Source organism: Oncorhynchus gorbuscha, linkage group LG16 (assembly GCF_021184085.1).
Source record: "Oncorhynchus gorbuscha isolate QuinsamMale2020 ecotype Even-year linkage group LG16, OgorEven_v1.0, whole genome shotgun sequence".
Lineage (NCBI taxonomy): Eukaryota > Metazoa > Chordata > Actinopteri > Salmoniformes > Salmonidae > Oncorhynchus > Oncorhynchus gorbuscha.
This window is the reverse complement of record NC_060188.1, coordinates 65,750,873-65,882,902: the sequence shown is the minus strand read 5'-3', so window position 1 is coordinate 65,882,902 and position 132,030 is coordinate 65,750,873. Positions and strand designations below refer to the sequence as shown.

Genomic DNA, 132,030 nt, shown 5'->3' with positions numbered 1-132,030 from the left:
AAGGCTATTAGAGCGCACCCCGCTAACTAGCTAGCCATTTCACACCGGTTACACCTATCCCAGTCGGCTGTCCCCACATACTTCAAGATGTCCACCATTGTTCCTGTACCCATGGATGCAAAGGTAACTGAACTACATTTACATTACATTTAAGTCATTTAGCAGACGCTCTTATCCAGAGCGACTTACAAATTGGTGCATTCACCTTATGACATCCAGTGGGACAGTCACTTAACAATAGTGCATCTAAAACTTAAGGGGGGGGGGGGGTGAGAGGGATTACTTATCCTATCCTAGGTATTCCTTAAAGAGGTGGGGTTTCAGGTGTCTCCGGAAGGTGGTGATTGACTCCGCTGTCCTGGCGTCGTGAGGGAGTTTGTTCCACCATTGGGGGGCCAGGGCAGCGAACAGTTTTGACTGGGCTGAGCGGGAGCTGTACTTCCTCAGTGGTAGGGAGGCGAGCAGGCCAGAGGTGGATGAACGCAGTGCCCTTGTTTGGGTGTAGGGCCTGATCAGAGCCTGGAGGTACTGAGGTGCCGTTCCCCTCACGCCCCATAGCACTCACTAATGTCATCATTAGTGAGTGCTACGCTTTGAGAGACTAGTCAAGGATCATATCACCTCTTCCTTACCTGACACCTTAGACCCACTTCAATTGGCTTACCGCCCCAATAGATCCACAGATGATGCAATTGCCATCGCACTGCACACTGCCCTATCCCATCTGGACAAGAGGAATACCTATGTAAGAATGCTGTTCATTGACTATAGCTCAGCATTCAACACCATAGTACCCTCCGAGCTCATCATTAAGCTCGGGGCCATGGGTCTGAACCCTGCCCTGTGCAACTGGGTCCTGGACTTTCTGACGTGCCGCCCCCCAGGTGGTGAAAGTAGGAAACAACACCTCCACTTCACTGATTCTCAACACAGGGATCCCACAAGGGTGTGTGCTCAGCCCCCTCCTGTAGTCCCTGTTCACCCATGACTGCGTGGGCACGCATGCTTCCAACTCAATGATCAAGTTTGCAGACGACACAACAGTAGTAGGCCTGATTACCAACAATGACGAGACAGCCTACAGGCAGGAGGTGAGGACCCTGGGAGTGTGGTGCCAGGAAAATAACCTCTCACTCAGCATCAACAAAACAAAGGACCTCATCGTGGACTTCAGGTAACAGCAGAGGGAGCACCCCCTATCCACATTGACGGGACTGCAGTGGAGAAGGTGGAAAGCTTCAAGTTCCTCGGCGTACATATTACTGACAAACTGAAATGGTCCACCCACACAGACAGTGTGGTGAAGAAGGTGCAACATCACCTCTTCAACCTCAGGAGGCTGAAGAAATTTGGCTTGACACCTAAAACCCTCACAAATCTTGCAGATGCACAATTGAGAGCATCCTGTTGGGCTGTATCACTGCCTGGTACGGCAACAGTCTGCACAACATATCACCGGGGGCAAATCACCTGCCCTCCAGGACATCTACAGCACCCAATGTCACAAGAAAGCCAAAAAGTACAGTACAGGTGCAACAAAGCTGGGGCCGAGAGACTGAAAAACAGCTTCTATCTCAAGGCCATCATACTGTTAAATAGTCATCACTATCACCTTAGAGGCTGCTGCCCTATATACATAGACTTGAAATCACTGGCCACTTTAATAATGGAACACTAATCACTTTAATAATGTTTACATATTTTGCATTACTCATTTGCATGAGTGTATACGGTATTCTATTCTACTTCACAGTATTTTAAGTCTATGCTGCTCCGACATTGCTAATTGCCTACGGACAATTCCTTTGACCTTGTGGCTTGGTTTTTGCTCTGACATGTACTGTCAATTGTGGGACCTTATATAGACATCCAAATCATGTCCAATCAATTTAATTTACCACAGGTGGACTCCAGTCAAGTTGTCGAAACATCTCAAGGATGATCAATGGAAACAGGATGCACCTGAGATTAATTTAGTGTCCTAGCAAAGGGTCTGAATACCTATGTAAATATTGTGTGTTGATTGATGAGGATTTTTTTTTTTATTTAATCAATTTTATAATAATGCTGTAACGTAACAAAATGTTGAAAAATTCAAGGGGTCTGAATACCTTCCAAATGCACTATATATATTTATTTTTACATTTACATTTTGGTGTCAGAAACATAGCATTTGTACAGTTGTTTATTAAAATTGTAATTATCTGTTACATTTGACTGTGTAAAACCTGTCATGATTAGATTGTGTTTTTACACTCTCTATTTCATTATTTCCTTAAACAATGAAAGCTAATTTAACAACATTTCTGAAAATGGATATATGGTGTTTTGGAATTAAACTCTTCATTCATCTCTACAACTAAGGGGATGTGTCAAAATGATTGTCAAACATGGCCAGCTTGCCTGTTTCTATTAGCCAAAAGCCAAATAGTGAAGATGATTTTATTTGAGATTGGACTGAGGCAAGTGGGTCAGAGTTTTTGAACCTAAACTATTTCAACCTTTCCTCTGATTTGCACAAAGAACAGGTAATAACAAGAATAAGCTTGTTCGTCTTTTTTTCTTAACCGTCTCACTATTACATTACCCCGTTCTCCACTTCCCGCATTAGTGGAACTGCATTTGAGTCTTGAGCCCACATTTCATCCTAAAACTAGGTCTATCACATGCTCTTAACACAATCTGAAGACAGACACAACACATCCAGTGACTAAACCACAGCAGTGAGAAGAGCTGAACTGTGTGACATCATTACATGACAGTGCAATTAAAATGTGAAAACACCTCCTCAGTGACCACATAACAGCTCACTGGTGAGTCGCTCCTCAACTCTGTAAACGGTGACAAGACTCTCTTACGTTCACATTTTTTTACATGGTGCTATTGACTGTACAGAATGAGACAAACCTTATGTGAATCAGTCACACTGGACCTTGTGTTGCAGGACCAGAAAAGGGTGTGGAACAAATTGTGTTGCATCCATTTTATTCAAAATACATGTCTCTGTTTCAGTCATTAACAATAGTTGACAGACTTCATATACACAACACAATATATGTCCAAGGCAATACTGTAGAAAATGTTGCAAAAACATATTTCTAATGTTATTAAAAACATTTTCTGTCAAGTAATCAAAAGGTATTATCTGCCAGCAGAAATTGTTGTAATGTTTAACAATATGAGGCCCTCTAAAACAGTTTATTACAGTTTATCAGACAATTATTATTATTGTCTGATGGACATTAATGCATCATAACACTGTATGAGTTGTCATTATTTAGTTCAGTTGAATTCGTTAAAAAATAGAAAAGGGATTGAAAACTACAAAACAAGTTCAGGTAATCATTTCTGACTTTGTCCTTGTAAATCATCACACGTTGCCATGTTATCAAGATGGTTAGTACAGTTGCCAGCATAATTTATTAGCCCATGGCCACTGTTGTACACTGGCATTTTATTGCACACTCCCTTGAAGCAGTGGAACAAAAGCTATATTTTGAAATTGAGTGCAACCCTTGATGATGATGCACAAATCTGAGGACTGAATTCTGAAATATAGTGTGATTACTGTATAAGCTGATTTCACTGTGAGGCTCTCACTGCTTCTCCACCTTCTTCATTTTGACCAACCTGTTAAGGCCGGCAGACTCATAAAACAATTCCTATGACATCACAGGTCAATTCCTCCCCCCTTGTTGACTGTCCTCCTATCTGTCTGTGGAACTGCACCTGTCTATGGGTCTTCCAACAGTTTACCTTCTCCCTGAGAACGATGCTTTTGATGCTGGGCAGGAGGTTGAGAATGTTGCTGGGCAGAGACACCACCCCTGAGTTGGACAGGTTGAGCTCCTGTAAGGCAGCCAGTCCGCTAAACACCTCAGGGTTAAGTGGTCTCAGCCTGCTGTTGTGGGACAGGTCCAGGACCTGCAGGCTGCTCAGCTCACTGAAACTTTGGAGCTGGATGGAGGTGAGCTCAGACAGTCCACTGAGAGACAGGTAAGCCAGATCCCTTAGCCCTGTGAAGCTGTGCCTTTCGATGCTGAGGATGGGGTTGCCGTCCAGGCTCAGAGACCTTAGAGGGAGGCCCTGCAGCTTGGGCACAGCCCTCAGACGATTCCCTGCCAGACTGAGGCTCTGAATGTTAGGAGGGCTTAGCACCTGTGGATCCCTAGTCGTGACAGTGTTCAGCAGGTTGTTAGACAGGTCCACATTGAGAGGTCCTGCACCGTGGCCCTTGTTGGAAAAGACCTCCAGGTTGACCTCCTGGAGCCTGTTGCCGCTCAGGTCCACCTCGGCCAGGGGCAAGCCAGAGAAGCAGCCGGGGGCCAGCTCCTCCAGGGTGTTGTGGCTCAGGTCCAAGGTCTCCAGGTAGCGCAGCCTGGAGAAGATGCTGCTGTTGAGCCTGGAGAGGAGGTTGTTGCTGAGGTCTAGGCTGGCCAGCGTGGTGTAGCCCGGCCCAGACAGCATGGAGTCAGCGATGGTGTGGATGGCGCTGGAGGACAGGTCTAGGGAGGAGGTGTCCAGGGGGATGGAGATGGGGACCACCAGGCCATGACCACGGCCCACCCCACTACAGTCGACCCGGGTCAGGCTGAAGCTGTGGAACAGGCCGAAGCTCTCGACTTCACAGCGACAACCCGGGTGGCAGTCCATCACTGCAGCCACATAGTGAAGGACAAGCAAGAACCAAACACTCACACCCAGGAAACTGGACATAGCAAATCCTGAGGAAGACGCAACATGTTTGATTAAATTATGTTTTCATTTCATGAATTCATTACATTCCTAATCAAGAATTTGGTTATTTAGAAGACCTATATTATTAACGTCTTCAAATAATAACTTTTTTCCTCTTAGAATTAATGTAATGTCCCTCAGGACAAGTTCAATCATACGCTCAAAGGCACAGAGATAACTAACATGAACACGTTTTCTATTTCGGTTGTCAAGGGAGATGAGAAATACTGAGGAAAGTACTGTATATTTTCAGTATAAATTGCGATATGGTTTTTGGTCAGAGTAAATAACTTTCTCTGTGGCTTGGCTTGACTGTTGTAAATCATACAACCGTCTCTGTGTTCATTCATTCACCATGTATGCATCTATCATAATCACACATGGAGGGACCACATTTAGAGCCACTTCATTTAGAAAAAACACATATTAGTAAAAAAATCATCATTAATGACCCATTCCCTTTGATTAACAAAAGCAAACCCTACTGATTTGACCAAGTTTTTTGGCTTGCTCCTCAAAAAATGCTGGCGCCCATGACAGAAGCCAAACGTGAGTCGGCTTGGGGGTGTGGTTTGATGTGTGTGTTTCTTGGGTGTGTCCTTCACGCCATCAAGACACAATCATCTGTCAGAACCTTTCCCGCAGCTGTTTCACCCCACTCAATCCCCACAAACAAACCTCCTGCAGGTTGAGTTAAATAATATACATGCAGATGTATGGTGATATGCTGGAGGAAGCTTTGAATAGGTCAGTAGCCTACAGAGTAATATGAGAAGAATGCAATTGCTGAATTTATGTAGATATTCTAAACTTAGGTTTTTGATCATTTTTTAAATGTAGTAACAGGTCCATGTAGAATAAACAACCCTTCACAAAATACCACTGAAGCAGGTAGCTGCAGTTGTTATACCAGAGATGTTCTGCTAATATAACAAGGTGCACCTCTCATGTCAGAGTGGTCATACCGCGCTGTGTGGTGTATCGTATATAACAGGAGTTCCTTCCCTGATCCTGGTGCAGAATACACAGGGTTTCTCCCTCCCCATATTGACTGATACCTGATCCTGGTGCAGAATACACAGGGTTTCTCCCTCCCCATATTGACTGATACCATTCAATTCAATAATAATAATAAAGACAATACAAGTAAAAGTTGTGTCTAGTAACATTTTAATGCCGAGTGCCAGGTATCTGCATTTAGAGACATCAGTGTCAGGCCCGTCTGTCAGTCTCGACTTCATCACATAATCTTGCAAGTGTATCTGCTGGCTCCATACATGTTTCTGTGAACACATAGTCACTGTTTTATTACCAATTAGAGTTAGGATAGGTCATATCTGACACACAAACTGGTACTGTGTTAAAGTTAGAACAGGTCAGATAATACCTACCCAATTATGGTCTCCCCATCAAACGAGCGAGACTGGCAAGGCAAACGCATCTACAGTCCTCTCCATCTGTAGAACTAGGCAGAGTTGAGGCAAAGTTCATCAGTGACGTATGGAATGAAAAGGGTGTTGCAAATACTGGACATTTCTGCTGTACTGTATTATTAGTAATCACCTTCAGTCCCACATTGATGGGCATGGCAGCATAGATCAGCTTCTGATCCCGTATCAAAGACACTGATTAGATTATCAATGGTGGTTATGATTAGTATGGTGATTAGTATAGTGGAACCAACCTTATCGATGCATTCACCTTTCTATTTCACTTTAGATATCATGATCAGTGAAGTGAAATAGAATGGTAAATGCAGCGATCAGGCTGGTTCCACCAGGCTAGGTTACAAAGGTGAATTGGGACAAACCTCGAAACACTTGACCTTTGACCAGGTCAAATGTCACCAACCTAATTCAAGTGTTCTCCCTGTTCCATTTATAGGAAGGCTCACAGCGAGGGATGTCTGCGTGAGTCTGAGGGTCCCCTAGCTGACCTTCTCTAATGCATGTTCGGCTTCTCTCGAACAACTGCAGCTAACTACATAACCAGCAATAGCGTTATCTAACGTCGTTAGCTAGCTAAATTATACCAGAAATGTCATTATGTTCCAGGATCTCTGGTTATACTCACCAGGCATGGTCAATCCGTATAAGGATTTTCAGTCTGCCGTCCTTGGAACGCGTTGGGGGCGATGAAACAACGGAGCCCCATTCAATGAAGGGAAGCAGAGTGGGCGGAGGGGCGAATTGCACATGGAGCTTGGCAAAATGGGCCATGATTTGTTTATATATTTGTAATCATTTACTCACTGATACACTGAGGTTCCAAACTCTGCTTTAGACAAGACTGACTTTATGACCCAAATGATCCTATTTACACTTTGTCAATTTTGTTTCTGACTCATATCAATTCCACATATGCCGTTTTCAAAGGAATGATTTGCTTTTTAGGGGCAGTCGTTCTTTAAGTACAATAAACTGCTACGGCACACCATCTCAAATACTATAACAACCATCTTTTCTCTCAGAAGCTACATTTGCACATTGGACATGTTGCGGATGAATCCTAGGCCTACGAGTTTATCCAGTATTCACAGAACATTCTTGTGGCCCTGTGTTCTGTGGTAAATCACACTGCTCAGATGTGTCATGTCAACCGGAGGGGGCACACCTGTCCCCACCTCTGCTCCGGGGAGGGATCAGTTGTGCAGTGTGTTTGTGTGTGTGTGCCCGGACAATGGAGTTATGGTGAAATACCTGCCAAGGGGGAGCATTGAGCTCCAGGTGTGCAGTACAAAGCACAGCTCACCCTTTCTGAACTCTGGAACTTGAATGAGCTCTATCTATATTCACCTAGTATTTTGCATTGGGAATACAACTATTTTGAGTATTATTAGGTTTAGAGGTCGACTGATCGATCGGAATGGCCAATTAATTAGGGCCGATTTCAAGTTTTCATAACAATCGGTAACCTGTATATTTGGACAACGATCTGTCATTGCACCAATGTACCTAACCATAAACATCAACGCCTTTCTTTAAAATCAATACACAAGTATACATTTTTAAACCTGCATATTTAGTTAATATTGCCTGCTAACGTGAATTTCTTATAACTAGGGAAATTGTGTCATTTCTCATGCGTTCAGGGTATATACAGCAGTTGGGCAGCCTGGCTCATTGCGAACTGTGTGAAGTCCATTTATTCCTAACAAAGGCTGGAATTAATTTGCCAGAATTGTACATAATTATGACATAACATTGAAGGTTGTACAATGTAAGAGCCATATTTAGACTTTTCAACGGTTCCGCATTTCACTGAAAGAATAAAAGTTTTGTTTTCGAATTGATAGTTTCCGGATTCGACCATTTTAATGACCAAAGGCTCGTATTTCTGTGTGTTATTATGTTATAATTAAGTCTATGATTTGATAGAGCAGTCTGACTGAGCGATGGTAAGCACCAGGAGGCTCGTAAGCATTCATTCAAACAGCACTTTCGTGCGTTTGACAGCAGCTCTTCGCAATGCTTCAAGCATTGCGCTGTTTATGACTTCAAGCCTAACAACTCGGGGTGTGCACTAATAGTGTTTCAATCGGTGACGTCACTCACTCTGAGACTTGGAGTAGTTGTTCCCCTTGCTCTGCATGGGTAACACGGCTTCAAGGGTGGCTGTTGTCGATGTGTTCCTGGTTCGAGCCCAGGTAGGGGCGAGGAGAGGGACGGAAGCTATACTGTTACACTGGCAATACTAAAGTGCCTATAAGAACATCCAATAGTCAAAGGTATATGAAATACAAATCGTATAGAGAGAAATAGTCCTATAATTCCTATAATAACTACAACCTAAAAACCTCTTACCTGGGAAAATTTAAGACCCATGTTAAATGGAACCACCAGCTTTCATATGTTCTCATGTTCTGAGCAAGGAACTTAAACGTTAGCTTTTTTACATGGCACATATTTCACTTTTACTTTCTTCTCCAAAACTTTTTTGTATTATTTGTATTTTTTGTATTATTTAAACCAAATTGAACATGATGTTTCATTATTTATTTGAGGCTAAATTGATTTTATTTATGTATTATATTAAGTTAAAATAAGTGTTCATTCAGTATTGTTGTAATTGTCATTATTACAAATAAATAAATAGAAATAGTCAGATTAATCGGTATCGGCTTTTTTTCGTCCTCCAATAATTGGTATCGGTGTTGAGAAATCATAATTGGTCGACCTCTAATTAGGTTCCATATTAGATCAACAGAACAGTAAACGTAAAGGTACCTTATTAGAAAATGACTAAAGTAAAAGTCACCCAGAAAATCCTACTTGAGTATGCTACTCAAATTCCTTATATTAAGCAAATCAGACAGCACCATTTTATTTTTTATTTGCGGATAGCTAGAGGCACGGTCCAACACTCAGACATAATTTACAAACGGAGCATGTGTTTAGTGAGTCCGCCAGTTCAGAGACAGTAGGGATGACCAGGGAATGTTCTCTTAATAAGTGTTTGAATTAGACAATTTCCCTGTCCTGATAAGCATTCAAAATGTAACGAGTACTTTTGGGTGTCAGGGGAACTGTATGGAGTAAAAAGTACATAATTTTCTTTAGGAATGTAGTGAAGTTAAAGTTGTCAAAAATATGAATAGTAAAGTAGAGTACAGATACCCCCCAAAACTACTTAATTAGTACTTTCAATAATTTTTTACCTAAGTACTTTACACCACTGTCTTTGAAGTTTTTTTAATGAACTAATTAACAGACTTATTTGAAACTGAGTGCATATACTGCGTGTATTTCCTGTCCTGACAACATTTCTCCTCTCACAGCCACAGATGTGGAGTTGGCCAATAATTCACCAAAATAGAGGAGACCCGTTATTATCACCTCAACTACAATTATCACATCCCTTTCCTTTCTCTGCTCTACCATTCTCTCACCACCACCCTTTTGCTTTCACTGTTCAAAGCATCACTAACTAAAACTACACCCTTTATCCTTTCTTTGAGGAGCAAAAGGTGTGTAAAGGCCATTGTATTATTATCTTGACAGATGGATGTTACTTTTTGGTCATCAAATAAAAGAGAAGTTTGGGGGTTCTGAATAAAAGTATTTACTTGATACGAAACAAATCTAAATTTGATTGGACTTCTGATAAGCCATGTATGCTTTTGAATCTCTCATGTTCAGATCATTAGCCTATACTACAACAGGGAATCATATAGCAGACTAAACTACACTCCATGGTGAAGGAAGTTTGAGGAACTTCAGCAATGTTATCGTTGTGACAATGGTTGTTACAATGTTTCAAAAGTCAACAACAATTGTACTTTCATCCAGACATAATAACCTCAGAAAAAAAGTTATGTGAACTGTCTTTTGAAAAGTTCAGGACACATTCTATGGGTGATTTGAATGCAATGTAAACTGCTCACCTTTCTTGAAGAATTGTACCACGTTTGTGGCACTTATTCAGCCGATATGTTCAAATAGATCCCTTTGCGATGTCAAGAGACAGTATTATGTTAAAACAGACTGTCGTTTACATGTTTTCCTCTTTGTCTGATTCCCCCATCTGCCGCATAACTTTTCACCAGTACAGTCCATGTAACGACTTTCACGCAAGCAGAAGTGTGCCGCCCATTTTAACCTATTTCTAACCTCGTTCTTCTCAGATTACTTTTGCGGAAAAACTCGTGCCATGGCTCACGATGCAAAATCTACTGCGGTCAAGCTATCCTGCAAACAAAAATCCTCAGTCAAGCCATCCGCGCTGTAGAATATGAATGCGCCCATGCACTGAACATTATGGTATCACGAGGAATAACCTATGCTTGACAGGGAAGACGATCCGATCTCTGAACCTCTTCAGATTTAGTGTCGCCAGTGAATTGTGTGAAGATTATGTGATATGTTTATACCCAGTAACTTCATTTAAATAATTGAGGCAAATTATACTGACTTTATTCACACTTTTTTTGTTTCGGTTTCGGTAACAGCATACATCACACGCGGAAGCACATGCCTCCTAGGCAGTAGTTCGGTTAGATCCTATTCAGTGATTGAGATTCCACAGAACTACGATTGCTTTTGGATCTCTTGAAATAGGTCAGAAATACGGTCTTGAAGCAAGGAAACAGCACTTTATGAAGGCACAAATTTGATCAAAATCATTTCCTGATTAATAAAGCTATGATTGGATTGTTTTTAATGATCATTTACCTATTGTCAAATATGAATGAGATTGTATAAGTCATGGATGGTCATGATTTTATTTGAAGAGCTAATTCAAATAGATTGCCAATACAAGTAATTAATCTCATATTCCCAAAAAATATATATCCCATATTGGGGACTCAATGAAAGTTTAACATACTTTTTCAAATATGTATAATTTAGAAAATACACATACATGACATACTTAATAAATAAGCAATAAGACCCAAGGGGGTGTGGTATATGGCTAATACACCCTGGTTAAGCCCTGTTCTTAGGCACGACGTGAAGTGAAGTGCCTGAATACAGCCCTTAGCCATGGTACAGTGTATTGGCCATATAACACAAAACCCCGAGGTGCCTTATTGCTATTATGAACCGATTACCAACATGAATAGAACAGTAAACATGTATTTTTGCATCATTCCCGTGGTGTATTGTCTGATATACCACGGCTTTCAGCCAATCAGCATCCAGGACCCAAACTACCCGGTTTATAATGGCATTTATCCCATGTTGGAGACTCAATTAAATGACCTTTTCAAATACAGTACATTTGGAAAGTATTCAGACCCCTTCACTTTTTCCATATTTTGTTACGTTACAGCCTTATTCTAAAATGGATTAAAAAATGAAAAAATCCTCATCAATCTACACACAATACCCCATAATGACAAAGTGAAACAGTTTATTTTTTGGTTTTGCAAATGTATTAAAAATAAAAACAGAAACACCTTATTTACATAAATATTCAGACCACTTGCTCTGAGACTCGAAATTGAGCTCAGGTGCATCCTGTTTCCATTGATCATCCTTGACATCTTTCTACAACTTGAATAGAGTCCACCTGTGGTAGATTCAACTCATTGGACATGATTTGGAAAGGCACACACCTGTCTATATAAGGTCTCACAGTTGACAGTGCATGTCAGAGCAAAACCAAGCCATGATGTCAAAACTATTTTCCGTAGAGCTCTGAGACAAGATTGTGTCAAGGCAAAGATCTGGGGAAGGGTACCAATACATTTCTGCAGCATTGAAGTTCGACAAGAACACAGTGGTCTCCATCATTCTTAAATGGAAGAAGTTTGGAACCACCAAGACTCTTCCTAGAGTTGGCCGCCCAGCCAAACTGAGCAATCGGAGGAGAGGGGCCTTGGTCATGGTGGTGACCAAGAACTCGATGGTCACTCTAACAGAGCTCCAGAGTTCCTCTGTGAGTGGCCAGACAGAAGCCATTCCTCAGTAAAAGGCACATGACAGGCCGCTTGGAGTTTGTCAAAAGGCACTTAAAGGACTCAGAAGATGAGAAACAAGATTCTCTGAGCTGATGAAACCAAGATTGAGCTATTTGGCCTGAATACCAAGCGTTACATCTGGAGGAAACCTAACACCATTCCTACTTTTCAACCTGGAACAGTCCTAATCATACGCCATCCGAGTGCGCAGCTGAACACTGTATGCTGGAAACACTCTATTTGTTATTTTAACTAAAACATAACCAATTTGTTAAACATAAATACCAAACCTGTTTTTACATGGATTCCTCAGCGCAGTTAGCTTATAACCGCTAGGTCCGCTATTTCTCATCCCGGAATCCTGCTTAACTGACAGGTTAAAGTCTGCTTGAAAGAGCCGCTAAGCTGCTAATGTTAGCCATCAAGCTAACGAAATTAGTCCCAGATTAGTTTTCCAACGGAACCCTCTTTGTCTGGAGAAGTAAATGAACGGTTCCAGCCCTGTAGGAGCTGTATCCACGATGCTTTGTTTCAGGGCAAACTGGATCACTCAGAGTTCCAATGCGGAAAATTATTTGCTTGCCAAGGATCTTATGCTTGAGTTGGTTTCCTTTATCACACAGGTAGCCAGCCTACGTAAGAAACTGGGGAAAACGAAGAGTGGAATGTTTACCTTTTCTATGCCGGTGGCTGGAAGGTGTTTGCGCATGTTGGATGCATCTCTGTCTTGTCATTTGTTGTTATCCGACTGGCCTGTGTTGCCTGGAGTCCGTTCACCAGGGGATCCATCTCCTGCCTCTCCTCCCCCATAGCTTGACCGCGATAGCGGAATCAAAAGAGAACAGCAAGAGGAGCATGGCAATCAACAATGGTTACATGTCACAAGCCGTGGAAGCCGAAGACAGCGGCCTACCGCAAAGCAATCTACACTCCCAACGAGAGGCCCGGAGTGGATACAAACAACGACTAGTTTCGCCATCCTAGAGCCTGATCTTCCTGCACCTTCGTCGCTGGGGGTACCGGTGTCTGTGGCCGCTGTGCCTACTCCTACTCCTTCCCCTACGATTTCGAAGTTGACATTGGCAAACTTCCGTCCCTGCTCTGAATCGAGCGGGCTCTCTCCATCTGTCGGAGACCTCCACCATCCTGTGAAGCGTGGGAGTGGGTGGATTTCCTCATGCTTCTCGCCAGCCGTGATTTTGGACAGGTCCATGGTAAGAAATGTGACTGTTCCTGTTTCAAAGACAATGTCCTATCCTGGAGCTTGAGTAAATTACATTACTAAGCTGCTCCTGAATGTACTACACCAGGACATGGACATTGATTCTATCATAGTCCATGTGGACATTATGAAGGGCAGCTCTGAACAGTTGAAACTGGATTTCAAAGAGCTGATTGACTCTCTGCTATACACTAATTTAAGACTCATCATATCTGGCCTTGTTCCCTCTCTGATTATTGCAGCTCAAAGGGTGTAACTTTTGTTGACAATTTTGGTGCTTTTTGGAAACAAAACACATTTTATTAGGAGGATGGGATCCACCCAAATCATTTGGGTTGCTGGATCCTTTCACAGCATTATAAGGCTGTGTTGAGACTATGTCTTATCAATGACCCAAACCCAGCTCAGTTAATCCCTACCATTGTGTCACTGAGTCATCATAATGCTTATAACAGGGGCATTGGTAGACACATTATACCAGGGGCATTGGTAGAAACCATGTAAGTAACCTAATTTATGTCCCTCCAACTGCCCCGAATGCCTCTACTGATTCCATCGCTATTGCATGCAGCAATCACGTGCCAATGAACCAAATTTATGCTGTTAACACTGAGGTGGTGAAGCCTAGTATGAAGTCCACTGTGTGCAGCTCATCCTGCACTAACATAAATAACATGAGAGTATCTACTTCTGCTAAGCTTCCCTGTAAAGCAATGAAAACAAGCAAGCATCACAGAAAAGTGCTAAAAATAGGCCACGTTAACATATGTAGCTTAAGAAACACGGTACATTAAATTAATAACTTGTTAGTAACTGATTACATTCATAGTCTCTGAAACTCACTTAGACAATACCGTTGATGATACAGTGGTAGCAATACAAGGCTATAACATTTCCAGAAAAGACAGAAATGCCAGTGGTGGAGGTGTTGCTGTTTACATTCAGAACCACATTGCTGTAAATATTAGAGAGAATCTCATGTTAAATACTGTTGAAGTAATATGGCTACAGGTTCAATTGCCTCTCCTAAAGCCCATTATTATTGTCATGCCCTGATCTGTTTCACCTATCCTTGTGATTGTCTCCACCCCCTCCTGGTGTCGCTTATTTTCCCCGGTGTATTTATCCCTGTGTTTCCTGTCTCTTTGTGCCAGTTTGTCTTGTCTTGTCAACCAGCGTATTTTCCCCGTGCTCCTGCTTTTTCTTATCTCTCTTTTTCTAGTCCTCACGGTTTTGACTCTTTCCTGCCCTGACTCTGTACCTGCCTGCCTGACTATTCTGCCTGCCCTGACCTCAAGCCTGCCTGCCACCCTGTACCTCCTGGACTCTGACCTTGTTATGAACTTTTTACCTGTTCACAACCATTCTCTTGGATACTAATACATATCAGAGACACAAACCATCTGTCTCCCTTGTCTGCATCTGAGTCTCGTCCTGTGCCCTTATAATTGTGGGAAGCTGCTAGAGACCACCAAGTGCTAACAGTCAGTATCTGGATAACGTGTGAAATGCTTGATAATATACAGTGGGGCAAAAAAGTATTTAGTCAGCCACCAATTGTGCAAGTTCTCCCACTTAAAAAGATTAGAGAGGCCTGCAATTTTCATCATAGGTACACTTCAACTATGGCAGACAAAATAAGAAGAAAAGAAATCCAGAAAATCACATTGTAGGATTTTTAATGAATTTATTTGCAAATTATCATAGGTTAAATAAGCGATAACACATATGGAAATATACATGAAAAGATGAAATGTGCTAAACTTGGTTTTCCCTGAGGAGAAGTTTGTTATATAAATAATTTTTACAACGCTTGAAAGAAAGTATAACTAAACTTAAATGATAAGTATTGCAACAGATTCATACAAATTATTAAAACATTCAATAAATATGAGTGACAGAAGTACCTCAGTTTGAAATGCTTTAAAATTATTATCTTTTTATTAGCAATACAAGGAATAAACCTGACGGATGAAAACATATTGTAATGACCTGGTTAAATCATAAAGGAACAATTGTCCAGACAGTTGATTGAGTTTACGAGTTCACGGTTTATTAACCCAACTCCACACAGGCTACTGTTTGGCCGTAGCCCACGCCAAATAAATGAAAGATACCCGTACAAAACAACCGTGGCCTTCTCTTGTGAAGACCAGACGTAAGAGAGAGAACAATTGCTAAACATGGTGTTAACTTGCAATGCTCCACAGTCTTTCCTTCCGCATCTGAAGGGAAGACATGTCCTGGTGAGAACTGACAACACCACAATGGTGGCTTACATCAACCATCAGGTTGGACTGAGGTCCCACCGCCTCCATCTTATGGCACGGGATCTCCTTCTCTGGGCTCAGGAATGTCTAGCGTCTCTACGCACAGCGCACATACCTGGCATCCTGAATGTGGCCGCGGATATTCTCTCAAGGGAGGGCCCGCCACCTTTGGACTGGAGCCTACATCCCCAGGTGGAGCACCTGTGGGACAAGTTCGATTGGGCACAGGTGGACCTCTTTGTCTCCCTGGACAATGCACACTGCCCCCTGTGGTACTCCATGTCAGAGCCACCAGGGCCTCGGGGCTTGGACGCTCTGGCTTACGATTGGCCAGGGCGCACAGCTATTTTTAGGTCTCTCCAGATAATGTTTGATCGGGTTCAAGTGCTGGCTCTGGCTGGGCCTCTCAATGACATTCAGAGACTTGTCCCAAAGCCACTCCTGCATTGTCTTGGCTGTCTGCTTAGGGTCATTGTCCTGTTGGAAAGTGAACCTTTGCCCCAGTCTGAGGTTCTGAGCTCTCTGGAGCAGGTTTTCATCAAGGATCTCTCTGTACTTTGCTCCGTTCATCTTTCCCTTGATCCTGACTAGTCCCTGCCACTGAAAAAAGTGCCCACAGCATGATGCTGCCACCACCATGCTTCACCGTAGGGATGGTGCCAGGTTTCCTCCAGACGTGATGCTTGGCATTCAGGCCAGAGTTCAATCTTGGTTTCATCAGACCAGAGAATCTGGTCTAAGCGGACTGTCATGTGGCTTTTAAGGAGGAGTGGCTTCCGTCTGGCCACTCTACCATAAAGGCCTGATTGGTGGAGTGTTTCAGAGATGGTTGTCCTTCTGGGATGTTATCCCATCGCCGCAGAGGAACTCTGGAGCTCTGGAGGAGTGGCCATCGGGTTCTTGGTCACCTCCCTGACCAAGGCCGTTCTCCTCCGGTTGCTCAGTTTGGCCAGGCGGCCAGCTCTATGAAGAGTCTTCGTGGTTCCAAACTTCTTCCATTTAAGAATGATGGAGGGCACTGTGTTCTTGGGGACCTTCAATGCTGCAGACATTTTTTGGTACCCTTCCCAAGATTTTTGCCTCGAGACAGTTATGTCTCGGAGCACAATTCCTTCGACCTCATGGCTTGGTTTTTGCTCTGACATGCACTGTCAACTGTAGGACCTAATCTAGACAGGTGTGTGCTTTTCCAAATCATGTCCAGTCAATTGAATTTACCACAGGTGGCTTCCAATCAAGTTGTAGAAACATCTCAAGGACGATCAATGTTAAGGTATTTATGTTTATTTTTTAAATATTACTTTGCACCTAAAAAACTGTTTTCACTTTGTCAATATGGTGTATTGTGTGTAGATCGATAAGGATTTTTTTTTAAAATCATTTTTTAAATAAGGTTGTAACATAACTAAATGTGAAATGTGGGAAAAGTTCAGTTGAAGGTCTGAATACTTTCCGAATGCACTGTATGTGTGAAACACATCTCACTGTCCTAGAAATGCCATGGACATTATGAAAACAAGCCCAGATTCCCCAATATTTACTGCATAGTGCCTAAACGAACTACTGACTGGGGGGCATGTGCTTCAGCATTTGATGCATGTTGGTACCGAAACCAAACAAATAAAAGTGCGAAAAAAGACAATAATATTTCACATCAACATAACATAGTTATCTGGCGACAATAAATCTGTTTAGAATAGGTTCTCTCTTCTGTCAAACATATTACGCTTGATACCATAACGTGCAGTGCATGCTTACACAAATTCTACAGCGCGGATGGCTTGAGCGATCATTTTCGTTTGCAGGATAGCTTGACCGCAGTCAAAATCCAGCCTGGGACGGAGGCTCAACAACACAAATACATGTAGTCCTTGAATTAACACATTTCATGAGATTGGTGTTTGACTTTAATTGCAATAAAACTTTTCCTATTTGATATGTTTTCTTAAAGCTAATATGCGAACATATGATCTAATAAGTCAATAAGTCAAAAACATTATTTTAATTGGTATGAAACAAATAGATGCTGGATACATTTTACACGCAATCTAAATGTAAGCAAACCGATACTTATTCTTGATTTGAGGGAAAAATCTAAGTAGGCCTCTTGAGCCCATTTATCCCATGGGATGATAACATTTTTCCTGTAGCCCTTCCTCCCACATGCTATTCTCTGCTTTCTTTACGCCCAAGGCTATAAATTCCTACCGCCAGCGGGCGAATGGAGTTTGCCAAATAAAGTGATTTGCATCTCTGGTACCAGCACGTGTTGTAACACTTTTTGTTTCTGTAACACTTGATACCAGCACCTGTTTTAACACTTTTTGTTTCTGTAACAGTTGGTACCAGCACGTGTTGTAACACTTTTTGTTTCTGTAACAGTTGGTACCAGCACGTGTTTTAACACTTTTTGTTTCTGTAACAGTTTGTACCAGCACGTGTTGTAACACTTTTTGTTTCTGTAACAGTTTGTACCAGCACGTGTTGTAACACTTTTTGTTTCTGCAACAGTTGGTACCAGCACGTGTTGTAACACTTTTTGTTTCTGTAACAGTTGGTACCAGGACGTGTTGTAACACTTTTTGTTTCTGTAACAGTTTGTACCAGCACGTGTTGTAACACTTTTTGTTTCTGCAACAGTTGGTACCAGCACGTGTTGTAACACTTTTTGTTTCTGTAACAGTTTGTACCAGCACGTGTTGTAACACTTTTTGTTTCTGTAACAGTTTGTACCAGCACGTGTTGTAACACTTTTTGTTTCTGTAACAGTTTGTACCAGCACGTGTTGTAACACTTTTTGTTTCTGTAACAGTTTGTACCAGCACGTGTTGTAACACTTTTTGTTTCTGCAACAGTTGGTACCAGCACGTGTTGTAACACTTTTTGTTTCTGTAACAGTTGGTACCAGCACGTGTATTAACACTTTTTGTTTCTGTAACACTTGGTACCAGCATGTGTTTTAACACTTTTTGTTTCTGTAACACTTGGTACCAGCACGTGTTGTAACCCTTTTTGTTTCTGTAACACTTGGTACCAGCACGTGGTGTAACACTTTTTGTTTCTGTAACACTTTTTGTTGAAGGTAAGAACATTGCCAACTTAAATGTACATTTTTATTAAATGTAAATACTTATTTGAAATATCTGCCATCTGTCTTTAGACTGTCACAATACATTTATATAAAATATAGGGGTATATATAGGGGGAAGGGAAATATGTGTAATTTCGAATACTTCTTTTACATTTTGTAGCTTAGATTTCTGGCTATAATGGGTGCCAAGGACCTGAAGTAGACAGTGTGGTGGATGCTACCTTGCATTCTGTCAAACTGTCTTGCCATCGCCACAACCACCTGTCTCAAAGCAATCCTCTACCCCCAAGTCACAAGACTGTTCCAACAGCTGAACTACTGCACCCTACCACACACTTAGCATTTATTTATATTCCATACACACCAAAATCAGTTTTGTAGACCGGACCATTGCAATAGTTATGTCACCTTCCAGTACTACAAATGAATATACTTTCATATAATTCTATGCTGCAACTGCACTGTACTTATTCCACTCATAATGCACATGGGTAAACAATGTCCGTAGTCTAATATATCACTATAGGCTATTTGGAAAAAAAATCGTATTTTACTTTATCTTATTTTCTTTTCTGCATGCCTCTTGTACTTGATTTATTTTATTTCGTATTTTTAGTAGTATGTTATACAGTATATTTACTCTGTCACTTATTTGATTGCTTTCCTATGTTATTTATTTGATGACTATGTTACTTTGGTGAGAAGCCTGTGTTGCCCTGTTGGTGAGGTTTACCTTTCCCCCTTTCCTCTCTCTACTCTACAGATGTGACTCTTGGAAAGCCTTTTGTAAACAAAGAGAGAGTCTGTTAACATCCAAAGGGTGGTGAACAGAAAAATATTTCGGTAATCCAACCAGTTGAAAATATGTGTTGGTTCTTAAAGAATATGATATCAGATCAGTTGTCATCTGAGACATTATTACTGATGATAGGATGACAAAAATGGTGCCTTGGAAAGTCTAGACATTATAGTTATCAGATTCACCTGGAATTGTTGTGCAATTGTTTAAATGTTTAAATATGAAACAATTTGTGAACAGATTAAATGTAATTTTAGCTTCTAAATGAGAGAATTGGTTTTCATAAGTGAACTAGGCTCAACTCAGTGGCCCCGCCCATGTGAACAGACATTGGTTGTGAACTATGAAACACGCCTTTCTCTCCTTACTACCTAAGCCCTTTACAAAAATGTTACATTTGTGTTCCCGAGGACGTGAGGACAACGGTCCATACGTTAAAATGGCTAATATCAAACTACAGAACTAAGCCAAATTCAGCGACAGTTTAAATTATGGCAACTTGGTATGAACTTTGAACTCTTATACACTAAAGAAGTGATACCTCCTAGCCGTTGAGTGAGCAGCAGCAGCTGTAAACGTGGGCTAGGAAAGGACGGACAAAGTATCTCTTCTACCAAACACACGATGGTATTACAACGCCCCCGTTCTACCAGACATTCTTCAGAGGATAGGAAGATAGATCTCTGTTGGGCAACACGGCCTTCCATCTACGACCAACCTATTGAAGCACAGCTCAGAGTAAATATTTATTGCATTTTCCTTTTCCAAATGGGCGGTTATTTAGAATGCATAAGATTCTGTATTTACGATAGCATAGCTTTACAAGGTCCGATCAGAAACCAAATCCTGTGTTCCTCTTTCACGTCCTGACCTAAGTTCCTTTTTTATGTCTCTATTTTTTTAGGTCAGGGCATGAGTTGGGGTGGGCATTCTATGTTTTGTTCTATGTTTTGTGTTTCTGTGTTTGGTCTGGTATGGTTCCCAATCAGAGGCAGCTGTCTATCGTTGTCTCTAATTGAGGACTATACTTAGGTAGCCTTTTCCCACCTGTGTGGTGTGGGTAGTTCTTTTCTGTTTAGTGTGTTTACACCTGACGGAGCTGTTTCGGGTTGTTCTTTTTTTGCTTGTTTGATAGTGTTCAGTTTTACCATTAAAATGATGAACACTTACCACGCTGCACCTTGGTCCTCACCTTCTTCCACCAACGGCCGTTACATCCTCAGTCTTCCCACGCTTTCATTCAAACCCCAACCCCCTTTCTTTGTGTAACCAGCCGTCATATCTGTTCTGTCCGCCAGGGACGTTTTCTTTTATGACATAATTAGTAATCAATGTATGACCCATCCTGTGTATATGTAATTCTGTGTGATTGTTTAGGTATTTAGTAAATAAATTATTAAACCAAATTTGGTATTGCTGACTCGACTTGTTAGCCAGGGTTCCTGGCAAGAATTCCATGACTTCAGATGAGACTGAATAAGGTGACAGTTAAGAATTGAATGCTATTGATGTAAAAGATTACCAGGTCTTTAAGAGTTTATTCGGAAGATAACAGTTCTATAAACATTCTTTCGTGGTTCCCCGACTTTCTAGTTAATTACATTTACATAATTAGTTCAATCAGGTAATATTAATTACAGAGAAATTATTTTATAGAATAGCATGTCATATCACTTAATCCGGCATAGCCAAGACACGACACCTGCAAGTACATGACAATAACATTTGATTAGTCGTCACCATTGGATCCAGGTGACTACGATTGACATTCGTTATCTGATATGTTTTGCACACACACAATCATTTACAACGTTTTTTCAAATGGACATGGCATCCAATGTACCTTAAATAATAAAAATCTATAAATATAAAAAATAAGTGGTGACAGGTAGTAGGCCTGCTGCTGGCTTGATGCTAAATTAGCGTCTTGTCTCCAACTGGCAGCTGTAATACACGGCTGTCACGGGCGCTCTGTGAATGAAGCTGTCGCCATTGGTAGGCCTGCAATGTAAACCACTAGCTGGTGAGAGATACTTAAATTATCCACAGTGCCACTTCATTAGAGATAGGCATACCATGCATGTAGCCTATGACAAAATACATGGATTTAGATTTAGGCTTACTCCTTTGACCAACTGGGTAACACTTGCTCTTATACCTGTGTAATTAATTACTACAGTAACAACATATATTTAATGTTCTGGAACATTGGCAACTGGATGTTTCAATTTGTAGTTCATACATGTATAATCTATAAGATTTTTTTTTTACTTAATTAGCCATGAAATCCCGAGATTTAAAGCAACTGTTTTTCTGGAAGCTGTGATGCGCTATTTGCCCTACTTTTTCTCCCATGTGGGCCAGCCCCCAATCAATTGGATTTCTATCCAATGAACTTCAGCCCTCACCATTTGAGTGACAGCTATCAAGATGCACACATAGCAGAGTGAAAGAGAGAGCAATGACATATAGCACATATATACTCGTTTTTGACGCAGTGTGCAAGTTTTTTTACCACTTTTGTCTCAGGAGCACTACTTTCAGAACTACTGGCTAAAAAGAATACAAAAGTACCTGAGAATCTCTTTAATACCCAGGTATAAGAGCAACTCATTGAATGCCAACAATTGGCTGACCTGGCAATCTTATCAAGAGCAACAGGATACGAACCTGACTTACTTGGGTCCAATAATATATACAAAAGTATGTGGACACCCCTTCAAATGAGTGGATTTGGCTTTTCAGCCACACCCGTTGCTGACATGACAGGTATATAAAACTGAGCACACCGCCATGCAATCTCCATAGACAAACATTGCCAATAGAATGGCATTACTGAAAACCTCAGTGACTTTCAACGTGGCGCCATCATAGAATGACATCTTTCCAAAAAGTCAGTTTGTAAAATTTCTGCCCTGCAAGAGCTGCACCGATGAACTGTAAGTGCTGTTATTGTGAAGTGGAAACGTGTAGGAGTAATGACGGCTCAGCTGCTAAGTGGTATGCCACACAAGCTCACAGAACGCGACCACCGAGTGCTGAAGCGAGTAGCGCGTAACAATCATCTGTCCTCGGTTGCAACACTCACTACCGAGTTCCACACTGCTTCTGGAAGAAACATCAAAACAAGGACTGTTCGTCGAGAGCTTCATGAAATGGGTTTCCATGGCCAGGCAGCCTCACACAAGCCTAAGATCACCATGCACAGTGAAGGGAAATCTTAACGCTACAGCATACAAGGAAATAGCCGAATCCACTATTTTGAAGTGATGTCCATATACTTTTTATATATAGTGTATCTGTCCTTCCTTGTGTAGTCTTAAAGCCCCATAGCTAGAATTCCTTTACAGCCAATCAGTTGGAAAAACCTATTGGCTACTTTGCATGACATCACAAATGCTAGCCACACTACCTATGGCTATCATTTCATCCTAGTAGTCATCCACAGCCCACTATCAAACAAAGTCACATTACAACTTTCTTTGTATTACCATTTTATGGGAAAAATAGGAAACTTGTAAATATCTCATACCATTCCATTGTTCCCAAATTTTTTTTTTTGTGGCAAAAGGTGATAGTGTTGGAGACAAGACTGATTAGTCAAAAGCCTTCCATAGACATGGCCTTTCTGTCACGCCCTGATCTGTTTCACCTGTCCTTGTGCTTGTCTCCACAACCCCTCCAGGTGTCGCCCATCTTCCCTATTATTCCTTGTGTATTTATACCTGTTTTCTCATTCTGTTTGTTGCCAGTTCGTCTTGTTCATTCAAGCTTACCAGCATTTTTACTGTCAGCTCCTATTGTTTCCCAGCCTCTCTTTAATCATCCTCCTGATTTTCGACCTTTGTCTGTCCTGACCCTGTACCCGCCCGCCTGACCTCTCTGCCCGACCCTGAGCCTGCCTGCCGTCCTGTACCTTTGCTCCACCTCTGGATTACTGAACTCTGCCTGTCCCTGACCCTGAGCCCACCTGCCCCTGTTGCTACAATAAACATTGTTACTTCGACAGTCTGCATCTGGGTCTTACCTTGATCCCTGATACTTTTTTTCTTTCACTAGTAAGTTAGCTATAGAGTGCTGTGCAGTGTCTTCAGTATGGATCAGTAAAAAGCCAAGCAGAGTAGCAGACAGAGGCGTGACCCTTGGGTCATAGATGAATGTTCTTTGGGGGAGTGAACAAAAGGCTGGCACCAGGTTGTAAACCTGTGAAAAAGCTTGTGAAAAAATTGTTTTTACTTTAAACATTAAAGATATTGGAAGAGCCCACACAAATTTCACAAACTCACAATTTGATATTTGGTGAAATGTATATGGTAATCCTGGCAAAAAAAAAAAAAAGTAGCAATTTTCTCAGCCCCTTTGAATGACTATCAAATGGATGAGTGGGCTCCCAAGTGGTGCAGTGGTCAAAGGCACAGCATTTCAGTGCTAAAGTTGTCACTACAGACCCTGGTTTGATCCTGAGCTGTGTCACAACCGGCCATGATCGGGAGTCCCATAGGGCAGCGCACAACTGGCCCAGTGTTGTCCGGGTTAGGTTTGGCCAGGGTAGGCTGTCATTGTAAAATAATATTTTTTTTCTTGACTGACTTGCCTAGTAAAATAAAGGTTCAATTAGTTATTGAAAGTAAGTTGATGTTGATTCGGTGAAATTAAAATAAACAACTACAACAGAAAAATAGCCTATAATCCAAAGTGAAGTGAAAGAGTGTGCAATCAGTTGGGATCCCAACTGGAGACAGGAGAGGAAAACAGAGGAATGATTATTTTACATTTAAGCAATAGTTAAATGTAAGTATCCATCCTGTGATCTCATCTTAATTTAAATACTCAAACATGAGGGTGACCAAACCCAATATCACTCTCTTTTGTGAAATGGGGCGATATTCAGTTTTGAAACCAGGCTTGATGATAATACCATGTCCAGGTGAAGTTAGAGTACACAATACTTTGTTTCTTACAACACAAACATATAATTCTGAATCATGCATAGTGAACAACAGGAACAAATGTTGGCACATTGATCATCAAATGGGAATGTACTCTTGAGGTATTAAACGTACAATTCATTTTCTCCCTTTCCTCTCTTTGCATAGAAAAATACAAACACATAAACACCATAACACGCACAAATACAAAAACACTTCACATAAGACTCCAAAGTGTTATAATTCATCTCTCATCTTCTTGCCCTTAGGTCGCACCAGTCTGCCGAGGAAGAGGATGGAGTTGGTCTTGGTGTCCTTCACCAGGAAGATGAAGGGATGGTCAGCGTAGAACAGCTTGGGGTTCTTCAGCTTATCTGTGCTGAAGATGCTTATGTCTATGGGGTTCCCATCGGTGTCCCACTCCATGGCAGAGGCATGGAATACATTGGACAGATACAGGTCCTTCTTCCCAGAGATGTTGGACAGGTCCGCTTTGGTCTTATCCACAGCCTCAGTCAGACCCAGCTCCCCAAGGTGTTTCTGAGAGAGAGAGAGAGAGAGAGAGAGAGAGAGAGAGAGAGAGAGAGAGATCTTTATTGTGAATGAGTTTGAAGCATGAACTCTCAGCCACCTAAGAGCATCAGTGATGTGTGCTGTATCCTAACATGTTATTCAAACCTGGATCTCATAAACAGTTAACAAAATGATTGTTATTCAAACGTGTATCTTATAAACAGTTAACAAAATTATTAATAAATGTTGTTTTAAACAATGACCTGTGTCATCTCTAGGTTTTTCCAGTACCTGGATGTTGTGGCTGACTTCCATGCAGACTTTGGGCAGAGACACAGCAACAGCCGTCTCCTTTAGCTTGCCCATCCAGTCTTCCAGCTGCTTGCGGGTCAGCAGCTTCTCCAGCCTCTCCAGGGGCTCCACGTGGTAGGGCATGAAGAACACCAGGCTGGACTTCTTATGGGCCAGGGGCATGCTCAGGATGAACAGCTTATTCACTGTGTCTTCGTGGAAGCCATAGATACCTGCAGGTACGGTCAGTATGGATACAGACTCAAGAGACATTTCTTGGGCATTTCTTTACATCTTCCTTCACTTTGAAATGAGAACACCCCAGTTCAGTTCAAAGGTACTTTATGAAATTATAATGAGGGCTGACCTGTGCGGTGCATCATGGGTACACCAACAGTGTGAGTGTGAGACACCAGGAAGCCACGGTTGTCCACCATCTTATGGTGGAACTGTTCATTCCAATGGGCTGTTCAGATATAAAGTAAAATACAATTATACTGTAAATATGTGAATGATTAAAACAACTAAGCGAAAGAGAGAAGAGTGCATCTGCAAAATTCTGGTCCTTTGTAAGAGAGAACTCACGTTTAAAGAACATGGCGTTGATGATCATGGCCCCATCGGTCTTCTCCACATCCTTGGTTACCTCGGGCAGCTTGCCATCGGTGGATTTGGCCGCCCAATCGTTGATGGACTTCACAGCGCTCTTCTTGTTCTTGAAGTTTATCTTTGTGTGTTCATATTTGTAGTGCTTCTTGCTGCTCTTGACAAAGGCATCTGCAAAGTTGACCGAGCTGGGGCTGTATAGGCGGTTGCTGATCTTCCAGGTGACATTACGGGCCTTGGAGTCGCTGACCTCCTCCAGGAGCTCGGCCAGACCAGCATGCAGCTGCTCGTCCTCCACTTTGTTAGCGCTCAGCACGGTCTTGACCTGGGAGGCAGTGGATGCCTTGCCCCCGAGTGCCACCAGGCCCAGGGAAGAGGCCACCACCACCGGGGAGATGAGGATGTTCTCCAGGTCATTTTCCTTGGCTATGTTCTGGTAGAGGCTGAAGGCCAGGCTGGCGCTGTTGTCAGCCAGCAGGGTGGCGTGGTTGCTCAAGACCTTGTCTGCTGAGGCGGCGGTGGCAGCGGAGGCTGCAGTGGCCAATAGGGCCATGGCTACCAGGTTAGTCACCCACATGGTGTCAACCATATCAGTAGAGACTTGAGAGGGAGGAAAAGGTGTATGTATGTGTTAGATGTATACAGTGGACTTTCTTATGGATTATCATAGCGATTACAGAGCAACAGAGTCTCAAATCCCATGTGTTAGAAATTAATTAAATTAAATGAAATGTGTCCTGTATTTTGAATGCAGAAAACCTCTTGTGGGACTTCTCTCCTTGCTCTTGCCAGTGATAGCATAAGTTACGGAGATAATGCACTTCTCAAACACTTCGCTGAGATTCAAGAGGAATACCACATTCTCTTTTATTCAACCTGGATGATGCAGAATGGACATGCTGTGTGGTATACTAAGCTTTCATTATGCAGTCTGTAATGTAATTATAGACCTGAATTCATTGGTAGAGAATCTGAGAGCAGGGTTGACCGTGCCATTGGAGAGTCTCCAAGTAGACATTCAAGGCAAGACTCAAGAGCCACGTTGACACTGCAGCTGTAAAACGACTAGAAGATGAAAAAGTGGCCAACATTCTAAGTGGAATAATTCTACAGCAACTAATGAGGGCCACTGAATAAAGAATACAAGTTCTCTTAAAAAGAACAATGGACATTTAAATCAAGCTCTCGCTTCATTTGGGGGACCAAACACTTTTTATTTATCTCTCTGCTCTGTGTTGCCCTGCAGGAGGCTTTCGGTAGCAGACAAGTAGCAACATGATCAGGCTAAGCCATGAAGTCTAAACAAAAGGATGCTATGCATCCTCTGAGGCCTGGAATGAGTGACCTTAAGCAGGCGTGAGGCTTCACATTTTTCAGTATTAAACAGAAAGTTTGATCTCTAATGTAACAATGACGCCCTTAGAAGTTTTGTTGGAACTACAAATGATTTCAGTACATTCTAAATTTGCATTACCTATTATTTTGATTCTGCACGCATAATTACAAATCACAACACAAGCTAATGCCTCATGTCCACCAGATGCATCAAACTCTTCATTGTGAATGGAGCAGTCCACAACTGTATGTGTACTGCATGTTTTAAAAATGTTCAACTTGTGCTTTGCTTTACCATGCGGTGGTGCAAATGGAGGTAAACACACTGACTCCAACTAGCTAGGTTTTAGCTAGTTGAAAAGCGAAACACATGTAATAATAATAATAATAATATATGCCATTTAGCAGACGCTTTTATCCAAAGCGACTTACAGTCATGTGTGCATACATTCTACGTATGGGTGGTCCCGGGAATCGAACCCACTACCCTGGCGTTACAAGCGCCATGCTCTACCAACTGAGCGTCAAGTACGGAAAATGTGGGCCAGACATCCGGCAAAACAAAATGCATATGCATCTGGTGGACATCGGGCGTAATTCAATGCCCTTATAAGTCATAACAAAGAAACATCCTGGCACGTACAAATACCGGCAATGACGGTCTCATCTTATTGGACAGAAACCACTGTGAGAGAAAGTTTATAGGACGAGGAATATGCCGGTTTACAGTTCCGTGCATCGTCATTAATATCTGTTTGAACATATGTTTATAAATTACACAGCTCATTTCTTCTGATAATCTATCTGATACTTTCTCTACACTCTCTACCACCACACAGCATGTCTTCAATTGACCAAGTAAAGTGAGATGCCCCCTGGCAGAGGCAACTGAGACTCAGATCAGAGCACAAGAGTCTGTTGCTGGGTGGGACCGCTACTAATAAGATAGGCTTCCTCAGACATGGCACAATTCAAAGCAGCATTGCCACTGTTAATTGACCATCACTTTATTTGATCAGCATAGCATTTTCACTGTCATGTGACCCATTCATTAAGTGTGAACAGTGAAGTTGGGAGGAAGAAGTATGTTTTAGCCTGACAACTTTTTCCTTTCAACTGGCCTGCACATGCTCAATCACATGAAGCTGTATTGTAATACAGAATTAAATTAGCAAAAATAATGTTATAAGCCCGAAATGGATGGACTTTCACATTCCTGGTCAGAAGTTTTCCTGCAGTTAACACAAGTCCAGCCCCCCCCACCCTCCACCCCACCCTTTTTAACTTACCAGGCTCTTTCAGCAGTTTTCCTCTAATTTCTCTCTCAGCTTCCACACGATCCTTCAGCTGGTCTACAAACCATGGGGGAAATATTCTGGAAGTTGGGGAATGGAAAATGTTAATGACGTACATTGATTTTCAATGCACAGTGAGCTGCACTGGGCACTCCCACAGTATCTGTTGAGCAGCTATGTGAGTAGGACTTTCCCCCTCCAGGTCCTAAAGCCTGAGACACACTGAAAGCTCATTCACACTGCAGACAGACATCTGGCAGAGTTTCTATAAAGTTCATCGTTCTATATTCTCAAATGTTGCTACTGTAATATACTGTACACAGTTTTAGACCATGCATCATAGAGCAACATTATTTTGTATTTATGGCCCTCCTGCCTAACAAAACGGGGAACATATGCATGCTGTCTTAATTAAACAACATTTTCCACTTCCATTTTCGGATTTTCTGACAACTTCTAGATGTTGCACACCGCTTTGAGCCAGGGGTAAACAACAGACTGCTGGACTGAAGACAGTGTGCAACATCTATAAATTGTCAGAAAATAGTGGTGGGAAATTGTGTTTTCTTAAGACAGTACACATATTTTCCTAGTGTTTGTGTGTGACATTAAATCAAGTTAAGGAGGAAATTGAGGCCTTTGCAGCCTGAATGGATGATGCTTTATGTATGAGCTGGTCCCTGGTGGACACGAGTGTATAGCGGGCTGGGTACATTAATGTCAGACGCAGATGGAAAACAACATCAAATGAATAATAGTGCCATCTGTTTGGGTTACCTACTGCAAACAGAGTTGCAGGGAAGTTTTCTAACTAGGTCATTGAAAATCCAAAATTCCATGAGACCGAAGAATAATAATTGTTAGGGGTACAAAGTACTTTGGTATTATAATGGTTATGGTTCATAAATTTTGCTTGCAAGTTGCGAAGATTTTACAGTTTTTTCTTCCTCTTCATCCCCCTTCTTAGTGCCACGTCTGTGACTGTGTCTGTCTGATTTGAGAGACTGATAGCGTGGGATGCAGGATGGGAGATGTGTCCATTCAAGCCCCCCTACCTGGTCTACCTAGCCATGCCAAATTGTTAAATTATCCCCTGGTGTCTAACTGACTCACTTTTCCCCAAAATGAACAACATGTCATTGTGGACATGCATACAGTGTATCTGATTATTCCCTGTCGAAAAATCTATCCAGGCACTCTAAAACATGGAGTGTTTCTGCTGAACAGCAATAAAGTTGAGGAAATCACTCAACATGCCACAGTAGCCCAGTGTTTGGTGCCAAGGGATTTGTGACATCATGTTAGAAATTAGGTCACATTACATTGGCTATGCCTCAGCACTGCTAGAGTGAAAAGGCTATGCATAAGACACATGTTCCGTTGATGTTTAGATAAATGGACAATTTACATAGAGCCAAAATTGGTCTGAGTACAAAATAACTATCCCCACTCACCCACACCACATCTCCACCCTCAACATGAAAAAGCATAGCACTTGGCTACATGCTTTTGTATTACATAGCTAAATTCCAAACTGGCTCTTTGTCTCAGAAGAATAGGTTGGCCTGATATACTGCCTGAGGGCAGCATTGGTTTAGTTTTGCGTGCATATAGGGCTAGGCAGCTTCAATGAACTCTGCTGCTAAGGCTGCAGCTCAGCTAGCCAAGAGATGGCACTTCGAACACCTATACAGTTCAGATATATTTTTTATTAAACTCAAATTCACTGTCACTGATTAACGGCAGATACAGAAGTAGGATCTCAATTTGGTCAACCTGTTGTTGCAGGAAATGTCCTGCACAGCTGGAAATGCACATTTGTAGTGTATTCAAGGCTTCTAAAGTTTTGCCATAACTAAAAAATGTATCTACCCCTACAAAAATGCCCATTAATTATAATCCACACAATAATTATAATTTCCTGTTTCTGCAGGCTTATTCTCCTGTTGTGAGAAACTGGTCAAATTAAGATCCATCCTGCATCTGTAGGAGAGACATAATGGTAAAACTGATATTAAGATAAGATATTGTAATGGCTTTAAAAATCCTGTGCCTTTTCTGCATATTTCTACGAATGTTTACAGACCAATCCATGAATGGTTTAATCGTGGTAATGGTTTAATTGTGTACATTATATAAAGGGCTATATAGTGCAGTCTCCAACTAAGATCTTATAGGCAATGCGAAACACAATGTTCTCTGTCATTAATAGATGACTGTATTGCGCAGGAGGCTGCTGAGGGGAGAACGGCTCATAATAACGGCCAGAACGAAGCAAATGGAATGGCAAATACATGGAAACCATGTGTCTTATGTATTTGATGCCATTCCACTTATTTTGCTCCAGCCATTACCACAAGCCTGTTCTCCCCAATTAAGGTGCCACCAACCTCCTATGCTGTACTGTATTGTATGCCTTCACTGAGGACTTAATAGCTCACGTTGGTTATTGCCTGCACAATACTGCATGTCAAGATGCATGTAACAATAGCAACGATGGCGGTATGGGAATCCCATCAACAAACAGTAGGAAAAAGGGGCAGTGGAACAGAACGTATATCCGTCTCCATGTTGTCCAGCTTCCTGTGTTGACCTGCCTTGGTTCCACATCCAGAAATACCATGTAGCAGAGGGATGGAGGTGCTGATCATGGAGGGGGGAAAATAAGCATTCATGTGAAAAACTGCCAAAGACATCTGGTTTCAGTTACCCTACAGTTCGTTCAGCACTTCAGCTTAACTTTTTTTTAAAGTAGGGTTATAAAGTGAAAGACAACTTCCATATCTTAGGCCTATAGCTCATCCATATTTTGAAGCCGAGGAGCATCCTCAAGATACCTTCTTATTCTTTGGAACTTTTCTCAGCAAACTTGGACTTTTCTCTTAAATACGAGCTCTCTGTAAGAGGAAGCATGGTCACAGTCGGTTTCTTCCTTTAGAAATAGAAATTGGCCTGATATTCTCATGATGTAAGACCTCAGTAATGTTGCAAAGCATGCTGATGCAACCTTCAGCTGTTTAACTCTCACCAACTACTGCCAAACCCACTCAAAGATGTGATTTACTGTATAAACTCTGGTACAGTAGTTTAGTGCCTGTCTGGAAAGAGTGGAAGTGTGCAGAGATATACTGTTACAGTTTATTCTGATCTCATTTATGCAGTGTTCTTCAATCATGTTCCTGAAGACCCACGGCCAGGTGAGCAGACCTTTGTTCCAGCCCCATACTAATGAATCTGAGTCAGTTAATCAGGGGGTAAGTTGACATCAGGTGTGTTATTGCTGGGCTAGAGCAAAATCCTGCACACACTGTGGGTCTTTCGACCCATGATTGAAGACCACTGCACTAATGAGTAGAGTTTGTGTAGAAGATTTGTATCATGCAGAATCTTTTGTAATTTTTTGGTCATATTGCTGACATACATATTGACAATACTTTCAGGCGTTGTGCGTAGGAGTAGGGGCTAGTGTACATTTGGAACTGGACAAATGTTTTAGAGAGAGGCCATCAAGTGAGCAAAGTGAGCTACAGCTGGCAATAGCATTCTCTGGTGGATGAACATCTGCTAATGTGCCATGATCATGACAGAGCAGGGATCAGGGACTTATAGAGAGAGGAGACGATTATGATTCACCACCAGGGACTACCAAATGCTAGGGAATGTTCAGCCATGAGCTCTGTTGCACAATTATTATATATATATATATATATATTTTTTTTTTTTTATCTCCACTTGATTATAGCATTTAGATATCTGTTTTTTTTTTATCCAATGACAGTCACACAATTTAAACTATTGGTTATAGACTTAGAAACTATCTATATATTTAAAAGAAACAGTAATTAACAGTTACAGTTTATAAACTCCTAAAACAACGCCTTGTAAATTATTACAGTCAATCTCCAGCAGAGTGCTCTCAGAGACAGACGCAGATTCACAGAGTCTCTGGTCACCTACTGTACAGTATGCTAAAGTAAATTAACTTCACTTGTCAGTTGCACAAGATTAGAGGGAATTGACGCAATCATCTTCCAAGCCAGGAGTTAATCTGTGGCTGTTAGGCCTGAAATAGATATACGGTTGGAAGTCACTCCCTGTGCCTGGTGTTGGCTCAATGCCTCCGAGCTGTATCAGGGGTTGGTGCTTGATGGCACCTGTAGTAGGCCAGCCATCCTGATTACTGGAGGTACCATACACAAATAGTACAGTCGATTAAGGCATGGACATCAAATCCAGCAGTGAAAATCACCAACTACCATGATTTGGAACAGGGCCGGATTAAGAAATCATGGGCCCCAGAGCTTTTCATTTTTTATATACATGTACGGTGCATTCGGAAAGTATTCAGACCCTTTGACTTTTTCCACATTTTGTTACGTTACAGCTTTACTCTAAACTGGATTAAATAGAAAAAAATCCTCAGCAATCTACACAAAATAACCCCATAATGACTAAGCGAAAACACATTTTTAGGCATTTTTGCAAATGTATAAAACAGAAAAAACAGAAATACCTCAATTACGTAAGTATTCAGACCCTTTGCTATGAGACTCGAAATTGAGCTCAGGTCCATCCTGTTTCCATTGATCATCCTTCAATTGATTGCACATAATTTGGAAAGGCACACACCTGTCTATATAAGGTCCCAGAGTTGACAGTGCATGTCAGAGCAAAGACCAAGACATGAGGTCGAAGGAATTGTCCGTGGAGCGCCGAGACAGAATTGTATCAAAGCACAGAGCTCGGGAAGGGTACTAAAAATATCTGCAGCTTTGAAGGTCCCCAAGAACACAGTGGCTTCCACCATTCTAAGGATCGGACCCGTTCTTTTCTATTTCTGCATAAAATCACATACCCAAATTTAACTGCCTGTAGCTCAGGACCTGAAGCAAGGACATGCATATTCTTGATACCATTTGAAAGGAAACACTTTGAATTTTGTGGTAATGTGAAATTAATGTAGGAGAATATAACACAAAAAATCTGGTAAAAGATAATAAAACAAAATAACATGCGTTTTCTATTTTTTTGAATTGTTCCATGATTTTTGAAATTGAAGAGAAAGGAATTTGTATAATTGTAGATTCTGACCACCAGGTGGTAGCAGGGTTGTGCAAAGTTTCAGACTGATCCAGAGAAGTATTACATTCCTACACTTTAGTCTGCCAGGAGTTTGCCCAAATGTGACGAATTGTTCAATTGATATATTTTCAAGTGCCTAAGTATAGAGAACACACAAAAATGCTATGGTAATGAAAAATGTAAGTTTACACACATCCAGGAATGTCATACATGATGGACAATTAGCTTCCCTGCAGAAAAAACGCTAATCTTCAGATGTCTAGGGGTGGGTGTGGGGCCAGAGACAACAGGGGTTCAAACTGTAGAACCCCGTTCCTACATTTGAAAATAAAAATGGATTTATCAAACAAAATTATACTTCATTTAATCTCTGGGACCCTCAGGATGACAAATCAGAGCAAGATTACTGAACGTAAGTACATTATTTACCCTCAGAGGTGAATGTATCAAACAAGTTGACGTGATAAAAGTATTTTGTTGTTGTGCACTCCTCAAACAATAGCGTAGTATCTTTTTACTGTAATAGCAATTGTAAATTGGACACATTAGCGATAACCGTCCCGGTTTATGGACACCGATCCCATAGAGGTTAAATGGAAGAAGTTTGGAACCACCAAGACTCTTCATATAGCTGGCCAAACTGAACAATCAGGGGAGAAGGGCCTTGGTCAGGGAGGTGACCAAGAACCCGATGGTCACTCTGACAGAGCTCCAGAGTTCCTCTGTGGAGATGGGAGAACCTTCCAGAAGGACAACCATCTCTGCAGCACTCCAACAATCAGGCCTTTATGGTAAAGGGGCCAGACTGAAGCCACTCCTCAGTAAAAGGCAGATGACAGTCCCCTTGGAGTTTGCCAAAAGGCACCTAAAAGACTCTCAGACTGTGAGAAACAAGATTCTCTGGTCTGATGAAACCAAGATTGAACTGTTTGGCCTGAATTCCAAGTGTCTCGTCCGGAGGAAACCTGGCACCATCCCGAAGGTGAAGGGTGTGGGGATATTTTTCAGCAGCAGGGACTGGGAGACTAGTCAGGATCGAGGGAAAGATGAACAGAGCAAAGTACAGATAGATGCTTGATGAAAACCTACTCCAGAGTGCTCAGGACCTCAGACTGGGGAAAGGGTTCACCTTCCAACAGGACAATGACGCTAAGCACACAGCCAAGTCAACGCAGGAGTGGCTTCGGGGCAAGTCTCTTAATGTCATTGGGTGGCCCAGCCAGAGCCTTGACTTGAACCTGATCGAACATCTCTGGAGAGACCTGAAAATAGCTGTGCAGCGACTAAAAATGGGAGAATCGCCCCAAATACAGGTTTGCCAAGCTTGTAGCATCATACACAAGAAGACTCGAGCCTGTAATCGCTGCCAAAGGTGCTTCAACAAAGTACTGAGTAGAGGTACTGAATACTTATGTAAATGTGATTTTTCAGTTTTGTATTTTTTTAAACATTTGCTAAAATAAAAAATAAAAAACTGTTTTTACTTTGTCATTATGGGGTATTGTGTGTAGATTGACGAGGGAAAATCGATTTAATCCATTTTAGAACAGGGCTGTAAAATAACAACTTTTGGAAAAAGTCAAGGGTTCTGAATATAGGCTACTATAGGCTACTAAATAACATTTCCGAGGGTGCACTGACTCACTGAATAACAAAGATTAAGTCATAGGCTCCTCACAGTGATGGCTGATGTAACGGCGTTCTTCGTTTGTTGAAAGAGAGTCGGACCGAAATGCAGCGTGGTGGTTACTCATGTCTTTAATGAAGAGATCGCGATACATGAAATAACTTATACAAAAACAACTAACAGAACGTGAAACCTAATTACAGCCTATCTGGTGAACACTACACAGAGACAGGAACAATCACCCACGAAATACAAAGCGAAACCCAGGCTACCTAAATACGGTTCCCAATCAGAGACAACGAGAATCACCTGACTCTGATTGAGAACCGCCTCAGGCAGCCAAGCCCATACAACACCCCTACTCAGCCGCAATCCCAATAACCACAAAACCCCAATACGAAATACAACAAAACAAACCCATGTCACACCCTGGCCTGACCAAACAATCAATGAAAACACAAAACACCAAGACCAAGGAGTGACAGCTGATGCCATCATCGTGGCAATAGCCTTTCTAAAGATGAGCTACTTTGAAAAACAGTGCTGTTAAAAATTGGGAGTTGTTGAGAAAATAAAATGTTCTGTTGGTTCTAGAGACAGATTAGTCTTCTCTTTTCAGCTTTAAACATTTGCTTTCCAAACTGTATGGTTTTCTTGAGAACAACCATAGAAATATAATCCATAGATGGCAGTCAGGACTGGCAGCCATTGTTAGCACACCCATACATTTAACAGTGAAATTGCCATGGTATGTTTTGCTCAGAAAACATAAGGGGGCAAATAAAACCACCCGTGGGCCAAATTCGGCTCACGGGCACCAGTTGGGGAACACTGATATATACTGTATATACTGTATAATGCAGTTGCAGTCGGAAGTTTACATACACCTTAGCCAAATACATTTACACTCAGTTTTTCACAATTCCTTACATTTGATCCTTGTAAAATTTCCCTGTCTTAGGTCAGTTAGGATCCCCACTGTATTTCAAGAATGTGAAATGTCAGAATAATAGTAGAGAGATGTCACGCCCTGGCCATAGAGAGGCTTTTATTCTGTGACTAGGAATTCTGTTATTTTTCTATGTTTTCTGTATTGTTAGGTTCTTTACAGAACTGTTTGTTTCCTCATTGTTATTTTTTGTTCCAGTTCTGATTTTAATAAAATATAATGAACACGTCTCACACTGCACCTTGGTCCAGTCATTCACAGGAAGAGGATCGTTACAAGATAATTATTTATTTCAGCTTTTATTTCCTTCATCACATTCCCAGTGGGTCAGAAGTTTACATACACTCAATCAGTATTTGGTAGCATTGCTTTTAAATTGTTTAACTTGGGTCAAAAGTTTCGGGTAGCCTACCACAAGTTTCTCACAATAAGTTGGGTGAATTTTGGCCCATTCCTCCTGACAGAGCTTGTGTAACTGAGTCAGGTTTGTAGACCTCCTTTTTTGCCACAACTTTGGAAATATGCTTGGGGTCAATGTCCATTTGGAAGACCCATTTGCGACCAAGCTTTAACTTCCTGATTGATGTCTTCAGAAATGGCATATATATTCAGATGTTGCTTCAATATATCCACAATTTTTCTGCCTCATGATGCCATGTATTTTGTGAAGTGCACCAGCCCCTCCTGCAGCAAAGCACCCCCACAACATGATGCTGCCACCCCCGTGCTCCATGGTTGGGATGGTGTTTTGTGTGGAACACATCATTCGGAATGAGGCCCAACTGCAATCCGACATTATGGAGAAATCTTGTATGCAGTTTGCACCTGGCCCGGCCCAGGTGGTCGAATTGTCTCTAGGAGACAGAATGCGTCTCCTTCCTGAGAGGTATGACGGCTGCGTGGTCCCATGGTGTTTATACTTGCGTATTATTGTTTGTACAGATGAACGTGGTACCTTCAGGTGTTTGAAAATTGCGCCCAAGGATGAACCAGGCTTGTGGAGGTCTACCATTTTTCTCTGAGTTCATGGCTGGTTTATTTTGATTTTCCCATGATGTCAAGCAAAGAGGCACTGAGTTTCAAGGTAGGTGTAACGCACTGGGCGTAGTGGGTGCGTATTACGCACTGGGGAAAATGTACTCACCAAGAAACTGGGCACACATATACAATTGCCCAAAACCAGGACCGCAACAGTCCGGAGGGAAAATCCAAAACAACCAGCACTACCACACAAAATAACCAGTGGGAAACGAAACAAGCCCGCACAAAGAGCAGGCAGGCCCACCAGCAGCTTAAATAGCCCAACAAAACCTAAACAAGAAACAGGTGTTACTAATCAGACAAAAACAACAGAAAAGGGGTCGGTGGCAGCTAGTAGGCCGGTGACAACGACCACCGAGGGGCCACCTTCGGTAGGAGTCGTGACAGTAGGCCTTGAAATACACCCACAGGTACACCTCCAATTGACTCAATTGATGTCAATTAGCCTATCAGAAGCTTCTAAAGCCATGGCATTTTTCTGGAATTTGCCAAGCAGTTTAAAGGCACAGTTAACTTAGTTTATGTAAACTTCTGATGCACTGGAATTGTGATGGAGTGAATTGTAAGTTAAATAATTTGTCTGTAAACAATTGTTGAGAAAAATTACTTGTGCCATGCACAAAGTAGATGTCCTAACCGACTTGCCAAAACTATAGATTGTTAACAAGAAATGTGTGGTGGTTGAAAAACGAGTTTTAATGACTCTAACCTAAGTGTATGTAAACTTCTGACTTCAACTGTATATGATACATACACTAAGTGTTCAAAGCACCTTCCTAATATTGAGTTGTACATTGTTTGCCCTCAGAACTGCCCCAATTAATCGAGCATGGACTCTAGAAGGTGCTGGAAACGTTTCACATTAATGCTTCCCCATGTTGAGTCCAATTCTTCCCACAGTTGTGTGAAGTGGACTATTCTTGATACACCCGGGAAACTGTTGAGTGTGAAAAGACACTTCAATCCTTGGTCTTGCCCATTCACTCTGAATGGCACACATTCATAACCAATGTCTCAATTGTCTCAAGGTTTAATAATCCTTCTTTAGCCTGTCTCCTCCCCTTCATCTACACTGATTGAAGTGGATTTAACAGGTGACATCAATAAGGGATTCTCGTTTTCACCTGGAATCATCTGCTCAGTTTATTCCATGGAAATAGCATGGTTGTAATGTTTTTTTTACACTCACTGTTATATTCTTGATGTATTAGTTTAACATTTATTTTTATTTTTAGCTGCCTCTTGGGCCTCCCACGGGCCTGGATTAATCTGGCCCTGATTAGGAATATGATCCTTGTAGGAAACCTATGGAAAAAATAATTGCGTTATTTAGTCATTATCGGAATATGACGTTCACAGTGTGCACTTTTATTTACCTATCCAACGTGTAGACCTGATTCAGTTGATCATACCTCCGATGCTCATTGTGTCACTAGTTTCTAACGCCCTCTACTCCGAACCAGGGCAAATGCAGAGGATACACTGTAGCTCCACCCACACGGTGTCGAATGGATTAAGGTTCTCTCCTGATCTGCGAAGTGTGTCGGTGAGTCACAGTCCTGTGAGTAATTTTCTTGGGATTTAAGGAAAAATAACTTCGGACATTGTCGTTTGAAATATAATTCTCGCTGCGTTTAGTTTAATTCGTGTGATGCTTTGTCATTGGATGGGTTGCCAACATAACCAGAAACCACACATTTGCGTATTATTTGAAGTTTGAATCTGCAATAACTTCAAAGAGGGGACAAGTATTGGTGTAGCCTAATCTCACAAGAAAATAGCTGTGACAGACAGGAACCTGTTTTATACATTTTGCTTTGGAGAAGATACACCGTCGTGGAGGGAAGGTGAGTGTTGACATTGTGCGCAGATTAACGGATTAAGTTTCATATAATCCGATCGATGTCACATAGTCTATTGACCTGTGTGAAGTGCCTTGTTTCCCTGCTATCGTTTCATGAGACGCAATGAGACCATGATGACCAGAAAGTTGTATTTATTTTGGCTAACTGGGCAGATAAAATATATATCTGTATAAAATATATATCTGTATAATGTATATAAAACATGTTAATTGGCACAGGTAAAGTAGCTCACAGTGGCTGACCAGACCTGGACAGTTTAAATATGATTTTTGTTCTCTATCACATCACCATCATCATACCTTACTGTATTATTTCTCACTGTAGCCTAAAATTCCTGGTCACTCTTACATTAAGTTGCACTGATACCTAGTTAAATAGAGATTGAATTCACTTGCGTAATTACCAAATAACTACACAGTAACTGTACTAGTGACCAATGCAGAAAGTACTTGGCCACTTGCTTTAATTCTAGTTTAATTAGTTGTTTCATACACTGTGTCTGCAATTACAGTGTAGTACTAGCTGGGTAATTAGACAATACTATATAGTTACAGATTGCAGAAGGGCAACTTTATGCAAACTGTTTCCCAACTCATATCTCTTGATTGAACCAGAGTTAAATTCAAGGCCAAATGAAGAAATGGCTCATAGTTACATTTGGGTCCTCTGCCATATAGGATTGGGCCAGCAAAGACATCTCTGGGCTGCTATTATCTGTCTGTCTAGCTTGGGCCTGTCATAGAGATTATGATTTCTGAGAGAAGATCAACATTTGTGAATGCACACATTTAGCTTTGTGTTTTAATACAATGAATATTGAGGCCTGTTTTGACATTTTGACAGGTTCTTATTTATATTTATTGAACCTTTATTTAACTAGGAAATTCATTTAAGAACAAATTCTTATTTACAATGACTGCCTACCCCGGGCCAAACCCTAACCCGGACGACACTAGGCCAGTTGTGTGCCGCCCTATGGGACTCCCAATCACGGCCGGTTGTGACACAGCCTGGAATCGAACCAGGGTCTCTAGTGAAGCCTCTAGCACTGAGATGCAGTGCCTTAGACTGCTGCGCCACTCGGGAGCCCGTAGACTGCCTGAAATATTTTCAGCAGGTGTTGGCCAACCAGGTTGTGATATGGATCTCTTCCTATCTTTGTCCTGTACCAGATCCGTCAATAGTTTTAGAGAGAAGGTTGGGATGGGCTCTAGTAATCACAGCAACAAATTGCACCAGGGCACATCTCAGTCATAAGCAACTCTAGGATCTCCATTTTAATGAATTGGGTTAATTAAGTTGACATTTTTGCCTTTGAGAATCTGGTCGAGAGACTATACTTTTAGAGAAAAGGGTTCCAACAGGGTTCTTTGGTTGTCCCCATATGAGATCTCTTTTTGGTTCCATAGAGAACCCTTTTGGTTCCAGGTTGAAACATTTTGGGTTCCATGTAAAACCCTCTGTGGAAAAGGTTCTACATGGAACCCCAAAAGGTTCTACCTGGAACCAATATGGTTCTACCTGTAACAAAAAGGGTTCTACCTTGAACCAAAAATAGTTCTTCAAAGGGTTCTCCTCAGGGGACAGCCAAAGAACCCTTTAGGTTCTAGATAGCACCATTTTTTCTAAGAGTGTAGAGTCAGTGCTTTTGTAACAACACTTTCCAGTCTGTATCTTAGCCTGCCTTTCCCAACCTACGTCATCATGAGGTTATTATCTGTCAGGTCTGAATCATCATTAATGAAATAATGATTTGGCCTCAACGTGGCAGACTCTGCATGAATGATCAAATGAAGGCCAAGAGGTTACACAGTGTTGCTACTAAGGGACATCTCAATCAGCTTTAAGCCACATCCACCCACTACCTGATAATGTCAGGTACATAACACAGCGTTAGCAAAGTCTATTTCTGGCACCAGCAACCTCAGCGATGATTGATTTCACATGTAGTATGAGTCATATCTGAACCTATGGTTTGAATGAGGGCAGTGTTAGTAAATGTTCAATGTCTTCCCACCCCTTTGATGAGTAGCTATCATGAGAACATTGCTCTAATGAAAACCCTATTGTGGGGAGGTGAATACACTGAATGAGAGATCCAGGAATGAATAACTAATGTAATATATTTTTCATGAGGGAATGAATGAATGATGAGGGAGCCTGGAGATAAGTAACACTGACCAATATAAAGAGCTAATTTTATATATATCCATGGCAGAGACTCTGTGAATTATTCTATGAATAACCATGAGCTGATGATTCTAATGACAACGGTAACTTTGACATGTGCTCTCATCTGAGAAGCCAATTCTAGAACAATGCTATCGTCTGAGAGGATGGTTCTAGAACAGATTTGGCAAGGAAGTGAGACACAGAGAGAGAAACCTAGAGAAGTCTTCTCAGGTTGTTGTGGGCAGCCTCTCAAATAATCTAAACAGATTCACTCTCCTTGTCTCTCCTCATTTACCTGCATGCTGGACAGAAGAAAACAAGTCCCTCTGCTGTAAGGATTTTACTTTGCTTGTCTTCTCATACTAGTGCAGATGGAGACGAGGAAGCCACTTTAGATGATTAAGATTCAGCCATGTTGGTAGGTAGCATCAAGGAAAGCAAACTAAAAAAGGAGACAATGAGAGGAAGCCACTTTAGATTATTGAGATGTAACAGTGTTGGTTGGTAGCTTCAAAGAAAGCAGTCTCAAACAGGAGATGAGCAGAGGAAGCAACTTGAGATGATTGAGATGGAGTGTGGTAGATATTTTGACCAGGAAAGCCAGACTCAGAGGAAAGACATAATGACACCCCAACAGGAAGGAAGTCCTGTCTCTTCAGTTCAGTCCCTCTGGCTATGGACAGATAACCACAAACAGCTGAGAGGAGACTGTTGATGAAAGACGTCACAAGACATTTAGGGGCCAGTCAGTTGGGTGGCTCTTTTGCATGGTTATTACAAGTTGCTAGGGGGATGCGTTAAAACAACGGGTGTTGAAGACACTCCGGTCAACAAACAGACAACCAGACTGATTTCTCCATCTCTCGCAGGTGGAACTAGACAGTGCCGTCTGATAGTGTGTTGACAGACATTTGCAGTGGATTATAGAATTGTTGTATATTTTTCCATGGAAAAATAGAGAAACCAACATTGCACAGCATCCCCACACCTGCGACTGTTTCTCTAGTTTTTAACAATTTATACAATTTAGGACTAATTCCCAAAGGGGACTACGCCCTTCTCTGTTATTTGATTTGCCAGTTGTTTTGTGATACACACCGCCCTGTCTCTTGTCTTGTTTCAGGTTGTTTTGGTTTTCTCTGTTTGCCCCTGGGACACTTGTTCCTCAGCTACAGTAAGGCGCCAGTTATGAAACTCCCTGCAGCGATCCTTTAAAGGCCTCTGAAGTCTTACTACCTGGGATATTTTCCTGCCCAGGGTAAAAGTTCCATTCCAAAAAGCTTAAAGGGCTTTGTTATAGATATTTCTCCAGTTAACTGAATCAACCATTGGCAGTATTGTATGTTAAACCCCAAGGAGTGCTTGAAGAATTCCCCGACGAGTAGGTAAACCACACATTACCCTTCGTATTATTGGCGAATGTGCAATCATTGGAAAACAAATTGGATGATCTACGATTAAGACTATCCTACCAACTGGACATTAAAAACTGTAATATCTTATGTTTCACCGAGACGTGGCTAAACAATGAATCGGAATCTCCGTGCATCGGCAGAACAGAGCAGCTACGTCTGGTAAGACGAGGGGCGGGGTTGTGTGTCTATTTGTCAATAACTGCTGGTGTGCGATGTCTATTATTAAAGAAGTCTCAAGGTATTGCTCGCCTGAGGTAGAATACCTCATTATAAGCTGTTGACCACTCTTTCTACTGAGAGAGTTCTCATCTATAGTATTCATAGCCGTCTATTTACCACCACAAATCGATGCTGGCACTAAGACTGCACTCAACAAGCTGTATAAGGCCATGCGCAAACAAGAAAATCCACATCCAGAAGCGGCACTCCTAGTGGCTAGGGACTTTAATGCTGGCCTTTTTACCTAATTTCTACCAGCATGTCACATGTTCAACCAGGGGGAAAAAAAATTCTAGACCACCTTTACTCCACACACAGAGACGCATACAAAGCTCTCTATCGTCCTCTATTTGGAAAATCTGACATTCATCCTACTGATTCCTACTTACGTACCAGTGACTTGCTCAATATGGAAATGGTCAGATGACGTGGATGTTATGCTACAGGACTGTTTTGCTAGCACAGACTGGAATACGTTCCGGGATTCATCCAACGGCATTAAGGAGTATTCCACCTCAGTCACCGGCTTCATCAATAAGTGCATCGACGACTTTGTCCCCACAGTGACCGTATGTACATTTCCCAACCAGAAGCCATGCAATACAGGCAAGATCCATACTGAGTTATAGGATAAAGCTGCCGTTTTCAATGAGCAGGACACTAATCCGGACGCTTATAAGAAATCTCGCTATGCCCTCCGACAAACCATCAAACAGGCAAAATGTCAATATATTACTAAGACTGAATCCTATTACACCAGCCCTGACACTTGTCGGATGTGGCAGGGCTTGAAAAATATTACGGACTACAGCCGCGAGCTGCCCAGTGACGCGAGCCTACCAGACGAGCTAAATGCTTTTTATGCTTGCTTTGAGGCAAGCAACACTGAAGCATGCATGAGAACACAAGCTGTTCCAGTCGACTGTGTGATCACCCTATCCGTAGCCAATGTGAGCAAGACCTTTTAAACAGGTCAACATTCGCAAAGCTGCGGGGCCAGACGGATTACCAGGACGTTTACTCAAAGCATGTGTGGACCAACTGGCAAGTGTCTTCACTGACATTCAACCTCTCCCTGACCGAGTCTGTAATACCTACATGTTTCAAACAGATCACCATAGTCCCTGTGCTAAAGAAAACAAAGGTAACCTGCCTAAATGATAACCGCCCGTAGCACTCACGTCGGTCGCCATGAAGTGCTTTGAAAGAATGGTCACGGCTCACATCAACACCATCCTGCAGGAAACCCGAGACCCAGGAGGGGTGCGTGCTTAGTACAGGAGGGGTGTTTGCTTAGTCCCCTCCTGTACTCCCTGTTCACCCACGACTGTGTGGCCAAGCACGCCGCTCAACACCATCATTAAGTTTGCTGATGACAAAACAGTGGTAGACCCGATCACAGACAACGATGAGACAGACTATAGGGAGGAGGTCAGAGACCTGGCAGTGTGGTGCCAGGACAACAACCTCTACCTCAATGTGAGCAAGATGTAGGAGCTGATCGTGGACTATAGCAAAAGGAGGGCTGAACAGGCCCCCCATTAACATCAATGGGGTTGAAGTGGAGCGGGTCAAGAGTTTCAAGTTCCTTAGTGTCCAGATCACCAACAAACTATCATGGTCCTAACACATCAAGAGAGTTGTGAAGAGGGCACGACAACACCTTTTCCCACACAGGAGACTGAAAATATTTGTCATGGATCCCCAGATCCTCAAAAGGTTTGAAAGCTGTACCATCGAGAGCATCCTGACATCACCACTTGCATCACCACGTGGTATGGCAACTGCTTGGCATCTGACAATTAGGCGCTACAGAGGATAGTGCGTACAGCCCAGTAAATCACTGGGGCCAAGCATCCTGACATCCAGGATTTACCTCGACTAACCTGACTTGCTACCGGTACCCCCTGTATATTGGCCAAAGCATTTGATACGGTAAACCATTCCATTGTTGTGGGCCGGCTAATGAGTATTGGTGTCTCTGAGGGGACTTTGGCCTGGTTTGCTAACTACTTCTCTCAAAGAGTGCAGTGTTTAAAGTCAAAGTCTGCTGTCTCAGCCACTGCCAAGGGAGTACCCCAAGGCTCGATCCTAGGCCCCACGCTCTTCTTAATTTACACAGACAACATAGCTCAGGCAGTAGGAAGCTCTCTCAACCATTTATTTACAGATGATACAGTCTTATACTCAACTGGCCCCTCCCCAGATTTTGTGTTAAATCCTCTACAACATAGCTTTCTTGGTGTCCAACAAGCTTTCTCCACCATTAACCTTGTTCGGAACACCTCCAAAACATAGGCCATGTGGTTTGGTAAGAAGAATGTCCCTCTTCCCACAGGTGTTATTACTACCTCTGAGGGTTTAGAGCTTGAGGTAGACACCTCATACAAGTGCTTGGGAGTATGGCTAGTCCTTCTCCCAGCACATATCAAAGCTGAAGGCTAAAGTTGAATCTAGACTTGGTTTCCTCTATTGTAATCGCTCATCTTCCAGCCCAGCTGCTGAACTAACCCTGATTCAGATGACCATCCTACCCATGCTAGATTTTGGAGACATAATTTATAGATTGGCAGGTAAGGTGCTCTCGAGCGGATAGATGTTCTTTACCATTCGGCCATCAGATTTGTCACCAATGCTCCTTATAGGTCCCTTCACTGCACTATACTCCTCTGTAAACTGTGCATCTCTGTATACCCGTCGCAAGACACACTGGTTGATGCCTATGTTTAAAATCCTCTTAGGCCTCACTCCCCTTATCTAAGATATTTACTGCAGCCCTCATCCTCCTCATACAACACCCGTTCTGCCAGTCACATTCTGTTAAAGCTCCCCAAAGCACACACATCCCTGGGTTGCTCCTCTTTTCAGTTTGCTACAGCTAGTGACTGGAACGAGCTCCAACAAACACTCGAACTGGACAGTTTTATCTCAATCTCTTCATTCAAAGAATCAATCATGGACACTCTTACTGACAGTTGTGGTTGCTTTGTGTGATGTATTGTTGTCTCTACCTTCTTGCCCTTTGTGCTGTTGTCTGTGCCCAATAATGTGTGTACCATGTGTTGCTGCCTTGCTATTTTGTTGTCTTAGGTCTTTCTTTATGTAGTGTTGTGTTGTCTTCCTTGTTGTGATGTGTTTTGTCCGATATTTATATTGTATTTATTTTTTAAAGGCCCCCGTCCCTGCCCCCGTCCCTGCAGGAGGCCTTCTGGTAGGCCGTCGTTGTAAATAAGAATTTGTTCTTAACTGACTTGCCTAGTTAAATTAAAATAAAATAAAATAAATACAGCTTCATTATTGTTATGTCATTTTCTTGTTACTTTTTGATGTGATTTAGATGTTTAGTAAATATTTTCTTAAGGTTGTGAGTTCAAACCCCCGAGCTGACAAGGTACAAATCTGTCGTTCTGCCCCTGAACAGGCAGTTAACCCACTGTTCCCAGGCCGTCATTGAAAATAAGAATTTGTTCTTAACTGACTTGCCTGATTAAATAAAGGTAAAATTAAAAATGTAAAAAATTAAATTAACTCTTTCTTGAACAGCATTGTTAGTTAAGGGCTTGTAAGTATGTATTTCACTGTCAGGTCTACACTTTTTATATTCGGCGCATGTTACAAATAACATTTGATTTGAACTCATTAAGGGAATATTGACAAAAAAAATTATCTGTCTGACTTTGTCTCTGTTCAAGGCAGTTTGATTTATTGAAAGGTATGAGTATTTTTTTTAAACTTCATTCCTTTTGCAGCTAGCTGCTGGCTTCATCTGTCCTCCACTTGTCTGCTTGAAACCTATTCAAAAGAAAAATAAAGACCTTTCCTTTTGTGTTCAACTATTCATTTGAATGGAACAGCCTAACAGGGATAAACATTTAATCTGTCGTCACATTTCTTGTTCTGAAAAGGCAGTGTCAATAGGGGGATGGGTGACCTGACCTGGGTAAAATATTTCCCTTGTGATGGAGGGCTGGGCGTCCCTGCATAACCCTCTTCTGGGGGCCCGTCCAGGGTGTGGACTCTGGCAGGGTGCCCACGGCTCTAGGCTAGGTCTCTATGATTTAAAGTTTACAACGTACTGTCGGTGCACAGGGCGAGAGAAAATTTGTAGTAATCAAGGTGACAGACAGTGACTAATTCAATACTGCCTTGCACACTCTTGCCTACATCTAGCTGCAATAGGGTTACAAACGAGAGCTTCTATTGGACAAATTCAGGCACACTATACAGTGCATTTGGGAAGTATTCAGACCCCTTGACTTTTCTTTATTCTAAAATGGATTCAATTTGTTTTTTCCCCCTCTAATCTACACACAATACCACATAATGACAAAGCAAAAACTGTTTTGTTGGAAATGTTTGCAAATTTATTCAAAATAAACAACTGAAATGTTACATTTACATAGGTATTCAGACCCTTTACTTTGTACTTTGAAGCACCTTTTAGCTGCGATTACAACCTCATTGTCACGCCTTGGTCATTGTATCTTGTGTTTTTGTTATATGTTTGGGTAGGCCAGGGTGTGACATATGTTGTGTTTCGTATTGGGGTTTGTATTAATTGGGATTGTGTATTATTAGGGGTGTGTCTAGTTAGGCTTGGCTGCCTGAGGCGATTCCCAATTGGAGTCAGCTGATTCTCGTTGTCTCGGATTGGGAATCGTATTTAGGTAGCCTGAGTGCGCGTTGTATTTCGTGGGTGATTGTACCTGTCTCTTTGTTAGTCACCAGATAGGCTGTATTAGTTTCACTCGTTTGTTGTTTTCATATTTTCAGTTATTTCATGTACCGCATTATCTTCATTAAAAGTCATGAGTAACCTACACGCTGCATTTCGGTCTGACTCTCTTCAAACAACAGACGAACTTCGTTACACTCATGTCTTCTTGGGTATGACCCTACAAGCTTGGCACACCAGTATTTGAGGAGTTTCCCATTCTTCTCTGCAGATCCTCTCAAGCTCTGTCAGGTTGGATGGGAACGTCAGTTATTTTCAGGTCTCTCCGGAGATGTCACTCAGGAACACTCAGAGACTTGTCCCAAAATCACTCCTGCGTTGTCTTGACTGTGTGCTTCGGGACGGTGTCCTGTTGGAAGGTGAACCGTAGCCCTGTCTGAGGTCCTGAGTGCACTGGAGCAGGAACTCCTCAAGCATTTATCTGTACTTTGCTCCGTTCATCTTTCCCTCAAACCTGACTAGTCTCCCAGTCCCTGCCGCTGAAAAACATCCTACAGCATGATGCTGCCACCACCATGCTTCACCGTAGGGGAGGTGCAAGGTTTCTTCCAGACGTGACGCTTGGCATTCAGGCCAAACAGTTCAATCCTGATTTCATCACACCAAAGAATCTTTTAGGTGCCTCTTGGCAAACTCCAAGCAGGCTGTCATGTGCCTTTTACTGACAAATGGCTTCCGTTGTGCCACTCTACCATAAAGGCCTGATTGGTGGAGTGCTGCAAAGCTGGTTATCCATCTGAAAGGTTCTCCCATCTCCACAGAAGAACTCTAGAGCTCTGTCAGAGTGACCATCGGTTCTTGGTCCCATCCTTGACCAAGGCCCTTCTCTTCTGATTGCTCATTTTGTCCGGGCAGCCAGCTCTAGGAAGAGTCCTGGTGGTTCCAAACTTCTTCCATTTAAGAGTGATGGAGGCCACTGTGTTCTTGGATCTGCAATGCTGCAGACATTTTTTGGAACCCTTCCCCAGATCTGTTAATCAAAACTATCCAGTGTTGTAGCTCTACGGACAATTCCTTCGATCTCATGGCTTGGTTTTTGCTCTGACTTGTGCTGTCAACTGTGGGACCTTATATAGACAGGCGTGTGCCTTTCCCAATCATGTCCAGTTAATTGAATTTACCACAGGTGGGCTCCAATCAAGTTGTAGAAACATCTCAAGGATGATCAATGGAAACAAGATGCACCTGAGCTCAATTTCGAGTTTCATAGCAAAGGGTCTGAATTAGTGATGCACCAATATGACATTTTTGGTCGATACCAATATCTGATATTTTCATTGCCAAATTAAACCAATACCGATAACCAATATTAAACGTTCTTGCGGCCTTTTTTTGCATTCTAGTACAATTAAAAAGCTAACACAACATATGGACGCAGTGGTCTAAGGCACTGCATCTCAGTGCAAGAGGCGTCACTACAGTCTCTTGTTCGAATCCAGGCTGTATCACATCCAGACGTGATTGGGAGTCCAATAAGGTGGCACACAATTGGCCCAGCTTCGTCCCGGGTTTTGCCGGGGTAAGCCGTCATTGTAAATAAGAATTTGTTCTTAACTGACTTGCCTAGTAAAATAATGGTTACACACGCGCACGCACACACACACACACACACCACTGACCAAAAAATAATTTTGTTGGCATTTACGTATGTCCCCATTACCAGAAAAACATAATCAAAACCTATTTCTTTCACTTACTTGCTGTGCTGTTTCGTTGTTCATTTGTTCAGTCTTTTCATTCTCAATCAGGATTTCTATGGAACACCATTTGGGTCTTTGTGTGTCAAAAAATATATAACACTATAACACTATTTGACACCAATAAAACAAACACAAGATATATACAGTATATAACACTATTTGTCATGTCAAATAAGCTTGTTGACCAATCAGGACCTGAATATGACTGCACGCCACATAATAATTTAACGTGTTCATACATTTTTTACGTAGTTATTACACATCGATTACACTATCACTCACATTTCATATGTCATAATGATTCATCGATATATATGCTATGATGCTGGTAAAGTTAGCAAACTATATAGCTACAATTGGTGTCATCATCTTTAAAAAAAACTAATTTATAAGACCGGTCTTATTTGATCAATGGTGGTCGGACCCATCTATGTGAAGCTAACCACAATAAGGATTAGCCACAATAGTGGACTTTGCGGTTAGCCTTTAAAATTGCATGTGATACAAATGAATACAAATAGTAGTATTATGCCATAATTATGCCATAATAGATCATGCTAAACGAGGTTGGAATGTTGTTATATAAAATCAACAGAAGACAATGATTGTTTAATTTGCAAAAATCTGTTGATACATCACACTGGATGTATTATACTTTAGAATTGCACTGTGGGCATATTGCGGGACTCTGAAACAACTGTGAATTGAGCCACATTTATTGTCAACCTATTTGTATTGAACACTATTCCCGAGGAAAAACAATACTGCATGGATGTTTTGGGGTCTGATACCTCTGAGGAGGACGTTGGGGAAAAATATCTTGAGTATTGAGTAGACTGAAACCCCATTTCATTGATCCCCAATCCTTAGGTAAGTTGTACAGAGCAATATGAATGTCAATACACATAATGGGCTGACTGGGGAGGTGATTTCAGTCACAGTCTCGCAATTAGAGCTACGATTGTTGTGTTCTGTGGATGTCACCGAGTAGACTGATATCCCATTTCATTGCTTCACATTCCAACCTTTTTTAACATTATCCACCAATTGTAACCTTCTGCATCACTGTGTAACTCCGGTAGGGCAACATCTGAAAAATAACACACTTGGTAGTGTGTACCGGTGCTCGATCGGGGAAAGCCAACATCGCTCACGACAGAGAACTGTTGATTGTCAAGGGCAATGAATTGCATTAGAGTTGTCTCACTGAATTGTATTACTCTTTCAAATGACTGCTCAACTTGTTTACTGCTAGATCCACACAGCGGACATTGTGGGCTGGGTTAGAAATGCTGTGTTGCATGTGTTTTCCATGGCGTCATTACGTCATATACAGTGGGGCAAAAAAGTATTTAGTCAGCCATCAATTGTAAAAGTTCTCCCACTTAAAAAGATGAGAGGCCTGTAATTTTCATCATAGGTACACTTTAACTATGACAGACAAAATGAGGAAAACAATCCAGACAATCACATTGTAGGATTTTTAATGAATTTATTTGCAAATTATGGTGGAAAATAAGTATTTGGTCACCTACAAACAAGCAAGATTTCTGGCTCTCACAGACCTGTAACTTCTTCTTTAAGAGACTCCTCTGTCGTCCACTCGTTACCTGTATTAATGACACCTGTTTGAACTTGTTATCAGTATAAAAGACACCTGTCCACAACCTCAAACAGTCACATTCCAAACTTCACTATGGCCAAGACCAAAGTGCTGTCAAAGGACACAGGAAACAAAATTGTAGACCTGCACCAGGCTGGGAAGACTGAATCTGCAATAGGTAAGCAGCTTGGTTTGAAGAAATCAACTGTGGGAGTAATTATTAGGAAATGGAAGACATACAAGACCACTGATAATCTCCCTCGATCTGGGGCTCCACGCAAGATCTCACTCTGTGGGGTCAAAATGATCACAAGAACGGTGAGCAAAAATCCCAGAACCACACGGGGGACCTAGTGAATGACCTGCAGAGAGCTGGGACCAAAGTAACAAAGCCTACCAACAGTAACACACTATGCCGCCAGGGACTCAAATCCTGCAGTGCCAAACGTTCTTAACTGCAGTGCCAGAGAGCATTTGGATGATCCAGAAGAAGATTGGGAGAATGTCACATGGTCAGATGAAACCAAAATATAACTTTTTGGTAAAAACTCAACTCGTCGTGTTTGGAGGACAAAGAATGCTGAGTTGCATCCAAAGAACACCATACCTAATGTGAAGCATGGGGGTGAACACATCATGCTTTGGGGTTGTTTTTCTGCAAAGGGACCAGGACAACTGATCCGTGTAAAGGAAAGAATGAATGGGGCTATGTATCGTGAGATTTTACGTGAAAACCTCCTTCCATCAGCAAGTGCATTGAAGATGAAACGTGGCTGGGTCTTTCAGCATGACAATGATCCCAAACACACTGCCCGGGCAACGAAGGAGTGGCTTCGTAAGAAGCATTTCAAGGTCCTGGAGTGGCCTAGCCAGTCTCCAGATCTCAACCCCATAGAAAATATTTGGAGGGAGCTGAAAGTCCATGTTGCCCAGCAACAGCCCCAAAACATCACTGCTCTAGAGGAGTTCTGCATGGAGAAATGGGCCATAATACCAGTAACAGTGTGTGAAAACCTTGTGAAGACTTACAGAAAACGTTTGACCTCTGTTATATACCCTTTGTTGGCAATGACAAAGTATTGACCAAATACTTATTTTCCACCATAATTTGCAAATTAATTCATTAAAAATCCTACAATGTGATTTTTCTGGATTTTTTTCTCATTTTGTCTGTCATAGTTGAAGTGTGCCAATGATGGAAATTACAGGCCTCTCATCTTTTTAAGTGGGAGAACTTGCACAATTGTTGGCTGACTAAATACTTTTTTTGCCCCACTGCTAATTGACATCAATTGGAGGTGTACATGTGGATCTATTTCAAGGCCTACCTTCAAACTCAGTGCCTCTTCGCTTGACATCATGGAAAAATAAAAATAAATCAGCCAAGACCTCAGAAATGGTAGAACTCCACAACTCTGGTTTATCCCTGGGAGCAATTTCCAAATGCCTAAAGGTATCACGTTCATCTGTACAAACAATAGTACACAAGTATAAACACCATGGGACAAGCAGCCGTCATACCACTAGAGATGTACGTACTTTGGTGCAAAAAGTGCAAATCGATTTCAGAACACCTGCAAAGGACCTTGTGAAGATGCTGGAGGAAACAGGTACATAAGTATCTATAGCCACGGTAAAACAAGTCCTATATCGACATAACCTGAAAGGCCGCTCAGCAAGGAAGAAGCAACTGCTCCAAAACCAACATAAAAAAGCCAGAATACAGTTTGCAGCTGCACATATGGACAAAATTCATACTTTTTGGAGAAATGTCCTCTGGTCTGATGATACAAAAATAGAACTGTTTGGCCATAATGACCATCGTTATGTTTGGAGGAAAAAGGGGGAGGCTTGCAAACCGAAGAACACCATCCCAACCATGAAGCAAGGGGTGGCAGCATCATGTTGTGGGGGTGCTTTGCTGCAGGAGGGACTGGTGCACTTCACAAAATACATGGCATCATGAGGCAGAAAAATTGTGGATATATTGAAGCAACATCTCAAGACATCAGTCAGGAAGTTAAAGCTTGGTCGCAAATGGGTCTTCCAAATGGACATTGACCCCAAGCATACTTCCAAAGTTGTGTCAAAATGGCTTAAGAACAACAAAGTCAAGGTATTGGATGGCCATCACAAAGCCCTGACCTCAATCCCATAGAAAATTTGTTGGCAGAACTGAAAAAGCATGTGTGAGCAAGGAGGCCTACAAACCTGACTCAGTTACACCAGCTCTGTCAGGAAGAATGGGCCAAAATTCACCCTACTTATTGTGGGAAGCTTGTGGAAGGCTACCTGAGATGTTCGACCCAAGTTAAACAATTTAAAAGCAATGCTACCAAATACTAATTGAGTGTATGTAAACTTGAATTAAATTAAAGCTGAAATTATTCTCTACTATTATTCTGACATTTCACACAAAGTTGTGATCCTAACTGACCTAAATCAGGGAATTTTTACTCTGATTAAATGTCAGGATTTGCGAAAAACTGAGTTTTAAAGTATTTGGCTAAGGTGTATGTAAACCTCCAACTTCAACTGTATGTAAATAAGGTCATCTTTATTTTTTATGAATGTGCAATTGTTTTTCTGATAACCTGTTTTCACTTTATCATTATGGGTATTGTGTGTAAAAAGATTAGGTTTTGTTTTTTAATGTATTCCATTTTAGAATAACTGTGGAAATAGTGAAGGGGTCTGAATTCTTTCCAAATGCTCTGCATATGCAAAAGTACGTGGACACCCCTTCAAATTTGTGGATTTGGCTATTTCAGCCACACCTGTTGCTGACACCTGTATACAATTGAGTACACAGCCATGCAATCTCCTTAAACAAACGTTGGCAGTGGAATGGCCTTACTGAAGAACTCAATTACTTTCAACGGGGCACCGTCCTAGGATGCCACCTTTCCAACAAGTTAGTTTGTCAAATTTCTGCCCTGCTAGAGCTTCTCCGGTCAACTGTAAGTGTTGTTATTGTGAAGTGGAAATGTCTAGGAGCAACAACGGCTCAGCTGCGAAGTGATAGGCCACACAAGCTCATAGAATGGGAACGGCGAGTGCTGAAGCGAGTAGCGCGTAAAAATAAATACAGACTCACGACTTTCAAACTGCCTCTGGAAGTAATGTCAGCACAAGAACTCTTGGCCGAGCAGCCGCACACAAGCCTAAGATCACTATGCGCAATGCCAAGCATCGGCTGGAGTGCTGTAAAGCTCGCCACCATTGAACTCTGGATTAGTGGAAATGCGTTCTTTTAGAGTGATGAAACACACTTCACCATCTGGCAGTCTGACAGACAAATCTGGGTTTGGCAGATGTCAGGAGAATATTAGCTTCCCAAATGCATAGTGCCAACAGTAAAGTTTGGTGGAAGAGAAATAAAGGTCTGGGGCTGTTTTTCATGGTTCGGGCTAGACCACTTAGTTCCAGTTGAGGGAAATCTTAACCCTGCAATATACAATTACATTCTCGACAATTCTGTTCTTCCAAGTTTGTAGCAACAGTTTGAGGAAGGCCTTTTCCTGATTCGGCATTACAATGCCCCTGTGCACAAAGCGAGATCCATACAGAAATTGTTTGTCGAGATCGGTGTGGAAGAACTTGACTGATCTGCACAGAGCCCTGACCTCAACTCCATCGACACATTTGGGATGAATTGGAAAGCCAACTGTAAGCCTGGCCTAATCACCCAACATCATTGTCCGACCTCACTAATGCTCTTGTGGCTGAGTGGGATGAGATTTTACGACAAGCCGGTGTCCACATACTTTTGGTAATGTACACTAAACAAAAATATAACCACAAAATGTAAAGTGTTGGTCCCATGTTTCATGAGTTGACATAAAATATCCCAGATATGTGCACAAAAAGCTTATTTCTCTAAAATGTTTACATACCTGTTAGTGAGCATTTCTCCTTTACCAAAATAATCCATCCACCTAACAGGTGTGGCATATCACGAAGCTGGTTTCTAGGGAGTTTTTCCTAGCCACCGTGCTTCTACACCTGCATTGCTTGCTGTTTGGGGTTTTAGGCTGGGTGTCTGTACAGCACTTTGAGATATCAGCTGATGTACGAAGGGCTATATAAATCAATTTGATTTGATTTAAACAGCATGATAATTACACAGGTGCACCTTGTGCTGGGAACAATAAAAGGCCACACTAAAATGTGTGTTTTTGTCACACAACACAATGCCAAAGATGTCACAAGTTTTGAGGGAGTATCAGTTGGCATGCTGACTCCAAAAATTTCCAACAGAGCTACTGGCAGGGAATTGATTGTCAATTTCTCTATCATAAGCCACCTTCAACATCGTTTTAGAGAATTTGGCAGTACGTCCAACTGGCCTTAACCGCAAACCATGTGTATGGCATCATGTGGGCAAGCGGTTTGCTGATGTAAACATTGTGAACAGAGTGCCCCATGGTTGCGGTGGGGTTATGATATGGGCAGGCATAAGCTACGGACAAGAACACAATTGCATTTTATCGAATAGCAATTTGAATGCACAAAAAATGCCGCAATGAGAACCTGAGGCTCATTGTGAAGCCCTTTGTCTTAAGGTGTCTGTACAGATACAGATACCTTATCTGGTACAGTCATGGGAATACAGATGCATATTTGTATTCCCAGTCATGTAAAATCCATAGATTAGGGCCTAATGCATTTATTTCAGTTGACTAATTTCCTCCTATGAACTAACTGTAACTTAGTAAAATCTTTGAAATCTTTGCATGTTGCGTTTTATATTTTTGTTCAGTATAGTTAGTATATGTTTATCTCTGTTTTGTTCTGTTTGCTTCCACTTAAGGTATGTTTTTCAACAAACTCAGTGGAATGAATACACCCCTGATCACACGCAAACACAGTTCACTTTCATAGCAGCCACATACAAACAGCATAATCATTTTACTAATTGTGTAATTCCTTCTCACATCTACACGCTTTCGTCCTCTTACCCTTTCCCTTCGCTTGTAGACTTCAGTGTACAACAAACACATCAGCTGTCTGTGACCAGGTGAAAAAACCTTTCGAAGCCAAACCTTTATATCATAACCACTGACCGCTACACACAGCCTACATTGTTGTCTCTATAGTAGCTAACTTCATAGTCAACTTACCCACTAGAACTAACTCGTTAGAAAACCCGCTACAATCATGCAGTACAGTGTACAGTCAGCAAACAGTTTAGCAGTTACACCTGTGGACCCCAGTGGCAATAATTAATTAAACCAAAAGCTTACATTGACTTGGAAGGGTTCCAGTGTTGGATAGCCATAGCCAGCTAGCTAACATAGCATCCCTCTCTGCCATTTTTTTGAGTAGGCTAAACTAGCTAGCTGCATTCACTAGCAAAGTGAAAATGAAAAGAAAAATACATGTATCTCTCGCTCTTGCTTCTCCTTCATTTTTCAATTTAATTAATTTGTTCAAAACTGTTAAACTATTGTCTTTCTCTCTCTTAGTCAACTACATTTTATGCACTGCAGTGCTAGCTAGCTGTAGCTTATGCTTTCAGTACTAGATTCATTCTCTGATCCTTTGATTGGGTGGACATCATGTCAATTCATGCTGTAAGAGCTCTGATGGGTTGGACGATGTCCTCCGGAAGTTGTCATAATTACTGTGTAAGTTTATGGAAGGGGTGATATCCATGAGCTTCCTCGGTTTTGTATTGAAGCCAATGTACCAAGAGGAGGACGGAAACGAGCTTTCCTCCGGCTAAACCATGGCGCTACCCTACAAAGTGCTGTTAAGGCTACTGTAGACAGTTACAAAACAGTGTGTTTTAATCAATTATTTGGTGACGTGAATATATTTAGTATAGTTTTATATAAAAATGAATACTTTTTTAATTTTTCACTTTTTATGAAAAAATTTTATGAAAAATTACTGAGGAGAATGCTCCTCCACATTCTCATCTGAAGAGCCTCCACTGGTTCCGGTTGGAGCGAGTGGTCGCATCTGCACGTCGCTCCAACGGGTAGTATAACTTTTTCATTATATTTCATTATATCACAACGGTTTGATTTGTCTTATCTTAGCAATTTCTTCTCAGCTAGCTACATAGCCGTCTTTGTATCAAAGATAATTGCGTAATTATCGTATTTCGCCGTCCTAACGTAGTCTTCACTAGCCAGCTAGCTAACGTCCACTGATTAGCTGCACTGAGAAACTATTACTATCACACTCAACTGAACGACTTGATTAGTTTAGTGTTAGCTACCTACATAGCTGTCTTTGCTGTCTTCGTATCATCGTATCATCGTATCCAAGATAATTGTGTTGTTTAGGTTTAGAGTGTGTAGTCTTAGAGTGATTATCTTAATTTACCGAGGTTAGCTAGCCAGCTATTTGTCGTCCTTAACGTAGGTGACTCTGCTAGCTAGCCAACAGCTAGCCAACGCTAGCCAACGTCTTCTGTATAGAACTCAACTACCCGGTCGCATTCACAGGTTGTATCACATTTTCACTTCATTTCATTACAGTACAACGGTTTGATTTGTTTGATCGTAGCTAGCTACTTAGCTAGCTACATAGCCGTCTTTGTATCAAAGATAATTGTGTAGTCTAGAGCGATTTTCTAGGTTCGCTAGCCATCTATTGTCGTTCTTTTAACGCAACGTAACGTAAACAACACTGCTAGCTAGCCTGCTAGCCCCCGAATAGCAACACTGCAGAAACTATTACACTCAACGGAACGACTTGATTAGTGTAGTGTCAACAACGCACCCACTGCCAGCTGGCCTACTTCAGCAGTACTGTATCATTTTAATCATTTTAGTCAATAAGATTCTTGCTACGTAGCTTAACTTTCTGAACATTCGAGACGTGTAGTCCACTTGTCATTCCAATCTCCTTTGCATTAGCGTAGCCTCTTCTGTAGCCTGTCAACTATGTGTCTGTTTATCCCTGTTCTCTCCTCTCTGCACAGACCATACAAACGCTCCACACCGCGTGGCCGCGGCCACCCTACTCTGGTGGTCCCAGCGCGCACGACCCACGTGGAGTTCCAGGTCTCCGGTAGCCTCTGGAACTGCCAATCTGCGGTCAACAAGGCAGAGTTCATCTCAGCCTATGCCTCCCTCCAGTCCCTCGACTTCTTGGCACTGACGGAAACATGGATCACCACAGACAACACTGCTACTCCTACTGCTCTCTCTTCGTCCGCCCACGTGTTCTCGCACACCCCGAGAGCGTCTGGTCAGCGGGGTGGTGGCACCGGGATCCTCATCTCTCCCAAGTGGTCATTCTCTCTTTCTCCCCTTACCCATCTGTCTATCGCCTCCTTTGAATTCCATGCTGTCACAGTTACTAGCCCTTTCAAGCTTAACATCCTTATCATTTATCGCCCTCCAGGTTCCCTCGGAGAGTTCATCAATGAGCTTGATGCCTTGATAAGCTCCTTTCCTGAGGACGGCTCACCTCTCACAGTTCTGGGCGACTTTAACCTCCCCACGTCTACCTTTGACTCTTTCCTCTCTGCCTCCTTCTTTCCACTCCTCTCCTCTTTTGACCTCACCCTCTCACCTTCCCCCTACTCACAAGGCAGGCAATACGCTCGACCTCATCTTTACTAGATGCTGTTCTTCCACTAACCTCACTGCAACTCCCCTCCAAGTCTCCGACCACTGCCTTGTATCCTTTTCCCTCTCGCTCTCATCCAACACCTCCCACACTGCCCCTACTCGGATGGTATCGCGCCGTCCCAACCTTCGCTCTCTCTCCCCCCGCTACTCTCTCCTCTTCCATCCTATCATCTCTTCCCTCCGCTCAAACCTTCTCCCACCTATCTCCTGATTCTGCCTCCTCAACCCTCCTCTCCTCCCTCTCTGCATCCCTTGACTCTCTATGTCCCCTATCCTCCAGGCCGGCTCGGTCCTCCCCTCCCGCTCCGTGGCTCGATGACTCATTGCGAGCTCACAGAACAGGGCTCCGGGCAGCCGAGCGGAAATGGAGGAAAACTCGCCTCCCTGCGGACCTGGCATCCTTTCACTCCCTCCTCTCTACATTTTCCTCCTCTGTCTCTGCTGCTAAAGCCACTTTCTACCACGCTAAATTCCAAGCATCTGCCTCTAACCCTAGGAAGCTCTTTGCCACCTTCTCCTCCCTCCTGAATCCTCCGCCCCCTCCCCCCTCCTCCCTCTCCGCAGATGACTTCGTCAACCATTTTGAAAAGAAGGTCGACGACATCCGATCCTCGTTTGCTAAGTCTAACGACACCGCTGGTTCTGCTCACACTGCCCTACCCTGTGCTCTGACCTCTTTCTCCCCTCTCTCTCCAGATGAAATCTCGCGTCTTGTGACGGCCGGCCGCCCAACAACCTGCCCGCTTGACCCTATCCCCTCCTCTCTTCTCCAGACCATTTCCGGAGACCTTCTCCCTTACCTCACCTCGCTCATCAACTCATCCCTGACCATTGGCTACGTCCCTTCCGTCTTCAAGAGAGCGAGAGTTGCACCCCTTCTGAAAAAACCTACACTCGATCCCTCCGATGTCAACAATTACAGACCAGTATCCCTTCTTTCTTTTCTCTCCAAAACTCTTGAACGTGCCGTCCTTGGCCAGCTCTCCCGCTATCTCTCTCTGAATGACCTTCTTGATCCAAATCAGTCAGGTTTCAAGACTAGTCATTCAACTGAGACTGCTCTCCTCTGTATCACGGAGGCGCTCCGCACTGCTAAAGCTAACTCTCTCTCCTCTGCTCTCATCCTTCTAGATCTATCGGCTGCCTTCGATACTGTGAACCATCAGATCCTCCTCTCCACCCTCTCCGAGTTGGGCATCTCCGGCGCGGCCCACGCTTGGATTGCGTCCTACCTGACAGGTCGCTCCTACCAGGTGGCGTGGCGAGAATCTGTCTCCTCACCACGCGCTCTCACCACTGGTGTCCCCCAGGGCTCTGTTCTTGGCCCTCTCCTATTCTCGCTATACACCAAGTCACTTGGCTCTGTCATAACCTCACATGGTCTCTCTTATCATTGCTATGCAGACGACACACAATTAATCTTCTCCTTTCCCCCTTCTGATGACCAGGTGGCGAATCGCATCTCTGCATGTCTGGCAGACATATCAGTGTGGATGACGGATCACCACCTCAAGCTGAACCTCGGCAAGACGGAGCTGCTCTTCCTCCCGGGGAAGGACTGCCCGTTCCATGATCTCGCCATCACGGTCGACAACTCCATTGTGTCCTCCTCCCAGAGCGCCAAGAACCTTGGCGTGATCCTGGACAACACCCTGTCGTTCTCAACTAACATCAAGGCGGTGGCCCGTTCCTGTAGGTTCATGCTCTACAACATCCGCAGAGTACGACCCTGCCTCACACAGGAAGCGGCGCAGGTCCTAATCCAGGCACTTGTCATCTCCCGTCTGGATTACTGCAACTCGCTGTTGGCTGGGCTCCCTGCCTGTGCCATTAAACCCCTTCAACTCATCCAGAACGCCGCAGCCCGTCTGGTGTTCAACCTTCCCAAGTTCTCTCACGTCACCCCGCTCCTCCGTTCTCTCCACTGGCTTCCAGTTGAAGCTCGCATCTGCTACAAGACCATGGTGCTTGCCTACGGAGCTGTGAGGGGAACGGCACCTCAGTACCTCCAGGCTCTGATCAGGCCCTACACCCAAACAAGGGCACTGCGTTCATCCACCTCTGGCCTGCTCGCCTCCCTACCACTGAGGAAGTACAGCTCCCGCTCAGCCCAGTCAAAACTGTTCGCTGCCCTGGCCCCCCCAATGGTGGAACAAACTCCCTCACGACACCAGGACAGCGGAGTCAATCACCACCTTCCGGAGACACCTGAAACCCCACCTCTTTAAGGAATACCTAGGATAGGTTAAGTAATCCCTCTCACCCCACCCCCCCCCTAAGTTTTAGATGCACTATTGTTAAGTGACTGTCCCACTGGATGTCATAAGGTGATTGCACCAATTTGTAAGTCGCTCTGGATAAGAGCGTCTGCTAAATGACTTAAATGTAAATGTAAATATGGTCATTACTCAATAATGCATCAATCTTATTTCTTGAAAAACCCTATTCCAGGACCAGGCTAGATCTGTGAAAGGCTGATAAGGAGCTCATTCCAGCGTCATGGAAACAGTGGACCTGGCACAGTAGCTTTACACAAACACAGCTGAGCTGAGGAAACCAGATAATACAGCTGGAGCTGCCAGCCACTCACGTTTTCAATCTCACTCTCTCTATCTCTCCGTTCTGAGAATCGGTCAGTCTGTTAGGAGATAAAGAACAGGTGGAAATTCACTGCTCTCTTTGTCTGGGAAGATTAACCAGGAAATGGGCTCCTGTCACTGTTCTATGTCTTCATCTGACAGCCATTCACTGAGAGAACACTGACGCTCACCCGGACCGCTGGTGTGATTAAAAAGACCAATCAATATTTCTGTGCTTATCTCGTTTAGGTTGGCATGGTAGCATTGATTTGATAAATCAACAGAGTGGAGGAGATAGTGGAAATGTAGCTTTTGGCAATGATTGATACCATATGTTCTCGTGTAAAATTGATTTACAGCTTGAGGTAGGGAAAAACTAAGGGGATGTGGCTGACATGCAAACTGATATATAATTTCCAAATTTGTTTGCATTAAGGTTAGATTAAGGTAAGAGTCCGTAGGTAAGGGTCAGCTGTCAATACAATATCACATTTACATAAGTATTCAGACCCTTTCCTCAGTACTTTGTTGAAGCACCTTTGGCAGCGATTACAGCCTTGAGTCTTCTTGAGTATGACACTACAAGTTTGGCGCACCTGTATTTGGGGAGTTTCTCCCATTCTTCTCTGCAGATCCTCTCAAGCTCTGTCAGATTGGATGGGGAGTGTTGCTGGACAGCCATTTTAAGGTCACTCCAGAGATGTTCGGTCTCTGGTTAGGGCAATCAAGGACATTCAGAGATTTGTCCCGAAGCCTCTCTTGCGTTGTCTTGGCTGTGTGCTTAGGGTTGTTGTCCTGTTGGAAGGTGAACCTTCGCCCCAGTCTGAGGTCCTGAGCACTCTGGAGCAGTTTTTCATCAAGGATGTCTATGAATGGAGCAAAGTACATATTTCCCTCGATCCTGACTAGTCTCCCCCGTCACTGCCACTGAAAACATCCCCACAGCATGATGCTGCCACAACCATAAGGAATGGTGCCAAATTTACTCCAGATGTGAAGCTTGGTAGTTAGGCCAAAGAGTTGGTTTTGTCAGAACAAACAATCTTGTTTCTCATGGTCTGAGAGTCTTTAGGTGCCTCTTGGTAAAGTCCAAGCGTGCTGTCATGTGCCTTTTACTGAAGAGTAGCTTTCGTCTGGTCACTCTACCATAAAGGCTTGATTGGTGGAGTGCTGCGGAAATGGTTGTCCTTCTGGAAGGTTCTCCCATCTCTACAGAGGAACTCTGGAGCTCTGTCAGAGTGACCATCGGGTTCTTGGTCACCTCCCTGACCAAGGCCGATTGCTCAGTTTGGCCGGGTGGCCAGCTCTAGGAAGAGTCTTGGTGGTTCCAAACATCCTCCATTTAAGAGTGGAGGCCGCTGTGTTCTTGGGGACCTTCAATGCTGCAGAAATGTTTTGGTAACCTTCCCCACATCTGTGCCTCGACACAATCCTGTCTCGGAGCTCTACAGACAATTCCTTTGACCTCAATTCCTTTTGCTCTGACTTGTGCTGTCAACTGTGGGATCTTATATAGACAGGCATGTGCCTTTCCCTATCATGTCCAATTAATTGAATTTACCACAAGTGGACTCAAATCAAGTTGTAGTAACATCTCAAGGATGATCAATAGAAACAGGATGCACCTGAGCTCAATTTCAAGTCTCATAGCAAAAGGTCTGATTACTTATGTAAATAATATATTACTTTTTTTATTTTTTATTATACATTTGTACATAAAAATCTAAAAACCTGTTTTCGCTTTGTCATTATGGGGTATGTATGGATTGATTAGGAAAACATTTGGAAAAAGTCAAGAGGTCTGAATACTTTCAGAGTACACTGTAGATGAGATAATAGACAAAAAGTTAAATCCTGTTCTGTTTTACATGTAATTAATACTTTCATTGAATGTTGGAAAGTGCATCACATGTGGTTAGGCCTAGTCTCTCATGACAGCCTCAGCTGATTTTGTTCTGGGTGTTGAGGTTGGGTTTGGCTTGATATGTGTTGATTTGAAAGGACATTGATTTGTCATTTTGTCCATTTAAAACATGGTATTGGTCCTCAGTATCAAGAGTTGCCAGAGGATGGATGATGTGTTTCAGTCCTACAGATATATAGTATAATTTCCTTTGCTAGTCACACAACATTAAGACTTTATTGTAATAAGAATTTTTCACAATAATTGAGAAGGCTGCAACTTGATTGTTCACTCTTTTATTATGGGACCAGGCTGCTTTATCCAGCTTTTTGTTCATAATTAATGTGAATATATTTTATATTATTTTTATATTATTATATTATATTTTACAATTTCAGGGCACCTCTCCAGTTTCTCATTGCTTTACTAATTTCAAATGTATATACTGTATTCTATTTGCCCCCAGGTGGTAAAGGTAGGTAACAACACATCCGCCATGCCGATCCTCAACACGGGGGCCCCTCAGGGGTGCGTGCTCAGTCCCCTCCTGTACTCCCTGTTCACTCATGACTGCACGACTCCAACACCATCATTAAGTTTGCCGATGACACAACAGTGGTAGGCCTGATCACCGACAACGATGAAACAGCCTATAGGGAGGAGGTCAGAGACCTGCCCATGTAGTGCCAGGATGACAACTTCTCCCTCAACGTGATCAAGACAAAGGAGATGATTGTGGGCTACAGGAAAAGGGGGACCGAGCATGCCCCCATTCTCATCAACAGGGCTTTAGTGGAGCAGGTTGAGCTTCAAGTTCCTTGGTGTCCACATCACCAACAAACTATCATGGTCCTGATACACCAAGACAGTAGTGAAGAGAGCACGACAAAGCCTATTCCCCCTCAGAAGACTGAAAAGATTTGGCATGGGTCCTCAGATCCTCAAAAGGTTCTGCAGCTGCACCATCGAAAGCAGTTAGAAAGAGAACTGAAGGTCAATGTTTCACAAAATCGACTCTTGTTTTGCAACTGTAGACAATTGACCCATTGGTTGTGTCTAAGTATTATGAAGTCATGAGGAAGGTTCATACTACAGTAGTTGCATTGAGACACTTTCAAAGGTATTGTTTACGTAATACTGCTGTTTAAATGACTATCAAGATGAAAATGTTGAACGAGAAAGTAATAAAACAAATGATAGACAGTGACTCCAGAACAGAGGTGTCAGCAATTTGAGGAAAGGTTTCCTTGTTCTCCAAAGGGGCATGAAAAAGCTATCTTTGCCAAGAGGACATTTTTAAACGCAACCAAGTCAACCAAGCATTTTAAAAAGCATGAGGCAAATGGGAGCTGAATATACTGGGTCTCTTTCTCGAGCAGGCTATTCTTTTAACAGGCCATTTTGAAATGTGCTGATGTGTGCTTGGTTGCCAAGAACTCATTAATCATAGGATGGTTGGAGGCTTCAGATGGAAGAGTTACCATGAGTAAAGATAAAGAAACCAATCCACTGATCCACAATCCAGCTACCCCAGTTACACGACTAAGGCACAGAATATTCATGCATGTTTTTAGGATTTATAGGGTTCCTGTTGTTCATCACAACAATCACCATGGAGTTCAGTTACTGGAAAGACAGTCATCATGTTGAGTAGCTAGAAAATATAATAAATGGTATTCCACACAAACACTCCTTTATCTTCCTTCAAGTTACTTTATTCTCTCCAAATGATCTCTCCAGTTTTTAATTATCTTCAATATGTTTCGGTCTTCTTCTCCTGCAGGCTTCCTTGTTCAGTGTGGAATGCTAGCGGACCGGTGGCGAGCCGAGGCTGAAGGAGCATGGTGAAGCACCAACCCTTGCAGCAGGTCTATGAGAAGCAGCTGTGTTTGTCCTTCCTCACTGGGATCTATGGCTGCCGCTGGAAACGCTACCAGCGTTCACATGACGACAGCTCCAAGGTGAGAGACAAGACTTCTGCAAATGTCACAAGATGTTCTGTTGTGGACAAATGATAGGTGTATTTGTACATTCTCTTGTCATACAAATCAGTGGAATGTCTGAGAGCTAGATTGTCCTGACCTTTAAATGCACCTGCTGGCAACATGTCTGGGCTTGTTACTGAGGACCACTCTAGTCCTCAATCAGCCAAATACATTATTAAAGGGCACACTATTTAAAAAATAAGATGGAGAACAAGCTATAGGATGAAAAATACCGGATTTTTGGGCGCAGGTACAGCCAAATAGCGGTAGCTAATGCTACCTACAAAATAATAGATCCACTGAATAGTAGATCCACTGAATGACGGTTAGTCATAATATCTATTTTCCCACTTGGATTGAGGCCCAAACAGAGAATCTGTGCTCATGCTGCTTAACTATGCTTTGAGCTCAAAAGAAAACCCTTTGGATCTCCTCATCTGACATTTACTGAGCAGCAGGAGACCGCAAAACATCAATGGTAATGATGAATTACCAATATAGGGATTGATAGACCTTCATAAGCACAATTAGTATTTTTGTGTGTGTGTGCCTGCATGCATGTGTGTGTGCTGTGTCTGTGTGTACAGGATGTAGGAAAAAAGTAGGCTAGACTGTTTATTAAGCTGTCATTAACATTGCTGCAGCATACCTGATTTAGCTCCATGTACCTAAGTGGAATCAACATGTTTAAACCAGAATGATCTTTGAGAAACTGGTTACTGTTTGACATTTGAATGTTTATATGGATTGGCTGCTTTGCGTCAATCCAATTAACGTAATAAGAAAATCCCCATAACAATTTGTCTGTTTCAGCAAGAGATATGGGCTGCGTCTCAATGCACCGCTTCCGCCTATTGTTGGCGTTCTGCATCTGTGGTGGAAAGTGGCAGAGCTACAATGCTGTTTGACAGACCGGTAGTCTTCTCACAAAAATGTTTGTAGCGTGCGAAAGGTTTGGCCTACAAACTAATATAACCACTTGATGGAAAGATGAGACTCAAACAAACATGATGGTGTTCTCCCAGTACCAGGAAGTTTGGAAGTATTTTGTGCTCCAAATAAAGAGGTTAAATACGTGTAAAAGAAATACATATATTTATATGTACTGAACAATAATGCCACAATTTCAAAGATTTTACTGAGCTAGTTCATCTAAGGAAATCAGTCAATTGAAATAAATTAATGAGAACCTAATCTATGGATTTCACATGACTCGGAATACAGATATGCATTTCTTGGTCACATATACCTTAAAAAAGGTAGGGCGTGGATCATAAAACCAGTCAGTATCTGGTGGGACCACCATTTGCCTCATGCAGCGCGACACATCACCCTTCTCATAAAGTTGATAAGGCTGTTGATTGTGGCCTGTGGAATGTTGTCCCACTCCTTTTCAATGGGTGTGCGAAGTTGCTGGATATTAGAAGGAACTGGAATACGCTGTCGTACACATCGATCCAGAGCATCCCAAACGTGCTCAATGGGTGACATGTCTGGTGAGTATGCAGGCCATGGAAGAACTGTGACTTTTCAGCTTCCAATAATTGTGTACAGATCCTTGCGACATGGGGCTGTGCATTATCATGCTGAAACATGAGGTGATGGCAGCGGATTAATGGCATGACAATGGGCCTCAGGATCTCATCATGGTATCTCTCTGCATTCAAATTGCCATTGTTAAAATGCAATTGTGCTCGTTGTCCGTAACTTATGCCTGCTCATACCATAACCCCACAGCCACCATTGGGCTTTCTGTTCACAACGTTGACCTCAGTAAACCGCTAGCCCAAACAACGCCATACACGTGGTCTGCGGTTGTGAGGCCGGTTGGCCAAATTCTCTAAAACAAAGTTGGAAGTGGCTTATGGTAGAGAAATGAACATGCTGGACATTCCTGCAGTCAGCATGCCAGTTGCAGTCAGCATTGTGTTGTGTGCATTTTAGAGTGGCCTTTTATTGTCTGTCACGTTCTTTCAAAATCGAACCCAGAAGCAGACCAGGAGAAGGAGAGTAGGAAGAAGGTGAGTATCTATTTACAAGTGAATGTGAATGGGTAGATATATCCAGGTGGCGTAGCGGGCAGCGGTGGTGAGTTGATGGGAGTAAATAGGTGGATTCAATGGGGTAGCGGAATCCTCCGACGACCAGGCGGGAATGGGGTAAATGATCCGGGTGAGTAAATGAAGACAGAACAAACGGAGGTAAGTTTAAGGCAAGCAATACGTAAAGTGGCTGGAGTTGAGTCAGTGTCAGTGTGTTGGCAGCAGCCAATCAATGTTAGTGGTGGCTGTTTAACAGTCTGATGGCCTTGAGATAGAAGCTGTTTTTCAGTCTCTCGGTCCCAGCTTTGATGCACCTGTACTGACCTCGCCTTCTGGATGATAGCGGGGTGAACAGGCAGTGGCTCGGGTGGTTGTTGTCCTTGATGATCTTTATGGCCTTCCTGTAACATCATGTGGTGTAGGTGTCCTGGAGGGCAGGTAGTTTGCCCCCGGTGATGCGTTGTGCAGACCTCACTACCCTCTGGAGAGCCTTACGGTTGTGGGCGGAGCAGTTGCCGTAGCAGGCGGTGATACAGCCCGCCAGGATGATCTCGATTGTGCATCTGTAGAAGTTTGTGAGTGCTTTTGGTGACAAGCCAAATTTCTTCAGCCTCCTGAGATTGAAGAGGCGCTGCTGCACCTTCTTCACGATGCTGTCTGTGTGAGTGGACGAATTCAGTTTGTCTGTGATGTGTATGCCGAGGAACTTAAAACTTGCTACCCTCTCCACTACTGTTCCATCAATGTGGATAGGGGGGTGTTCCCTCTGCTGTTTCCTGAAGTCCACAATCATCTCCTTAGTTTTGTTGACGTTGAGTGTGAGGTTATTTTCCTGACACCACACTCCGAGGGCCCTCATTTCCTCCCTGTAGGCCGTCTCGTCGTTGTTGGTAATCAAGCCTACCGCTGTTGTGTCGTTTGCAAACTTGATGATTGAGTTGGGGGCGTGCGTGGCCACACAGTCGTGGGTGAACAGGGAGTACAGGAGAGGGCTCAGAACGCACCCTTGTGGGGCCCCAGTGTTGAGGAGGTCGAGATGTTGTTGCCTACCCTCACCACCTGGGGGCGGCCCGTCAGGAAGTCCAGTACCCAGTTGCACAGGGCGGGGTCGAGACCCAGGGTCTCGAGCTTGATGACGAGCTTGGAGGGTACTATGGTGTTGAATGCCGAGCTGTAGTCGATGAACAGCATTCTCACATAGGTATTCCTCTTGTCCAGATGGGTTAGGGCAGTGTGCAGTGTGGTTGAGATTGCATCGTCTGTGGACCTATTTGGGCGGTAAGCAAATTGGGTCTAGGGTGTCAGGTAGGGTGGAGGTGATATGGTCCTTGACTAGTCTCTCAAAGCACTTCATGATGACGGAAGTGAGTGCTACGGGGCGGTAGTCGTTTAGCTCAGTTACCTTAGCTTTCTTGGGAACAGGAACAATGGTGGCCCTCTTGAAGCACGTGGGAACAGCAGACTGGTATAGGGATTGATTGAATATGTTCGTAAACACACAGGCCAGCTGGTCTGCGCATGCTCTGAGGGCGCGGCTGGGGATGCCGTCTGGGCCTGCAGCCTTGCGAGGGTTAACACGTTTAAATGTCTTACTCACCTCGGCTGCAGTGAAGGAGAGTCCGCATGTTTTCGTTGCAGGCCGTGTCAGTGGCACTGTATTGTCCTCAAAGCGGGCAAAAAAGTTATTTAGTCTGCCTGGGAGCATCCTGGTCCGTGACTGGGCTGGATTTCTTCTTGTAGTCCGTGATTGACTGTAGACCCTGCCACATGCCTCTTGTGTCTGAGCCTTTGAATTGAGATTCTACTTTGTCTCTGTACTGATGCTTAGCTTGTTTGATAGCCTTGCGGAGGGAATAGCTGCACTGTTTGTATTCGGTCATGTTACCAGTCACCTTGCCCTGATTAAAAGCAGTGGTTCACGCTTTCAGTTTCACGCGAATGCTGCCATCAATCCACGGTTTCTGGTTAGGGAATGTTTTAATCGTTGCTATGGGAACGACATCATCAACGCACGTTCTAATGAACTCGCACACCGAATCAGCGTATTCGTCAATATTGTTATCTGACGCAATACGAAACATATCCCAGTCCACGTGATGGAAGCAGTCTTGGAGTGTGGAGTCAGCTTGGTCGGACCAGCGTTGTTTTAGTTTCTGTCTGTAGGCAGGGATCAACAAAATGGAGTCGTGGTCAGCTTTTCCGAAAGGAGGGCGGGGCAGGGCCTTATATGCGTCGCGGAAGTTAGAGTAACAATGATCCAAGGTTTTTCCATCCATGGTTGCGCAATCGATATGCTGATAAAATTTAGGGAGTCTTGTTTTCAGATTAGTCTTGTTAAAATCCCCAGCTTCAATGAATGCAGCCTCCGGATAAATGGATTCCAGTTTGCAAAGAGTCAAATAAAGTTCGTTCAGAGCCATCGATGTGTCTGCTTGGGGGGGCATATATACGGCTGTGATTATAATCGAAGAGAATTCTCTTGGTAGATAATGCGGTCTACATTTGATTGTGAGGAATTCTAAATCAGGTGAACAGAAGGATTTGAGTTCCTGTATGTTTCTTTCATCACACCATGTCTCGTTAGCCATAAGGCATACGCCCCCGCCCCTCATCTTACCAGAAAGATGTTTGTTTCTGTCGGCGCGATGCGTGGAGAAACCCGCTGGCTGCACCGCCTCTGATAGCGTCTCTCCAGTCAGCCATGTTTCCGTGAAGTAAAGAACATTATAGTCTCTGATGTCCCTCTGGAATGCTACCCTTGCTCGGATTTCATCAACCTTGTTGTCAAGAGACTGGACATTGGCGAGAAGAATGCTAGGGAGTGGTGCACGATGTGCCCGTCTCCGGAGTCTGACCAGAAGACCGCCTCATTTCCCTCTTTTTCGGAGTCGTTTTTTTGGGTCGCTGCATGGGATCCATTCCGTTGTCCTGTTTGAAAGGCAGAACACAGGATCCGCGTCGCGAAAAACATATTCTTGGTCGTACTGATGGTGAGTTGACGCTGAACTTATATTCAGTAGTTCTTCTCGACTGTATGTAATGAAACCTAAGATGACCTGGGGTACTAATGTAAGAAATAACACGTAAAAAAACAAACTGCATAGTTTCCTAGGAACGCGAAGCGAGGCGGCCATCTCTGTCGGCACCGGAAGTTATGTAAACAGTTATGTAAACAAATGTGTGCACAATTTCCTTTAGAAATAAACTTCTTTATGCAAATTACATTTCTGGGATCTTTTATTTTAGCTCGTCAAACATGGGACCAACACTTTACATGTTGTGTTTATATTTTAGTTCAGTGCATATTCCTGAGCTTTCTTATATTTCCTATATATAGGACAGACACTTCAAAACCTTATTCCTTATGATTTTTTTGGGACTGTATGTTTTGCCATTTAGGCATGTGTTATTCAATGCATTTATGGGCTATAGAAGACGAGGCCAAATTGTATAATTTATCAAATATTTTTTTAGATGTATATTTTTTTATACCTACATTGGTCCTACAATTCTAAATAAAATAGCTAAATGGTCCATGGTATGACCATCTTAAATCCATTCCATATGCTAGTTTAATCTGAAGTCTGTTTATTGAAAAACTGCCTTATTCAGACCGTGGGTGATGGATGATTTTCCAACAAATTTGTTAGTGAGATTATGGCAGTGGTAGAGGCTTGTTTGTAAGCAAAACAAAGTCAGGAGACATACAGTATCACTTGCAGGGAAAAAACAGTGACAAAGGAAACTTGACTGAGATACAGTAACCTGACACGTGTGAGATGGGGCACAACAATTTCAGTCAGCCTTAATAGAGAGAAATAACATCTAGTATTATACGCCTTATAATAAGACATTATCGTTCATATATGATTATAACAGGTAATATAGTGTTATACCTGTCAGCTCTCTGTAAAATGTTACAGAGGGAGGCTGCAAGTAGTGTGCATAGGTATAGAGGTCAGTGTGTACTTTAATGCTAAACTCCTTTTAAATGGCTAGCAGGACACAGTTCTGCCCATCCTGTATTTAAAGCTGATCACACCTCAGGAATATTTGAACAATTTTCCAAACATATATACATAAAGAAAGACAGACAGACATTATTCAGTTGATTCAAAATAATACTTTCCAAAATACAGTTATTGTCTTGTTATGAAATGCAAGTCAAATTCAATGTTCTGTAAATAGTGGTCTGTATCAGCGAGGAGTACTAATCAAACTTTGCTGCTCATTGTGGTCCTTCTGTAGCTCAGTTGGTAGAGCATGGCGCTTGTAACGCCAGGGTAGTGGGTTCGATTCCCGGGACCACCCATACGTAGACTGTATGCACACATGACTGTAAGTCGCTTTGGATAAAAGCGTCTGCTAAATGGCATATATTATTATTATATTATATTGCTTAGTGTAGAAGTCAATGGGGTGTTTTAATGTAATGCTTTGACCCAGACTCCCAGCTGTGTGTGACGCAGACTGGAGTATTACAGCCACTCCTGTTGTACTTGACTTGTCATTAGACTATAAAGACCCAGTAGGTTGTCCATAAATTAGGCCAGTTAGGGAATGTGTAAGCGGGGCATTAATGAAGTGCTGACCAAGAGGAAAAATAGGAACATACAGCTGCACGCCTGCTTTCCCTCTCTCCATTTACAAAGCAGAATGTAGTCACTCACACACACATGCACACCAAGGTTATTATAGTTTTGTGTTTTTATATTAGTATATGTTTCTATTAGTTTCAAGATTTTATTTAAAATTCAGTTTAGTTTCAGTCAGTTTTCAGATCTGGTTTACTAGTTTTTAATTAGTTTAAGTTTTATAAAAACATTTCTATTTAGGTTTTATGTTATTTGGTTTCAGTTTTAGTGTTAGGGACAGAAAGTAGCTTATGTGTGGGAGGCTAGGAGCCATTTATGTTTTGTATAGTTTTGGTGTTTTTTGAGATGTCACTTCTTACCACTGTGGTGCAGTAATGGCATAAGGTGATGGGTCAGGTCCTGAGTTATAGTCCAAGATAGACACCCGTTGTTTTAAACGTTATTTACTCACATTCACATACCCCATTTCATGGTGGTTGCCATCTGCTTCATAGAGCCAATAGCCAGCACTCAGTGTGCACTGGAACAAGCACGAGCAGCGTCATCACATCATCCAGAAGCATGGCAGACATTGAACAAAAATATAAACGTAACATGCAACAATTTCAATGATTTTACTGAGTTACAGTTCATATAAGGAAATCATTCAATTTAGATAAATAAATTAGGCCCTAATCTACCATGGGGCAAAAAGTATTTAGTCAGCCACCAATTGTGCAAGTTCTCCCACTTAAAAAGATGAGAGAGGTCTGTAATTTTCATCATAGGTACACTTCAACTATGACAGACAAAATGATGAAAAAAAATCCAGAAAATCACATTGTAGGATTTGTAATGAATTTATTTGCAAAATATGGTGGAAAATAAGTATTTGGTCAATAACAAAGGTTTATCTCAATACTTTGTTATATAACTTTGGCTGTGAGTGATAGAAAAAAATATTTACTTGACTAAAGGTGATGACTAAGGCGTCTTATTTGCAATTTTCAGTGTGGACTACTCCATGGCAATTATCTTTTTGGGATTGAATTCAGCTAAACTGCAATACCGAAAAAATAAAAAAAAGTCCTCTGAGTACAGTGGAAAGTGTGCTTCTAGACCGGAACCCTGTGGCCTTGGTCAGGTCATAGGTTAGGTTAAGTTTAAAGGTACACTCAGTGAGATGTTGTAGCTTAATGAAGTAAACATTAGTAGTGGGTCAATTTCCACCACAACCAGGAGCGTTGTAGTGCGAGGTTAAACTTCTCAGCTGTTTTGGTCCCGTAACTACCTGGTTGTAGCAGCGTGACGCACACCCGTGCACATGTGCAGATACTCTGTGTGACTATGTGAGAGCAAAGTCTTGCATAATGTTCATCTCATCTGGTGTGTTCGAGTAGTAAGACTAACAACACCAACTGTACGGAAGTCGATAAGTGTAGTTGGGAGAGATGAATCTGTGACAGCCGAACAGCAAGGCTCAGATCAACAGGCATATTGTTTATACATGTTGAAATAAGCGTTTCTTAATCACCATATCACACACTTACAAACTGAAAACATAACATGTGTATAATGAATTGGTAAGAGAGTCTCAAATGTCACTTTCATTTGTATCCTCTGTTCTGCTTGTATGTTTAGAATCGCTTTAAAGTTGCAGTCACATCTTTGGTCACGTTCGTGGAGGTCAACCAAAAACACCCTACTGATTAGACAGACAAATATTGCCTTCCACTAACCAGGAATTGGCTGCATGGTGCAGTTAGTGAGGATGCAGCTAACAAAAAATGTTCCCAAAACATTAGAGAATGTTCCCATTAGAGTTTCATTAGGTCAATAACTAACGTTTTCATAGGAATGTGTCCATTATGTACAAGGAATATTTTCAAGAGACCATTCCCTTATTGTTAAATAGAACTTATCCAGAACGTGGTTACCAATTTTTGTTACCAAATAGTTGTTCACCAGACAGGCTGTATAGGTTTTCACGTTCCGTTTGTTGTTTTGTATTTGTATAGTTATTTCATGTATTCGCTATTCGTCATTAAAGAACATGAGTAACCACTACGGTGCATTTTGGTCCGACTCTCCTTCAACAAACGAACGCCGTTACAGAATCACCCACCACACCCGGACCGAGCGGCGTGGTAACAGGCAGCGACAGCAGGAGCAGCGAAAGGAGTATGAATTATTCGGAGAATGGACATGGGAAGACGTGTTGGATGGCAAAGGTTGTTACACTTGGGAGGAGATACTGGCCGGAAGAGATCGCCTCCCATGGGAACAAGTGGAGGCATTTAGGAGAGCAGAGGCAGCCGGAGATAGGAGCCGACGATACGAGGGAACACGGTTGGCAAGGAAGCCCGAAAAGCAGCCCCAAAAAGTTATTGGGGGAGGCTCAGGGGGCTTACAGGGAGTATGGCTATGCCAGGTAGGAGACCTGCGCAAACTCCCTGTGCTTACCGGGGGGCTAGAGAGACCGGGCAGGCACCGTTTTATGCTATGGAGCGCACGTTGTTTCCAGTGCGGGTGCATAGCCCGGTGCGGTTCATACCAGCTCTTCGTATTGGCCGGGCTAGAGTGGGCATCGAGCCAGGTAAGGTTGGGCAGGCTCTGTGCTCAAGAGCTCCAGTGCGCCTGCTCGGTCCGGTCTATCCAGAGCCACCTCCACACACCAGTACTCCAGTAGCAGCTCCCCGCACCAAGATTCCTGTGTGTGTCCTCGATCCAGTACCACCAGTTCCAGCACCACGCACCAGGCCTTCAGTGCGCCTCGCCTGTTCAGCGCAGCCAGCGTTTTCCTCCTCTCCTACGCTGTCGGAGTCTCCCGCCTGTTCAGAGCTTCCAGAGCCTTCCTCCTCTACAGCGCTGCCGGAGCCTCCTGCCTGTTCGGAGCAGCCAGAGCTGCCAGTCTGCATGGAGCAGCCAGAGCTGCCAGTCTGCATGGAGCAGCCAGAGCTGCCAGTCTGCATAAAGCTGCCAGTCTGCATGGAGCTGCCAGTTTGCATGGAGCAGCCAGAGCTGCCAGTCTGCATAAAGCTGCCAGTCTGCATGGAGCAGCCAGAGCTGTCAGTCTGCATGGAGCAGCCAGAGCTGCCAGTCTGCATGGAGCAGCCAGAGCTGCCAGTCTGCATGGAGCAGCCAGAGCTGCCAATCTGCATGGAGCAGCCAGAGCTGCCAATCTGCATGGAGCAGCCAGAGCTGCCAATCTGCATGGAGCAGCCAGAGCTGCCAGTCTGCATGGAGCAGCCAGAGCTGCCAGTCTGCATAGAGCAGCCAGAGCTGTCAGTATGCACAAAGCTGCCAGTCTGAATGGAGCAGCCAGAGCTGTCAGTCTACATGAAGCAGCCAGAGCTGTCAATCTGCATGGAGAAGCCAGAGCAGCTAGATCCGCCAGTCAGTCATGATTTTCCAGATCTGCCAGTCAACCAGATTCTTCCAGATCTGCCAGTCAACCAGATTCTTCCAGATCTGCCAGTCAACCAGACTCTTCCAGATCTGCCAGTCAACCAGACTCTACCAGATCTGCCAGTCAACCAGACTCTTCCAGATCTGCCAGTCAACCAGACTCTTCCAGATCTGCCAGTCAACCAGACTCTTCCAGATCTGCCAGTCAACCAGACTCTTCCAGATCTGCCAGTCAACCAGAATCTTCCAGATCCGCCAGCCAGGATCTACCGGAGCCTACTACCTGCCTGAGCTTCATCTCAGTACTGGGCTTCCTCTCAGTACTGGGCTTCCCCTCAGTACTTAGCTTCCCCTCAGTCCCGGGCTGCCCCTCAGTCCCGGGCTGCCCCTCAGTCCCGAGCTGCCTCAGTCCGAGCTGCCCCTCAGTCACGACCTGCCCCTCAGTCCAGTGGGGTTCTGGGTGAGGACTATTAGGCCATGTTCGGCGGCGAGGGTGGATTATCCCAGGACGCGAGGGGGAGGAACTATGACATTAATGGAGTGGGGTCCACGTCCTGAGCCGGAGCCGCCACCATGGACAGACGCCCACCCGAACCTATGGTTTTGAGGTGCGTCCGGGAGTCCGCACCTTGGGGGGGGGGGTTCTGTCACGCCTTGGTCTTAGTATTTTGTGTTTTCTTTAATTATTTGTTCAGGCCAGGGTGTGACATGGGTTTATTGTGTTGTCGTATTGTTTTTTTTGTAGGCATTGGGATTGTGGCTGATTAGGGGCGTGTCTAGCATAGGCTTGGCTGCCTGCGGCGGTTCTCAATCAGAGTCAGGTGATTCTCGTTGTCTCTGATTGGGAACCATATTTAGGTAGCCTGGGTTTCACTGTGTATTTCGTGGGTGATTGTTCGTGTCTCTGTGTAGTTGTTCACCAGACAGGCTGTATAGGTTTTCACGTTCCGTTTGTTGTTTTGTATTTGTATAGTTATTTCATGTATTCGCTATTCGTCATTAAAGAACATGAGTAACCACCACGCTGCATTTTGGTCCGACTCTCCTTCAACAAACGAACGCCGTTACAGATATTCATGTTCTAGACACATTTCATGGTAACATTGCAAGAACATTGTGTCCAGACGGTTGCCGTGTTCTTAGAACATAAGATAAGAGCGTCTGCTAAATGACTTAAATGTAAATGTAAATGTAAGATATGAATGTTGTAGACATGTCTCATGTGTCCAGTTAGGAGGGTTAGGAGAATATTCCATCAACGTCCCATCAAACATACACAGAACATGGTTGCCATGTTCTCAGAATCTAAGATGTTAATGTTCTAGACATGTTTCATGTTGCAAGAACATTTCTGTGTATCAGTTGTCAGAACGTCGCCTGATGTTCCCAAAGAAACAATACCCCAAAAATGTATGTTTCGTTAAACATAATGCCTTGTTACTTTTGCAAAGCCAATCAAGGCCCTGATTAGTGAACCACTGATCCATTCATAGGTCTTTTGTCTTTTGGCAAGGTTAGGGATACTTTCACACCGACACATTGCTTTTAACATACAGTTTTCAACTTACATATTTTACATAAATAATTTAATTGTGCATGTTCATGTATATAGTAATTATGAATCATGTCTTCACCTGAGATTTAAACTCAAAACCTCTTGGTCCACGATACTCTAATCTTTCCACTACACCACCATGTCGGTGTCCGATGTCAGTTAATCTGACGAGTCTCATCGTTGATTTGACTTGCTTATTTCAGCGATTTTAAAGGCGTTTTGTATAGTTGTCTAATGTTGGTGGGGCATGTTAACCTGTTTTATTGTTACTCTGGAATCACTATGATTAATAAAATTGTTTTTCTTCAGTGTACTTTTAACAGAGCTGAGATTTATATCAAAATTGTTGCATTCATCTATTCCTTACACCAATCAAGTAGATTCATCTACATAAGTTCCTAGGTAGGAGGAGTTTCTTCTGGACAGGGCCTAACTATAGTGGCCCAATAAGCACATGCCCTTCAGATATCCCTTATTGGGACAGTGGTTAGGGTGTTTGACATTGTTGCTGGTGGCCTCGGATTGAGGCCCAGTAGGGGAGTCACCATACTCTTACATTTTCAGTAATATACAGTTGAAGTCAGAAGTTTACATACACCTTAGCCAAATACATTAAAACTCAGGTTCACAATTCCTGACATTTAATCCTAGTTACAATTCCCTGTCTTAGGTCAGTTAGGATCACCACATTATTTTAAGAATGTTAAATGTCAGAATAATAGTAGAGAGAATGAATTATTTTGCTTTTTTCTTTCATCACATTCCCAGTGGGTCAGAAGTTTACATACACTCAATTAGTATTTGGTAGCATTGCCTTTAAATTGTTTAACTTGGATCAAACGTTTTGGGTAGCCTTCCACAACTTTGGGTGAATTTTGGCCCATTCCTCGTGACAGAGCTTGTGTAACTGAGTCAGGTTTGTAGGCCTCCTTGCTCACACACACTTTTTCAGTTCTACCAACACATTTTCTATGGGATTGAGGTCAGGGCTTTGTGATGGCCACTCCAATGTCTTGACTTTGTTGTCCTTAAGCCATTTTGCCACAACTTTGGAAGTATGCTTGGGGTCATTGTCCTGTTGGAAGACCCATTTGCGACCAAGCTTTAACTTCCTGACTGATGTCTTGAGATGTTGCTTCAATATATCCACATAATTGTTCTGCCTCATGATGCCATGTATTTTGTGAAGTGCACCAGCCCCTCCTGCAGCAAAGCACACCCACGACGTCATGCTGTCACCCCCTGTGCTTCACAGTTGGGATGGTGATCTTCAGCTTGCAAGCCTCCCCCTTTTTCCTCCAAACATAACGATGGTCATTATGGCCAAACAGTTCTATTTTTGTTTCATCAGACCAGAGGACATTTCTCTAAAAAGTATGATCTTTGTCCCCATGTGCAGTTGCAAACCGTAGTCTGGATTTTTTTATGGCGGCTTTGGAGCAGTGGCTTCTTCCTTGCTGAGCGGCCTTTCAGGTTATGTCGATAAAGGACTCGTTTTACTGTGGATATAGATACTTTTGTACCCGTTTCCTCCAGCATCTTCACAAGGTCCTTTGCTGTTGTTCTGGAATTGATTTTCACTTTTTGCACTAAATGACGTTCACCTCTAGGAGACAGAACACGTCTCCTTCCTGAGCGGTATGTCTGCGTGGTCCCATGGTGTTTATACTTGTGTACTATTGTTTGTCCAGATGAACGTGGTACCGTCAGGCATTTGGAAATTGCTCCCAAGGATGAACCAGACTTGTGGAAGTCTACAATTCTTTTCTTTCTGAGAACCGACGAATCTGAATTTGGCAGATGCCAAGCAGAACACTACCTTCCCCAATAAATACTGCCTACTTTAAAGTTTGGTGGAAGATTAATAATGGTCTGGGGCTGTTTTTAATGGTTCGGGCTAGGACCATTAGTTCCAGTCAAGGGAAATTTTAACGCTACATTAATCAATTACATTCTGGACGTTTCTGGTCTTCCAACTTTGTGATAACAGTTTGGGTAGGCCCTTTCCTGTTTCAGCATGGTCCATACAGAAATTGTTTGTCGAGATCAGTGTGGAAGAACTAGACTGGCTTGCACAGAGACCTGAAATCAATCCCGTCGAACACCTTTGGGATGAACGCGGACTGCGACCCAGGTCTAATCGCCCAACATCAGTGCCCAACCTCACGAATGATCTTGTGGCTGAATGGAAGCAAGTCCCCGCAGCAATGTTCCAACATCTAGTGGAAAGCCTTCCCTGAAGAGTGGAAGCTGTTATAGCAGCAAAGGGTTGACCAACTCTATATTAATGCTCATGGTTTTGGAATGAGATGTTCAACGAGCAGGTGTCCATATACTTTTGGCCATGTAGTGTATGTGAATATGGACCGTATGGAAAGTATGTTGATGGGTTCGGATTTCTAAACTTTTTAAATGTTGTTAATCATCAGTTAAACTAGAGACATGAGTAGTGCCGTAGTCTGATTTATTCACCAGAAGTTAATTGTTATCTGTAGGAGGAATGTTTATGGTGGGTTCAAAGAAGGTTGGATAGGATCCAGGGGGCTTTGGGAGGTGCTGAGTAGAGGAGGCAATCACATGATTGCATTCACTGATAATGGGGGGGAGCTGTGGAGAAGTGAGGAAGGGGGTTGAGGTCAGGTCGCCTTAAGGGAGAAGGAACAGTTTGTGGCCCGCATCACTTAATTTCCTGCCTAGTAATAAAGATGTAATGTTAAGAGAGAAGGAGACTCCACCCAATTTGGGGTATATATATTCCCATTGGTGGAAATATGTCTTTGTCTTATGCAGCTGTATGACCCAATGGGGGAATCAAATAAAATGTATTTATATAGCCCTCCCTTATATCAGCTGATATCTCAAAGTGCTGTACAGAAACCCAGCCTAAAACTCCAAACAGCAAGCAATGTAGGTGTAGAAGCACGGTGGCACAGGAAAAACCTAGGAAGAAACCAGGCGATCTATTTTATTTGTATTTTTTAACCTTTATTTAACTAGGCAAGTCAGTTAAGAAAAAAATATTATTTTCAATGACAGCCTAGGAACAGTGGGCTAACTGCCTGGGGATTTGAACTTGCAACTGGGATTTGAACTTGCAACTGGGATTTGAACTTGCAACCTTCCAGTTACTAGTCCAACACTCTAACCACTAGGCTACCCTGCCACCTGAAAACAGCAAGTCTGGGACAGGTAGCACGTCCGGTAAACAGGTCAGGGTTCCATAGCCGCAGGCAGAACAGTTGAAACTGGAGCAGCAGCACGGCCAGTTGGACTGGGAACAGCAAGGAGTCATCATGCCAGGTAGTCCTGAGGCATGGTCCTAAGGCTCAGGTCCTCTGAGAGAGAGAAAGAAAGAATTAGAGAGAGCATACTTAAATTCACACAGGATATAAACTCGGTTTAATAAGCTTTACTAATCGTCTGTGAGTTTTAATAGGTTAATTTAGAACCTAACAATGTGAATATTAAAGGTTTGTATAACAGTAGTTTATATAGATGAGCCATAATACTGTATATACATCTGAGTTCTTCACAGAAAAAACAGGAAATAAATAATAACTAAATAACTCTCTCTGGGTTCTTCATAGAAAAAAAGCCATGGAACATTAACTTTCTGTCGTGCAATTTGTAAGTCGCTCTGGATAAGAGCGTCTGCTAAATGACTTAAATGTAAATGTAAATTGGGTAAAACATTAGGTAAACATTGTTGAAATAACCAGTGTTCTCTTAGGTGCAGCTTAGAGTACCAGGTGGTAACGGCTAGTGACATTGTTTGAGGTTCAGGGCATGGTACTGGCCGGAGGTCGGCTAGTGGTGACTGTCTGAAGGCCTGGAGATAGAAGCTATTTATCAGTCTCTCGATCCCAGCTTTTATGCATCTGTACTGTCTCCGCCTTTTTAGATGGTAGCGGGGTGAACAGGCTGTGGCTCGGGTGGCTGGGGTCCTTGATGATTTTCTTGGCCTTCCTATGACACCGGGTACTGTAGATGTCCTGGTGGGCAGGCAGCGTGCCACCGACGATGCCTTGGGCTGACCACACCACTCTCTGAGGAGCCCTGCTGTTGCGGACGTTGCAATTGCCCCACAGAGGTGCTGAGCTTCCACTCCTGTGAGGCCTCCGTGTTGAGGATCAGCGTGGCAGAGGTGTTGTTGCCTACTTTCACCACTTGGGTCAGCCCGTCAGGAAGTCCAGGACCCAGTTGCACAGGGAGGGGTTCAGATCAAGAGCCCTGAGCTTAGTCATGAGGGAACTATGGAGGGAACTATGGTGTTGAAGGCTGAGCAGTGGTCGATGAGCAGCTTTCTTACAAAGGTATTTCTCTTGTCCAGGTGGGATAGAGCAGTGTGCAGTGAAATGGCGATTACGTCATCCGTGGATCTGTTGGGCGGTATGCAAACTCTAGTGTGTCTATGGTATACTCAGACTAAATGCAGCTCTCTAACAATACTTATTTGTCTCACTCTTCTTATTAGAGTTCATTCTGATATTGACTTGGCCATTGAGATCGTACTGCTGTGATTCCCAGTCCTGAGTTGATCCTCCTGTGTTTGTATATCATTGCTTGCTTAGTGGTAGGCTGGTATTTCTCAGAAACAGATGAGCTCTTTCCTGCTCTTCCAGCCAATAGAGAACTTTGTAATAAATGACCTAGAAATACTTTCGCTCAACACTAGCACACCATGAAGCAGCCCATGCTGAGCAGGAGTGAGGAGGGAATTCCAGCTGGAGGTCATCTTATGATCCATAGCTCAATCATACGTTGCAAGTTATTATTGAGGCACAAAGCATCAATATTCACATTGTAATATTGCACCTTATTTTTTATGTACATATTTCCATGTAGTACCATGGACCTGATATGGCAAAATCCATAGGATAACGTGTGTGTGTGTACTTTATAATACAGAAGCGAGATGTGTACTGTCTGTCTGAGAAGGTTTGCCGGTAATGCCAACCAGTCATAGTCATACTGGTTGTCTGATTAAGCGCATTCATGGTGATTAATCAGTGTTCTTCTCAGTAGATGTAACAGTGTGGTAGATCAGCACTGCCTATTAGGGTTATAATTAGCAGGCTGTGAAGATGTTAGAGAGGGAAGGAGAAGGATGGCCAGACACCGTCTGGGTGCCCATATGCTACTGTGCTCTGGAGGAGGATGTAATGGGATTGGAAGTACGTCAGGATTAGACGTCATCAGCTTGATGACAATGAATGAGTCACCCACTGTAATGTGTTGTCTGCTAAATGTGTACAAAATATCCTTCTCCTTGGTTCTCTCCTAACACTAGCAAACTTCCGGAATTAACGGCATCGGAAATTAATTTCACCCCAAACCTGCTTTGGAGAGATTCCTCCGACTGTTCTTGAGTGAATGTGAGATTCACCATGTGACTGTGGCTGTAGTCCTACACCTATGCACTTTCAGCTCACTGTAAGTTGACCAATTAAATACTACAACCTGACTTTGTCAGAGCCCCTGCCCCACTGTCACTTTGTATTACCTCTATTACCTTAGTCGCATTAGGTCTAGGGTCTAACTTTACTGCTTACACACACACATACACATACACATACACATACACACACAGTCAAGTCAAGGCTGTAAAATATTGTGCAGGACAAGGTAATTGAATGTCTCAACAGAAGTAGTGTGGTGGTTACCGCAGAAACCAGAATTCATTAAAACAGCAGCCCTCTACTCTCCCATTCTCCCCTGTGCATTAACTCTAACCTGCAGAAGGTGAGACCTCTCTGATCAGGTTTCTCATCTTTCCTCTGAGTGCAGTGTGAAGTGTTAATGTCGTATTCCACTCTAACCACACATCTACACACCTCTAATAATAGACTGTAGGAGATGTGGAGGAGATGCCACACTAGTCTGGCCAGCATGAGGTGTAAAACTGATCACTGGTCAACTCCAACTGACTGTGGTCTGACCTGGGCCACGTTCAGTAGGCAATCGTTGTAGAACTTTGCAGAAAGAGATGTCATGAATAGCGCTGACATGATACCATATTCTTTATAATCCTTGGGAAATTTGCTCTTCCGCAATGTTGTGCCCTGCTGCATGGGCCCCTGACCTGTCTTATCCCCCTCAATCCAGTTCATTACTTTGGGGGAAATGCCTGGTAATCTGTCCAAACCTTTTCCTATACTTTCACTCTACAAGTCAAGCCAGAGGACAGACAAAAGGTGAAGGTTCTGTTAGCAATCAAGGGGAAAATGTATTTTTATTTAAGAGGTCAGATGTTGTAGATTTTTTACTCTTAGGACTTTTTGCCTTAAAGTCGAGGTAACCACCACAGTACTTCTGTTGAGACATTCAGTTACCTTGACCAGTCCTTGTATACTTCCGGCCCGTCCTTGGACACTGTGCTATCTAACCTTCAAACGAGCTTCAATGCCATACAACACTCCTTCCGTGGCCTCCAACCGCTAGTAAAACTAAATGCATGCTTTTCACCTGTTCGCTGCCTGCACCAGCACGCCCGACTAGCATCACCACCCTGGATGGTTCCGACCTAGAATATGTGGACATCTATAAGTACCTAGGTGTCTGGCTAGACTGTAAACTCTCCTTCCAGACTCATATCAAACATCTACAATCTAAAATCAAATCTAGAATTGGCTTTCTATTCCGCAACAAAGCCTCCTTCACTCACGCCGCCAAACTTACCCTAGTAAAACTGACTATCCTACCGATCCTCGACTTCGGCGATGTCATCTACAAAATAGCTTCCAACACTCTACTCAGCAAACTGGATGCAGTCTATCACAGTGCCATCCGTTTTGTTACTAAAGCACCTTATACCACCCACCACTGCGACCTGTATGCTCTAGTCGGCTGGCCCTCGCTACATATTCGTCACAAGACCCACTGGCTCCAGGTCATCTACAAGTCCATGCTAGGTAAAGCTCCACCTTATCTCAATTCACTGGTCACGATGGCAACACCCACCCGTAGCACGCGCTCCAGCAGGTGTATCTCACTGATCATCCCTAAAGCCAACACCTCATTTGGCCGCCTTTCGTTCCAGTTCTCTGCTGCCTGTGACTGGAACGAATTGCAAAAATCGCTGAAGTTGGAGACTTTTATCTCCCTCACCAATTTCAAACATTTGCTATCTGAGCAGCTAACCGATCGCTGCAGCTGTACATAGTCTATCGGTAAATAGCCCACCCAATTTTACCTACCTCATCCCCATACTGTTTTTATTTATTTACTTTTCTGCTCTTTTGCACACCAATATCTCTACCTGTACATGACCATCTGATCATTTATCACTCCAGTGTTAATCTGCAATGTGTAATTATTCGCCTACCTCCTCATGCCTTTTGTACACAATGTATATAAACTCTCTTTTTTCTACTTTTTTCTACTGTGTTAATTGTTTACTCCATGTGTAACTCTGTGTTGTCTGTTCACACTGCTATGTTTTATCTTGGCCAGGTCACAGTTGCAAATGAGAACTTGTTCTCAACTAGCCTACCTGGTTAAATAAAGGTGAAATAAAAAAATCATTTAAAAAAACATGTTAAAAGTGTAATAGAATATAAATGTGACCGATTGCCTCGATTCGGTCTTATAAAGCAGAATTTGAAATAGTGTTTTCTTACACTGGATAAAAGTAGAGACAAAAAATGGTAAAACACACTGCAGTTGGAGAACAATGGGAAAGTAATTCTTCTTTTAAAAATAGCCCTTGAATGTTTTGTTATGCCTCCTGGAGAATCCATTCAGCACCGTTAACCCTTAGCTCCACCCATCTCTTTAACGATTCACATGTGAAGCCATTTGCTAAACAGAGTGATTAGTTTCGTAAACAACCAAAGATTTCAAGACTAAAAGTGGTAAAAGTATTAGCCTACAATAAGGAAAACTCAAGGTAAAAAAAACAACACTTGATCTAGTCCTTGGCCTATATCCTAATAATAATAATATAATAATATATGCCATTTAGCAGACGCTTCTATCCAAAGCAAATTACAGTCATGTGTGCATACATTCTACGTATGGGTGGTCCCAGGGATCGAACCCACTACCCTGGCGTTACAAGTGCCATGCTCTACCAACTGAGCTACAGAAGGACCACCCATACGTAGAATGTATGCACACATGACTGTAAGTCGCTTTGGATAAAAGCGTCTGCTAAATGGCATATATTATTATATTATTATTAGGATATAGGCAACAACATGGTACAGGTCATGTTGTTCTTCACATTACCGTCTCTGGTAAACACACGATATCAAACAAAATAAAAAGTTGATTTGTCACATGCACCGGATACAGAAGGTGTAAACAGTACAGTGAACCGGCATTATCCCAACTCATACTACTACCAACCATTAAAAACATTGTAATAGCTGTAATATAAATCTGCAGGTAGCTAAAGCTAACCAACCATGTTCAATGTTAGCTACTGTCATGTTTGTCATTTATTATCATGTCTTGTCCCTGTGCTCCCCATTCTATTCGTTTCCCTCTGCTGGTCTTATTAGGTTCTTTCCCTCTTTCTATCTCTCTCTCTCCCCCTCCCTCTCTCACTCTCTCGCTCTCTCTTCTCTCTATCGTTCCGTTCCTGCTCCCAGCTGTTCCTATTCCCCTAATCATCATTTAGTCTTCCCACACCTGTTCCCGATCCTTTCCCCTGATTAGAGTCCCTATTTCTTCCTTTGTGTTCCGTTCCTGTCCTGTCGGTTCCTTGTTTAGAATTCACCGTGCTATGATTGTGTATCGCCCTGTCCTGTCGTGTTTTTGCCTTCATCAGATGCTGCGTGTGAGCAGGTGTCTCTGTCAGCTACGGCCTGCGCCTACCCGGCGACCTGCAGTCTGTGGCCGCTTCTCCTGTTATTCCCCTCTACAGACTAGAGGATTTCTGTTATTCCCTGTTTGGACATTTCCTGTTAAGGATTCAGGATTTGTCGTTTTCTGTTTGGACTTGAATAAACTCTGTTTCTGTTAAGTCGCTTTTGGGTCCTCTTTCACCTGCATGACAGAAGGAACCGACCAAGGAATGGACCCAGCGACTTCAGACGCTCGTTACACTGCCGTCGAGATCCAAGGAGCCATGCTCGGCAGACACGAGCAGGAATTGTCTGCTGCTCGCCATGCCGTGGAGAACCTGGCCGCTCAGGTTTCCGACCTCTCTGGACAGTTCCAGAGTCTACGTCTCGTGCCACCTGTTACTTCCTGGCCTGCCGAGCCTCCAGAACCTAGGGTTAATAACCCACCTTGCTACTCCGGGCAGCCCACTGAGTGCCGCTCCTTTCTCACGCAGTGTGAGATTGTGTTCTCTCTCCAACCCAACACATACTCTAGAGAGAGAGCTCGGGTTGCTTACGTCATTTCACTCCTTACTGGCCGGGCTCGAGAATGGGGCACAGCTATCTGGGAGGCAAGGGCTGATTGCTCTAACAAGTTCCAGAACTTTAAAGAGGAGATGATTCGGGTTTTTGACCGTTCAGTTTTTGGTAGGGAGGCTTCTAGGGCCCTGGCTTCCTTATGCCAAGGTGAACGGTCCATAACGGATTATTCTATTGAGTTTCGCACTCTTGCTGCCTCTAGTGAGTGGAACGAGCCGGCGCTGCTCGCTCGTTTTCTGGAGGGACTCCACGCAGTGGTTAAGGATGAGATTCTCTCCCGGGAGGTTCCTTCAGATGTGGACTCTTTGATTGCTCTCGCCATCCGCATAGAACGACGGGTAGATCTTCGTCACCGGGCTCGTGGAAGAGAGCTCGCATCAACGGTGTTTCCCTGCTCCGCATCGCAACCATCTCCCTCCTCTGGCTTTGAGACTGAGCCCATGCAGCTGGGAGGGATTCGCATCTCGACTAAGGAGAGGAACGGAGGATCACCAACCGCCTGTGCCTCTATTGCGGAGTTGCTGGACATTTTGTTAATTCATGTCCAGTAAAAGCCAGAGCTCATCTGTAAGCGGAGGGCTACAGGTGAGCGCAACTACTCAAGTCTCTCCATCAAAATCCTGTACTACTTTGTCGGTCCATCTACGCTGGACCGGTTCGGGTGCTACATGTAGTGCCTTGATAGACTCTGGGGCTGAGGGTTGTTTCATGGACGAAGCATGGGTTCGGAAACATGACATTCCTTTCAGAGAGTTAGAGAAGCCTACGCCCATGTTCGCCTTAGATGGTAGTCATCTTCCCAGTATCAGATTTGAGACACTACCTTTAACCCTCACAGTATCTGGTAACCACAGTGAGACTATTTCTTTTTTGATTTTCCGTTCACCGTTTACACCTGTTGTTTTGGGTCATCCCTGGCTAGTATGTCATAATCCTTCTATTAATTGGTCTAGTAATTCTATCCTATCCTGGAACGTTTCTTGTCATGTGAAGTGTTTAATGTCTGCCATCCCTCCCGTTTCTTCTGTCCCTACTTCTCAGGAGGAACCTGGCGATTTGACAGGAGTGCCGGAGGAATATCATGATCTGCGCACGGTCTTCAGTCGGTCCCGAGCCAACTCCCTTCCTCCTCACCGGTCGTATGATTGTAGTATTGATCTCCTTCCGGGGACCACTCCTCCTCGAGGTAGACTATACTCTCTGTCGGCTCCCGAACGTAAGGCTCTCGAGGATTATTTGTCTGTGTCTCTTGACGCCGGTACCATAGTGCCTTCTTCCTCTCCGGCCGGGGCGGGGTTCTTTTTGTTAAGAAGAAGGACGGTACTCTGCGCCCCTGCGTGGATATCGAGGGCTGAATGACATAACGGTTAAGAATCGTTATCCGCTTCCCCTTATGTCATCAGCCTTCGAGATTCTGCAGGGAGCCAGGTGCTTTACTAAGTTGGACCTTCGTAACGCTTACCATCTCGTGCGCATCAGAGAGGGGGGACGAGTGGAAAACGGCGTTTAACACTCCGTTAGGGCATTTTGAGTACCGGGTTCTGCCGTTCGGTCTCGCCAATGCGCCAGCTGTTTTTCAGGCATTAGTTAATGATGTTCTGAGAGACATGCTGAACATCTTTGTTTTTGTCTATCTTGACGATATCCTGATTTTTTCTCCGTCACTCGAGATTCATGTTCAGCACGTTCGACGTGTTCTACAGCGCCTTTTAGAGAATTGTCTCTACGTAAAGGCTGAGAAGTGCTCTTTTCATGTCTCCTCCGTTACTTTTCTCGGTTCCGTTATTTCCGCTGAAGGCATTCAGATGGATTCCGCTAAGGTCCAAGCTGTCAGTGATTGGCCCGTTCCAAGGTCACGTGTCGAGTTGCAGCGCTTTTTAGGTTTCGCTAATTTCTATCGGCGTTTCATTCGTAATTTCGGTCAAGTTGCTGCCCCTCTCACAGCTCTTACTTCTGTCAAGACGTGTTTTAAGTGGTCCGGTTCCGCCCAGGGAGCTTTTGATCTTCTAAAAGAACGTTTTACGTCCGCTCCTATCCTCGTTACTCCTGACGTCACTAGACAATTCATTGTCGAGGTTGACGCTTCAGAGGTAGGCGTGGGAGCCATTCTATCCCAGCGCTTCCAGTCTGACGATAAGGTTCATCCTTGCGCTTATTTTTCTCATCGCCTGTCGCCATCTGAGCGCAACTATGATGTGGGTAACCGTGAACTGCTCGCCATCCGCTTAGCCCTAGGCGAATGGCGACAGTGGTTGGAGGGGGCGACCGTTCCTTTTGTCGTTTGGACAGACCATAAGAACCTTGAGTACATCCGTTCTGCCAAACGACTTAATGCCCGTCAAGCTCGTTGGGCGTTGTTTTTCGCTCGTTTCGAGTTTGTGATTTCTTACCGTCCGGGTAGCAAGAACACCAAGCCTGATGCCTTATCCCGTCTGTTTAGTTCTTCTGTGGCTTCTACTGATCCCGAGGGGATTCTTCCTTATGGGCGTGTTGTCGGGTTAACAGTCTGGGGAATTGAAAGACAGGTTAAGCAAGCACTCACGCACACTGCGTCGCCGCGCTTGTCCTAGTAACCTCCTTTTCGTTCCTGTTTCCACTCGTCTGGCTGTTCTTCAGTGGGCTCACTCTGCCAAGTTAGCTGGTCATCCCGGTGTTCGAGGCACTCTTGCGTCTATTCGCCAGCGCTTTTGGTGGCCGACTCAGGAGCGTGACACGCGCCGTTTCGTGGCTGCTTGTTCGGACTGCGCGCAGACTAAGTCGGGTAACTCTCCTCCTGCCGGTCGTCTCAGACCGCTCCCCATTCCTTCTCGACCATGGTCTCACATCGCCTTAGACTTCATTACCGGTCTGCCTTTGTCTGCGGGGAAGACTGTGATTCTTACGGTTGTCGATAGGTTCTCTAAGGCGGCACATTTCATTCCCCTCGCTAAACTTCCTTCCGCTAAGGAGACGGCACAAATCATTATTGAGAATGTATTCAGAATTCATGGCCTCCCGTTAGACGCCGTTTCAGACAGAGGCCCGCAATTCACGTCACAGTTTTGGAGGGAGTTCTGTCGTTTGATTGGTGCGTCCGTCAGTCTCTCTTCCGGGTTTCATCCCCAGTCTAACGGTCAAGCAGAAAGGGCCAATCAGACGATTGGTCGCATACTACGCAGCCTTTCTTTCAGAAACCCTGCGTCTTGGGCAGAACAGCTCCCCTGGGCAGAATACGCTCACAATTCGCTTCCTTCGTCTGCTACCGGGTTATCTCCGTTTCAGAGTAGTCTGGGTTACCAGCCTCCTCTGTTCTCATCCCAGCTTGCCGAGTCCAGCGTTCCCTCCGCTCAAGCGTTTGTCCAACGTTGTGAGCGCACCTGGAGGAGGGTGAGGTCTGCACTTTGCCGTTACAGGGCACAGACGGTGAGAGCCGCCAATAAACGCAGGATTAAGAGTCCAAGGTATTGTTGCGGCCAGAGAGTGTGGCTTTCCACTCGCAACCTTCCTCTTACGACAGCTTCTCGTAAGTTGACTCCGCGGTTCATTGGTCCGTTCCGTGTCTCCCAGGTCGTCAATCCTGTCGCTGTGCGACTGCTTCTTCCGCGACATCTTCGTCGCGTCCATCCTGTCTTCCATGTCTCCTGTGTTAAGCCCTTTCTTCGCACCCCCGTTCGTCTTCCCTCCCCCTCCCGTCCTTGTCGAGCGCACCTATTTACAAGGTACATAAGATCATGGACATGCGTTCTCGGGGACGGGGTCACCAATACTTAGTGGATTGGGAGGGTTACGGTCCTGAGGAGAGGAGTTGGGTTCCGTCTCGGGACGTGCTGGACCGTTCACTCATCGATGATTTCCTCCGTTGCCGCCAGGATTCCTCTCGAGTGCGCCAGGAGGCGCTCGGTGAGTGGGGGGGTACTGTCATGTTTGTCATTTATTATCATGTCTTGTCCCTGTGCTCCCCATTCTATTCGTTTCCCTCTGCTGGTCTTATTAGGTTCTTTCCCTCTTTCTATCTCTCTCTCTCCCCCTCCCTCTCTCACTCTCTCGCTCTCTCTTCTCTCTATCGTTCCGTTCCTGCTCCCAGCTGTTCCTATTCCCCTAATCATCATTTAGTCTTCCCACACCTGTTCCCGATCCTTTCCCCTGATTAGAGTCCCTATTTCTTCCTTTGTGTTCCGTTCCTGTCCTGTCGGTTCCTTGTTTAGAATTCACCGTGCTATGATTGTGTATCGCCCTGTCCTGTCGTGTTTTTGCCTTCATCAGATGCTGCGTGTGAGCAGGTGTCTCTGTCAGCTACGGCCTGCGCCTACCCGAAGCGACCTGCAGTCTGTGGCCGCTTCTCCTGTTATTCCCCTCTACAGACTAGAGGATTTCTGTTATTCCCTGTTTGGACATTTCCTGTTAAGGATTCAGGATTTGTCGTTTTCTGTTTGGACTTGAATAAACTCTGTTTCTGTTAAGTCGCTTTTGGGTCCTCTTTCACCTGCATGACAGCTACAGTAGCTAACATTAGGCTACAACGAAGAAATAGTTTATGATTGAATAATATTACTACACAGATCATACACGTAATGTTAGCTAGCGAGCCAGCAAGCTAACACTCACTAGCTAGCTAACAGTACGCTTTAACTTGCAATTAAAACAACTTTCTGACAAAATTAGAAACGTATCATATCTGAAAATATAGCTAGCCTCTTACCCGTGTACATTAATGAATTCCATTTTTTTGTAGCTACATCTTGTTAGGCCAGCGTTGTGTCAAATCAAATGTATTTATATAGCCCTTCGTACATCAGCTGATATCTCAAAGTGCTGTACAGAAACCCAGCCTAAAACCCCAAACAGCAAGCAATGCAGGTGTAGAAGCACGGTGGCTAGGAAAAACTCACTAGAAAGGCCAAAACCTAGGAAGAACCTAGAGAGGAACCAGGTTATGTGGGGTGGCCAGTCCTCTTCTGGCTGTGCCGGGTGGAGATTATAACAGAACATGGCCAAGATGTTCAAATGTTCATAAATGACCAGCATGATCGAATAATAATAAGGCAGAACAGTTGAAACTGGAGCAGCAGCACAGTCAGGTGGACTGGGGACAGCAAGGAGTCATCATGTCAGGTAGTTCTGGGGCACGGTCCTAGGGCTCAGGTCCTCCGAGAGAGAGAAAGAAAGAGAGAATTAGAGAGAGCATATGCGGTGTGGCCAGTCCTCTTCTGGCTGTGCCGGGTGGAGATTATAACAGAACATGGCCAAGATGTTCAAATGTTCATAAATGACCAGCATGATCGAATAATAATAAGGCAGAACAGTTTAAACTGGAGCAGCAGCATGGCCAGGTGGACTGGGGACAGCAAGGAGTCATCATGTCAGGTAGTCCTGGGGCATGGTCCTAGGGCTCAGGTCCTCCGAGAGAGAGAAAGAAAGGAGAGAATTAGAGAACGCACACTTAGATTCACACAGGACACCGAATAGGACAGGAGAATTACTCCAGATATAACAAACTGACCCTAGCCCCCCGACACAAACTACTGCAGCATAAATACTGGAGCCTGAGACAGGAGGGGTCAGGAGACAGGGCCAAACAGGAAGGATATAACCCCACCCACTTTGCCAAAGCACAGCCCCCACACCACTAGAGGGATATCTTCAACCACCAACCTACCATCCTGAGACAAGGCTGAGTATAGCCCACAAAGATCTCCGCCACGGCACAAGTTTATTTAGTGCTTTATCCGGGTAGCCGGAAAGTAGAGCATTGCAGTAGTCTAACCTAGAAGTGACAAAAGCATGGATTAATTTTTCTGCATCATTTTTGGACAGAAAGTTTCTGAATTTCGCAATATTACGTAGATGGAAAAAAGCTGTCCTCGAAATGGTCTTGATATGTTCTTCAAAAGAGAGATCAGGGTCCAGAGTAACGCCGAGGTCCTTCACAGTTTCATTTGAGACGACTGTACAACCATTAAGATTAATTGTCAGATTCAACAGATCTCTTTGTTTCTTGGGACCTAGAACAAGCATCTCTATTTTGTCCGAGTTTAATAGTAGAAAGTTTGCAGCCATCCACTTCCTTATGTCTGAAACACATGCTTCTAGCGAGGGCAATTTTGGGGCTTCACCATGTTTCATTGAAATGTACAGCTGTGTGTCATCCGCATAGCAGTGAAAGTTAACATTATGTTTTCGAATAACATCCCCAAGAGATAAAATATATAGTGAAAACAATAGTGGTCCTAAAACGGAACCTTGAGGAACACCGAAATTTACAGTTGATTTGTCAGAGGACAAACCATTCACAGAGACAAACTGATATCTTTCCGACAATCTAAACCAGGCCAGAACATGTCCGTGTAGACCAATTTGGGTTTCCAATCTCTCCAAAAGAATGTGGTGATCGATGGTATCAAAAGCAGCACTAAGGTCTAGGAGCACGAGGATAGATGCAGAGCCTCGGTCCGATGCCATTAAAATGTCATTTACCACCTTCACAAGTGCCGTCTCAGTGCTATGATGGGGTCTAAAACCGTTGGTAGAGCATGGCGCTTGTAACGCCAGGGTAGTGGGTTCGATCCCCGGGACCACCCATACGTAGAATGTATGCACACATGACTGTAAGTCGCTTTGGATAAAAGCGTCTGCTAAATGGCATATATTATTATTATATTATTATTTCGGATACATTGTTTGTCTTCAGGAAGGCAGTGAGTTGCTGCGCAACAGCCTTCTCTAAAATGTTTGAGAGGAATGGAAGATTCAATATTGGCCGATAGTTTTTTATATTTTCTGGGTCAAGGTTTGGCTTTTTCAAGAGAGGCTTTATTACTACCACTTTTAGTGTCAAGTCACTCCAGTTCACACAGACCATGGCAGGTGCAGAAAATAGCAAATCACTTTTTCCAAATAATCTGTCGATAGCGCCTGCTAAATTCAGGGCATCAATGTTGTTGAGAAAAGTAGCTAAACCTTTGTAGTTCTCGATGGCTAACGTTATATATTTAAAAAACTGCGCAGTATAAAGGACTATCAACACATACTGAGCAACTCACATTATAAACAGAAGCATACTACATGGCAGACCAATCCAAACTCATCTCCTGGCATATCCAGCCCATCCATTATTATTATTATTATAAGCCAATCATGGCTAGTGGGAAGGTTCCTGACTTTTTCCAAGGCTAAACCAACTAGGCTCGTCATTTAGCAATTGTATTTGTATTTACGGATGGAATACAAGTTTGTTATTAAGGAACTTGAAAGTTCACTTGTTCCAGAAGGCATTTCTGCCCCCAAAAAACATTTTGATAAAAAATGTTTACGTTCAAATGACTCTCCTGTGAAGTAGTGACGTGTGACATATGCCTAATTTCCTGAAACGAGTCACAAATGTCTTCTTCTTGTCTGTTGTTTGTTCACCAGTGGGAGTGTGCATGGTTCGTCATCTTGTGCAGCACCTTCTCCCTGCTCCTCTTCTGGGCTTACTTTTGGTTGGAGGCCCACAATGACTACAACCAATTCAACTGGTGAGTGGGGCAGTTTGTCCTTACCAGAGTGACTGTGAGCTGTTTGTACCATTGTTTCCGTCCTTCAGAAGCGCTCTCTCTTTTGAGCGGTTTTAAATTAGTAATTAAATGTGTGCATATTTCAATATCTCCTAGAAGGGCTTGTCTGTTTCATCCTCTTCTTGTCAAGGCACTGGTTCACCTTCCCCACCCGTTGTCTCATCCTCAGGTTACTATACAACCGTTCTGGGGAATGGAAGGACGGGACTGTCCCCATTCTGGCAACCACCGCAGTTGGCTTTAGTTACATTACATTTTTAATGGTGAGTGAGTTATCCATGTTTGGTTATATGCTTATACACACAGTAAAGCACATGTTGCTGCAGCAGCTTTCAGTATGATCTAACCTGATTGTGGCTCTGTTCGTTTCCAGATTTTAGCACTTTGTCATATTTCACTGGGACAGCAGCTGAACCTCTACTGGATCCACAAGGTAGGCTTCCAAATGAACCTACGGAAATAAATACCGTATTACTATTAGCCTTGCATAGGAATGTGTAGGACAAATCAAACTGTTATTATGTTTTTTAACTCAGGTTGGTGTGTTGGCTGCCTTGATCACCACTGTCAGTGGCGTGGTCTCCATCGATGACGTCTGGGGGGACGAATGGGACATCATCCTCATATCTCTACAGGTCTCTATTTGTCTCCATTTCTCTATGGGTCTTTTTTAGATGTTTGTGTGTAAACAAGGTTATAAAACTCCTGTCTTCCTGTGTTGTAATTCAGTCCACAGGGCCTTTCCTGCACATAGGAGCTCTGGCTGCCGTCACAGTGCTGGGCTGGCTAGTTGCTGAACAAGTGGTCCGTGCAGAGAGAACCAGTAAGTGTTGTGTTGGCTTAGGATTGGCTTTCACTGTAACTCTGACCAATAATACCAATATTGTACATATTACATTACATCACAATTAATATTATTGTAAACCATTATAACCATTAAGATGTTTGATAACGAACAATAACTGCAGCAGCATTCATAAATTTGTGAGACCTAATGTCCTCACTCTGTGGTCTTCCTCCTTCCCAGAGTTCCACATGATATTGCTGCTGGTTTACCTGAGTGTCCTGCTGGCCCTCTACATGGCTCCCCTTGCCATCTCCTCACCCTGCATCATGGACAAGAACAGCCTCAAATCTCGACCTGATGTCATTGGTCGACGGGGAGCGCCAATGGTAAGGCAATGGCTCTACTCTCTAGCCTCTTCATGTAGATCATTAATTATTAAATAGGTATAAGCGATAATGGCGGCTGGAGTTCACAATCACATTCAATTTGAGAGCTGTTCTGCTTCAGGGTAATGAATGTACTGAATGTCTTGGAGCCCCAATAAAGAGCCCCATTAGCGAACACTATTTACTTGCTGGACAATGAAACAGTTCATTGGATAGGTGGAGTTCACAATCAGGTTCAAACAGATCTGCTTTGTGACATGCACTGACTGTGCTGCCTTGACCTGGTAATGAGTGCAGGCTATATAGGGCCAGACAAACAGCATTTGTCCAGTCAGTGTATAACCTAGAATCTATTGACAAACCGATAATAAACCTTTTTTAGTTTAAGCTAAAGATATATTTTTGCATGGGCTGTGTTTCAATCCATCGAAACCACCTATGTCACCCTTCCACATCTGCGGTGGAAAGTGGCAGAGCTACAACGCTGTTTGTCAGACAAGGAGACATCCCGAAAACTGGTCTTAGCATGCAAACGGTTTGGCCTACAAACTAATACAAACCACTCTCACAAACACAATGTTCTCTATTTTGACCCCTCAAATGTGTCACGGGACTCGTCTAAAGGTAACCCATACAAATTAAAAGAAGTATGGACGTAGTTTTGTGAAAAGGGGCTAAACATGTGTAAAATAAAATACACAAATATTTCCTGACATATAGATATAGGACAGACACTTCAATACCTTATTTTTTGTCATTTATTTTTGGACTGTCTTTTTTGTGATTTAAGAATGTGTTATTCAATTTGTTTTATTAAATTATTAAAGGCCAAATTCTATATATATATTTTTTAGACCTAAAGTGGTCCTAAAATTGTAGATCAAATAGCTAAAGGATCCATTGTATGACCTTCTTAAAACAATTCCATATGTCGCCCCCCTCCCCCAACGGAGTAGCAGTAGGTTCATTGATCGAGAGCACATTTGTTAGGATTGTAGATATTTGGTTTGTTTTCTACTGTTGGTAGGGAACACAAACTGTCCTGTCCCGAAGCAGCTGGGTAAGTAATCATTGTTCCAGACCACTTGCTTTAAACAAATACACACTCACACTGTAGCCCAGACACACACTCTGCCTGTCTACCTGCCTTCAAATCACAAACACACACTCCACAAACACGAAAACACAAACACACACTTTCAGCCCGTCAGGGCTTGCCTCTATTGACTCCTGCTGTGGGTAATATGGTAGCTGTCTGTGGAAGGAGACAGGATACCAGTGCCTGAAAGCTGCTTCCCAAAGGACAAGACAGATTCATTATTCTGTCTTTCTATGAGCTTTATTCTACAAACTCAGACAAGGACCTCTTCCCTCAGGAGAAATCAAAGGATCAATATATTCAGAAGTGGATTAGTATGTCTAACATTGTACGGCTGTAGTAGGTTTGAGTTGTGGTGTAGATACCTGTCTTTTTCACAGAGAGCGAGGATTCATTTCATTGAAATGATGTCAGAGGTGTACTACTGTAAATGCCTCTCTGTTTAAGTAAACGTGCCTCTCTGACATCCACTTGCTAGAAAGATCAATGGCTTTTTTACAGGTCTCACCAACCACACCATTTGTACAACGTTTAAAAAGCTTATTATAAAAGAGAACTCCCGCACATACAATTACCTCTTTTGCTGACCTTTTACCTATTTATTAAAATAGTGAAATAATAATGCCACCCACCACTAGATCAAATGACCACCATCAGATTCTAACAACCCATAATAACCCATTATACCTCTCTAAGGCTGTCCCTCTGTCTGTGTCCTGTGCTGTAGCTGGCTCCAGAGAACACCCTGATGTCCTTCAACAAGGCTCTGCAGCAGGGGGTTAGCTCCTTGGAGGCCGACGTCACCGTCAGGTAACCAACCATACTCGACCAGCCAATAACCTTACCCCACCCCACCCTACCACCTCAATGTTTGGAGCAATGAGTTCTTTACAGTAGACTGGGAACTAATCAATAGCAACAATCTCAGGGTTTAAATGGTTATAGAGCAAATCTAAAGAGCCCCATTCTGTCGCTGCCTTTGATATAGTTAACATGTTTTAAGACCATTTTAATCTCACATCCATTCATTTTCAATGCATTATAGGCCTTTTATTACAGGCTCTTTTTTTCCCTTACATTGCCACATAAACATAATCTTTATTTATGAAAGCAGTGACATAATTGTGAATGACATATGTTGCTGGTTCAGTGATGTAAGTCTGCGGTCCCACCTCTCCCCTCCAGTCTGGACGGGGTGCCCTTCCTGATGCGAGACCGCACCTTGAAACGGACCACTGACATCGCCAAGGTCTTTCCAGACAGGCAGCACAAGGACGCCTCTCTCTTCAACTGGACAGAGATTCGCTCTCTCAATGCGGGGCAGTGGTTTTTGGAGGTCTCTCTCTCTCTCTCTCTCTCTCTCTCTCTCTCAGTATCAGTATCTATGACACTCTCTTTCTCCTTGTATTGCTTTTTTTCTTTGTCTCTCCCTTCTCTAGTCTAACTCTCCCTACACCGAGACAATTTTAGAATGTATCTTTTTTTGCATCACCTCATAAAATAAATACCCTCTCTGTCTCTCCAGAACGACCCCTTCTGGACTGTTGGGTCTCTGACAGGGAGGGACCGGAACCGGATACGGAACCTGACAGTGTGTAGCCTGGTAGAGATGTTGCGTCTGGCTGCCAGGGCCAACCGGTCAGCCCTGTTGTATCTCCGCAGACCTCCCCCAGAACACCCACACTACAAGACCTGGATCATGGACACCCTGTGGGCCGTCCAGAGGTCTGGGATATCACAGAAGAGAGTGAGAAGGACTCTGTTTATGGGTCTCACTGAATCCTTATTAGTAATATTGGTAGAAAAGTGTGAATCAAAAAGCAGGTCCAGTCTCTTACCCTGTGTCTTGTGCCCTATTGCTCTTTAGGTGACGTGGACCCCGGACACAGACAGGGGCCGTGTCAGGGGGCTGCAGCAGACCTCCTTGGAGAAGCTGTCTGTGGAGGAGCTCAGACACAGAGGCATCAGCAGCCTCACCCTGCGCTACTCACAGGCCAGCAACAAGGACATTCAGTAAGACATACCTACTGTTACTCTCAAACACTAACCCTAACCCTTCACATGCTGTGATCTTCCACAATCTTAACCGGACATGCCCCAAGAATCTTATCTGGTAGGTCCACAAATGTTATCTAAATCCCTAACCTCACCCTGTATTACTCACAGGCCAGCATTTCCAATAACTATTTGTCTTTGTAGGGACTTCTTGGCAAACAACATGAGTGTGACGGTGTACCCGGTGAATGAGCCGTGGCTTTACTCAGTGCTGTGGTGCAGCGGGGTGTCTTCTGTCTCCTCTGACACCCCTCAGGTCCTCCGCAAGGTGCCTTACCCCATCTGGCTTATGGTAAGCAGCTCTGCCTTTTCTTTATTTTTACTGTTTTCTACATTGATGAAGGGGGAAAAAATATTTGATCAATTTTAGAATATAGCTGTAATGTATTAACATTTTACATTTACATTTACATTTACATTTAAGTCATTTAGCAGACGCTCTTATCCAGAGCGACTTACAAATTGGTGCATTCACCTTATGACATCCAGTGGGACAGTCACTTAACAATAGTGCATCTAAAACTTAGGGGGGGGGTGGGGTGAGAGGGATTACTTAACCTATCCTAGGTATTCCTTAAAGAGGTGGGGTTTCAGGTGTCTCCGGAAGGTGGTGATTGACTCCGCTGTCCTGGCGTCGTGAGGGAGTTTGTTCCACCATTGGGGGGGCCAGGGCAGCGAACAGTTTTGACTGGGCTGAGCGGGAGCTGTACTTCCTCAGTGGTAGGGAGGCGAGCAGGCCAGAGGTAGATGAACGCAGTGCCCTTGTTTGGGTGTAGGGCCTGATCAGAGCCTGCAGGTACTGAGGTGCCGTTCCCCTCACAGCTCCGTAGGCAAGCACCATGGTCTTGTAGCGGATGCGAGCTTCAACTGGAAGCCAGTGGAGAGAACGGAGGAGCGGGGTGACGTGAGAGAACTTGGGAAGGTTGAACACCAGACGGGCTGCGGCGTTCTGGATGAGTTGAAGGGGTTTAATGGCACAGGCAGGGAGCCCAGCCAACAGCGAGTTGCAGTAATCCAGACGGGAGATGACAAGTGCCTGGATTAGGACCTGCGCCGCTTCCTGTGTGAGGCAGGGTCGTACTCTGCGGATGTTGTAGAGCATGAACCTACAGGAACGGGCCACCGCCTTGATGTTAGTTGAGAACGACAGGGTGTTGTCCAGGATCACGCCAAGGTTCTTGGCGCTCTGGGAGGAGGACACAATGGAGTTGTCGACCGTGATGGCGAGATCATGGAACGGGCAGTCCTTCCCCGGGAGGAAGAGCAGCTCCGTCTTGCCGAGGTTCAGCTTGAGGTGGTGATCCGTCATCCACACTGATATGTCTGCCAGACATGCAGAGATGCGATTCGCCACCTGGTCATCAGAAGGGGGAAAGGAGAAGATTAATTGTGTGTCGTCTGCATAGCAATGATAAGAGAGACCATGTGAGGTTATGACAGAGCCAAGTGACTTGGTGTATAGCGAGAATAGAAGAGGGCCAAGAACAGAGCCCTGGGGGACACCAGTGGTGAGAGCGCGTGGTGAGGAGACAGATTCTCGCCACGCCACCTGGTAGGAGCGACCTGTCAGGTAGGACGCAATCCAAGCGTGGGCCGCGCCGGAGATGCCCAACTCGGAGAGGGTGGAGAGGAGGATCTGATGGTTCACAGTATCGAAGGCAGCCGATAGATCTAGAAGGATGAGAGCAGAGGAGAGAGAGTTAGCTTTAGCAGTGCGGAGCGCCTCCGTGATACAGAGGAGAGCAGTCTCAGTTGAATGACTAGTCTTGAAACCTTTTCTACATTGCATTTTCTACATTGCAAAATAATAGTGAAGACATCAAAACTATGAAATAACATATATGGAATCATGTAGTAACCAAAAAAGTGCTAAACAAATCTAAATATATTTGATATTTGAGATTCTTCAAATTAGCCACCCTTCGCCTTGATTCTTTTGGCTATAACCTGATTTCGTATGTGTTATTTCATAGTTTTGATGTCTTCGCTATTATTTTTGCAATGTAGAAAATGTTGTTACATTAGTTATATTCTAAAATTGGTTAAATCTTTTTTTCCCCCTCCTCAATCGACACACTACCCCATAATTACAAAGAGAAAACAGGTTTTTAGACATTTTTGCAAATGTATTAAAAATTAAAAAACCTTATTTACATAACTTTTCAAACCCTTTGCTTTGAGACTCAAAATTGTGCTCAGGTGCAACATGTTTCCATTGATCATCCTCAAGATGTTTCTGCAACTTGATTGGAGTCCACCTGTGGTAAATTCAATTGTTTGGACATGATTTGTAAAGGCACACACCTGTCTATATAAGGTCCCACGGTTGACAGTGCATGTCAGAGCAAAAATCAAGCCATGAGGTCGAAGGAATTGTCCGTAGAGCTCCGAGACAGGATTGTGTCAAGGCACAGATCTGGAGAAGTGTACCAAAAAAAATCCCCAAGAACACCTTGGCCTCCATCATTCTTAAATGGAAGAAGTTTGGAACCATCAATAAACTTCGTAGAGCTAACTGCCTGACCAAACTGAGCAATCGGGAGAGAACAGCCTTGGTCAGGGAGGTGACCAAGAACCCGATGGTCACTCTGACAGAGCTCCAGAGTTCCTCTGTGGAGATGGGAGAACCTTCCAGAAGGACAACCATCTCTGCAGCACTCCACCAATCAGGCCTTTGGTAAAGGGGCCACTCCTCAGTAAAAGGCACATGATATCCCACTTGGAGTTTACCAAGAGGCACCTAACCGACTATCAGGCCAAGATAAACAAGGTTCTCTGGCCTGAATGCCAAGCATCACGTCTGGAGGAAACCTGGCATCATCCCTACGGTGAAGCATGGTGGTGGCAGAATCAAGCTGTGGGGACTAGGAGACTAGTCAGGATCGAGGAAAAGATGAACAGAGCAAAGTACAAAGAGATCCTTGATGAAAACCTGCTCCAAGGCGCTCAGGAACTCAGCGCTCCAACAGGACAACGACCCAAAGCACACAGCCAAGACAATGCAGGAGTGGCTTTGGGACAAGTCTCTGAATGTCCTTGAGTGGCCCAGCCAGAGCCTGGATTTGAACCCATTTATTTGTCTCTGGAGAGACCTGAAAATAGCTGTGCAACAACGCTCTCCATCCAAACTGACAGAGCTTGAGCGGATCTGCACAGAAGAATTTGCGAAACGCCCCAAATACAGGTGTGCCAACCATGTAGAATCAAATCAAGTTTGATTTGTCACATGTGCCAAATACAACAGGTGTAGACATTACAGTGAAATGCATACTTACAAGCCCTTAACCAACAATGAAGTTTTAAGAAAATACCACAAAAAAACTAAGAGATAAGAATAACAAATAATTAAAGAGCAGCAGTAAATAACAATAGCAGAGCTATATATAAGGGGTACCGTTACAGAGTCAATGTGCCAGGGCACATGTGTGGAGGTAATTGAGGTAATATGTACATGTACAGTGCCTTGCGAAAGTATTCGGCCCCCTTGAACTTTGTGACCTTTTGCCACATTTCAGGCTTCAAACATAAAGATATAAAACTGTATTTTTTTGTGAAGAATCAACAACAAGTGGGACACAATCATGAAGTGGAACGACATTTATTGGATATTTAAAACTTTTTTAACAAATCAAAAACTGAAAAATTGGGCGTGCAAAATTATTCAGCCCCTTTACTTTCAGTGCAGCAAACTCTCTCCAGAAGTTCAGTGAGGATCTATGAATGATCCAATGTTGACCTAAATGACTAATGATGATAAATACAATCCACCTGTGTGTAATCAAGTCTCCGTATAAATGCACCTGCACTGTGATAGACTCAGAGGTCCGTTAAAAGCGCAGAGAGCATCATGAAGAACAAGGAACACACCAGGCAGATCCGAGATACTGTTGTGAAGAAGTGTAAAGCCGGATTTGGATACAAAAAGATTTCCCAAGCTTTAAACATCCCAAGGGGCACTGTGCAAGCGATAATATTGAAATGGAAGGAGTATCAGACCACTGCAAATCTACCAGGACCTGGCCGTCCCTCTAGACTTTCAGCTCATACAAGGAGAAGACTGATCAGAGATGCAGCCAAGAGGCCCATGATCACTCTGGATGAACTGCAGAGATCTACAGCTGAGGTGGGAGACTCTGTCCATAGGACAACAATCAGTCGTATATTGCACAAATCTGGCCTTTATGGAAGAGTGGCAAGAAGAAAGCCATTTCTTAAAGATATCCATAAAAAGTGTTGTTTAAAGTTTGCCACAAGCCACCTGGGAGACACACCAAACATGTGGAAGAAGGTGCTCTGGTCAGATGAAACCAAAATTGAACTTTTTGGCAACAATGCAAAACGTTATGTTTGGCGTAAAAGCAACACAGCTCATCACCCTGAACACACCATCCCCACTGTCAAACATGGTGGTGGCAGCATCATGGTTTGGGCCTACTTTTCTTCAGCAGGGACAGGGAAGATGGTTAAAATTGATGGGAAGATGGATGGTGCTAAATACAGGACCATTCTGGAAGAAAACCTGATGGAGTCTGCAAAAGACCTGAGACTGGGACGGAGATTTGTCTTCCAACAAGACAATGATCCAAAACATAAAGCAAAATCTACAATGGAATGGTTAAAAAAGAAAAATATCCAGGTGTTAGAATGGCCAAGTCAAAGTCCAGACCTGAATCCAATCGAGAATCTGTGGAAAGAACTGAAAACTGCTGTTCACAAATGCTCTCCATCCAACCTCACTGAGCTCGAGCTGTTTTGCAAGGAGGAATGGGAAAAAATTTCAGTCTCTCGATGTGCAAAACTGATAGAGACATACCCCAAGCGACTTACAGCTGTAATCGCAGCAAAAGGTGGCGCTACAAAGTATTAACTTAAGGGGGCTGAATAATTTTGCACGCCCAATTTTTCAGTTTATTATTTGTTAAAAGAGTTTGAAATATCCAATAAATGTCGTTCCACTTCATGATTGTGTCCCACTTGTTGTTGATTCTTCACAAAAATATACAGTTTTATATCTTTATGTTTGAAGCCTGAAATGTGGCAAAAGGTCGCAAAGTTCAAGGGGGCCGAATTCTTTCGCAAGGCACTGTAGGTTATTAAAGTGACTTTGCATAGATAATAACAGAGAGTAGCAGCAGTGTGGAAGAGGGTGGGGGGGGGCAATGCAAATAGTCCGGGTAGCCATTTGATTAGCTGTTCAGGAGTCTTATGGCTGTTAAGAAAGAAAAGCATTTTGGACCTAGACTTGGCGCTCCGGTACCACTTGCCATGCGGTAGCATATTGAACAGTCTATGACTAGGGTGGCTGGAGTCTTTGGCAATTTTTAGGCCCTTCCTCTGACACCGCCTGGTGAAGAGGTCCTGGATGGTAGGAAGCTTGGCCCCAGTGATGTACTGGGCCGTACGCCCTACCCTCTGCCATACCAGGCGGTGATGCAACCAGTCTAAATGCATAACATTTTGAGGTTCTGAGGACCCATTTCAGGCTCCTTAGGGGAAAAGGCATTGTCGTGCCCTCTTCACAACTGTCTTGGTGTGTTTGGACCATGATAGTTTATTGGTGATGTGTACACTAAGGAACTTGAAGCTCTCAACCTGCACCACTACAGCCCTGTTGATGAGAACGGGTGTGTTTTCTGTCCTCCTTTTCCTGTAATCCACAATCATGTCCTTTGTCTTGATCACATTGAGGGAGAGGTTGTTATCAAGGCACCACACTGCAAGGTCTCTGACCTCCTCCCTATAGCCTGTCTCATCGTTTTCGGTGATCAGGCCTACCACTGTTGCATTGTTGGCAAACTTAATGATGTTGATGGAGTTGCTTGACCATCCAGTCATGGTTGAACATGGAGTACAGCAGGGGACTGAGCACGCACCCCTGAGGGGCCCCCATGTTGAGGATCAGCATGGCAAATGTGTTGTTACCTTCCCATACCACCTGGGGGCGGCCCGTCAGGAGGTCCAGGAACTAGTTGCAGAAGGAGATGTTTAGTCCCAGTGTCCTTAGCTTAGTGATGAGCTTTGTGGGCACTATGGTGTTGAACGCTGAGCTGTGGTCAATGAATAGCATTCTCACATAGGTGTTCCTTTTGTCCAAGTGTGAATGGGCAGTCTAGCGTGCAATACAGATTGAATCATCTGTGGATCTGTTGGGACAGTATGCAAAATGGAGTGGGTCTAGGGTCTCTGGGATAATGGTGTTGATGTGTGCCATGACCAGCCTTTCATGGCACTTTATGGCTACAGACGTGAGTGCTATGGCTCAGTAGTAATTTAGGCAGGTTACGTTGGTGTTCTTGGGCACAGGGACTATGGTGGTTTGTTTGAAACATGTTGGTATTACAGAATTGGTCAGGGACTGGTTGAAAATATGAGTGAGGACACTTGCCAGTAGGTCAGTGCATGCTCAGAGTACACATCCTGGTAATCCATTTGGCCCTGCGGCCTTGTGAAAGTTTACCATTTTAAAGATCTTACTCACATCGGCTATTGGGTGCGTGATCAAACAGTCGTCCGGAACAGCTGATGCTCTCATGCATGCTTCAGTGTTGCTTGCCTCGAAGCAAGCATAGCAATTATTTAGCTTGTCTGGTAGACTCGCTTCACTGGGCAGCTTGCGACTGTACTTCCCTAATAGTTTGCAAGCCCTGCAACACCCGACGAGTGTTGGAGCCGGTGTTGTACTATTCAAACATAGTCCTGTATTCACGCTTTGCCTGTTTGATGGTTCGTCGGAGGGCATAGGGGGATTTCTTATAAGCGTCCCAATTAGTCCCGCTCCTTGAAAGAGGTGGCTCTACCCTTAAGCTCAGTGCAGATGTTGCCTGTAATCCATGGATTCTGGTTGGGGTATGTACATATGGTCACTGTGGGGATGACGTCATCGATGCACTTATTGATGAATCCAGTGACTGATGTGGTGTACTCCTCAATGCCATCGGAAGAATAAGAATCCAATAACATATTCCAGTATGTACTTGCAAAACTTGTAGCTTAGCATTTAACCAGCAGCATACCACCCCGCATACCACTGCTGGCTTGCTTCTGAAGCTAAGCAGGGTTTGTCCTGGTCAGTCCCTGGATAGGAGACCAGGTGCTGCTGGAAGTGGTGTTGGAGGGCCAGTAGGAGGCACTCTTTCATCTAGTCTAAAAAATATTCCAATACCCCAGGGCACTGACCTGTGTAGGGTGCTGTCTTTCGGATGGGATGTTAAACAGGTGTCCTGACTCTCTGAGGTCATTAAAGATCCCATGGCACTTGTTGTGAGAGTAGGGGTGTTAACCCTGTTGTCCTGGATAAATTCCCAATCTTGCCTTCAAACCTTTACAGTCACCTAATAATCCCCAGTTTACAATTGGTTCATTCATCCCCCTCCTCTCCCCTGTAACTATTCCCCAGGTTGTTGCTGTAGATGAGAATGTGTTCTCAGTCAACTTACCTGGTAAAATAACAGATAAATAAATAAAAATCAGTGTCATCTGACCACTTCCTTATTGTGCGAGTCACTGGTACTCCCTGCTTTAGGTTTTGCTTGTAAGCAGGAATCAGGAGTATATAGTTATGGTCAGATTTGTTAAATGGAGGGTGAGAGTGAGCTTTGTACGCATCTCTGTGTGTGGAGTAAAGGTGGCCTCAAGTTTTATTCCTCTGGTTGCACATGTAACATGTTGGTAGAAATTAGGTAAAACGGATTTAAGTTTCCCTGCTTTAATTAAAGTCCCTGGCCACTAGGAGTGCCACCTCTGGATGAGTATTTTCTTGTTTGCTTTTGGCCTTATTCAGCTCGTTGAGTGCATTCTTAGTGCCAGCATCAGCTTGTGCTGGTAAATAGACAGCTATGAAAATTATAGATGAAAACTCTCCTGGTAAATAGTGTGGTCTACAGCTTTTCATGAGATACTCTACCTCAGGTGAGCAAAACCTTGAGACTTCCTTAATATTAGATTTTGTGCACCAGCTGTTTTTTACAAATAGACACAGACCACCACCCCTTGTCTTAACGGAGGCAGCTGTTCTATCTTGTTGATGGACCGAAAACCCAGCCAGCTGTAAGTTATTCATAACGTCATTCAGCCACGACTCAGTGAAACATAAGATATTACCTTTTTATGTCCCATTGGTAGGATAGTCTTGATCGGAGCTCATCCATTTTGTTGATGATGATGGTTGCACATTGGCTAATAGGACTGATGGTAGTACTCACTTGCGATCGGATCCTTACAAAGAACCATGACCTACGTCCCCAATGTCTCTGTCTCTTATTCATGCCAATGACGGGGGTTTGGGCCTTGTCGGGTGTCTGAAATAAATCCTTTGCGTTCGACTTGTTAAAGAAAAAATCTTAGTCCAGTACGAGGTGAGTAATCGTTGTCCTGATATCCAGATGCTCTTTTCGTTGATAAGAGAAGGTGGAAGAAACATTATGTACAAAATAATTACAAAGAACATGCAAAAACACACACAATTGGTTAGGAGCCCGTAAAACGGCAGCCATCTCCTCCGGTGCCTTCATTCAAGGGGAGGGTCATGTGAAAATGTTTTTTACGTTGGGGAGGGGAGTGCATTTTTTTCATGCACCCTGTGTTGGACCAGCCCCTCCCCCCCAGTAAATTTAGATCTGTCCCTTATTAATGAGCAGTTTGCCTAATTGGGTAATGGAAACACTTCAACCACTTCATTTTTATTCAATACTGTTGGTTTTTGGTATGACATCATTACATCCAGCTGTTTTTATCAACACATGATAGTTACATGGAAACACAGCCAAGCAGGCAATTGTTGTATCTATTTTCTATGCAAACTTTCTACATGTAAAAAATAAATCACTGGACATGTTAATGGAAACATAGGTAGTGAGTGCAGCCTAATGAATCGTATTGGTTAAAGAGAACCGTTCATTTGGCTCTCTAATTTGCATAGGCTACTGGTAGGCCTAGGCTTTTTGCCGATTGTCTGCAGATTATTTATTGAATAATTTGATGAATATGGTGAATCACCACTGCAGGAACAATAGGTATTGGAGAGCCTCATTCTAGTCCAAATATGATCATTCAGGCCCTCACGGAATACAGGCATTAAAACAGAATTGAACAATTTTCAAATATGTATTGACCTTAGTAGTGAATCAACTAAATGTATTGAAAACATATTAGTTTGCCCAAGTTTATCATAAGACATGAACAGAATGCATCAGTGATTTTGAATTTCCTGCAACGTTCTAAAGAAGCAACAAGTTAGAAATGATCCTATGCTTACCTGGAAGAATTATATCATGATTATATGCATCATGTTTAAAATTCATTTGATTTTTCCCAGACTTCAAAATATGGTTTAAGCATTGTTGTGGATTTAGAGCATCCAATTTTGTGGTTTTTCTAATAAAAAATAAAAACAGAAACCTGGAAAAACAAAACCTTGAATTTATTTTTCAATATAATTGTGAGCTATTTAATGAATTTTTCTGTTTTAATAAAATACATAATTTTCAGACAAACATTGTGGCAATTAATATCTTGCAGTAAAACTGTAAATAAAACTAATCTCAAGAGATATTGGATATTGGACTAGTAACCGAAAGGTTGCAAGTTCAAATCCCAGAGCTGACAACGTACAAAATCTGTCGTTCTGCCCCTGAACAGGCAGTTAACCCACTGTTCCTAGGCCGTCATTGAAAATAAGAATTTGTTCTTAACTGACTTGCCTAGTAAAATAAAAAATAAAATAATATTACAACAATTTTTTCTAATCTGGGAGGTAAACTCAAAAAAGTATGGAATTCAGGCATTAGAATTTACCAGTCGCCACCAAAATAGAGCTCCTTCTGCAAAAAAAAAATGTATGAGAGTCACTGAGACGTACTGTATGTTTGTGTGGTTTTGCTTCCATCTAGTGGTGGAGGATGTTGGTTCTCATTGGCTGTCTTGTTGTTCCAGAGCCCAGATAAATACTGCTTGGTCTGGATCACCTCCGATCTAGTCTCCATCGCCATAGTTATAGGAATATTCATCTTTCAAAAGTAGGTACCCATTGTTTTATTGAGATTCTATTATCAAACTTGATTTCCTTCTCATTTTGCTATGAGCAGTTGTATATTTGCAGCATACTTTACACTGCATTAATACTATATGTCTGCTTCACTGTAAAAGTTGAACTGTTGTGTAGTTGTAGAGGTCTGAGTCTACTTTGATCTCTGTGATGAGGTTTGTGCTACATAGCCTTCTGCTTCTCAACTGACTCTTCTGCTCTTTCCCTTTCACTGCCCTGCCTTTCTGCTCTCTCGCGTTCTCTTTGTTGACTCTCATTCTTCTCCTCATCACTGTCTTTCCATTTCTCTCCTTCTCACTATCTCTCACTTGTTCCTTCCTCCTTCCTCTCTCTTTGCCTTGTTTGTCCTTTGTTCGGCCTGATCTGCATGCTACGTTTCTCTGCTGCACTCTGGCGTCTGTCAGCTATCATGTGATCAGGTAACTGAGGTGACTTCACTGGCTCATGTTGCTTCCTTTTCTGTCTTATCTGTCTTCTATCCTTGAGTTTCTCGTGTGGCTCTAATGTTCATGAACTCAGTGAACACTATAGGTTTCATTTGTCTTAATGTATTCATCAATTATCAATGTTTTATCAATTCTAACAAGTAGAGGCTGCTGAAGGACATCTCTTAATAATGGCTGGAATCTAGTCAACGGAACTGTATCAAACACGTCAAAAACATGGTTTCCATGTGGTTGATACCACTCCGTTGACTCCATTTCAGCCATTATTATGAGCTGCCCACCCCTCAGCAGCCTCCACTGATTCTAACGGTGTGTCTGACGGTGCTGTGCGTCTCTGTGCTGCACCAGGTGGAGGATGAGTGGCATGCAGAACTACAATCCAGAGCAGATCATGCTGAGTGCTGTGGCGCGCAGGCCCAGCCGGGATGTCAACATCATGAAGGAGAAGCTCATATTCTCAGGTACCAAAACACAGGAAAAGGGAAAAAAATGTGTGTTGCCAGCACCATGGTCGAACTAACCCACTTGACCTAATCAAGAATGGAAAAGAGTGTGGGTCAAAGTTTAATTCTTCTTTTCTCTGCTTTTTTAGAGGTAAGTAATGGAGTTACCAGTACAGATGAACATCTATATCCAGAGAATGGCTATGACATTGGGCAGTACAAGTGAGCTGTGTCTCTACCTGGAGAATGGCCAGGACAATGGTCCATTCAGATGAACTGTCTCTATACCATGAGAATGGCTATGCCAATGTGCAGGAAGGATGAGTTGTCTCTGTACTTGTCTGCGCTGGTTGTGACAGCTACACTTATGACGGCATAACATGGTAACCTCAACAGGCAGAATCACAATGGCTGCTACTGGAAACATGGATGTTTCTACCAACATGTCAGAAGTTTGAACTTTAAAAAGTTCTGAATGTTCAATATTTTGAAGACTGTTGACCTTCTTGCTGGAGTGACTTTTTTAGAAGTTGTTCTGATGGATCATGGGATGTTTTTCTTCGATAATTTGTTTATATAGCAGAGGAAAAGCGACCTGCTCTGGACATTGAGTTGAGTTTTTCTGTTATTTTATTTTCCCTCAGAGGATTTTCATGGTTTGGAGTTCTGAATACTATGATATAAGACTGAATTCACTAACATGTGTGTCCTCTCCTATCGATGTGTGAATGACATTTTGCATTATGGGAGTGAACTGTTCTTGCATTGTTAAATCAAATCAAATTTTACTTGTCACATACATATGGTTAGCAGATGTTACTGCGAGTGTAGCGAAATACTTATGCTTCTAGATCCGACAGACAGTGCAGCAGTATCTAACAGGTAATACAGTTGAAGTCGGAAGTTTACATACACCTTAGCCAAATACATTTAAACTCAGTTTTTCAAAATTCCTGACATTTAATCCTAAGAAAACTTCCCTGTTTTAGGTCAGTTAGGATCACCACTTTATTTTAAGAATAGTAGAGAAATTTATTTATTTCAGCTTTTATTTATTTAATCACAGTCCCAGTGGGTCAAAAGTTTTGGGTAGCCTTCCACAAGCTTACCACAATAAGTTGGTTGAATTTTGGACCATTCCTCCTGACAGAGCTGGTGTAACTGAGTCAGGTTTGTAGGCCTCCTTGCTCGCACACGCTTTTTCAGTTTTGCCCACAAATGTTCTATAGGATTGAGGTCAGGGCTTTGTGATGGCCACTCCAATACCTTGACTTTAAGCCATTTTGCCACAACTTTGTAAGTATGCTTGGGGTCATTGTCTATTTGGAAGACCCATTTGTTACCAAGCTTTAACTTCCTGAATGATGTCTTGAGATGTTGCGTCAATATATCCACATAATGTTTCTTCCTTATGATGCCATGCATTTTGTGGAGTGCACCAGTCCCTCCTGCAGCAAAGCTCACCCACAACGTGATGCTGCCACCCTTGGTCATTATGGCCAAACAGTTCTATTTTTGTTTCATCAGACCAGAGGACATTTCTCCAAAAAGTATGATCTTTGTCCCCATGCGCAGTTACAAACCGTAATCTGGCATTTTTATGGCGGTTTTGGAGCAGTGGCTTCTTCCTTGCTGAGTGGCCTTTCAGGTTATGTCGATATAGGACTCGTTTTACTGTGGATATAGATACTTTTTTACCTGTTTCCTCCAGCATCTTCACAATGTGTTTCACTGTTGTTCTGTGATTGATTTGCACTTTTCGCACCAAAGTACGTTCATTTCTAGGAGACAGAACGTGTCTCCTTCCTGAGCGGTATGACGGCTGCGTGGTCCCATGGTGTATATACTTGCATACTATTGTTTGTACAGATGAACGTGGTACCTTCAGGCGTTTGGAAATTGCTCCCAAGGATGAACCAGACTTGTGGAGGTCTGCAATTTTTTTCTGAGGTCTTGGCTGATTTCTTTTGATTTTCCCCAAATGTCAAGCAAAGAGGCACTGAGTTTGAAGGTATGCCTTGAAATACATCCACAGGTACACCTCCAATTGACTCAATAGAATGTATGCACACATGACTGTAAGTCGCTTTGGATAAAAGCGTCTGCTAAATGGCATATATTAATTAGCCTATCAGAAGCTTCTAAAGACGTGACATTTTCTGGAATTTTCCAAGCTGTTTAAAGGCACAATCAACTAAGTGTCTGTAAACTTCTGACCCACTGGAATTTTGATACTGTGAATTATAAGTGAAATAATCTGTCTGTAAACAATTGTTGGCAAAAATGACTTGTAATCATGCACAAAGTAGATGTCTTAATCGACTTGTCGAAACTATAGTTTGTTAACAAGAAATTTGTGGAGTGGTTGAAAAATGAGTTTTAATGACTCTAACCTAAGTGAATGTAAACTTCCGACTTCAACTGTATATGTTGCCATTACTTCTGCTGGTTGTTCTTCTCATCGAAACTTCAGCACAAAATTATTTTGCCCTGTGTGCCATTCTCACCATAAATGATTTAACAGCTGCATTTCAATAACACATTTGTGTAACAATTGCTTTAATGGAGGAGAGCATTCAAGAAACTGACAGTGTGCTACTCACTCTCAAAGCACTTTAACAAAATGTTAAATAATACCATAAATGAAAACCGGAAGATACAGTACAAAAATCCTTTAAACCCTCAGTTAATCAACAAGCTCTCGCAGTCGCACATCAGAATTAGACGTTGAAACAATGTTTCTTAATCACATTTTGAAGTTATTCCAAACATCAAACGTCAAAGTGTTTAGTTACTTCTCTGTATAATTCCAAGGTTACATTTTAGGCATTAACACCAAATGGTTATGGTAAGGGTTAAGGTTAGGGATAGGCTTAAAGAAAAATATCAAAAACAACTTTCTATTGCTGGATTCAAACATGCAGCCTTCTGGAGCCACAGGCAGATGTTTACGCACATCTGCCATACCTGTCCACAATACCTACTTAAAGATAACAGCACTTACTGTTGCCCCTAGAGCCAGTTTCTACGTCCTCTCCCGATCTCCTCAGACATGTATGGACATTGAATACTGACTTGTATCATGGGTGACCTGCCTGTATTTAATCTCTCCCATTTCCACAGGCACCTCTTGTACTGTACACCCACACACAGTAAAGTTGACATTGCACATTGTGCTAAAAACAAAGCCTAGCCCACTGTTATGATTTCACAGGTCCAATGTCAGTGATTTGAAAGGCTTGGGATACATCATCATTAACATTTACAAACCAGCAGCCAATCCAACTCACTAGAATAGGAAATTGTGTACAGTAGCTTCATGCATAACAATTACAGTGCCAGCCACATAGGCTACAGATACTACATGCAGTATGAAAGCAAAGAGGAGTGCTCTTGTAATGCAGAAAAGGGCTTTCACATTAGATCACGATCTGGGTGAATTGCATTGATCCACATCGATCATTTTTAGGTTAGGTCTGAGCCATGGGAGGATGATGGTGCAGTGCTGGCAGGTGGATGTCTGTCTCCTTGCTGTTGTCTGAGCAGTCCGAAGGGATGTAACAGCCAGCGTCTCTGGGGCAGTCGGTCAGGTCCGCTTTAACACTCTCAGTCGGCGACTTGGCATCCTGGTTTAACTCTCCCTCCTGACCATCACCTAGAATGGAATGGGTATGGGGGCTTTGAGAACTTGTATTCAAAAGTAATGGCCACAGTTATGCTCCCACAATATCAGAGTAGCAGAAATAACTTTTTTCATAGTTTCCTCTCCCCCCCCCAACCCCCGAAATATGCCTATTGTAGCTGGATGTTTGATCTGTATGTAGGCTGTGAAAGCTGTGAGACCATGTTACATTTGCTTACCGCAGCGAAAAGTGAAGTTCAAAAGATAAAAAGGTTTGCATAAGCTTGAAAAACATGACAGATAAGCTAGTGCAGCGCCCATACCACAGTGTCTTACCTCTGAAAATGACATTTCCTGTTAATAGCTTGTCTTGTCTTGCACCACTCAATGTAGTTTCCTGACTCTGCCTTTCCTTTCATGTCCTTCTAGTAACTCTCTTTACAGCCTATAAGCAGTGTTTTGCGTATTTGCAGTGTATATAGATTATGTATACAGTACCAGTCAAACGTTTGGACACACCTACACATTCAAGGGTTTTTCTTTATTTTTACTATTTTCTACATTGTAGAATAATAGTGAAGACATCAACACTATGAAATAACACATGGAATCATGTAATAACCAACAAAGTTTTAAACAAATAAAAATATATTCTTTGCCTTGATGACAGATCACCTGGAATGCTTTTCGAACAGTCTTGAAGGAGTTCCCACATATGCTGAGCACTTGTTGGCAGCTTTTCCTTCACACTGCAGTCCAACTCATCCCAAACCATCTCAATTGGGTTGAGGTCGGGTGATTGTGGAGGCCAGGTCATCTGATGTAGCACTCCATCACTCTCCTTCTTGGTCAAATAGCCCCTACACAGCCTGTAGGTGTGTTGGGCCATTGTCCTATTTCAAAACAAATGATAGTCCCACTAAGTGCAAACTGGATGGGATGGCGTATCGCTGCAGAAAGCTGTAAAGCTGAATTCTAAATAAATGATTGATTACAGACAGTGTCACCAGCAAAGCAACCCCACACGATCACACATTCTCCTTCATGCTTCACGGTGGGAACCACATATGCAGAGGTCATCCGTTCACCTACTCACACACATTTCCACTGGGTCTAATGTCCATTGCTCGTGTTTCTTGGCCCGAGCAAGTCTCTTATTATTATTGGTGTCCTTTAGTAGTGGTTTCCTTGCAGCAATTAGACCACGAAGGCCTAATTCATGAAGTCTCCTCTGAACAGTTTATGTTGAGATGTGTCTGTTACTTGAACTCTGAAGCATTTATTTGGGCTGCAATTTCTGAGGCTGTTAACTAATGAACTTATCGTCTGCAGCAGAGGTAACTCTGGGATTTCCTTTCCTGTGGCGGTCCTCATGAGAGCCAGTTTCATCATAGTACTTGATGGTTTTGCGATTGCACTTGAAGAAACTTTCAAAGTTCTTGAAATGTTCCGTATTGACTGACCTTCATGTCTTAAAGTAATGATCGACTGTCATCGCTTATTTGAGCTGTTCTTGTCATAATATGGACTTGGCCTTGTACCAAATAGGGCTATCTTCTGTATACCCCCTACCTTGTCACAACACAACTGATTGGCTCAAACACGTTAAGAAGAACATAAATTCCACAAATTAACTTTTAACCAGGCACACCTGTTAATTGAAATGCATTCCAGGTGACTGCCTCATGAAGCTGGTTGAGAGAATACCAAAAGTCTGCAAAGCTGTCATCAAGGCAAGGGGTGGTAACTTTGAAGAATCTCATAAAATATATTTTGATTTGTTTCACACTTTTTTGGTTATTCAATGATTCCATATGTGTTATCTCATAGTTTATGTCTTCACTATTATTCTACAATGTATGGAAAAATAAAGAATTGTCCTTGAATGAGTAGGTGTGTCCAAATATTTGACTGGTACTGTTTAGTATAACACATCTTTAGCTATCCATGGCCAGTACAAGATGGCTGATATCCTGTTATTTACACACACTGTGAGGTGAACACAATTAATGTTACATTCTGAAGTTCACTTCTTGCAGTGATATTACTTTGTTAATACAGACAGTCTTTACTGAGTCTTCTATATGAATTCAATTACTTTCTGACTGAACCCCTTTTGATTTGAATGAAACCATCCATCAATAAATACATCAAATAGGATCTAAGCTACAACATATATTATGAACAAGAAAAACATCTAGATCTGGCAATATTAGATCATTGACGTGAAAGCATAATCCTTGCTCCGGCCAAAAGCTATGCATCACCCACACACATTAACCTTATTCAGAATGTATTAAAAATATATTAACTCAGCAATCTACACACAATACCCCATAATGACAAAGCGAAAACAGTTGTTTAGACATTTTTGTAAATCTCTTAAAAATAAAAAATAGAAATACCTTATTTCCATAAGTATTCAGACCCTTTGCTATTAGACTTGAAATTGAGCTCAGGTGCATCCTGTTTTTTCTACAGCTTGATTGGAGTCCACCTGTCGTAAATTCAATTGATTGGAAAGGTACCCACCTGTCTATATAAGGTCCCACAGTTGACAGTGCATGTCAGAGCAAAAACCAACCCATGAGGTTGAAGGAATTGTCCATAGTGCTCTGAGACAAGATTGTGTCGAGGCACAGATCTGGGGAAGGTTACTAAAAAATGTCTGCAGCATTGAAGGTCCCCAAGAACAGTGTGGCCTCCATCATTCTTAAATGGAAGAAGTTTGGAACCACCAAGACTCTTCCTAGAGCTGGCTGCCCGGCCAAACTGAGCAATCGTGGAAGAGCCTTGGTCAGGGAGGTGACCAAGAATCCGATGGTCACTGACAGAGCTCCAGAGTTCCTCTGTGGAGATGGGAGAACCTTCCAGAAGGACAACCATCTCTGCAGCACTCCACCAATCAGGCCTTTATGGTAGATTGGCCAGACGAAAGCCACTCATCAGCAAAAGGCACATGACAGCCCACTTGGAGTTTGCCAAGAAGCACCTTAAAGACTCTCCGACCATGAGAAACAAGATTCTCTGGTTACCAATATTTAACTCTTTGGCCTGAATGCCAAACATCACGTTTGGAGGAAAACTGGCACCATCCCGAAGGTGAAGCATGGTGGTGGCAGCATCATGCTGTGGGGATGGTTTTTTAGTGGCAGGGACTGGGAGACTAGTCAGAATCAACAGAAAGATGAATGGAGCAAAGTACAGAGAGATCCTTGATGAAAACCTGCTCCAGAGTGCTCAGGACCTCAGACTGGGGTGAAGGTGTACCTTGCAACAGGACAACGACCCTAAGCACACAGCCAAGATAACGCAGGAGTGATTTTGGGACAAGTCTCTGAATGTGCTTGAGTGGCCCAGCCAGAGCCTGGTCTTGAACCCGATCAAACATCTCTGGAGAGACCTGAAAATAGGTGTGCAGCTATGCTCCCCATCCAACATGACAGAGCTTGAGAGGATCTGCAGAGAAGAATTTGAGAAACTCTGCAAATACAGGTGTGCCAATCTTGTAGCGTCATACCCAAGAAGAATCGAGGCTGTAATCGTTGCCAAGGGTGCTTCAACAAAGTACTGAGTAAATGGTCTGAATACTTATGTAAATGTGATATTTCAGTTTATTTTATTTATTTAAAAAAAAAAAATGTTTTTGCTTTGTCATTATGGGGTATCGTGTGTAGATTGATAAGGAAAAAAAAAACAATGCAATCAATTTTATAATAAGGCTGTAAAGTAACAAAATATGGAAAAAGTCAAGGGGTCTGAATACTCTCCGAATGCACTGTATGTAGCGAACGTCAGAGCAGCGAAATAATTCAGTTTGAGTCATCAGGCAAGGGGTTTGCAATGGGGTCAACTTTGAGCACCTCTATTTTCTTTTGGCATTCAGGTCCAAAAAGTAACTTTCTTACTACTTCTACCATGATGTGAAAAACTCACTTTCATAAACTCACTTTCTTACTAATTTTACTTCCAGATGTGAAAAACTCACTTTCATAAGTGGAACTGCAAGTTCCCAAGTTCCCAAATTCCCAATCACATGTGAAAACTTTTAAAATGCAAATTAGATTAAGAAAACTTCTCACTTTCACATGAGGCAGTGAAACACTGTTACTTTCCTTGCACATTACTACTTAGTCTACCTGAGCATTATAATTTCAGGTGTGTTAAAGGTAATTTATTATTTCTGAGCCATTCATTTGGACAGTTACTGCTGCAGGCGCATGCCTCTCTTCTTCATACGTTGGTCAGTGACCATTGGAAGATGCCAAATGAAAATAACAGGTAAGATAGCTCTCTGTGTCTCCAAATTGTATCCTGTTTTATGGTTTGAACGCAAGGTTACATTTTCAAAATCTAGAGATAACTTATCAATTGAAAATGAAAGTTAAAAAAAGGTGAGAAAAAAGGTGAGATTTTTACCATTTACATGAGTTTAGTAGCTAGCTAACTAACTTTTGTATGCAAGTCAATGAGAAAAAGATGGCGTCTCAGATGACTCCTTATTTATCATGTTTAACATGAAAAACATTTTGTTAATCAGTTAACTCAAGTTAACTTTGTCATTTTATTGTGATTAATCACATTATCTGAAACCATTCAAAATACACTGAAAACATCAAAAATACATAATCTATACAGCTAAAAACAACAATGCAATCTCAAAACAAGTTAACATTGAGGATAAAGAAAGTGTGCTCATCAAATAACCTAATTTTGCTAATTGTTACTCTGAACAAACTCAAGAAGTTAACATTCTTACAGTCCTTTTTTATAAAAGAAAATCTTCAATTTGTGCAAATTCTGAATTTGCGATTAATCTGGATTAATCAGCAAATCCTGCGATAAACTTGATTTTAAAAAATTATCGTTTGACAGCCCTAGTTAAAATTTACATTAAAATGGCAAAAAGGAACATGTGAAAGTGTAGCAGACATGACTTGTGATGGTTGCTTTTGCTGATGGTCATGTGATGAGGTAGCCCCCTCTGCAACTTCAACATTTGTGTTGACCCTCTTTGTCTAATGGTCAACACGTTGGCTTCACTTGTGGGAGACCTGGGTTCTAATCCTGCCAGTTCTAAAAGTACATGTGAAATGTTGGGAAACCACATGTCTGTGTCATGAAAAATTGTCATGTGGAACTTTAAACGTATATACAAACCACATGTGATTTGTTCACGTGAAATTCCATGTGAAATGTCACGTGTCCACAAACCCAGTGTTTTTTCTCGTGTGTTTTTATTAAGGGTATCCTGATATCATTACATTTACATTTACATTTAAGTCATTTAGCAGACGCTCTTATCCAGAGCGATTAGCCTCTTTACCTGTGTACCTGATACCACAGCCCTGATACAGCACATCCGCTGATGGTATGCCCTTCCTTACCTGCTTTGGCGATCTGTATACATATGCGGAATACATATGCTTTTGTCAGAACTAACACTATTGCGCATCACCTAAGGCCTAGGTGTTGTCTTAAGTGCCTTCTTTTTAACTGTGTTTTACCTTTATTTAACTAGGCATGGCAGTTAAGAACAAATTCTTATTTTTAACGACAGCCTAGGATGGGTTAACTGTGGGTTAACTGCCTTGTTCAGGGGCAGAACGACAGATTTGTACCTTGTCAGCTCTGGGATTTCGGTTTGCAACCTATCGGGTTACTAGTCCAACGTTCTAACCACTAGGCTACGCTGCCACCCTTTGCATTCCACCTGGAAATTTAAGTAGGAGGAAGACTACCGTAACTCACTTTGGGGTTCTTGGAGGCACTCGATGGCTGCCATGAGAAGATGTCTGTGTTCAGGATCAGTCACATTGAGTTCCATCAGATACTTCTCCTTCAGCTCTTTCAGGTCATCTACTGTTTGATAGCCGTTCAGGAGCAGTGAAGAGGCATACTCCTACAATACAAATAAACAATACCAATCTGTAAGCAAGTCGCCATGTTGCAATGAAAAACGCAAATAAATTGACATCGGAAACATATTGTTCCCTAAAGATGCAATTTATCTGGCGATTTTTTCCAAAGAATTCAGAGAACCTGTTTTTTTTGCGAGGGATTATTTGTAACCACTTTGTGGAGAGAGACAGAGAAGAGAGGGAGAAAGAGAGAGTCAGTCTACCTCCAGATTGAGGCTCTCTAGGAGCTCCTGTAGCGTTTTGGGACGGGGTCTCCTGCTCCTCCTGTGTGTCCTCATCTTCTGAGGCAGTTCAAGAACCTTCTCTACTATGAGGTTCACGAAGATGAACTTAAAGTTTCCCACCTTGTTGTTCAGCATGCCTGTCCATATACCCATAGGAGGCTTGCTGATTATCTCAATCACATCCCCCACCTGAAAGAAGAATTGGTCCTTTTACTTGAGAGATACTGTACATGTAATAGATCAACACAGCCTACTTTGGCTCGATCTCAACTGTTTAAAAATCCAGGAAGATGTGTGGAATGACAGGTTTAACATTTAAGAAAGAGACAGTCTATAACTATTCATCATAATGTTATATTATTCTACATTCACAGCAATATTTCAGTCAGTCAGGAATCAGGATACAACTAGTTTAGTCAAGTAGGCTAATTACCTTAAGTTTAAGTGATTCCGTGTCGTACGGACTGGGGACAAAGTCTGTGTGGACCCGGGCTCTGCCACAGAACTGGCCTGTGTAGGGCAGCACCTCATCCAGCCTCAGACTGTCTCTGTTACTGAAGCCATCTGACCCGCTGGTCAACCCACCCGGGGAGCAGCACACAACACAGTTTGATTGGTAGGAGACCGACATCATGATGTTTGGCTTCACATCAGTATTTACAAAGACAAAGCCAAATGTGTTACACAGAGCATTTTGGGTACTGTAGTACATCATGCTACATAGTGAGGGAGTTTTCTGCTCCTAGATGAGGATTTATGCTGGTCTAATAGTAGCCTACTTGCTGATTTGAACATTTAAGTTATGAAAGGTATGGCAGTGAGTGAAACATTGACAGTTTAGACTTTTGACTGTGATTATGTTTGTCAGGCATCTTTGTTGGGTTAATCAAGGTCCAACAACATGCCTTAATACAGTTGAAGTCGGAAGTTTACATAGACCTTAGCCAAATACATTTAAACGCAGTTTTCACAATTCCTGACATTTAATCCAAGTAACGATTCCCTGTCTTAGATCAGCTAGGATCACCACTTTATTTTAAGAATGTGAAATGTCAGAATAATAGTAGAGAAAATGATTAATTTCAGCTTTTATTTCTTTCATCAGAAGTTTACATACACTCAATTAGTATTTGGTAGCATTGCCTTTAAATTGTTTACCTTGGGTCAAACGTTTCAGGTAGCCTTCCACAAGCTTCCCACAATAAGTTGGGTGAATTTTGGCCCATTGCTCCCGACAGAGCTGGTGTAACTGAGTCAGGTTTGTAGACTTCCTTGCTCACACACACTTTTTCAGTTCTGCCCACAAATGTTCTATGGGATTGAAGTCAGGGCTTTGTGATGGCCACTCCACTACCTTGACTTTGTTGTCCTTAAGCCATTTTGCCACAACTTTGGAAGTATGTTTGGGGTCATTGACTATTTGGAAGACCCATTTGCGACCAAGCTTTAACTTCCTGACTGATGTCTCGAGATGTTGTTTCAATATAACCACATAATTTTTCTGCCTCATGATGCCATGTATTTTGTGAAGTGCACCAGCCTCTCCTGCAACAAAGCACCCCCACATGATGCTGCCACCCCCACATGATGCTGCCAACCCCGTGCTTCACCTTAGGGATGGTGTTCTTCGGCTTGCAAACCTCCCCCTTTTTCCTCCAAACATAATGATGGTCATTATGGCCAAACAGTTCTATTTTTGTTTCATCAGACCAGAGGACATTTCTCCAAAAAGTACGATATTTGTCCCCATGTGCAATTACAAACCATAGTCTGGCTTTTTTATAGCGGTTTTGGAGCAGTGGCTTCTTTCTTGCTGAGCGGCCTTTCAGGTTATGTCGATATAGGACTCGTTTTACTGTGGATATAGATACTTTTGTATCTGTTTCCTCCAGCATCTTCACAAGGTCCTTTGCTGTTGTTCTAGGATTGATTCTCACGTTTCGCACCAAAGTACGTTCATCTCTAGGAGACAGAACACGTCTCCTTTCTGAGTGGTATGACGTCTGCGTGGTCCCATGGTGTTTATACAGTGCCTTGCGAAAGTATTCGGCCCCCTTGAAATTTGCGACCTTTTGCCACATTTCAGGCTTCAAACGTAAAGATATAAAACTGTATTTTTTTGTGAAGAATCAACAACAAGTGGGACACAATCATGAAGTGGAACGACATTTATTGGATATTTCAAACTTTTTTAACAAATCTAAAAATGAAAAATTGGGCGTGCAAAATTATTCAGCCCCCTTAAGTTAATACTTTGTAGCGCCACCTTTTGCTGCGATTACAGCTGTAAGTCGCTTGGGGTATGTCTCTATCAGTTTTGCACATCGAGTGATTGAAATTTTTTCCCATTCCTCCTTGCAAAACAGCTCGAGCTCAGTGAGGTTGGATGGAGAGCATTTGTGAACAGCAGTTTTCAGTTCTTTCCACAGATTCTCGATTGGATTCAGGTCTGGACTTTGACTTGGCCATTCTAACACCTGGATATGTTTATTTTTGAACCATTCCATTGTAGATTTTGCTTTATGTTTTGGATCATTGTCTTGTTGGAAGACAAATCTCCGTCCCAGTCTCAGGTCTTTTGCAGACTCCATCAGGTTTTCTTCCAGAATGGTCCTGTATTTGGCTCCATCCATCTTCCCATCAATTTGAACCATCTTCCCTGTCCCTGCTGAATAAAAGCAGGCCCAAACCATGATGCTGCCACCACCATGTTTGACAGTGGGGATAGTGTGTTCAGGGTGTTGCTTTTACGCCAAACATAACGTTTTGCATTGTTGCCAAAAAGTTCAATTTTGGTTTCATCTGACCAGAGCACCTTCTTCCACATGTTTGGTGTGTCTCCCAGGTGGCTTGTGGCAAACTTTAAACAACACTTTTTATGGATATCTTTAAGAAATGGCTTTCTTCTTGCCACTCTTCCATAAAGGCCAGATTTGTGCAATATACGACTGATTGTTGTCCTATGGACAGAGTCTCCCACCTCAGCTGTAGATCTCTGCAGTTCATCCAGAGTGATCATGGGCCTCTTGGCTGCATCTCTGATCAGTCTTCTCCTTGTATGAGCTGAAAGTTTAGAAGGATGGCCAGTTCTTGGTAGATTTGCAGTGGTCTGATACTCCTTCCATTTCAATATTATTGCTTGCACAGTGCTCCTTAGGATGTTTAAAGCTTGGGAAATCTTTTTGTATCCAAATCCGTCTTTAAAGTTCTTCACAACAGTATCTCGGACCTGCCTGGTGTGTTCCTTGTTCTTCATGAAGCTCTCTGCGCTTTTAACCGACCTCTGAGACTATCACAGTGCAGGTGCATTTATACGGAGACTTGATTACACACAGGTGGATTGTATTTATCATCATTAGTCATTTAGGTCAACATTGGATCATTCAGAGATCCTCACTGAACTTTTGGAGAGAGTTTGCTGCACTGAAAGTAAAGGGGCTGAATAATTTTGCACGCCCAATTTTTCAGTTTTTGATTTGTTAAAAAAGTTTGAAATATCCAATAAATGTCGTTCCACTTCATGATTGTGTCCCACTTGTTGTTGTTTCTTCACAAAAATATACAGTTTTATATCTTTATGTTTGAAGCCTGAAATGTGGCAAAAGGTCGCAAAGTTCAAGGGGGCCGAATACTTTCGCAAGGCACTGTACTTGCATACTATTGTTTGTACAGATGAACATGGTAACTTCAGGCGTTTGGAAATTGCTGCCAAGGATGAACCAGACTTGTGGAGGTCTACTGTTTTTTTCTGAGGTCTTGGCTGATTTCTTTTGCTTTTGCCATGATGTCAAGTAAGGAGGCACTGGGTTTGAAGGTAGGCCTTGAAATACATCCACAGGTACACCTCCAATTGACTCAATTTATGTCAATTAGCCTATCAGAAGCTTCTTAAAGCCATGACATCATTTTCTGGAATTTTCCAAGCTGTTTAAAGGCACAGTCAACCTATTGTATGTAAACTTCTGACCCACTGGAATTGTGATGCAGTGAATTGTAAGTGAAATAATCTGTCTGTAAACAATTGTTGGCAAAAATGACTTGTGTCATGCACAAAGTAGATGCCCTAACCGACTTGCCAAAACGATAGTTTTTTATTAACAAAAAATGTGTGGAGTGGTTGAAAACAAGTTTTATTGACTCCAACCTAAGTGTATGTAAACTTCCGACTTCAACTGTGGATTGGGTTCCATACTTAGATTTTTATCAACCACAATGTGTAACATGCTTTACTGTAATGCAGAGTAAGCGAAAATTGCATTAGTAGAGAGTGAAAGGGAACTTAATTAGTTCAGTAAGGTCTTGGCTGTGTACCCAATGAGCTTACTGGAATTGCTGTGTCCACTGTTGAGACCGTAGAGTCTTTCAAGGGAGTGACTGGACACTCTGTGTCCTTTTGGAAATGAATGGACCCCATTAACAATATCCCCTCTTCCTTCTTCATCTCTCTCTGTCCCGTCAACCTACACAGTAAAAAACAACAGATAAGGTCACGTTTTATTATTTTCTTTGCCCTCCTTTTCTTATGCTGTCACTCCCCATCTCATCTTATCTCACAGTGTGGTAGTTGAGGAGGAAGAACAGGAAAAAGCAAAACCAATCAAAGGGCTGGGTCAGGCCAGGGCTCTAAGCTATTCCGTGTTTCATTTCTCATGTGCCAAAGCTGCTCAGTATCCCAGGCAGTTTATGTAAGGGCACAGAAGAGCTCCTCTCCTCTCTTCTGCCAAGAGTCCTTAATCCACACAGAGCTGCCTTACCATTTATTACTGAGACTTGACATGGCCAGGAAGTGTGTGTCATCTACCATAGGCTCTGACTGTACCTCCCTGGTCCTCTGTGTGAGAGAAGAGTTGCTTTTTTTTAGCTCCACAAATCGCTTGGTGACCAGGTGATGTGGTAATGAGTCTTTGATTTGTTTTGACTCAGTGATGTTTAGACATGTTGGTTGTCACGACACTCCCTTTTAGGTTGAGGATCATAGCCCTCTCTCTCACTCTCTCTCCCACCAAAGGTTTATGAAGGTCATAAATACCTAAAAATCTTTACCACACTCGGGCCAAAATGAAGGTTGAGAATCCCTTTGTTACCACAGAGAAAGACTTTGCAGTACGGTAACCTCAAAATGTTGAATAATGTAGCAATATTTCAGTATTCCAACCAGTTGAAATTGTCCGTGGGTACTTAAAGAACAATCGTGTCGAATTCCTTACTAATGTGTCATGTAACTATCACAGCAGAACAACATAACTGTTTCTCTGAATGTGTATATTTCCCAGTTACCAGATTTACATCTCAATATTGTACAAAATTACTGATTGAGTATGGGACTAATTTTGAAAATTAGATAGGATAGGGTCCCCATGTTGAAATGGCTACTACTCTAGACCGAAACATGCCAGGTGATGCTGGTGTGTGAAGAGGTTCAAACAACTCTGGTGACCAGAAAACTTGGAAGCTGTCGCTACATGTTGAAATGGTTGGCAACTCTATCAAAGAACAAGACCAGAGAACATGGAGATCATTCCCAAGTTGATATGGCTAAGAAATCTACAAACTAAAGAACAATTATTCAGGCTGCAGCTGTTTAAGTACTTTAGTCTGGTAAACGCAACTGGTCGAACGACCGAATGGTACTCTGACATATCCATTACAACAAGCTACAACTCCGAAAGACTTTGATCTCTGGTGGTCAAACCAGAGACCTTCTGTCAACAATCTATCCAGCAGACGGACCGGCGATCGCAGAGAGGGACAACAAAGGCATACACTCATAAATAAGTAAATTCCTATTTATTTTTGAATGAGCGGTTGTTCATGTTCAAAGTATAAGCATTTCCATGAGTGTAGTGTAGTGTATGTAGGGGGGTCCACTCTGAGTTTCCCACTCTTGAGCTGGCCCCACCCCTTTTCTTTGTCTACCAAGCCGTCATATCGGCTTAGCGCACTTGGGACTTTTCAGTGTATCATGTCAGTAACCAATGTAAAACTATTGTGTGTGTTAATGTAATTCTGCGATTGATTAGTTAGTAAATAAATAATTAAGCCAATGTGTATATCGCTGATTCATGATTTATTTTATGGTTCGTGCAGATATCCAAGGGTTTGCGACTTTCAGGAATGAGACTAAAGAGGTAACAATACATTAATAGAAGACTGTAATCGATAAGATAATAAAATATCTGAAGAGTTATATTCGGGAAATTGAAACTCTATAAACAACATTTTCCCTTGGTGCCCCGACTTCCGAGTTAATTTAAATTACAGGATTAGTTTGATCACTTAAGGAATAATTACACATAGAGAATTGATTTGATAATATAACAGTCTTCACATTTTTGTATTTATTTTTTAATCTATGCAAGTCAATTAAGAACACATTCTTATTTTCAATGACGGCCTAGAAACAGTGGGTTAACTGCCTTGTTCTTTCGGTTACTAGTCCCAACGCTCTAACCACTAGGCCGTCCGCTACGACAAGGTCTTTGGGCTAAAAGCCTGGGAGTAGGCTAACTTGTTCATAGTGACATGTATTCATGGATGTATTCGTGAAGGGAAGTCAGGCTTACCCCAAAAAATGTACCAAGAAAAAATAATGCAGTGCGTATTCAGTGCGTATTGGGGTACCAGCCGGTTCTGGCGCCTTGGCATCAGGGTCAGACCTAGGCTCCTGCGGTGGACGACTGGTTCAGGCGCGCGGAGGAGACATGGGAGGCCACCCGTGTACACCTCCAGCGAGCCACGTTTCGCCAGAAAACCAGCACAGACCGTCACAGCAGTGAGACTGACTCTCGCCCCGAGACCTGCCCCTCCATCTGCTCCCCCTGAAGCTGGGACTGCAGTTTCTTGGGCCCTTCAAAGTCCTGCGGAGGGTGAACGACGTATGTTACAGATTACAGCTTCCCTCTGATTATCGTATTAACCCCTCGTTCCATGTGTCTCTCCTCAGGCCGGTGGTGGCTGGTCCGCTCCAGGATTCTGAGGTGCGAGAGGTCTCTCCTCCCCCTTTGGACATTGTTCTTTCCATCCTGGATTCGAGGCATCGGGTGGGTGCCTTCAGTACCTCGTGGAGTGGGAGGGGTACGGTCCGGAGGAGAGGTGCTGGGTTCCGGTTGCGGATGTTTTGGATCCCGAACTGCTGCGGGAGTTTCACCGTCGCCGGCAGGATCGCCCTGCGCCTCGACCTCCGGGTCATCCCGAGGCCGGTGTTGTCGTCCCCGAGGCGCGTCAAGGGGGGGTACTGTCAGGACTTCTACCGAAGTCGGCTCCTCTCCTTGTTCGGGGGGCGTTCGGCGATCAACGTCACCGGCTTTCTAGCCATCGCCGCTCCATTTTTCATATGTCCATTTGTCTTGTCTTGTTCCATACACACCTGGTTTTCATTCCCCAATCAATCTACATGTATTTAGTCCTCTGTTCCCCATCATGTCTTTGTGTGTAATTGCTCATTGTTAACGGTGTATGTTTACGCACGATACTTTTATAGTTTATGTTTATGTTATTTGGGAACTTATGTCATTTTTTGTGCCTATTGTTGAATGGACTAAAAGTGCGCCTGTTTACTCTGCTCTCCTGCACCTGACTTCGCCTTGCTTACACAGTTGTAACAATTACAATATAGCAATTAAACACTGGAATGGTAGGATGTGCAGAAGATGAATGTGCAAGTAGAGATATTGGGGTGAAAAGGAGCAAGATAAATAAATAAATAAATAAATAAATAAATAACAGTATGGCGATGAGGTAGATTGGATGGGATATTTACAGATGAGCTATGTACAGGTGCAGTGATCTGTGAGCTGCTCTGACAGCTGGTGCTTAAAGCTAGTGTGAAAGGTAAGAGTCTCCCGCTTCAGAGATTTTTGCAGTTTGTTACAATCATTGGCAGCAGAGAACTAGAAGCAGAGGCGGCCAAAGGAATCATTTTCTTTGGGGGTGACCAGTGAGATATACATGCTGGAGCACTAGCTATGGGTGGGTGCTGCTATGGTGACCAGTGAGCTGGGTTAAGGCGGGGCTTTACCTAGCAGAGACTTGTAGATGACCTGGAGTCAGTGGGTTTGGCAACGAGTATGAAGCGAGGGCTAGCCAACGAGATAATACTGGTCGCAGTGGTGGGTAGTATATGGGGCTTTGGTGACAAAACGGATGGCACTGTGATAGACTGCATACAATTTGCTGAGTAGAGTGTTGGAGGCTATTTTGTAAAGGAAATCGCCGAAGTCGAGGATCGGTAGGATGGTCAGTTTTACGAGGGTATGTTTGGCAGCATGAGTGAAGGATGCTTTGTGGCGAAATAGGAAGCCGGAGGATTGGAGATGTTTAATGTGAGTCTGGAAGGAGAGTTTACAGTCTAAACAGACACCTAGGTATTTGAAGTTGTCCACACATCAGAACCGTCCGGAGTAGTGATGCTGGACGGGCGGGCAGGTGTGGGCAGCGATCGGTTGAAGAGCATGCATTTAGTTTTACTTGCATTTAAGAGCAGTTGGAGGCCACAGAAGGAGAGTTGTATGGCATTGAAGCTTGTCTGGAGGTTAGTTAGCACAGTGTCCAAAGAGGGGCCAGAAGTATACAGAATGGTGTCGTCTGCATAGAGGTGGATCAAAGAATCACCAGCAGCGAGAGCGACATCATTGATGTATACAGAGAAGAGAGTCGACCCAAGAATTGAACCCTGTGGCACCCCCATAGAGACTGCCAGATGTCCAGACAACAGGCCCTCCGATTTGACATACTGAACTCTATCGGAGAAGTTGTTGGTGAACCAAGCGAGGCAATCATTTGAGAAACCAAGGCTGTTGAGTATGCCAATAAGAATGTTGTGATTGACTGAGTGAAAACCTTAGCCAGGTCGATGAATACGGCTACACAGTAATGTCTCTTATCGATGGCGGTTATGAAGAGGGGGATGACTGTGGCAGCTTTCCAATCTATGGGAATCTCAGACGATACGAAAGAGAGGTTGAACAGGATAGTAATGGGGGTTGCAATAATTTCGGCAGATAATTTTAAAAAGAGAGGGTCCAGCCCTCTAGCCCTGCTGATTTGTAGGGGTCCAGATTTTACAGCTCTTTCAGAACATCAGCTATCTAGATTTGGGTGAAGGAGAAGTGGGGGAGGTGTGGGCGAGTTACTGTGTGGGAGCGCAGGGCTGTTTACTGGGGTAGGGGTAGCCAGATGGAAAGCATGGCCAGCCGTAGAAAAATGCTTATTGAATTTGTCAATTATTGTGGAATTATCGGTAGAGACAGTGTTTCCTAGCATCAGTGCAGTGGGCAGCTAGGATGAGATGCTCTTATTCTCCGTAGACTTTACAGTGTCCCAGATGTTTTTTGAGTTTTTACTACAGGATGCAAATTTCTGTTTGAAAAAGCTAGCCTTAGCTTTCCTAAAAGCCTGTTTATATTGGTTCCTAGCTTCCCTAAAAAGTTGCATATCACGGGGGCTATTCGATGCTGTAAGGTCTACTACACCTGTTGTATTCGGTGCACGTGACAAATCAACTTTCATTTGATTTGGAGGGAGCAAAACATCAGTTTTTGGTTTGGACCGACCACAATAATTTGTAATATCTCCGCACAGCGAAGCGCCTTAACTCCTGGCAGGCCCAGTGGGCTCTGTTATTCATCAGCTTCAACTTCAAAATGTCTTATTGCCCAGGGTCCAATAATGTTAAACCTGACACCTCTCTTGCCTGTACAGTCGCACTGCCACCTCCTCTGACTCCGAGACCATCCTCCCTACCTCATGCCTTGCGGCTGCTGTGAGCTGGGGTACTGAGGACCCATGCCAAATCTTTTCAGTCTCCTGAGGGGGAATAGGTTTTGTCGTGCCCTCTTCACGACTGTCTTGGTGTAGTAACTTGGGTTAACTCTCCATGGTTCTAAATCAATAGTTATTTAGTAGTCTGAAAATGTTGGAAACATGATCTTGCTTGACCATGCTGTAGGTCATGTAACTGTTTCTTAAATGCAATATACTTTGTTGACTTTATTCTGCTACTGTGTCTTCTTAATGTCTCGGACTAAAACCTATATGTCACGGTCACAAGGCATATGAACTAACAGGTTACAGAGCGAACAACACAATTATCACATCACATAGGTTGTAATATAGCTTTTTTTCTGTCTTTGCTTCCCCAGTGATTTTACCCACACACCGTTACTGCTTGTTCATCATCATTTACAGTATAACCCTTTCTTTGCCTGTCATCCTCCTCAGGATCCTCCAGAGAAGCCTTGCACTGTATTATAACTATATTGTATTATCACTATATTGTATTATCACTGTATTATCAAGGTTCCAGTTCTGTTCCTATAGTTTGTGTGGTCTTAGTATTTTCTAAATACTAGTCCATACATACCTCTGCATTTGGGCATCTGCTTTCTTTTCGTTGAACTTACATTTCACTCTTTTGACTTTTATCCGAGGTCTGTGGTACACTGAATGTTGAGGCCTGATTTGTATGACACAATGGGCTCTGCTCACTCACCATTTCCTCTGACAGGGCTTTGGCATAATTCCTGCCCATCCTCTTCATCATGGTCAGTGAGATGGCCTTCATCTTCTTCCCTATACCTCCTGATCTGGTCTGGTCACCATTGTCTACCTGCTCTCCCTCTGCAGACTGCACGCATATTAACACACACGTTGTTACATAGTTGACATGCTTAAACTACGATACAGCAATATACAAAGGCCAAAGTTAGTGTTTCAAAAATATTGTGTGTCAGCCTCGCTGACTTGAAACATGTTGTTTTGTTTCAACAAATGCCGAAAACGAATGTTGAAACAATGAAGAAAGTTTACAGTGTCACTTATAGGGAATTATTGATTGAAGTAGCCAACAAAATCAGACAGATGCTTCACGTACCGAAGAATCGCCATTTTCCACTGGCTTCACTGGGGCTGGTTGGTGTCTAAAGGTGTCAAATCGGCCAAAGCTGGTGGAGCGCTGGGTGAGATGGGAGATTAACGGATTCAAATGTGTTTTGGATGGTAACAGCAGAACAGATGTTGTCTGGCTGCCGTGTTTATGTAGAACTCCGAGCAGTCATGTCTGTAGGCCTAAACCCTGTAAACCATCTAATCTGCTGTTCTTCTGGTCATGTATTTACATAGTACTGTCTGTTTTACCATCAGGCTCTATTATGGCATTTTATCCATTGGACTAAGATTTTTCTTAATCTTTTTTTGTACTGAATTGTATCTAATGTTGCATTTGATTAGGGTTGGATTTAATGATGTAACTGCAGTTTTAGTTTGGACTCATGAGCATTGAGAACTACTGTATAGTAATGGATGAGTGCTGAGTGGCGCTCAGCTTCACTGCAGCTAATGAGGTTTGTAAAATTGGGTAGTGTATCAGCTGTTTTCTTCTTGTCATGTCAGTCATTGCAGACCTTGGAGATCTATTTGTAACATCAGATCAACTATATCATGTCAGGTAAAGTTTTTTTTGCTAGATTTTCTTACCTACTGATTTTGTTGTCATGTTTGAGTCACTCAGATATCACATGAACACTAATAAGAAATGGCAAAATGTGTAGAATTGCAGGAAATTTGCTTTTAAATGGCAAAGAAAATGACATTTGTCCATTGCAAAATGGATAGAATTGCAGGAAATAAGCTTTAAACCTGTACAATTATCTCTCCGCCAACAAAAAAGAGTGTGAACCGTTTGTGCCATGGTCAGTGCTTGTGGCCATAGAGATACACGTGATGTGTGGGGAGAACCACTGTTCTAGCACATTCCAGTCCTCCTGATCTCCCTAAAACCTGTCATCTAATTGAAGATAATCTAATTGAAAGATAATCGTCATTAAAATGGAGAGCGTGTGAAAAGCAATGGTCCGTTGTTCACTGGCGGCCCATTAGAATTAATTCTGAGGCTTTCGCCCAACATCTGTTACATTAAACCCTGGCTTGTGGCCCAACACTGACCATCGACCATTACTGAACCGCGAACCTTGGCCGGCTGCAGTCACCGTCACCTACTGGGGAAAGCTAATGATGTCTAATAGAAATAATGGTCAAATAGCAAGAGCAGCAAATGCTAGTATTGCTTTTATAATTAACTCAAATATTTTGAGTGAATCTTCATCTTTAATATCCTGCCCAGTACATCACTGGGGCCAAGCTTCCTGCAATCCAGGACCTATATAATAGGCAGTGTCAGAGGAAAGCCCATAAAATTGTCAGAGACTCCAGTCACCCAAGTCATAGACTGTTTTCTCTGCTACCTCACGGCAAGCGGTACCAGAGCACCAAGTCTAGGACCAAAAGGCTCCTTAAGAGCTTCTAACCCCAAGCCATAAGACTGCTGAACAATTAATCAAATGGCCACCGGACTATTACATTGACCCCCGTTTGTTTTGTACACTGCTGCTACTCGCTGTTTACCATCTATGCATAGTCACTTCATCCCTACCTACATGTACAAATGACCTCAACTAACCTGTACCCCCGCACAGTGACTCGGTACCGGTTCCCCATGTATATAGCCTCGTTATTGTTATGTTGTTGTGTTACTTTTGATTATTTTTTACTTTTTTACTTAGTTTATTTGGTAAATATTTTCTTATTAACTTTCTTGAACTGCACTGTTGTTTAAGGGCTTGTAAGTAAGAATTTCACGGTAACACTTGTTGTATTCGGCGCAAATGACAAATTAAGTTTGATTTGATGTGCATAATACAGCCCAATGTTTGGAAAGATATGCCTTAGAGCTTTTCAATGTATTGTAATACACGCAGTTAAAAAATGTCAAGCAAAATGCCCAACGAGTTAGACATATCAAATATTCTTTTTTTTTGTTATTACATTGGATAGTAGCAAATCGAAAAGCAAATTGTACCCCCCAAAAACCTGACATTTATAAAGATCTCACCTTTGGTTTTGTCTTGCTCTTTGGGTCTTTGTTTGAGACGTTTGACGGTTTCCTGTGAAGCATTGTGCTGAATCTGAATTACCGCTTTACATTGTTTATTTTGGATCAAAAACAACTGTGCTGTAGCCTATTCGACCAATCATCATATCAACTGTGCTGTAGCCTATTCGACCAATCATCATATCAACTGTGCTGTAGCCTATTCGACCAATCATCATATCAACTGTGCTGTAGCCTATTCGACCAATCATCATATCAACTGTGCTGTAGCCTATTCGACCAATCATCATATCAACTGTGCTGTAGCCTATTCGACCAATCATCATATCAACAACCTACTACCCCGCAATACATTTACATTACATTTAAGTCATTTAGCAGACGCTCTTATCCAGAGCGACTTACAAATTGGTGCATTCACCTTATGACATCCAGTGGAACAGCCACTTTACAATAGTGCATCTAAATATTTTAAGGGGGGGGGTGAGAAGGATTACTTTATCCTATGCTAGGTATTCCTTAAAGAGGTGGGGTTTCAGGTGTCTCCGGAAGGTGGTGATTGACTCCGCTGTCCTGGCGTCGTGAGGGAGTTTGTTCCACCATTGGGGAGCCAGAGCAGCGAACAGTTTTGACTGGGCTGAGCGGGAACTGTACTTCCTCAGTGGTAGGGAGGCGAGCAGGCCA

At 43.1% G+C, this 132,030-nt stretch overlaps 4 protein-coding genes across 5 annotated transcripts; 1 reads left to right on the top strand and 3 right to left on the bottom strand.

Annotated features, from left to right (window-relative positions):
* Positions 1-3,227: 3,227 nt before the first annotated feature.
* Positions 3,228-10,642, bottom strand: LOC124000619 (tsukushi-like). Its single transcript, XM_046307134.1, has 2 exons — positions 10,121-10,642; positions 3,228-4,724 (listed from the first exon to the last, which is right to left on the bottom strand). The coding sequence occupies exon 2, from the start codon at positions 4,714-4,716 to the stop codon at positions 3,649-3,651; it is 1,068 nt and encodes a 355-aa protein (XP_046163090.1). The 5' UTR covers positions 4,717-4,724; positions 10,121-10,642; the 3' UTR covers positions 3,228-3,648.
* Positions 10,643-23,002: 12,360 nt separating this feature from the next.
* Positions 23,003-28,670, bottom strand: LOC124000626 (serpin H1-like). Its single transcript, XM_046307144.1, has 5 exons — positions 28,484-28,670; positions 25,839-26,459; positions 25,621-25,719; positions 25,254-25,486; positions 23,003-24,989 (listed from the first exon to the last, which is right to left on the bottom strand). The coding sequence occupies exons 1-5, from the start codon at positions 28,605-28,607 to the stop codon at positions 24,687-24,689; spliced, it is 1,380 nt and encodes a 459-aa protein (XP_046163100.1). The 5' UTR covers positions 28,608-28,670; the 3' UTR covers positions 23,003-24,686.
* Positions 28,671-38,286: 9,616 nt separating this feature from the next.
* Positions 38,287-109,587, top strand: LOC124000134 (glycerophosphodiester phosphodiesterase domain-containing protein 5-like). 2 transcript variants are annotated; one of them, XM_046306300.1, is made up of 18 exons: positions 38,287-38,352; positions 38,652-39,035; positions 64,755-64,932; positions 93,293-93,396; positions 93,605-93,698; positions 93,809-93,868; positions 93,972-94,070; positions 94,165-94,258; positions 94,463-94,608; positions 96,435-96,517; positions 96,893-97,043; positions 97,233-97,454; positions 97,575-97,720; positions 97,907-98,054; positions 107,693-107,775; positions 108,209-108,223; positions 108,599-108,711; positions 108,843-109,587. In XM_046306300.1, the coding sequence occupies exons 3-18, from the start codon at positions 64,813-64,815 to the stop codon at positions 108,917-108,919; spliced, it is 1,755 nt and encodes a 584-aa protein (XP_046162256.1). In that variant the 5' UTR covers positions 38,287-38,352; positions 38,652-39,035; positions 64,755-64,812; the 3' UTR covers positions 108,920-109,587. The 2 variants fall into 2 exon arrangements, with proteins under 2 accessions (XP_046162256.1, XP_046162257.1); XM_046306301.1 differs by lacking the exons at positions 38,287-38,352; positions 108,209-108,223 and having other exon boundaries at positions 38,435-39,035.
* Positions 109,588-111,517: 1,930 nt separating this feature from the next.
* On the bottom strand, positions 111,518-129,042 carry LOC124000205 (SAM domain-containing protein SAMSN-1-like). The gene is made up of 6 exons (XM_046306409.1): positions 128,946-129,042; positions 122,772-122,907; positions 118,894-119,032; positions 118,440-118,649; positions 118,067-118,217; positions 111,518-112,348 (listed from the first exon to the last, which is right to left on the bottom strand). Exons 1-6 carry the CDS (start codon positions 129,019-129,021, stop codon positions 112,164-112,166), a joined length of 897 nt encoding a protein of 298 aa, XP_046162365.1. The 5' UTR covers positions 129,022-129,042; the 3' UTR covers positions 111,518-112,163.
* Positions 129,043-132,030: the final 2,988 nt, after the last annotated feature.

Coding starts and splice junctions, on each gene's coding strand:
- LOC124000134 (XM_046306300.1), top strand. CDS start 64,813: ATGGTGAAGCACCAACCCTTGCAGCAGGTCTATGAGAAGCAGCTGTGT. Junction 93,699..93,808: donor GTTACATTACATTTTTAATG/GTGAGTGAGTTA, acceptor GTTCGTTTCCAG/ATTTTAGCACTTTGTCATAT. Junction 93,869..93,971: donor ACCTCTACTGGATCCACAAG/GTAGGCTTCCAA, acceptor TTTTTAACTCAG/GTTGGTGTGTTGGCTGCCTT.
- LOC124000619 (XM_046307134.1), bottom strand. CDS start 4,716: ATGTCCAGTTTCCTGGGTGTGAGTGTTTGGTTCTTGCTTGTCCTTCAC.
- LOC124000205 (XM_046306409.1), bottom strand. CDS start 129,021: ATGAAGGCCATCTCACTGACCATGATGAAGAGGATGGGCAGGAATTAT. Junction 122,908..128,945: donor CCTGTCAGAGGAAATGGTGA/GTGAGCAGAGCC, acceptor TTGACGGGACAG/AGAGAGATGAAGAAGGAAGA. Junction 118,218..118,439: donor TAGAGAGCCTCAATCTGGAG/GTAGACTGACTC, acceptor TTTGTATTGTAG/GAGTATGCCTCTTCACTGCT.
- LOC124000626 (XM_046307144.1), bottom strand. CDS start 28,607: ATGTACGTCATTAACATTTTCCATTCCCCAACTTCCAGAATATTTCCC. Junction 26,460..28,483: donor AAAACTGCTGAAAGAGCCTG/GTAAGTTAAAAA, acceptor CTCCCTCTCAAG/TCTCTACTGATATGGTTGAC. Junction 24,990..25,253: donor AAGTCAGCCACAACATCCAG/GTACTGGAAAAA, acceptor TCTCTCTCTCAG/AAACACCTTGGGGAGCTGGG.